Below are 134,904 nucleotides of genomic sequence, written 5' to 3' on the forward strand. Positions count from 1 at the left end.
ATACCATGGATTATTATTCAGCTGTGAAAAGGAAGGAAGCAAGTACCGATTCACGCTACCACGTAGATGTACCATGAGGAAAACATTACACTATGTGAAAGCCGCCAGACACAGAAGGCCATGCGTTGGGTTCCATGGGAGGGAGAGCTCCACATGGGGGAAACCTCTGTCGACAGAAAGCAGATAAGTGGTTGCCAAGAGCTATTTATTGGGAGCGTGTGTATGTGTGTGCTCGGGGGTGGGGGGACGACGAGCATGGGGAGTGAGTGCTTAACGGGTACAGGGGTTTCTTGGCGGGGTGGTGAAAATGCTTTGGAAGCAGACGGTTGTGATTGTTCCACGACATCACGAATGTACTTGACACCATGTCGTACCCGTCCCCCACCCCTCTTTCTTTATCTTGCCTGCGATGCTCGGGTCCTACAGAAGGCGAGCGCTGCCACAGAGGGAGGGCCCAGGGGCGAGAGCGTGCGGGTGCCTTGCACCTGCCCTGGCCGGCCGTTTGTAGGCCCAGGCCCGCTCCCTCGGGGTCAACTGGAGGGCAGTGACGTCACCAGTGTGCGCGGCCACGAGCCTGTTCCGGACCAATGAGGGGCCGGGTCGCGGTAGCTAGGTTACGGAGTACGGGCCAAGTACCGACATCTTGAGAGGCATCCAGTCGAGCCAGACCTCGCAGATTGATCGGTCGTCTCCAAGGCCCGGCATGCCGAGCAGGAGGACGAGCCGTCCACGGTCGTCCGGTCTCAATAGGTGCCGTGCCGCCGCTCTCGCGCCCACCGAGCCGAGCTGACATTCTCCGTGAGCCACCCGGAGCGCCTCCTGCGGGAGGGCCACTACGCCCAGTGCCCGAGTTCGTGTGCGCCGGTCTTTCTAGGTGCCATCGTCGAGTACGTGACGGCCAAGGTCTTGGAGCTGGCGAGCGACGAGGCCCGGAGGAGCAGCAGGAGATGCATCACCTTGGAGCTGTTGGACGTGGCCGTGCACAGCAACGCGCTGCTCAGTGGCTTCTTCGTGACTACAACCATCTCCCAGGTGGCCCCAGCCTAGCTGTGGACGCCTGGCACCCAGGGGGCCTCACCAGCCCACCGATCCTCCGTCTACTCCTGCTAGCCCGGCGCCAGCCCCTTCCGTCACAGCCAGCCGGGACAGCCCTGGCCTGTCTTGTGCCTTCGGCGCCTTGTGTCATTAAAGTGTTTGAAAGTACCCACAGGCTTGCTCTATAAATTTTGTGTCAGAGTGGGGTGTGAGACACCCAATGTTGGACGGACGGGCAGGGAGTGGCGAGGGTCAGGGAACAGGGAGGGCACAGGGGAGCAGACTCTCGTGGTGACAATGGGGGTTGGTGTCCCCGTGTGGGAGGTGCTGTCTGGGGCGGGGGCACAGGAGGCTCCCACGTGGACCCTGAGCTAGTCACCGGAATGATGGTGTTCATTGGGGTGGAGCTCAAGGCCAAGACTGAGGTGTCCTGGTAGGATGAATGTCAAAAGGGGTTATGTTATGGAGGGGGACGGAGCCTCAGGTGGCATGGGAGCTCAAGTCAAGGGCTCAAGTGGGGCAGGGACGTTGACTGCCAGAGAGAGGAGTGATTGATGGGTGGGAACAATGCAGAAATCCCCAAAGGCGGAACTGGGGTCACAGGGGGTCAAGAGTTTAGTTTTGGCCTTGTTCAGAGGGAGAGGCTGGGAGACGCCCTTAGCTACCGGGATACGCAAGCTGTAGCCTAGCAACAGCGCGGTCAGGCCAGGCCCCGCCTCAGATGCCGCTCTCTGCGTATCACCAGGGCGACAGGACCGTGGCAGGTGTCCCGGGGCTGCGCCCAGGAGTGGCTGTCTATGTGGCCTGTTGCCAGCTGGCGGTAGCACGCTTCCAGCAGGCGCTCTTCCACCGGCCATGGAGGAGCTGGCCCTCACTCAGGCTGTCCGCCTCTTCCTGCGACAGGAGAGTGATGCTTGCCAGGGCCTGGTCATGGAGGTGTACCTTGATGTGATTTTTCTAAGAGTTTTTAAGTGTCAGCCCTTAGATCTGTCATCCATTTTGAATGAATTTTTATACATGGTGTGAGATAGAAGTCCAAGTTCACTCTTTTGCATGTGGATATCCAGTTGTCACAGCACCATTTGTGACAGGGATTATTCTTTTCCCCCACTGAATGGTCTTGGAACCTGTACTGAAAATCGACTATACACAGATATCAGGGTTAATTTCTGACTCTAAATCACGCATTTATTATGTTACTTTAATCTACGGACATGTCTACATCGAGGGTCACTTGTGGGCCAAACAAAGTGCTAGGGATTGGAGATATAAAGACGGATAGCCTTAGTAGATTCTCCTGTGGTTATTATCAACTGACTGTTCTCTTGTTCAGTGGCTGAGAAAGTTGAAAATGTGGCTTTGGCCCAGGAGAGCCTCATTGTCGTAGAGACGTCCAGCTGTGGGAGTGAATGACTCTGAACCACCCACGCTCACCTCCTCCATGACCCGGGCAAGGATTAGAACAGGCAGCGCTGAGCAACGCTTCCATACCACTGTTTGGTCATCATGGCCTACTTAGGGTCCGATGGCTATAAACAGTTGTGCGAGCTTGACTACAGCTCATCTGGCTTGGATCTCAGAGTTCCAGACCTTCAAAGGTAACTGGGCAAAATGTGCCTGCTTCTGGTAGAGGCCCCTATTATCTTGGAGGAGTGAGTGTACTCGGGATGAAAGGAATAAGGACCCTCGGGCCTAAAGCAGTGGGAGAGGCAAGGAATGTGAGCCCGCGGTCCCTGAGCCAATCAGAGAGGGCCGTGATGGGGTCTGGGAAGGTGAGGTCGGCTAGGACATCATGAAGCCCCTGTTCCTGGGGTGAGGTCCTAAGTAGAGGGAAGACATGGGGGAACGGGCCTGCAAGGCTTTTTTTTTTTTTTTTTTTTTTTTTTTTTTTTTTTTTTTTTTAAAAGATGACCGGTAAGGGGATCTTAACCCTTGACTTGGTGTTGTCAGCACCACGCTCAGCCAGTGAGCGAACCGGCCATCCGTATATGGGATCCGAACCCGGGGCCTTGGTGTTCTCAGCACCACACTCTCCCGAGTGAGCCACGGGCCGGCCCAGGGCCTGCAAGGCTAAAGCGGAGGTAGGGGCTGGGAAATGAGGCCCGGTGTAAGAACCCAAATGCCCCAAGGGATCACACCCTGATCACATAAGTCCTTCTCGGCCACACCCCATCATGGCGCTGGTTGCCCTTTCCTTCCGTATTCTCCTTCCTACCGGCGCGAATCGTACACCAATCAGCTCACCCCCCAAGCCCCATGCGGTATGGTAAGTAGGGACTGTATCTTAAGCCAATCAGCTTTCCCTAAAAACCCTATATATATGTTTGTGTGCCGCCTAATAAACGAGCCCTCTCCGGTGGATCATCAACTGGTGTCGACTTGTCCTTTCACCCGGACACCTTGGCCAATGATAGGGGTGGGGGCGGGGGCGGGCGGGACCTGCTCCGGGCCTTGTAAGTGGGGGTTTCTGCACGGGAACGCACACCACGAAGGCAGTGAGCAGCTCTCTCCACCCCAGGGGCATCCTTCAGGCGTCTTCAAGCCCTCAGGTGAGGTGGTGCGGTCCCGCTGGGGCCAGAGGACGATGGGGACGGGAGCGCGCAGGGACTGCGTGGCGGGGCTGTCGCGCCTTCGGGAGCCCTAGGGGCCCGGATTGCGGTTGGCTTTTCCCGTCGGCGCCGCGGGGCGAGACTCGTGCCTTTGTCTGCCCTCGGCACGCCGCCTGCGCGAGATGCCGAGCCCTCCCGGGGGTCGGGCCCTGGAAGGCCCGAGGGGCGGACCCCCAAAGCGGCCGGCCGGTCCGCGGAAGAAGTGCAGGTCGGAGGCTTCGAGGACGAAGCGGAGTTGAGGGCTCGCCAGGAATGGGCCCTTGGGCCTGGCCCCTCGCTCCCTCCCCTCCCGTGGCCCTTCGGCTGGGCGCCCGACCAGGATGACAGTTATTTTCAAATGAAAGCAAGATGCTCCTGTCAAAGTGGCCTGTGCGCCCGGCCCTGTTATTTGTTTGTCCCGGTTTCCCCAGCTTTGTGGTTGGCTTCTGAGCGCTTGGCACGGGAGGGTCATAGGGTAAGGTCAACTGAATGGAGGGGACGTGTTTGAAACTACTGGCCGCTTGGGGGCGTCTCTGTTCTACTCTGGTCGCTAGACGTGTCTCGCCCCACCAGGGTGGGAACAGACATGAGCAGGAGAGCTCCGCCTTCCGGTTTCTGGGGTCTCTTATTCTTTGTTCTGGACAAACCTAGAATGTCCAGAGGCCGCCGCAAGGCATTTCATCAGGTCCACAGCAAGACTCTTCTGAGCCTTGTCTCCTTGCCTCGCCCTTGACAGAGAAAACGTGGTGAAATAAGACTCTGTGTATTTAGCGTATCCCATTCTGCTGAAGTCGTGAGTCTGATCCTAATTAGCTGCCCCTTCTTACAGTGTTTACAAACCGCTGCCACAAGGGGCTAGTATAAGACGAGTAACCAGTTACGACCGGATTAAATCCTCTCCCCTCTCTTATTGCAGCACCTTAATCTACTGTTTGGGGGCATTTAAAATGGAAAGAAATTAGTACAACTTTGGCCACCCCTTTTTGTGTGCTGCTCCCCATCCTCCAAGAAAAATGCCGTCGCCACCCCACCCCACCCCCCACCCCCCGGTAATTGAACAGACAGCGAAGATTCTTAGATAGTGCTGTCATCTATTAGAAAATCATTGACTGGTTGAACCAAGTTTTTATTATATTCTTCGACCCCTAATTGTTCCTGTGCTTCTCTTACCTCCATTGTACCTTTGCTGTGATTTTAAAAGAGTCGGACATGTTGGCTCCGGGTTTCTAGAGCGTCTTGGTTTCTAGTGTATCCTGATCTAAGGGCATTTTCTGCTTATCAGAATAGGGGTATTGAAGTGAATTTCAAAGTAATGAAAATAGAATTCTTCTAAGATGCGCTGGTGTTTTCCTGTGGAAGATCAGTAGGTAAAATATACATGACTATTACGTTTGAACATTTATGACTGTTACTACTTTGTCTGACGATAGTTCTGCCAGGGAAGTTTCTTAAAAGAAATTGTTTTCGGTCTTTCTTTTAGTCAAGATGAGTGATAAGCCAGACTTGTCGGAGGTGGAGAAGTTTGACAAGTCAAAACTGAAGAAAACTCATACCGAGGAAAAAAATACTCTTCCCTCAAAGGAAAGTAAGTCATGGAGGGTTTCTAGCTGAGACAGACAATGGTGAAAGTTGGTATCTTCAGTGAATAAACCTATCTTCTAGTAATTTTTACTATCGAGGAAGTAATTATTAGAGTACCATTTTATTTTATGCAGCCATGACAACTATCAAAGAGTTGTCTCCTTCTTTGGATTATATAAATGGTTCGCACATGATAGGCCCTAGTAGTAATGGGGAAGTAAAAACCACTTCCCTGTTGGAAAATTACTAAAACACACATTGAAACCAATCTTAAACATTGGACTTAGCACTAGAAAAACCTTACTTCTGTCTACTTTTAGTTATTTGGCATTTTTCTGCATCTAGAAATTTGAGTCCATTATCTCATGCCTAAAGAACCATGCCAGCTCTGCGGTCTGGGCCTTCTCCAATCTGGTGACAAGATAGGGATGCAGAACGAGTTTCGATCTTGGGTGCACTTGAGGCTCCCAGACTTAAGGGATCAGTTTTGCCCTCCAGAGTAACAGACAGCTGGAGAAACTCCAAGCATATTCACAACAGCTGAGGGGCATTTTCTGTCATGTGTGCGTTATTTGAGAGTTCCGAAATTAGTGAAAATTATCTCAAAGTGTATAACTTCCAAATGGTATCGTCAGAGATAAACGTGAGCAAAATGCTTCACTTCCTCCTCGGTCTCAAATAATCTATCGAAAAACTGTCAACAACACAAATCTGCCTCTCGAATGAAAGCAAAAACCAAAAAAACTGCAATTGAAGTAGATTCTAATGAATGTTCGAGTGGTAAACATGCACACACGTGCACACATGCACCCCGCTGTGAGCATTTGTGGTTAGTGCCTTAGCATTCTCAATTAAAAGCATGTATGGCAGCCTTCCATGACTTACCTAAAGCTGTTTTGTAAGAAACTGAATTAAATCTTAGGAAAATACTCTTAGTGATATATATTTTTTTTGTTTTGTTTTTTTTTTCCCCTCAGCGATCCAGCAGGAGAAACAGTGTGCTCAGACATCGTAAAACGGGATCTCCTCCCAAGAGGAAATTTCAACATTGCCCGAGAGCCTTGGTTTTATGCTTGTTTTTTGCAAACCGTTGTGTTTGAAGCGATTTTAGGCATCTTCTGCTGTCCTCTCATTTCTATTCCCTGGCTAAAAGGTCAGGTGGAACCAAAGTTTCCTGAAGTGTGCTTTCAAACTTGCCGTTGGTGTGTAAATTCCAGATGGCAGATGTTGCGAATAATCTCACCAGTGTTGACCCTTGTGTGTGTAGCCCTTTCACCCCCAGCAGGATAAGCCAGGTTTAACCTTCTGCAATGGGTGCCTCCATTGCTTCATTATCTTCATGAAGTTGCATGCTTCTGCAACTTCTCACAGTTTGTTTTTATTTCCAATGTAGTAATGAAATAATAAATACAGTCATTATCTGGCGGCTCTCGACTTCATTTCTTCTAAGGAAGGAAAAGTACACAAGGGTACCCTTTTTCGCCAAACAAAACGGTTGAAGGAAAACCTCTTCAGCAGTGGACTAAGCCCCTTATCTCAGAGTGAAGAAAGACAAACACAGGGTCTGAAGTGACCCACTCAAGCTGAATAAGAACTGAAATTCAAGCTGGGCTGTCTTGCCTTCTGGAAAGTGTTTTCCGACTGAATGGGAGGGGGCACCTAAGCTTGGGGTTGGATGGAAAGGGCGCGGGAGGCACTTGTTAACACGCACTGTACTGAGCACATCACATCTTCAGTTGAGCGTCAACTCAGATATCTGATGCCCACTGATGACCTGTAACACTGAACCTCTGATCTGGTTCTTCTACTGAACAGAATTTACTGTCTCCTGAAGCAAGCATTTTTGGTTTCATGGTGAGCATAAGTGCTGTGGACCGTATGGTGTTCCCCCACCCCCACCACACCAAATTCATATTTTGAAGGTCTACCCCTCAATGCGACTCTACCTGGAGATAGACTTTTTAGGAAGTCATTAAGGTTAAATGAGGCTACAAGGGCTGGGCCCCTCTGTGATCTATTACTATAGGTATCTTCCCACCATAAGGGATTATACCGTCCATACCTATTTGCAACCTCAACTATTATCTTACCTCCCTCTTTCTAGGGGCTCACATCCTTAAATACTCACTGGGGTTACAGAAAGTGGAAGGTGTTTTCTCTGCTCTAGCACAAATTTCCACAAGCAAAACAGTAGGTGGGTCAACTAAGGTAAAGTGTGGTTGAGGTGACACAATCTCAGAGCTTAGGGTAACCAGAAGATTTGAGCCCTGGAGGTCACCATGTTGGTCATCACTACCTTACCATCTGCCTGAAGCAATTGCCCAGTAGAGTCACTCAGTCCCTTACACTGACATGCTGCTTACACGCTTCCCTGCCTGCCTGTAACTTCTATGCCATAATCCTAGGAGAGCATGCTGGAGACCCATACAGCGTGGTTAATCCATCCTCCAGTATTTGAAGTCAGCTGTTGTTTTCCTGCCCCCATACGTCCAAGTCTTCTCCAGCTGACCTTTTCAGAGCATTTGGACCCAAGTTACACAGATGGGGACCCATAACGGTTGCACTTTAGACGGACGGACACAAGTTTAGCCATTATCAGGTCCCTGGATCCCGATTCTGTCATCCAGCCCATTTGCTCTCCTTTCAGTTTGCCATTTGCAGCTTGATAAAGATGCTGTACGTCCACGACAGACTCAGTAACGTGTGCATTAGCACACTAATCCAGCTCAAGATTAGGCCCATTTCAGATGCCTAAAGGAAAGCATGTCAGGTGAGCTGGGGATGGGACGAAAACTCCCAGTTTTTAGTTGCACCTGGTAACCGTCATTTTTTTTTTAAAGGATTGATTCCTCCCAGGGCAGTGTAAATGATAAACTGAGTGGGAGCAAGTGAGAGGTATGTGGTGGGAGGGGAAGTCACATAGTTTCTAAGTGAACGCTCCTACAGAAATAAGACGGGAAGAACGATTGCTCACTGGAAGTAGTTTTGCCCTGCATTTCTCAAGTAAATCACATGGGCCTAATCTTGTAGTGAGTGACTAGGTTCACTTGTCTTTCCAAGCAGAGGGAGGTTTTTTTCCCAAGCATCCGGGATTGAGGTTTCAGAGCCCTGAATCCATTTATTATTTGCAAAACCAACCATCCGAAGGTCTTCTTGTAGCAGTTACATTTACGGGAAAAAAGAAAAGCCTGGAGTTAAGTGGATTTTCTTATGCATGTCTACATCTTTTGAAAATACCTGGTCCATGCTTTGACACCTGTATCCTGTCAGTGTACATAGGCCGACATGTCCTTAATTGCAAAGAACAGAAAATGGCAAAAAGCTGGAAAGCCATAATATATATGCTGCAAGTTAATCCAAAGACAAAAATCAGCCAAATCGTATGTCACGACGACTTCATCTTTGCAAAGGGTCAAAAACCTCATTTAGTGTCATCACTTAAAATTCTCAAGAAACTGCACAGGCAAGTGAGTTTTAGGAATGCCCTAGAATGTAACCATCGCATATTCACACCTGAGAAAAATATCTTGCCCTTCGTCTCTCAAATGCATAGGAATATGTTTGAACCTTGCCTTGGGAAGTTTCAACCGGTATGATCTCGGGCAAGTGACAATCTATTGTGGTTCAGTTTCTTCATCCATAGAAATGGAGATGATAACGCTGTTTCCTTCAAGGGGATGTGGTGAAAAGTAGTTGAGGTACTCCCCGTCAAGTGCTTAGCACAATGCTGGCACAGTCGCCAAGCACGCCATGTCCGAGGTCACCAAGGCCAAGCTCAGGTTCCCCATGAGCACCTGAGCTGCCTCCCGCCCCCGAGCATCGCCCCCGAAGGCTGTTTTCAGAGCCACCCCAGTCGGCCCGTAAATCCTGGAGCCCTCCGAAGGTGTGCCCGTGGCAGTTTGAGGGCAGGGGTCAGGGGGCGTGCTGCCAATGTGTATTAGTCTTCCTTTTTTTATTTCTTTCTTCCTTATAGTTAAAGTGTACGACACGATGGCTCTGGCTCGTACGCATATACATAGTGAAGAGATTACTACAGTCAAACAAATGACCATCTTCATCACCTTCTACCCTTGTATGCTAAGAGAATCTAAAATCTACTGTCTTGGTAAAGTTTCAGAATCAAACACAACATTATTAACAATAGTCGTCCTGCTGTACTTTGGATCTCCAGACGTATTCATTGGCCCAATTCCTGATTTGTACCCCTTGACCTCCTTGTTCCCATTTGCTCCTCTCCCTGCAGTGGGTAGTTTTCTGGCAGGTGGCAGGTGGCTTGCTGCTGGCTTCCCAGCATTCTTTACTGTGAACTACATTGTCAACACTAATATAACTGTCCTTCATTGTTTTTATTATACATAACGCTCGAGTTTGTATATCATATAATTGGATCGATTTCTGTAATTTATATGTGCACAAGTGTATGGAAGTCCTGTGATTGAATTAAATTACCACAGAATCTTTTGATTTTAAAACATTGCCACATAATCGATTCCCTTTTCCTCTGTTAGGAGTTTTCATTGAAAAGTAAATTTGAAAGCATTTAGAAAAAGTTTTTTTTTTACACAGGAGCTCTAATATGTAGTCACCAGTTCTAAAATGTGCTCTCCTTTTCAGCATCTAAGAGTTTTGAATAGATTTATTTTACACTTTACACAGGTTGCATATTTTAAAATATCCCCTATCGGTTAGTTTTCACTATGAAAACCTGGGCTTTTCCACTTTTTGTTCCAGATTCATTGAGGGTTTTAAATAAGGACTGGATGTAGGGGATGGGCAGCCAGGTCCCTTGACGTCCAGGAGCGCTAGTCACCAGTTCGTAGTAACTAGCTGCTAGGAACTAGTTGCTAGTTACTAGTAAAGTAGTGACTTCAGTTTCTAGAAAGCCTAGGAATAAGTACTGTTGTGGAACTCTTGGATTTAATTTTTTCTATGCTGTGTTTTGTTTCCTCACGTGTGTTTCTAATGGGCTAAGTAATAAAGTTAATGCGGAAAAAAAGGTTGACTGGAGTGTTATCGTCCTGTTAATACTCTATTCCGCATATAGATGCTTAGGATGTGTTATTTATTTTAAAGTTTTAATAATATATTTTATTTAATCCAACATAGCAAAATTATAATTTCTATATGTAATGAATATCAACAGTTTGTCAATTACGTAAGCGCTGACTCTTCCCTTCAGTTGGTTTTCTCTGCAAACCGCACCAGGAGGTGCCACATTTTCGTCCATCAACTACTGAAGAAAGTAGTCATGCGTTCTGTTCCATTCTAGTCCTCAAACCCAGTCGTCCCTTGTCCCACAGACATTTCATCTGTGTCAGTCCCATTTTGTTCCCTGTCTACAATTCCCAACGTCATTTTGGTGCTTTGCTGATGTTTCTACTTGATTTCTGAATTTCCAAACGGAAACCACAAACACCCATAGCGCAGTCATCATTTCCTAATCGTGTTGATTTCTTAAAATCACTTTTCCTTAGAGGATATGTAGGAGATCAGTACTCACGGAAAACTCTAGAAAATTATTTTAGGCCACACAGAACAAAAAGCAACAGAAGAACAGAAAATTTACTCGGATTTTGAGGAAGCCACAAATAGCACGATAAATTAAGTGGTTACAGGTCTTTCGGGTCATCTGAGGCGGCTCTGAAAAGAGCCTTTGGGGGGCCGTGCCCGGGGGCAGGAGGCGGCTCATGTGCTCATGGTGAACCTGAGCACAGCCCTGGTGCCCTCGGTCACGGCATGCTTGCGGAGCTCCCCGGTCAGCAGCAGGTGCACGGCGGCCTGGATGTCCTGTGAGGTGAGGGTGCAGCGCTGGTTGTAACGGGCCAGGCGGCCGGCCTCTTCGGCGAGGCGCTCGAAGAGGTCGCTAATGCACGAGTCCATGACGTTCACGGCCTGCTGGGACAGGCTGAGGCCGTCGTGGACCAGCTTCAGAACCCTGGGGAAATAGGTGGCGAAACTGTCCTCGCCGCGGCGGCCGCGGCGGCAGCGGGTGTGACGGCGGCTGCGGCGGCGATGGCGCCTGGGCTTCTTCTGTTTCAGGGCCGTCGGAGCGCCCTTCTCAGGCGCCTGGGTGCTGACACCTTCCTCCGGAGACGGGGCAGAGGCAGGCTCCGCCATCCCTCAGGCAACCCCCAAGAGCTAGGAGGCACCGACGATGGCGCTGCTGCCAGGCGGGGAGCCCTTTTTATAGTCGCTGCCTTGCCTCACGTCATGCGTGACCTCGACTTCTGACTGGGTGTCAGGGCACACAGGGAGCGCGTGAGTGAGCCTAGCGGAGTGCGCTGGGACTGCACGGTCCTCCTGCTGGCGGTCCCTCTACCAATCACAGTGAGCGTCTGGAGCCCTGCAAGCTGCCTGTCTGGTCCCATACAGAAATTCACAGCAAGAGAACCCACACAGGAAGGCTGTGACACGGCCAGCAGAGGGCTCCTGGACGTGGAGATGTGTCGGTCCACCTCCCGCCTCCGGTTCTGATCGAAACCCTCAATGAATCAGGATAACGGAGTAAAAAACTACCGTTTGTAAAGAGTGAAATCAAACACAACTGGGGTATTTAGACCTACATAAGAAAATTCAGCATTTACCAGGTTTGTAGTCACACTCCTAATGATACTTAGATCCGAAAAAGTACCCTACATTCTAGCATTGCTGAATACATAGAACAGCCCTTGATTGAAAGAGAAAAAAGGTATTGGTCTAATTTTGCAGTAAGTCACCCAAAAGGTAAGAGACAGTCAAGAAATAGTTTAAAATCACGTGCTTTTCAAAAATCGGACAGTTCGAGAAAATTTATTCCTTAAATGTATTTGTGGAAAAATGAACCCCAAATACGGAACCAGTACAGAATGAAGAAGAATTAGAGAAATGGAGGTCATCAAGGAACTTGTCACAGAAAGAAAGAAAGAAAAGAAAAAAAGGAAGGAAGGAAGGAAGGAAGGAAGGAAGGAAGGAAGGAAGGAAGGAAGGAAGGAAGGAAGGAAGGAAGGAAGGAAGGAAGGAAGGAAGGAAGGAAGGAAGGAAGGAAGGAAGGAAGGAAGGAAGGAAGGAAAGAAAGAAAGAAAGAAAGAAAGAAAGAAAGAAAGAAAGAAAGAAAGAAAGAAAAGACAATAAACAACCATACAGTACAATTCACAGTAAATGAGCCCTCAGGCAAAGAATCACACCCATTCCATCAGGAGCTGCTTCCACCTCAACTCCAAGGCTGAAGAGTCCAGGAAAATTTTGATTGGCTCTCTTGGGAAACCCGGTTCCATGGTGAGCCGGTGGCTATGACTCCGTGGCTACAGGTTCCTCATTGCCTGACTGAGAACAGACTGGGGCTTGAGCTGCTCTGATTGGACCTTCCATCATCCCTATTATGCATAAATGCAAGTCATGAAGGTTTGTGCTTTCTAAACCCAAAGATTATAGACTGGAGAGGAACATAACTGGATAAAACTGAACGAGTTAAAATAGTAACTTCAGTTTCTAGAAAGCCTAGGGATAGGTATTGCTTCTTGAAATTTTCTCCTTAGTTATTTCTGTGATCGGTTGGGTCCTCCTTTGTGTTTCTGTATGTACTCCATAATACTGAGAATGCCGAAAAACGTTTGATGCAGGATGTTTGTCCTGCTCCTACTATGTTCCCCATATGGATGCTTACAGTTCGTTATTTATTCTCCATGAGTTTGAGGATTCCAGCACCGGCCAGAAATTAAAAAAAAAACAAATGTATATATAAATATAAATATATATATATATATATATATATATGTATATGTATATATTTGTATGTACACACATATATATTCATTTTTACATGTATACAGACACATATGTATATGTGTATGTGTATATGTGTGTTTGTGTGTGTGTGTATAAATACTATGTATGTGTGTGTGTGTGTGTGTGTGACTGTGGATATATATTTGAGGACTGAAACACAGGAGAGAAATAACTGAGTCAAAAATGTCAAGAAACAATATCTAATCCACCTTCTTTAGAAACTGAAGTTACTAGTTTAATTCATTCAGATTTTTACCAATTCTGTTCATTGCCAGGCAATATAATGTGTGTGGAAATATATATACATTTTTTTTTTTTAGAAAGGTAAAACATCATGTTTTGCGTCTATGTGCAATGGGGATGATGGCAGGGACCTGTTGGATGAGGTGTCCCAGGCTGAACCAATTAGAAGCCTCCTGAAATGTTTGGACTTGCAGTTGAGGGGAATTGTGTCATTAAATAGGTCTGAGTCCTTGACTGCTGTTTGTTGTTTTGTTTGAATGGTTTTATGCTTTTAATCATGTTGATTTACAGATATTATATTAGTTTCTAAAGCTGTCGTAAATAAATTCGAGAGTCTCGGTGACTTAAAAAATATATATTTATCATCTCACAGTTCTGGATGCCAAATAGCCCCTCTTCATAAGCACACCAGTCATATTGGGTTAGGACCGACCCTCACGACTTCACTTTAAACACAGTTACCTCTATAGAGACTATCTCCAAAACAGGGTCACCTCCTGAAGTACTGGGGGGTCACAAGGTCAACACAAGAATTTTGAGAGGGTACAATTCAATAAAGAATATTAAGCTTTCTGCCCCTCCAAAAAATTAATGTACTTCCATGAAAAATACATTCACACCTTCCCTACAGCCCCCAAATCTTAACCCATTGCAGTTCAACTTTAAGTCCAAAATCTCATCTACAAATCTTATATATCTGCTACGGGTGAGACTCCAGTTGTGACTGATGCTGAGGCAGAATTTATCCTTATCCCTGAACCTGCGAAAACAGACGGCAAATTACCAGTTTCCAAAAACAGTAGCGGGACAGGCATAGAATAGACATTACCATTCCAAATGTGAGAAATCAGAAGAAAACTAGAGTTTATGGGCCCTAAGCAGGTTTGCACCATAGTAGGGCTAATTCCATTAGATTTAAGGGATTGAAAACAGTCCTCTTTAATCATTGCTCTGCCCTCTGGACCCTCTGTGATAGCAGTATGAAACTCTCAGCCCTGGGCAGTGGGGACCTCTTCCCCAGCCTGGTTTGTTACAGAAGAGGTGGCACTAGCCATCTAGAATGGAGAAAGCGGCCTCCATCTATGGGATCAAGGAGATGATGGCCTCATCCCCCAGACCTGTGTCCCTGTTCTCAACAAGACTCTGTCTGGATTCTCCTCTTGCCATTGCTGTTTTCTCAGAGTCCTGCTGGAAGAGTGGAATCACCATAGCTTTACTGATGTCTTCCTTGGTTTCCCAGGGTCTGAACAGTACGTGCAAGTCTGCAGCCACAGGCCGACTGGAAAACAGCTTTACATCCACGTAAATACTGTCATCTTGCCCCATAACCACGGTTCAACAGATCACATAACTGTGGGAAAGGAGGGAACCCCAATAAATGCTTACCAAGGAAAAACTGTGTCCTTTTACATTCTTTTACAGCCCATGTGGTTTTAGGTCCCAACATGGCTTTGGTCCTGCTCACTCTAGCGATATTAATGAAATTTGAGAAAGAGAGAAGAAAAGTGGGGTTTGAGGTTCAAGATCCTAAGTGGAATCAAGTGCATCTGATTACTCACTTCAGGAGGGGCGTGAGGAAAAAGGGCACTTACTGAGTGAACATCTAGGATCCAGTGGTGTGGTTTACTATGTAGACAAGCTACGGGAAGTGCCTTTACTGCTTCAATAACACATTACGAGTACCAACGTAGCGAGAAAAAATATTAAGAAGAGAAAATAACCCACCAATTTTTTTTTTAATGGTGGAATAAGCGTTAAGTCAGGTCTTTGCTGAAGAAAGCTGTCATAGCTATATCATATTGCAAAAATAGACTTGAAGTCAACGGAGATTCCTTGAGGATAAAGATAGTCCCCCTGGGATAAAATGTTCAATTCATGTGGGAGGTATTATAAATTTAAGATGACCTATACTGGGTAGGGTAGCTTCAAACTATTTAAGTCAACACTTGACTGAATGACAATAAGGAGTAGCGAAGGTCACCACCAAATACAGACATTTGCAGCCACCTGTAAGCAAGTGGCCGAAACGTAACAAGGACTTAGAAATAAAGCACCTACCAAGCTTGCTTGACGAAATGGAGTAATGCGATAATATGAACCCGGAAATTAGAGAATGTGTTTTATCCACCTGATGTATATTTATGCACATAGAACATGTACTCGGCCATCAAGCAAGATTCCAGAAGTATCAAATACATATCACATTCTCTGACTACAGTACATTTAAGAATCAATGACAAACCATGTTGTCAAAACCAAATGTTTGGGATGACACAAATCACTCTAAAGAAATAATGGGCCAAAGGACAAATCATTACAGGGACTGAAAAATATTTATTGATGCGTGAGAATAAAATTTGTGGGGCATGCGTGAGTGCTACTGAGAGAGGATTTTATGGCCCACGTGCTGATTAAAAAGATTAAAAAGAAGGAAGCCTTGATCAGGCATTTTACGGAAGACCAAGCACAAACGATCACAAAGAACAACAAGAAGCACGATTGAAGAGGTGCCACCTCGCTCAAGTCTCCTGGAAAATGCCTACTACAACCACAGTGACATACTATTTCACACCGTCGGAGCAGTGAGAATTAAAAAGGTCAGACCGCATCAAATGTTGGTGACTAGTGGGGACTCACACTCTGGTATTAGGAGGACAAATTGGTCTGACCATCTTGGAGAGCAATCTGGCAATACTAATTAATGCGCAGGATGCACACACTGCTGACAGCAGCAGTTCCATTGCTGGGTACACTACCTAGTGGCCTGAACACAAGGAGACGTGTGTGGGGACATTCTTAGCAGCCCTGTGGTCTGGGTGGGGCCTCTGGAAGATCTGCAGGGACCGAAGAGACAGCTAATGGACCCTGAAGCACTGACCTGGAAGAGGGAGGGATAGCACTAGATGTAGTCTCTCGAAAATGGAAACAGGTGTTCAAACAAAGATAACTACATGAACGTTCAGAGGTGCCCTATTCTCAATAGCCAAAAGGGGGAAACAACCCAAATGCCCATCAATGGACAAATAGATAAACTAAACGTCGTCCATCCATACCATGGATTATTATTCAGCTGTGAAAAGGAAGGAAGCAAGTACCGATTCACGCTACCACGTAGATGTACCATGAGGAAAACATTACACTATGTGAAAGCCGCCAGACACAGAAGGCCATGCGTTGGGTTCCATGGGAGGGAGAGCTCCACATGGGGGAAACCTCTGTCGACAGAAAGCAGATAAGTGGTTGCCAAGAGCTATTTATTGGGAGCGTGTGTATGTGTGTGCTCGGGGGTGGGGGGACGACGAGCATGGGGAGTGAGTGCTTAACGGGTACAGGGGTTTCTTGGCGGGGTGGTGAAAATGCTTTGGAAGCAGACGGTTGTGATTGTTCCACGACATCACAAATGTACTTGACACCATGTCGTACCCGTCCCCCACCCCTCTTTCTTTATCTTGCCTGCGATGCTCGGGTCCTACAGAAGGCGAGCGCTGCCACAGAGGGAGGGCCCAGGGGCGAGAGCGTGCGGGTGCCTTGCACCTGCCCTGGCCGGCCGTTTGTAGGCCCAGGCCCGCTCCCTCGGGGTCAACTGGAGGGCAGTGACGTCACCAGTGTGCGCGGCCACGAGCCTGTTCCGGACCAATGAGGGGCCGGGTCGCGGTAGCTAGGTTACGGAGTACGGGCCAAGTACCGACATCTTGAGAGGCATCCAGTCGAGCCAGACCTCGCAGATTGATCGGTCGTCTCCAAGGCCCGGCATGCCGAGCAGGAGGACGAGCCGTCCACGGTCGTCCGGTCTCAATAGGTGCCGTGCCGCCGCTCTCGCGCCCACCGAGCCGAGCTGACATTCTCCGTGAGCCACCCGGAGCGCCTCCTGCGGGAGGGCCACTACGCCCAGTGCCCGAGTTCGTGTGCGCCGGTCTTTCTAGGTGCCATCGTCGAGTACGTGACGGCCAAGGTCTTGGAGCTGGCGAGCGACGAGGCCCGGAGGAGCAGCAGGAGATGCATCACCTTGGAGCTGTTGGACGTGGCCGTGCACAGCAACGCGCTGCTCAGTGGCTTCTTCGTGACTACAACCATCTCCCAGGTGGCCCCAGCCTAGCTGTGGACGCCTGGCACCCAGGGGGCCTCACCAGCCCACCGATCCTCCGTCTACTCCTGCTAGCCCGGCGCCAGCCCCTTCCGTCACAGCCAGCCGGGACAGCCCTGGCCTGTCTTGTGCCTTCGGCGCCTTGTGTCATTAAAGTGTTTGAAAGTACCCACAGGCTTGCTCTATAAATTTTGTGTCAGAGTGGGGTGTGAGACACCCAATGTTGGACGGACGGGCAGGGAGTGGCGAGGGTCAGGGAACAGGGAGGGCACAGGGGAGCAGACTCTCGTGGTGACAATGGGGGTTGGTGTCCCCGTGTGGGAGGTGCTGTCTGGGGCGGGGGCACAGGAGGCTCCCACGTGGACCCTGAGCTAGTCACCGGAACGATGGTGTTCATTGGGGTGGAGCTCAAGGCCAAGACTGAGGTGTCCTGGTAGGATGAATGTCAAAAGGGGTTATGTTATGGAGGGGGACGGAGCCTCAGGTGGCATGGGAGCTCAAGTCAAGGGCTCAAGTGGGGCAGGGACGTTGACTGCCAGAGAGAGGAGTGATTGATGGGTGGGAACAATGCAGAAATCCCCAAAGGCGGAACTGGGGTCACAGGGGGTCAAGAGTTTAGTTTTGGCCTTGTTCAGAGGGAGAGGCTGGGAGACGCCCTTAGCTACCGGGATACGCAAGCTGTAGCCTAGCAACAGCGCGGTCAGGCCAGGCCCCGCCTCAGATGCCGCTCTCTGCGTATCACCAGGGCGACAGGACCGTGGCAGGTGTCCCGGGGCTGCGCCCAGGAGTGGCTGTCTATGTGGCCTGTTGCCAGCTGGCGGTAGCACGCTTCCAGCAGGCGCTCTTCCACCGGCCATGGAGGAGCTGGCCCTCACTCAGGCTGTCCGCCTCTTCCTGCGACAGGAGAGTGGTGCTTGCCAGGGCCTGGTCATGGAGGTGTACCTTGATGTGATTTTTCTAAGAGTTTTTAAGTGTCAGCCCTTAGATCTGTCATCCATTTTGAATGAATTTTTATACATGGTGTGAGATAGAAGTCCAAGTTCACTCTTTTGCATGTGGATATCCAGTTGTCACAGCACCATTTGTGACAGGGATTATTCTTTTCCCCCACTGAATGGTCTTGGAACCTGTACTGAAAATCGACTATACACAGATATCAGGGTTAATTTCTGACTCTAAATCACGCATTTGTTATGTTACTTTAATCTACGGACATGTCTACATCGAGGGTCACTTGTGGGCCAAACAAAGTGCTAGGGATTGGAGATATAAAGACGGATAGCCTTAGTAGATTCTCCTGTGGTTATTATCAACTGACTGTTCTCTTGTTCAGTGGCTGAGAAAGTTGAAAATGTGGCTTTGGCCCAGGAGAGCCTCATTGTCGTAGAGACGTCCAGCTGTGGGAGTGAATGACTCTGAACCACCCACGCTCACCTCCTCCATGACCCGGGCAAGGATTAGAACAGGCAGCGCTGAGCAACGCTTCCATACCACTGTTTGGTCATCATGGCCTACTTAGGGTCCGATGGCTATAAACAGTTGTGCGAGCTTGACTACAGCTCATCTGGCTTGGATCTCAGAGTTCCAGACCTTCAAAGGTAACTGGGCAAAATGTGCCTGCTTCTGGTAGAGGCCCCTATTATCTTGGAGGAGTGAGTGTACTCGGGATGAAAGGAATAAGGACCCTCGGGCCTAAAGCAGTGGGAGAGGCAAGGAATGTGAGCCCGCGGTCCCTGAGCCAATCAGAGAGGGCCGTGATGGGGTCTGGGAAGGTGAGGTCGGCTAGGACATCATGAAGCCCCTATTCCTGGGGTGAGGTCCTAAGTAGAGGGAAGACATGGGGGAACGGGCCTGCAAGGCTAAAGCGGAGGTAGGGGCTGGGAAATGAGGCCCGGTGTAAGAACCCAAATGCCCCAAGGGATCACACCCTGATCACATAAGTCCTTCTCGGCCACACCCCATCATGGCGCTGGTTGCCCTTTCCTTCCGTATTCTCCTTCCTACCGGCGCGAATCGTACACCAATCAGCTCACCCCCCAAGCCCCATGCGGTATGCTAAGTAGGGACTGTATCTTAAGCCAATCAGCTTTCCCTAAAAACCCTATATATATGTTTGTGTGCCGCCTAATAAACGAGCCCTCTCCGGTGGATCATCAACTGGTGTCGACTCGTCCTTTCACCCGGACACCTCGGCCAATGATAGGGGTGGGGGCGGGGGCGGGCGGGACCTGCTCCGGGCCTTGTAAGTGGGGGTTTCTGCACGGGAACGCACACCACGAAGGCAGTGAGCAGCTCTCTCCACCCCAGGGGCATCCTTCAGGCGTCTTCAAGCCCTCAGGTGAGGTGGTGCGGTCCCGCTGGGGCCAGAGGACGATGGGGACGGGAGCGCGCAGGGACTGCGTGGCGGGGCTGTCGCGCCTTCGGGAGCCCTAGGGGCCCGGATTGCGGTTGGCTTTTCCCGTCGGCGCCGCGGGGCGAGACTCGTGCCTTTGTCTGCCCTCGGCACGCCGCCTGCGCGAGATGCCGAGCCCTCCCGGGGGTCGGGCCCTGGAAGGCCCGAGGGGCGGACCCCCAAAGCGGCCGGCCGGTCCGCGGAAGAAGTGCAGGTCGGAGGCTTCGAGGACGAAGCGGAGTTGAGGGCTCGCCAGGAATGGGCCCTTGGGCCTGGCCCCTCGCTCCCTCCCCTCCCGTGGCCCTTCGGCTGGGCGCCCGACCAGGATGACAGTTATTTTCAAATGAAAGCAAGATGCTCCTGTCAAAGTGGCCTGTGCGCCCGGCCCTGTTATTTGTTTGTCCCGGTTTCCCCAGCTTTGTGGTTGGCTTCTGAGCGCTTGGCACGGGAGGGTCATAGGGTAAGGTCAACTGAATGGAGGGGACGTGTTTGAAACTACTGGCCGCTTGGGGGCGTCTCTGTTCTACTCTGGTCGCTAGACGTGTCTCGCCCCACCAGGGTGGGAACAGACATGAGCAGGAGAGCTCCGCCTTCCGGTTTCTGGGGTCTCTTATTCTTTGTTCTGGACAAACCTAGAATGTCCAGAGGCCGCCGCAAGGCATTTCATCAGGTCCACAGCAAGACTCTTCTGAGCCTTGTCTCCTTGCCTCGCCCTTGACAGAGAAAACGTGGTGAAATAAGACTCTGTGTATTTAGCGTATCCCATTCTGCTGAAGTCGTGAGTCTGATCCTAATTAGCTGCCCCTTCTTACAGTGTTTACAAACCGCTGCCACAAGGGGCTAGTATAAGACGAGTAACCAGTTACGACCGGATTAAATCCTCTCCCCTCTCTTATTGCAGCACCTTAATCTACTGTTTGGGGGCATTTAAAATGGAAAGAAATTAGTACAACTTTGGCCACCCCTTTTTGTGTGCTGCTCCCCATCCTCCAAGAAAAATGCCGTCGCCACCCCACCCCCCCCACCCCCCGGTAATTGAACAGACAGCGAAGATTCTTAGATAGTGCTGTGATCTATTAGAAAATCATTGACTGGTTGAACCAAGTTTTTATTATATTCTTCGACCCCTAATTGTTCCTGTGCTTCTCTTACCTCCATTGTACCTTTGCTGTGATTTTAAAAGAGTCGGACATGTTGGCTCCGGGTTTCTAGAGCGTCTTGGTTTCTAGTGTATCCTGATCTAAGGGCATTTTCTGCTTATCAGAATAGGGGTATTGAAGTGAATTTCAAAGTAATGAAAATAGAATTCTTCTAAGATGCGTTGGTGTTTTCCTGTGGAAGATCAGTAGGTAAAATATACATGACTATTACGTTTGAACATTTATGACTGTTACTACTTTGTCTGACGATAGTTCTGCCAGGGAAGTTTCTTAAAAGAAATTGTTTTCGGTCTTTCTTTTAGTCAAGATGAGTGATAAGCCAGACTTGTCGGAGGTGGAGAAGTTTGACAAGTCAAAACTGAAGAAAACTCATACCGAGGAAAAAAATACTCTTCCCTCAAAGGAAAGTAAGTCATGGAGGGTTTCTAGCTGAGACAGACAATGGTGAAAGTTGGTATCTTCAGTGAATAAACCTATCTTCTAGTAATTTTTACTATCGAGGAAGTAATTATTAGAGTACCATTTTATTTTATGCAGCCATGACAACTATCAAAGAGTTGTCTCCTTCTTTGGATTATATAAATGGTTCGCACATGATAGGCCCTAGTAGTAATGGGGAAGTAAAAACCACTTCCCTGTTGGAAAATTACTAAAACACACATTGAAACCAATCTTAAACATTGGACTTAGCACTAGAAAAACCTTACTTCTGTCTACTTTTAGTTATTTGGCATTTTTCTGCATCTAGAAATTTGAGTCCATTATCTCATGCCTAAAGAACCATGCCAGCTCTGCGGTCTGGGCCTTCTCCAATCTGGTGACAAGATAGGGATGCAGAACGAGTTTCGATCTTGGGTGCACTTGAGGCTCCCAGACTTAAGGGATCAGTTTTGCCCTCCAGAGTAACAGACAGCTGGAGAAACTCCAAGCATATTCACAACAGCTGAGGGGCATTTTCTGTCATGTGTGCGTTATTTGAGAGTTCCGAAATTAGTGAAAATTATCTCAAAGTGTATAACTTCCAAATGGTATCGTCAGAGATAAACGTGAGCAAAATGCTTCACTTCCTCCTCGGTCTCAAATAATCTATCGAAAAACTGTCAACAACACAAATCTGCCTCTCGAATGAAAGCAAAAACCAAAAAAACTGCAATTGAAGTAGATTCTAATGAATGTTCGAGTGGTAAACATGCACACACGTGCACACATGCACCCCGCTGTGAGCATTTGTGGTTAGTGCCTTAGCATTCTCAATTAAAAGCATGTATGGCAGCCTTCCATGACTTAACCTAAAGCTGTTTTGTAAGAAACTGAATTAAATCTTAGGAAAATACTCTTAGTGATATATATATTTTTTGTTTCGTTTTGTTTTTCCCCTCAGCGATCCAGCAGGAGAAACAGTGTGCTCAGACATCGTAAAACGGGATCTCCTCCCAAGAGGAAATTTCAACATTGCCCGAGAGCCTTGGTTTTATGCTTGTTTTTTGCAAACCGTTGTGTTTGTAGCGATTTTAGGCATCTTCTGCTGTCCTCTCATTTCTATTCCCTGGCTAAAAGGTCAGGTGGAACCAAAGTTTCCTGAAGTGTGCTTTCAAACTTGCCGTTGGTGTGTAAATTCCAGATGGCAGATGTTGCGAATAATCTCACCAGTGTTGACCCTTGTGTGTGTAGCCCTTTCACCCCCAGCAGGATAAGCCAGGTTTAACCTTCTGCAATGGGTGCCTCCATTGCTTCATTATCTTCATGAAGTTGCATGCTTCTGCAACTTCTCACAGTTTGTTTTTATTTCCAATGTAGTAATGAAATAATAAATACAGTCATTATCTGGCGGCTCTCGACTTCATTTCTTCTAAGGAAGGAAAAGTACACAAGGGTACCCTTTTTCGCCAAACAAAACGGTTGAAGGAAAACCTCTTCAGCAGTGGACTAAGCCCCTTATCTCAGAGTGAAGAAAGACAAACACAGGGTCTGAAGTGACCCACTCAAGCTGAATAAGAACTGAAATTCAAGCTGGGCTGTCTTGCCTTCTGGAAAGTGTTTTCCGACTGAATGGGAGGGGGCACCTAAGCTTGGGGTTGGATGGAAAGGGCGCGGGAGGCACTTGTTAACACGCACTGTACTGAGCACATCACATCTTCAGTTGAGCGTCAACTCAGATATCTGATGCCCACTGATGACCTGTAACACTGAACCTCTGATCTGGTTCTTCTACTGAACAGAATTTACTGTCTCCTGAAGCAAGCATTTTTGGTTTCATGGTGAGCATAAGTGCTGTGGACCGTATGGTGTTCCCCCACCCCCACCACACCAAATTCATATTTTGAAGGTCTACCCCTCAATGCGACTGTACCTGGAGATAGACTTTTTAGGAAGTCATTAAGGTTAAATGAGGCTACAAGGGCTGGGCCCCTCTGTGATCTATTACTATAGGTATCTTCCCACCATAAGGGATTATACCGTCCATACCTATTTGCAACCTCAACTATTATCTTACCTCCCTCTTTCTAGGGGCTCACATCCTTAAATACTCACTGGGGTTACAGAAAGTGGAAGGTGTTTTCTCTGCTCTAGCACAAATTTCCACAAGCAAAACAGTAGGTGGGTCAACTAAGGTAAAGTGTGGTTGAGGTGACACAATCTCAGAGCTTAGGGTAACCAGAAGATTTGAGCCCTGGAGGTCACCATGTTGGTCATCACTACCTTACCATCTGCCTGAAGCAATTGCCCAATAGAGTCACTCAGTCCCTTACACTGACATGCTGCTTACACGCTTCCCTGCCTGCCTGTAACTTCTATGCCATAATCCTAGGAGAGCATGCTGGAGACCCATACAGCGTGGTTAATCCATCCTCCAGTATTTGAAGTCAGCTGTTGTTTTCCTGCCCCCATACGTCCAAGTCTTCTCCAGCTGACCTTTTCAGAGCATTTGGACCCAAGTTACACAGATGGGGACCCATAACGGTTGCACTTTAGACGGACGGACACAAGTTTAGCCATTATCAGGTCCCTGGATCCCGATTCTGTCATCCAGCCCATTTGCTCTCCTTTCAGTTTGCCATTTGCAGCTTGATAAAGATGCTGTACGTCCACGACAGACTCAGTAACGTGTGCATTAGCACACTAATCCAGCTCAAGATTAGGCCCATTTCAGATGCCTAAAGGAAAGCATGTCAGGTGAGCTGGGGATGGGACGAAAACTCCCAGTTTTTAGTTGCACCTGGTAACCATCATTTTTTTTTAAAGGATTGATTCCTCCCAGGGCAGTGTAAATGATAAACTGAGTGGGAGCAAGTGAGAGGTATGTGGTGGGAGGGGAAGTCACATAGTTTCTAAGTGAACGCTCCTACAGAAATAAGACGGGAAGAACGATTGCTCACTGGAAGTAGTTTTGCCCTGCATTTCTCAAGTAAATCACATGGGCCTAATCTTGTAGTGAGTGACTAGGTTCACTTGTCTTTCCAAGCAGAGGGAGGTTTTTTTCCCAAGCATCCGGGATTGAGGTTTCAGAGCCCTGAATCCATTTATTATTTGCAAAACCAACCATCCGAAGGTCTTCTTGTAGCAGTTACATTTACGGGAAAAAAGAAAAGCCTGGAGTTAAGTGGATTTTCTTATGCATGTCTACATCTTTTGAAAATACCTGGTCCATGCTTTGACACCTGTATCCTGTCAGTGTACATAGGCCGACATGTCCTTAATTGCAAAGAACAGAAAATGGCAAAAAGCTGGAAAGCCATAATATATATGCTGCAAGTTAATCCAAAGACAAAAATCAGCCAAATCGTATGTCACGACGACTTCATCTTTGCAAAGGGTCAAAAACCTCATTTAGTGTCATCACTTAAAATTCTCAAGAAACTGCACAGGCAAGTGAGTTTTAGGAATGCCCTAGAATGTAACCATCGCATATTCACACCTGAGAAAAATATCTTGCCCTTCGTCTCTCAAATGCATAGGAATATGTTTGAACCTTGCCTTGGGAAGTTTCAACCGGTATGATCTCGGGCAAGTGACAATCTATTGTGGTTCAGTTTCTTCATCCATAGAAATGGAGATGATAACACTGTTTCCTTCAAGGGGATGTGGTGAAAAGTAGTTGAGGTACTCCCCGTCAAGTGCTTAGCACAATGCTGGCACAGTCGCCAAGCACGCCATGTCCGAGGTCACCAAGGCCAAGCTCAGGTTCCCCATGAGCACCTGAGCTGCCTCCCGCCCCCGAGCATCGCCCCCGAAGGCTGTTTTCAGAGCCACCCCAGTCGGCCCGAAAATCCTGGAGCCCTCCGAAGGTGTGCCCGTGGCAGTTTGAGGGCAGGGGTCAGGGGGCGTGCTGCCAATGTGTATTAGTCTTCCTTTTTTTATTTCTTTCTTCCTTATAGTTAATGTGTACGACACGATGGCTCTGGCTCGTACGCATATACATAGTGAAGAGATTACTACAGTCAAACAAATGACCATCTTCATCACCTTCTACCCTTGTATGCTAAGAGAATCTAAAATCTACTGTCTTGGTAAAGTTTCAGAATCAAACACAACATTATTAACAATAGTCGTCCTGCTGTACTTTGGATCTCCAGACGTATTCATTGGCCCAATTCCTGATTTGTACCCCTTGACCTCCTTGTTCCCATTTGCTCCTCTCCCTGCAGTGGGTAGTTTTCTGGCAGGTGGCAGGTGGCTTGCTGCTGGCTTCCCAGCATTCTTTACTGTGAACTACATTGTCAACACAAATATAACTGTCCTTCATTGTTTTTATTATACATAACGCTCGAGTTTGTATATCATATAATTGGATCGATTTCTGCAATTTATATGTGCACAAGTGTATGGAAGTCCTGTGATTGAATTAAATTACCACAGAATCTTTTGATTTTAAAACATTGCCACATAATCGATTCCCTTTTCCTCTGTAAGGAGTTTTCATTGAAAAGTAAATTTGAAAGCATTTAGAAAAAGTTTTTTTTTACACAAGAGCTCTAATATGTAGTCACCAGTTCTAAAATGTGCTCTCTTTTTCAGCATCTAAGAGTTTTGAATAGATTTATTTTACACTTTACACAGGTTGCATATTTTAAAATATCCCCTATCGGTTAGTTTTCACTATGAAAACCTGGGCTTTTCCACTTTTTGTTCCAGATTCATTGAGGGTTTTAAATAAGGACTGGATGTAGGGGATGGGCAGCCAGGTCCCTTGACGTCCAGGAGCGCTAGTCACCAGTTCGTAGTAACTAGCTGCTAGGAACTAGTTGCTAGTTACTAGTAAAGTAGTGACTTCAGTTTCTAGAAAGCCTAGGAATAAGTACTGTTGTGGAACTCTTGGATTTAATTTTTTCTATGCTGTGTTTTGTTTCCTCACGTGTGTTTCTAATGGGCTAAGTAATAAAGTTAATGCGGAAAAAAAGGTTGACTGGAGTGTTATCGTCCTGTTAATACTCTATTCCGCATATAGATGCTTAGGATGTGTTATTTATTTTAAAGTTTTAATAATATATTTTATTTAACCCAACATAGCAAAATTATAATTTCTATATGTAATGAATATCAACAGTTTGTCAATTACGTAAGCGCTGACTCTTCCCTTCAGTTGGTTTTCTCTGCAAACCGCACCAGGAGGTGCCACATTTTCGTCCATCAACTACTGAAGAAAGTAGTCATGCGTTCTGTTCCCTTCTAGTCCTCAAACCCAGTCGTCCCTTGTCCCACAGATATTTCATCTGTGTCAGTCCCATTTTGTTCCCTGTCTACAATTCCCAACGTCATTTTGGTGCTTTGCTGATGTTTCTACTTGATTTCTGAATTTCCAAACGGAAACCACAAACACCCATAGCGAAGTCATCATTTCCTAATCGTGTTGATTTCTTAAAATCACTTCTCCTAAGAGGATATGTAGGAGATCAGTACTCACGGAAAACTATAGAAAATTACTTTAGGTCACACAGAACAAAAAGCAACAGAACAGAAAATTTACTCGGATTTTGAGGAAGCCACAAATAGCACGATAAATTAAGTGGTTACAGGTCTTTCGGGTCATCTGAGGCGGCTCTGAAAAGAGCCTTTGGGGGGCCGTGCCTGGGGGCAGGAGGCGGCTCATGTGCTCATGGTGAACCTGAGCACAGCCCTGGTGCCCTCGGTCACGGCATGCTTGCGGAGCTCCCCGGTCAGCAGCAGGTGCACGGCGGCCTGGATGTCCTGTGAGGTGACGGTGCAGCGCTGGTTGTAACGGGCCAGGCGGCCGGCCTCTTCGGCGAGGCGCTCGAAGAGGTCGCTAATGCACGAGTCCATGACGTTCACGGCCTGCTGGGACAGGCTGAGGCCGTCGTGGACCAGCTTCAGAACCCTGGGGTAATAGGTGGCGAAACTGTCCTCGCCGCGGCGGCCTTGGCGGCAGCGTGTGTGATGGCGGCTGCGGTGGCGATGGCGCCTGGGCTTCTTCTGTTTCAGGGCCGTCGGAGCGCCCTTCTCAGGCGCCTGGGTGCTGACACCTTCCTCCGGAGACGGGGCAGAGGCAGGCTCCGCCATCCCTCAGGCAACCCCCAAGAGCTAGGAGGCACCGACGATGGCGCTGCTGCCAGGCGGGGAGCCCTTTTTATAGTCGCTGCCTTGCCTCACGTCATGCGTGACCTCGACTTCTGACTGGGTGTCAGGGCACACAGGGAGCGTGTGAGTGAGCCTAGCGGAGTGCGCTGGGACTGCACGGTCCTCCTGCTGGCGGTCCCTCCACCAATCACAGTGAGCGTCTGGAGCCCTGCAAGCTGCCTGTCTGGTCCCATACAGAAATTCACAGCAAGAGAACCCACACAGGAAGGCTGTGACACGGCCAGCAGAGGGCTCCTGGACGTGGAGATGTGTCGGTCCACCTCCCGCCTCCGGTTCTGATCGAAACCCTCAATGAATCAGGATAACGGAGTAAAAAACTACCGTTTGTAAAGAGTGAAATCAAACACAACTGGGGTATTTAGACCTACATAAGAAAATTCAGCATTTACCAGGTTTGTAGTCACACTCCTAATGATACTTAGATCCGAAAAAGTACCCTACATTCTAGCATTGCTGAATACATAGAACAGCCCTTGATTGAAAGAGAAAAAAGGTATTGGTCTAATTTTGCAGTAAGTCACCCCAAAGGTAAGAGACAGTCAAGAAATAGTTTAAAATCACGTGCTTTTCAAAAATCTGACAGTTCGAGGAAATTTATTCCTTAAATGTATTTGTGGAAAAATGAACCCCAAATACGGAACCAGTACAGAATGAAGAAGAATTAGAGAAATGGAGGTCATCAAGGAACTTGTCACCATTACAAATAAAGACAGAGAAAGAAAGAAAGAAAGAAAGAAAGAGAGAGAGAGAGAGAGAGAGAGAGAGAGAGAGAGAAAGAAAGAAAGAAAGACAATAAACAACCATACAGCACAATTCACAGTAAATGAGCCCTCAGGCAAAGAATCACACCCATTCCATCAGGAGCTGCTTCCACCTCAACTCCAAGGCTGAAGAGTCCAGGAAAATTTTGATTGGCTCTCTTGGGAAACCCGGTTCCATGGTGAGCCGGTGGCTATGACTCCGTGGCTACAGGTTCCTCATTGCCTGACTGAGAACAGACTGGGGCTTGAGCTGCTCTGATTGGACCTTCCATCATCCCTATTATGCATAAATGCAAGTCATGAAGGTTTGTGCTTTCTAAACCCAAAGATTATAGACTGGAGAGGAACATAACTGGATAAAACTGAACGAGTTAAAATAGTAACTTCAGTTTCTAGAAAGCCTAGGGATAGGTATTGCTTCTTGAAATTTTCTCCTTAGTTATTTCTGTGATCGGTTGGGTCCTCCTTTGTGTTTCTGTATGTACTCCATAATACTGAGAATGCCGAAAAACGTTTGATGCAGGATGTTTGTCCTGCTCCTACTATGTTCCCCATATGGATGCTTACAGTTCGTTATTTATTCTCCATGAGTTTGAGGATTCCAGCACCGGCCAGAAATTTTAAAAAAACAAATGTATATATAAATATAAATATATATATATATATATATATATATGTATATGTATATATTTGTATGTACACACATATATATTCATTTTTACATGTATACAGACACATATGTATATTGTATGTGTATATGTGTGTTTGTGTGTGTGTGTATAAATACTATGTATGTGTGTGTGTGTGTGTGTGTGTGTGTGTGTGTGTGTGTGTGTGTGACTGTGGATATATATTTGAGGACTGAAACACAGGAGAGAAATAACTGAGTCAAAAATGTCAAGAAACAATATCTAATCCACCTTCTTTAGAAACTGAAGTTACTAGTTTAATTCATTCAGATTTTACCAATTCTGTTCATTGCCAGGCAATATAATGTGTGTGGAAATATATATACATTTTTTTTTTTTTAGAAAGGTAAAACATCATGTTTTGCGTCTATGTGCAATGGGGATGATGGGAGGGACCTGTTGGATGAGGTGTCCCAGGCTGAACCAATTAGAAGCCTCCTGAAATGTTTGGACTTGCAGTTGAGGGGAATTGTGTCATTAAATAGGTCTGAGTCCTTGACTGCTGTTTGTTGTTTTGTTTGAATGGTTTTATGCTTTTAATCATGTTGATTTACAGATATTATATTAGTTTCTAAAGCTGTCGTAAATAAATTCGAGAGTCTCGGTGACTTAAAAAATATATATTTATCATCTCACAGTTCTGGATGCCAAATAGCCCCTCTTCATAAGCACACCAGTCATATTGGGTTAGGACCGACCCTCACGACTTCACTTTAAACACAGTTACCTCTATAGAGACTATCTCCAAAATAGGGTCACCTCCTGAAGTACTGGGGGGTCACAAGGTCAACACAAGAATTTTGAGAGGGTACAATTCAATAAAGAATATTAAGCTTTCTGCCCCTCCAAAAAATTAATGTACTTCCATGAAAAATACATTCACACCTTCCCTACAGCCCCCAAATCTTAACCCATTGCAGTTCAACTTTAAGTCCAAAATCTCATCTACAAATCTTATATATCTGCTACAGGTGAGACTCCAGTTGTGACTGATGCTGAGGCAGAATTTATCCTTATCCCTGAACCTGCGAAAACAGACAGCAAATTACCAGTTTCCAAAAACAGTAGCGGGACAGGCATAGAATAGACATTACCATTCCAAATGTGAGAAATCAGAAGAAAACTAGAGTTTATGGGCCCTAAGCAGGTTTGCACCATAGTAGGGCTAATTCCATTAGATTTAAGGGATTGAAAACAGTCCTCTTTAATCATTGCTCTGCCCTCTGGACCCTCTGGGATAGCAGCATGAAACTCTCAGCCCTGGGCAGTGGGGACCTCTTCCCCAGCCTGGTTTGTTACAGAAGAGGTGGCACTAGCCATCTAGAATGGAGAAAGCGGCCTCCATCTATGGGATCAAGGAGATGATGGCCTCATCCCCCAGACCTGTGTCCCTGTTCTCAACAAGACTCTGTCTGGATTCTCCTCTTGCCATTGCTGTTTTCTCAGAGTCCTGCTGGAAGAGTGGAATCACCATAGCTTTACTGATGTCTTCCTTGGTTTCCCAGGGTCTGAAAAGTACGTGCAAGTCTGCAGCCACAGGCCGACTGGAAAACAGCTTTACATCCACGTAAATACTGTCATCTTGCCCCATAACCACAGTTCAACAGATCACATAACTGTGGGAAAGGAGGGAACCCCAATAAATGCTTACCAAGGAAAAACTGTGTCCTTTTACATTCTTTTACAGCCCATGTGGTTTTAGGTCCCAACATGGCTTTGGTCCTGCTCACTCTAGCGATATTAATGAAATTTGAGAAAGAGAGAAGAAAAGTGGGGTTTGAGGTTCAAGATCCTAAGTGGAATCAAGTGCATCTGATTACTCACTTCAGGAGGGGCGTGAGGAAAAAGGGCACTTACTGAGTGAACATCTAGGATCCAGTGGTGTGGTTTACTACGTAGACAAGCTACGGGAAGTGCCTTTACTGCTTCAATAACACATTACGAGTACCAACGTAGCGAGAAAAAATATTAAGAAGAGAAAATAACCCACCAATTTTTTTTTTAATGGTGGAATAAGCGTTAAGTCAGGTCTTTGCTGAAGAAAGCTGTCATAGCTATATCATATTGCAAAAATAGACTTGAAGTCAACGGAGATTCCTTGAGGATAAAGATAGTCCCCCTGGGATAAAATGTTCAATTCATGTGGGAGGTATTATAAATTTAAGATGACCTATACTGGGTAGGGTAGCTTCAAACTATTTAAGTCAACACTTGACTGAATGACAATAAGGAGTAGCGAAGGTCACCACCAAATATAGACATTTGCAGCCACCTGTAAGCAAGTGGCCGAAACGTAACAAGGACTTAGAAATAAAACACCTACCAAGCTTGCTTGACGAAATGGAGTAATGCGATAATATGAACCCGGAAATTAGAGAATGTGTTTTATCCACCTGATGTATATTTATGCACATAGAACATGTACTCGGCCATCAAGCAAGATTCCAGAAGTATCAAATACATATCACATTCTCTGACTACAGTACATTTAAGAATCAATGACAAACCATGTTGTCAAAACCAAATGTTTGGGATGACACAAATCACTCTAAAGAAATAATGGGCCAAAGGACAAATCATTACAGGGACTGAAAAATATTTATTGATGCGTGAGAATAAAATTTGTGGGGCATGCGTGAGTGCTACTGAGAGAGGATTTTATGGCCCACGTGCTGATTAAAAAGATTAAAAAGAAGGAAGCCTTGATCAGGCATTTTACGGAAGACCAAGCACAAACGATCACAAAGAACAACAAGAAGCACGATTGGAGAGGTGCCACCTCGCTCAAGTCTCCTGGAAAATGCCTACTACAACCACAGTGACATACTATTTCACACCGTCGGAGCAGTGAGAATTAAAAAGGTCAGACCGCATCAAATGTTGGTGACTAGTGGGGACTCACACTCTGGTATTAGGAGGACAAATTGGTCTGACCATCTTGGAGAGCAATCTGGCAATACTAATTAATGCGCAGGATGCACACACTGCTGACAGCAGCAGTTCCATTGCTGGGTACACTACCTAGTGGCCTGAACACAAGGAGACGTGTGTGGGAACATTCTTAGCAGCCCTGTGGTCTGGGTGGGGCCTCTGGAAGATCTGCAGGGACCGAAGAGACAGCTAATGGACCCTGAAGCACTGACCTGGAAGAGGGAGGGATAGCACTAGATGTAGTCTCTCGAAAATGGAAACAGGTGTTCAAACAAAGATTCCTACATGAACGTTCAGAGGTGCCCTATTCTCAATAGCCAAAAGGGGGAAACAACCCAAATGCCCATCAATGGACAAATAGATAAACTAAATGTTGTCCATCCATACCATGGATTATTATTCAGCTGTGAAAAGGAAGGAAGCAAGTACCGATTCACGCTACCACGTAGATGTACCATGAGGAAAACATTACACTATGTGAAAGCCGCCAGACACAGAAGGCCATGCGTTGAGTTCCATGGGAGGGAGAGCTCCACATGGGGGAAACCTCTGTCGACAGAAAGCAGATAAGTGGTTGCCAAGAGCTATTTATTGGGAGCGTGTGTATGTGTGTGCTCGGGGGTGGGGGGACGACGAGCATGGGGAGTGAGTGCTTAACGGGTACAGGGGTTTCTTGGCGGGGTGGTGAAAATGCTTTGGAAGCAGACGGTTGTGATTGTTCCACGACATCACGAATGTACTTGACACCATGTCGTACCCGTCCCCCACCCCTCTTTCTTTATCTTGCCTGCGATGCTCGGGTCCTACAGAAGGCGAGCGCTGCCACAGAGGGAGGGCCCAGGGGCGAGAGCGTGCGGGTGCCTTGCACCTGCCCTGGCCGGCCGTTTGTAGGCCCAGGCCCGCTCCCTCGGGGTCAACTGGAGGGCAGTGACGTCACCAGTGTGTGCGGCCACGAGCCTGTTCTGGACCAATGAGGGGCCGGGTCGCGGTAGCTAGGTTACGGAGTACGGGCCAAGTACCGACATCTTGAGAGGCATCCAGTCGAGCCAGACCTCGCAGATTGATCGGTCGTCTCCAAGGCCCGGCATGCCGAGCAGGAGGACGAGCCGTCCACGGTCGTCCGGTCTCAATAGGTGCCGTGCCGCCGCTCTCGCGCCCACCGAGCCGAGCTGACATTCTCCGTGAGCCACACGGAGCGCCTCCTGCGGGAGGGCCACTACGCCCAGTGCCCGAGTTCGTGTGCGCCGGTCTTTCTAGGTGCCATCGTCGAGTACGTGACGGCCAAGGTCTTGGAGCTGGCGAGCGACGAGGCCCGGAGGAGCAGCAGGAGATGCATCACCTTGGAGCTGTTGGACGTGGCCGTGCACAGCAACGCGCTGCTCAGTGGCTTCTTCGTGACTACAACCATCTCCCAGGTGGCCCCAGCCTAGCTGTGGACGCCTGGCACCCAGGGGGCCTCACCAGCCCACCGATCCTCCGTCTACTCCTGCTAGCCCGGCGCCAGCCCCTTCCGTCACAGCCAGCCGGGACAGCCCTGGCCTGTCTTGTGCCTTCGGCGCCTTGTGTCATTAAAGTGTTTGAAAGTACCCACAGGCTTGCTCTATAAATTTTGTGTCAGAGTGGGGTGTGAGACACCCAATGTTGGACGGACGGGCAGGGAGTGGCGAGGGTCAGGGAACAGGGAGGGCACAGGGGAGCAGACTCTCGTGGTGACAATGGGGGTTGGTGTCCCCATATGGGAGGTGCTGTCTGGGGCGGGGGCACAGGAGGCTCCCACGTGGACCCTGAGCTAGTCACCAGAACGATGGTGTTCATTGGGGTGGAGCTCAAGGCCAAGACTGAGGTGTCCTGGTAGGATGAATGTCAAAAGGGGTTATGTTATGGAGGGGGACGGAGCCTCAGGTGGCATGGGAGCTCAAGTCAAGGGCTCAAGTGGGGCAGGGACGTTGACTGCCAGAGAGAGGAGTGATTGATGGGTGGGAACAATGCAGAAATCCCCAAAGGCGGAACTGGGGTCACAGGGGGTCAAGAGTTTAGTTTTGGCCTTGTTCAGAGGGAGAGGCTGGGAGACGCCCTTAGCTACCGGGATACGCAAGCTGTAGCCTAGCAACAGCGCGGTCAGGCCAGGCCCCGTCTCAGATGCCGCTCTCTGCGTATCACCAGGGCGACAGGACCGTGGCAGGTGTCCCGGGGCTGCTCCCAGGAGTGGCTGTCTATGTGGCCTGTTGCCAGCTGGCGGTAGCACGCTTCCAGCAGGCGCTTTTCAACCGGCCATGGAGGAGCTGGCCCTCACTCAGGCTGTCCGCCTCTTCCTGCGACAGGAGAGTGATGCTTGCCAGGGCCTGGTCATGGAGGTGTACCTTGATGTGATTTTTCTAAGAGTTTTTAAGTGTCAGCCCTTAGATCTGTCATCCATTTTGAATGAATTTTTATACATGGTGTGAGATAGAAGTCCAAGTTCACTCTTTTGCATGTGGATATCCAGTTGTCACAGCACCATTTGTGACAGGGATTATTCTTTTCCCCCACTGAATGGTCTTGGAACCTGTACTGAAAATCGACTATACACAGATATCAGGGTTAATTTCTGACTCTAAATCACGCATTTATTATGTTACTTTAATCTACGGACATGTCTACATCGAGGGTCACTTGTGGGCCAAACAAAGTGCTAGGGATTGGAGATATAAAGACGGATAGCCTTAGTAGATTCTCCTGTGGTTATTATCAACTGACTGTTCTCTTGTTCAGTGGCTGAGAAAGTTGAAAATGTGGCTTTGGCCCAGGAGAGCCTCATTGTCGTAGAGACGTCCAGCTGTGGGAGTGAATGACTCTGAACCACCCACGCTCACCTCCTCCATGACCCGGGCAAGGATTAGAACAGACAGCGCTGAGCAACGCTTCCATACCACTGTTTGGTCATCATGGCCTACTTAGGGTCCGATGGCTATAAACAGTTGTGCGAGCTTGACTACAGCTCATCTGGCTTGGATCTCAGAGTTCCAGACCTTCAAAGGTAACTGGGCAAAATGTGCCTGCTTCTGGTAGAGGCCCCTATTATCTTGGAGGAGTGAGTGTACTCGGGATGAAAGGAATAAGGACCCTCGGGCCTAAAGCAGTGGGAGAGGCAAGGAATGTGAGCCCGCGGTCCCTGAGCCAATCAGAGAGGGCCGTGATGGGGTCTGGGAAGGTGAGGTCGGCTAGGACATCATGAAGCCCCTGTTCCTGGGGTGAGGTCCTAAGTAGAGGGAAGACATGGGGGAACGGGCCTGCAAGGCTAAAGCGGAGGTAGGGGCTGGGAAATGAGGCCCGGTGTAAGAACCCAAATGCCCCAAGGGATCACACCCTGATCACATAAGTCCTTCTCGGCCACACCCCATCATGGCGCTGGTTGCCCTTTCCTTCCGTATTCTCCTTCCTACCGGCGCGAATCGTACACCAATCAGCTCACCCCCCAAGCCCCATGCGGTATGCTAAGTAGGGACTGTATCTTAAGCCAATCAGCTTTCCCTAAAAACCCTATGTATATGTTTGTGTGCCGCCTAATAAACGAGCCCTCTCCGGTGGGTCATCAACTGGTGTCGACTCGTCCTTTCACCCGGACACCTCGGCCAATGATCGGGGTGGGGGCGGGGGCGGGCGGGGCCTGCTCCGGGCCTTGTAAGTGCGGGTTTCTGCGCGGGAACGCACACCACGAAGGCAGTGAGCAGCTCTCTCCACCCCAGGGGCATCCTTCAGGCGTCTTCAAGCCCTCAGGTGAGGTGGCGCGGTCCCGCTGGGGCCAGAGGACGATGGGGACGGGAGCACGCAGGGACTCCGTGGCGGGGCTGTGGCGCCTTCGGGAGCCCTAGGGGCCCGGATTGGGGTTGGCTTTTCCCGTCAGCGCCGCGGGGCGAGACTCGTGCCTGTCTGCCCTCGGCGCGCCTCATGTGCGAGATGCCGAGCCCTCCCGGGGGTCGGGCCCTGGAAGGCCCGAGGGGCGGACCCCCAAAGCGGCCGGCCGGTCCGCGGAAGAAGTGCAGGTCGGAGGCTTCGAGGACGAAGCGGAGTTGAGGGCTCGCCCGGAATGGGCCCTCTGGGCCTGGCCCCTCGCTCCCTCCCCTCCCGTGGCCCTTCGGCTGGGCGCCCGACCAGGATGACAGTTATTTTCCAATGAAAGCAAGATGCTCCTGTCAAAGTGGCCTGTGCGCCCGGCCCTGTTATTTGTTTGTCCCGCTTTCCCCAGCTTTGTGGTTGGCTTCTGAGCGCTTGGCACGGGAGGGTCATAGGGTAAGGTCAACTGAATGGAGGGGACGTGTTTGAAACTACTGGCCGCTTGGGGGCGTCTCTGTTCTACTCTGGTCGCTAGACGTGTCTCGCCCCACCAGGGTGGGAACAGACATGAGCAGGAGAGCTCCGCCTTCCGGTTTCTGGGGTCTCTTATTCTTTGTTCTGGACGAACCTAGAATGTTCAGAGGCCGCCGCAAGGCATTTCATCAGGTCCACAGCAAGACTCTTCTGAGCCTTGTCTCCTTGCCTCGCCCTTGACAGAGAAAACGTGGTGAAATAAGACTCTGTGTATTTAGCGTATCCCATTCTGCCGAAGTCGTGAGTCTGATCCTAATTAGCTGCCCCTTCTTACAGTGTTTACAAACCGCTGCCACAAGGGGCTAGTATAAGACGAGTAACCAGTTACGACCGGATTAAATCCTCTCCCCTCTCTTATTGCAGCACCTTAATCTACTGTTTGGGGGCATTTAAAATGGAAAGAAATTAGTACAACTTTGGCCACCCCTTTTTGTGTGCTGCTCCCCATCCTCCAAGAAAAATGCCATCGCCACCCCACCCCCCCCACCCCCCGGTAATTGAACAGACAGCGAAGATTCTTAGATAGTGCTGTGATCTATTAGAAAATCATTGACTGGTTGAACCAAGTTTTTATTATATTCTTCGACCCCTAATTGTTCCTGTGCTTCTCTTACCTCCATTGTACCTTTGCTGTGATTTTAAAAGAGTCGGACATGTTGGCTCCGGGTTTCTAGAGCGTCTTGGTTTCTAGTGTATCCTGATCTAAGGGCATTTTCTGCTTATCAGAATAGGGGTATTGAAGTGAATTTCAAAGTAATGAAAATAGAATTCTTCTAAGATGCGCTGGTGTTTTCCTGTGGAAGATCAGTAGGTAAAATATACATGACTATTACGTTTGAACATTTATGACTGTTACTACTTTGTCTGACGATAGTTCTGCCAGGGAAGTTTCTTAAAAGAAATTGTTTTCGGTCTTTCTTTTAGTCAAGATGAGTGATAAGCCAGACTTGTCGGAGGTGGAGAAGTTTGACAAGTCAAAACTGAAGAAAACTCATACCGAGGAAAAAAATACTCTTCCCTCAAAGGAAAGTAAGTCATGGAGGGTTTCTAGCTGAGACAGACAATGGTGAAAGTTGGTATCTTCAGTGAATAAACCTATCTTCTAGTAATTTTTACTATCGAGGAAGTAATTATTAGAGTACCATTTTATTTTATGCAGCCATGACAACTATCAAAGAGTTGTCTCCTTCTTTGGATTATATAAATGGTTCGCACATGATAGGCCCTAGTAGTAATGGGGAAGTAAAAACCACTTCCCTGTTGGAAAATTACTAAAACACACATTGAAACCAATCTTAAACATTGGACTTAGCACTAGAAAAACCTTACTTCTGTCTACTTTTAGTTATTTGGCATTTTTCTGCATCTAGAAATTTGAGTCCATTATCTCATGCCTAAAGAACCATGCCAGCTCTGCGGTCTGGGCCTTCTCCAATCTGATGACAAGATAGGGATGCAGAACGAGTTTCGATCTTGGGTGCACTTGAGGCTCCCAGACTTAAGGGATCAGTTTTGCCCTCCAGAGTAACAGACAGCTGGAGAAACTCCAAGCATATTCACAACAGCTGATGGGCATTTTCTGTCATGTGTGCGTTATTTGAGAGTTCCGAAATTAGTGAAAATTATCTCAAAGTGTATAACTTCCAAATGGTATCGTCAGAGATAAACGTGAGCAAAATGCTTCACTTCCTCCTCGGTCTCAAATAATCTATCGAAAAACTGTCAACAACACAAATCTGCCTCTCGAATGAAAGCAAAAACCAAAAAAACTGCAATTGAAGTAGATTCTAATGAATGTTCGAGTGGTAAACATGCACACACGTGCACACATGCACCCCGCTGTGAGCATTTGTGGTTAGTGCCTTAGCATTCTCAATTAAAAGCATGTATGGCAGCCTTCCATGACTTACCTAAAGCTGTTTTGTAAGAAACTGAATTAAATCTTAGGAAAATACTCTTAGTGATATATATATTTTTTGTTTTGTTTTTTTTTTCCCCTCAGCGATCCAGCAGGAGAAACAGTGTGCTCAGACATCGTAAAACGGGATCTCCTCCCAAGAGGAAATTTCAACATTGCCCGAGAGCCTTGGTTTTATGCTTGTTTTTTGCAAACCGTTGTGTTTGTAGCGATTTTAGGCATCTTCTGCTGTCCTCTCATTTCTATTCCCTGGCTAAAAGGTCAGGTGGAACCAAAGTTTCCTGAAGTGTGCTTTCAAACTTGCCGTTGGTGTGTAAATTCCAGATGGCAGATGTTGCGAATAATCTCACCAGTGTTGACCCTTGTGTGTGTAGCCCTTTCACCCCCAGCAGGATAAGCCAGGTTTAACCTTCTGCAATGGGTGCCTCCATTGCTTCATTATCTTCATGAAGTTGCATGCTTCTGCAACTTCTCACAGTTTGTTTTTATTTCCAATGTAGTAATGAAATAATAAATACAGTCATTATCTGGCGGCTCTCGACTTCATTTCTTCTAAGGAAGGAAAAGTACACAAGGGTACCCTTTTTCGCCAAACAAAACGGTTGAAGGAAAACCTCTTCAGCAGTGGACTAAGCCCCTTATCTCAGAGTGAAGAAAGACAAACACAGGGTCTGAAGTGACCCACTCAAGCTGAATAAGAACTGAAATTCAAGCTGGGCTGTCTTGCCTTCTGGAAAGTGTTTTCCGACTGAATGGGAGGGGGCACCTAAGCTTGGGGTTGGATGGAAAGGGCGCGGGTGACACTTGTTAACACGCACTGTACTGAGCACATCACATCTTCAGTTGAGCGTCAACTCAGATATCTGATGCCCACTGATGACCTGTAACACTGAACCTCTGATCTGGTTCTTCTACTGAACAGAATTTACTGTCTCCTGAAGCAAGCATTTTTGGTTTCATGGTGAGCATAAGTGCTGTGGACCGTATGGTGTTCCCCCACCCCCACCACACCAAATTCATATTTTGAAGGTCTACCCCTCAATGCGACTGTACCTGGAGATAGACTTTTTAGGAAGTCATTAAGGTTAAATGAGGCTACAAGGGCTGGGCCCCTCTGTGATCTATTACTATAGGTATCTTCCCACCATAAGGGATTATACCGTCCATACCTATTTGCAACCTCAACTATTATCTTACCTCCCTCTTTCTAGGGGCTCACATCCTTAAATACTCACTGGGGTTACAGAAAGTGGAAGGTGTTTTCTCTGCTCTAGCACAAATTTCCACAAGCAAAACAGTAGGTGGGTCAACTAAGGTAAAGTGTGGTTGAGGTGACACAATCTCAGAGCTTAGGGTCACCAGAAGATTTGAGCCCTGGAGGTCACCATGTTGGTCATCACTACCTTACCATCTGCCTGAAGCAATTGCCCAGTAGAGTCACTCAGTCCCTTACACTGACATGCTGCTTACACGCTTCCCTGCCTGCCTGTAACTTCTATGCCATAATCCTAGGAGAGCATGCTGGAGACCCATACAGCGTGGTTAATCCATCCTCCAGTATTTGAAGTCAGCTGTTGTTTTCCTGCCCCCATACGTCCAAGTCTTCTCCAGCTGACCTTTTCAGAGCATTTGGACCCAAGTTACACAGATGGGGACCCATAACGGTTGCACTTTAGATGGACGGACACAAGTTTAGCCATTATCAGGTCCCTGGATCCCGATTCTGTCATCCAGCCCATTTGCTCTCCTTTCAGTTTGCCATTTGCAGCTTGATAAAGATGCTGTACGTCCACGACAGACTCAGTAACGTGTGCATTAGCACACTAATCCAGCTCAAGATTAGGCCCATTTCAGATGCCTAAAGGAAAGCATGTCAGGTGAGCTGGGGATGGGACGAAAACTCCCAGTTTTTAGTTGCACCTGGTAACCATCATTTTTTTTTTAAAGGATTGATTCCTCCCAGGGCAGTGTAAATGATAAACTGAGTGGGAGCAAGTGAGAGGTATGTGGTGGGAGGGGAAGTCACATAGTTTCTAAGTGAACGCTCCTACAGAAATAAGACGGGAAGAACGATTGCTCACTGGAAGTAGTTTTGCCCTGCATTTCTCAAGTAAATCACATGGGCCTAATCTTGTAGTGAGTGACTAGGTTCACTTGTCTTTCCAAGCAGAGGGAGGTTTTTTTCCCAAGCATCCCGGATTGAGGTTTCAGAGCCCTCAATCCATTTATTATTTGCAAAACCAACCATCTGAAGGTCTTCTTGTAGCAGTTACATTTACGGGAAAAAAGAAAAGCCTGGAGTTAAGTGGATTTTCTTATGCATGTCTACATCTTTTGAAAATACCTGGTCCATGCTTTGACACCTGTATCCTGTCAGTGTACATAGGCCGACATGTCCTTAATTGCAAAGAACAGAAAATGGCAAAAAGCTGGAAAGCCATAATATATATGCTGCAAGTTAATCCAAAGACAAAAATCAGCCAAATCGTATGTCACGACGACTTCATCTTTGCAAAGGGTCAAAAACCTCATTTAGTGTCATCACTTAAAATTCTCAAGAAACTGCACAGGCAAGTGAGTTTTAGGAATGCCCTAGAATGTAACCATCGCATATTCACACCTGAGAAAAATATCTTGCCCTTCGTCTCTCAAATGCATAGGAATATGTTTGAACCTTGCCTTGGGAAGTTTCAACCGGTATGATCTCGGGCAAGTGACAATCTATTGTGGTTCAGTTTCTTCATCCATAGAAATGGAGATGATAACGCTGTTTCCTTCAAGGGGATGTGGTGAAAAGTAGTTGAGGTACTCCCCGTCAAGTGCTTAGCACAATGCTGGCACAGTCGCCAAGCACGCCATGTCCGAGGTCACCAAGGCCAAGCTCAGGTTCCCCATGAGCACCTGAGCTGCCTCCCGCCCCCGAGCATCGCCCCCGAAGGCTGTTTTCAGAGCCACCCCAGTCGGCCCGTAAATCCTGGAGCCCTCCGAAGGTGTGCCCGTGGCAGTTTGAGGGCAGGGGTCAGGGGGCGTGCTGCCAATGTGTATTAGTCTTCCTTTTTTTATTTCTTTCTTCCTTATAGTTAAAGTGTACGACACGATGGCTCTGGCTCGTACGCATATACATAGTGAAGAGATTACTACAGTCAAACAAATGACCATCTTCATCACCTTCTACCCTTGTATGCTAAGAGAATCTAAAATCTACTGTCTTGGTAAAGTTTCAGAATCAAACACAACATTATTAACAATAGTCGTCCTGCTGTACTTTGGATCTCCAGACGTATTCATTGGCCCAATTCCTGATTTGTACCCCTTGACCTCCTTGTTCCCATTTGCTCCTCTCCCTGCAGTGGGTAGTTTTCTGGCAGGTGGCAGGTGGCTTGCTGCTGGCTTCCCAGCATTCTTTACTGTGAACTACATTGTCAACACTAATATAACTGTCCTTCATTGTTTTTATTATACATAACGCTCGAGTTTGTATATCATATAATTGGATCGATTTCTGTAATTTATATGTGCACAAGTGTATGGAAGTCCTGTGATTGAATTAAATTACCACAGAATCTTTTGATTTTAAAACATTGCCACATAATCGATTCCCTTTTCCTCTGTTAGGAGTTTTCATTGAAAAGTAAATTTGAAAGCATTTAGAAAAAGTTTTTTTTTACACAGGAGCTCTAATATGTAGTCACCAGTTCTAAAATGTGCTCTCCTTTTCAGCATCTAAGAGTTTTGAATAGATTTATTTTACACTTTACACAGGTTGCATATTTTAAAATATCCCCTATCGGTTAGTTTTCACTATGAAAACCTGGGCTTTTCCACTTTTTGTTCCAGATTCATTGAGGGTTTTAAATAAGGACTGGATGTAGGGGATGGGCAGCCAGGTCCCTTGACGTCCAGGAGCGCTAGTCACCAGTTCGTAGTAACTAGCTGCTAGGAACTAGTTGCTAGTTACTAGTAAAGTAGTGACTTCAGTTTCTAGAAAGCCTAGGAATAAGTACTGTTGTGGAACTCTTGGATTTAATTTTTTCTATGCTGTGTTTTGTTTCCTCACGTGTGTTTCTAATGGGCTAAGTAATAAAGTTAATGCGGAAAAAAAGGTTGACTGGAGTGTTATCGTCCTGTTAATACTCTATTCCGCATATAGATGCTTAGGATGTGTTATTTATTTTAAAGTTTTAATAATATATTTTATTTAATCCAACATAGCAAAATTATAATTTCTATACGTAATGAATATCAACAGTTTGTCAATTACGTAAGCGCTGACTCTTCCCTTCAGTTGGTTTTCTCTGCAAACCGCACCAGGAGGTGCCACATTTTCGTCCATCAACTACTGAAGAAAGTAGTCATGCGTTCTGTTCCCTTCTAGTCCTCAAACCCAGTCGTCCCTTGTCCCACAGACATTTCATCTGTGTCAGTCCCATTTTGTTCCCTGTCTACAATTCCCAACGTCATTTTGGTGCTTTGCTGATGTTTCTACTTGATTTCTGAATTTCCAAACGGAAACCACAAACACCCATAGCGCAGTCATCATTTCCTAATCGTGTTGATTTCTTAAAATCACTTTTCCTTAGAGGATATGTAGGAGATCAGTACTCACGGAAAACTCTAGAAAATTATTTTAGGCCACACAGAACAAAAAGCAACAGAAGAACAGAAAATTTACTCGGATTTTGAGGAAGCCACAAATAGCACGATAAATTAAGTGGTTACAGGTCTTTCGGGTCATCTGAGGCGGCTCTGAAAAGAGCCTTTGGGGGGCCGTGCCCGGGGGCAGGAGGCGGCTCATGTGCTCATGGTGAACCTGAGCACAGCCCTGGTGCCCTCGGTCACGGCATGCTTGCGGAGCTCCCCGGTCAGCAGCAGGTGCACGGCGGCCTGGATGTCCTGTGAGGTGAGGGTGCAGCGCTGGTTGTAACGGGCCAGGCGGCCGGCCTCTTCGGCGAGGCGCTCGAAGAGGTCGCTAATGCACGAGTCCATGACGTTCACGGCCTGCTGGGACAGGCTGAGGCCGTCGTGGACCAGCTTCAGAACCCTGGGGAAATAGGTGGCGAAACTGTCCTCGCCGCGGCGGCCGCGGCGGCAGCGGGTGTGACGGCGGCTGCGGCGGCGATGGCGCCTGGGCTTCTTCTGTTTCAGGGCCGTCGGAGCGCCCTTCTCAGGCGCCTGGGTGCTGACACCTTCCTCCGGAGACAGGGCAGAGGCAGGCTCCGCCATCCCTCAGGCAACCCCCAAGAGCTAGGAGGCACCGACGATGGCGCTGCTGCCAGGCGGGGAGCCCTTTCTATAGTCGCTGCCTTGCCTCACGTCATGCGTGACCTCGACTTCTGACTGGGTGTCAGGGCACACAGGGAGCGCGTGAGTGAGCCTAGCGGAGTGCGCTGGGACTGCACGGTCCTCCTGCTGGCGGTCCCTCCACCAATCACAGTGAGCGTCTGGAGCCCTGCAAGCTGCCTGTCTGGTCCCATACAGAAATTCACAGCAAGAGAACCCACACAGGAAGGCTGTGACACGGCCAGCAGAGGGCTCATGGACGTAGAGATGTGTCGGTCCATCTCCCGCCTCCGGTTCTGATCGAAACCCTCAATGAATCAGGATAACGGAGTAAAAATCTACCGTTTGTAAAGAGTGAAATCAAACACAACTGGGGTATTTAGACCTACATAAGAAAATTCAGCATTTACCAGGTTTGTAGTCACACTCCTAATGATACTTAGATCCGAAAAAGTACCCTACATTCTAGCATTGCTGAATACATAGAACAGCCCTTGATTGAAAGAGAAAAAAGGTATTGGTCTAATTTTGCAGTAAGTCACCCAAAAGGTAAGAGACAGTCAAGAAATAGTTGAAAATCACGTGCTTTTCAAAAATCGGACAGTTCGAGAAAATTTATTCCTTAAATGTATTTGTGGAAAAATGAACCCCAAATACGGAACCAGTACAGAATGAAGAAGAATTAGAGAAATGGAGGTCATCAAGGAACTTGTCACAGAAAGAAAGAAAGAAAAGAAAGAAAGAAAGAAAGAAAGAAAGAAAGAAAGAAAGAAAGAAAGAAAGAAAGAAAGAAAGAAAGAAAGAAAGAAAGAAAGAAAGAAAGAAAGAAAGAAAAGACAATAAACAACCATACAGTACAATTCACAGTAAATGAGCCCTCAGGCAAAGAATCACACCCATTCCATCAGGAGCTGCTTCCACCTCAACTCCAAGGCTGAAGAGTCCAGGAAAATTTTGATTGGCTCTCTTGGGAAACCCGGTTCCATGGTGAGCCGGTGGCTGTGACTCCGTGGCTACAGGTTCCTCATTGCCTGACTGAGAACAGACTGGGGCTTGAGCTGCTCTGATTGGACCTTCCATCATCCCTATTATGCATAAATGCAAGTCATGAAGGTTTGTGCTTTCTAAACCCAAAGATTATAGACTGGAGAGGAACATAACTGGATAAAACTGAACGAGTTAAAATAGTAACTTCAGTTTCTAGAAAGCCTAGGGATAGGTATTGCTTCTTGAAATTTTCTCCTTAGTTATTTCTGTGATCGGTTGGGTCCTCCTTTGTGTTTCTGTATGTACTCCATAATACTGAGAATGCCGAAAAACGTTTGATGCAGGATGTTTGTCCTGCTCCTACTATGTTCCCCATATGGATGCTTACAGTTCGTTATTTATTCTCCATGAGTTTGAGGATTCCAGCACCGGCCAGAAATTTTAAAAAAAACAAATGTATATATAAATATAAATATATATATATATATATATATATGTATATGTATATATTTGTATGTACACACATATATATTCATTTTTACATGTATACAGACACATATGTATATTGTATGTGTATATGTGTGTTTGTGTGTGTGTGTATAAATACTATGTATGTGTGTGTGTGTGTGTGTGTGTGTGTGTGTGTGTGTGTGTGACTGTGGATATATATTTGAGGACTGAAACACAGGAGAGAAATAACTGAGTCAAAAATGTCAAGAAACAATATCTAATCCACCTTCTTTAGAAACTGAAGTTACTAGTTTAATTCATTCAGATTTTACCAATTCTGTTCATTGCCAGGCAATATAATGTGTGTGGAAATATATATACATTTTTTTTTTTTTAGAAAGGTAAAACATCATGTTTTGCGTCTATGTGCAATGGGGATGATGGGAGGGACCTGTTGGATGAGGTGTCCCAGGCTGAACCAATTAGAAGCCTCCTGAAATGTTTGGACTTGCAGTTGAGGGGAATTGTGTCATTAAATAGGTCTGAGTCCTTGACTGCTGTTTGTTGTTTTGTTTGAATGGTTTTATGCTTTTAATCATGTTGATTTACAGATATTATATTAGTTTCTAAAGCTGTCGTAAATAAATTCGAGAGTCTCGGTGACTTAAAAAATATATATTTATCATCTCACAGTTCTGGATGCCAAATAGCCCCTCTTCATAAGCACACCAGTCATATTGGGTTAGGACCGACCCTCACGACTTCACTTTAAACACAGTTACCTCTATAGAGACTATCTCCAAAATAGGGTCACCTCCTGAAGTACTGGGGGGTCACAAGGTCAACACAAGAATTTTGAGAGGGTACAATTCAATAAAGAATACTAAGCTTGATGCCCCTCCAAAAAATTAATGTACTTCCATGAAAAATACATTCACACCTTCCCTACAGCCCCCAAATCTTAACCCATTGCAGTTCAACTTTAAGTCCAAAATCTCATCTACAAATCTTATATATCTGCTACGGGTGAGACTCCAGTTGTGACTGATGCTGAGGCAGAATTTATCCTTATCCCTGAACCTGCGAAAACAGACAGCAAATTACCAGTTTCCAAAAACAGTAGCGGGACAGGCATAGAATAGACATTACCATTCCAAATGTGAGAAATCAGAAGAAAACTAGAGTTTATGGGCCCTAAGCAGGTTTGAACCATAGTAGGGGTAATTCCATTAGATTTAAGGGATTGAAAACAGTCCTCTTTAATCATTGCTCTGCCCTCTGGACCCTCTGGGATAGCAGCATGAAACTCTCAGCCCTGGGCAGTGGGGACCTCTTCCCCAGCCTGGTTTGTTACAGAAGAGGTGGCACTAGCCATCTAGAATGGAGAAAGCGGCCTCCATCTATGGGATCAAGGAGATGATGGCCTCATCCCCCAGACCTGTGTCCCTGTTCTCAACAAGACTCTGTCTGGATTCTCCTCTTGCCATTGCTGTTTTCTCAGAGTCCTGCTGGAAGAGTGGAATCACCATAGCTTTACTGATGTCTTCCTTGGTTTCCCAGGGTCTGAAAAGTACGTGCAAGTCTGCAGCCACAGGCCGACTGGAAAACAACTTTACATCCACGTAAATACTGTCATCTTGCCCCATAACCACGGTTCAACAGATCACATAACTGTGGGAAAGGAGGGAACCCCAATAAATGCTTACCAAGGAAAAACTGTGTCCTTTTACATTCTTTTACAGCCCATGTGGTTTTAGGTCCCAACATGGCTTTGGTCCTGCTCACTCTAGCGATATTAATGAAATTTGAGAAAGAGAGAAGAAAAGTGGGGTTTGAGGTACAAGATCCTAAGTGGAATCAAGTGCATCTGATTACTCACTTCAGGAGGGACGTGAGGAAAAAGGGCACTTACTGAGTGAACATCTAGGATCCAGTGGTGTGGTTTACTACGTAGACAAGCTACGGGAAGTGCCTTTACTGCTTCAATAACACATTACGAGTACCAACGTAGCTAGAAAAAATATTAAGAAGAGAAAATAACCCACCAATTTTTTTTTTAATGGTGGAATAAGCGTTAAGTCAGGTCTTTGCTGAAGAAAGCTGTCATAGCTATATCATATTGCAAAAATAGACTTGAAGTCAACGAAGATTTCTTGAGGATAAAGATAGTCCCCCTGGGATAAAATGTTCAATTCATGTGGGAGGTATTATAAATTTAAGATGACCTATACTGGGTAGGGTAGCTTCAAACTATTTAAGTCAACACTTGACTGAATGACAATAAGGAGAAGCGAAGGTCACCACCAAATATAGACATTTGCAGCCACCTGTAAGTAAGTGGCCGAAACGTAACAAGGACTTAGAAATAAAGCACCTACCAAGCTTGCTTGACGAAATGGAGTAATGCGATAATATGAACCCGGAAATTAGAGAATGTGTTTTATCCACCTGATGTATATTTATGCACATAGAACATGTACTCGGCCATCAAGCAAGATTCCAGAAGTATCAAATACATATCACATTCTCTGACTACAGTACATTTAAGAATCAATGACAAACCATGTTGTCAAAACCAAATGTTTGGGATGACACAAATCACTCTAAAGAAATAATGGGCCAAAGGACAAATCATTACAGGGACTGAAAAATATTTATTGATGCGTGAGAATAAAATTTGTGGGGCATGCGTGAGTGCTACTGAGAGAGGATTTTATGGCCCACGTGCTGATTAAAAAGATTAAAAAGAAGGAAGCCTTGATCAGGCATTTTACGGAAGACCAAGCACAAGCGATCACAAAGAACAACAAGAAGCACGATTGAAGAGGTGCCACCTCGCTCAAGTCTCCTGGAAAATGCCTACTACAACCACAGTGACATACTATTTCACACCGTCGGACCAGTGAGAATTAAAAAGGTCAGACCGCATCAAATGTTGGTGACTAGTGGGGACTCACACTCTGGTATTAGGAGGACAAATTGGTCTGACCATCTTGGAGAGCAATCTGACAATACTAATTAATGCGCAGGATGCACACACTGCTGACAGCAGCAGTTCCATTGCTGGGTACACTACCTAGTGGCCTGAACACAAGGAGACGTGTGTGGGGACATTCTTAGCAGCCCTGTGGTCTGGGTGGGGCCTCTGGAAGATCTGCAGGGACCGAAGAGACAGCTAATGGACCCTGAAGCACTGACCTGGAAGAGGGAGGGATAGCACTAGATGTAGTCTCTCGAAAATGGAAACAGGTGTTCAAACAAAGATAACTACATGAACGTTCAGAGGTGCCCTATTCTCAATAGCCAAAAGGGGGAAACAACCGAAATGCCCATCAATGGACAAATAGATAAACTAAATGTCGTCCATCCATACCATGGATTATTATTCAGCTGTGAAAAGGAAGGAAGCAAGTATCGATTCACGCTACCACGTAGATGTACCATGAGGAAAACATTACACTATGTGAAAGCCGCCAGACACAGAAGGCCATGCGTTGGGTTCCATGGGAGGGAGAGCTCCACATGGGGGAAACCTCTGTCGACAGAAAGCAGATAAGTGGTTGCCAAGAGCTATTTATTGGGAGCGTGTGTATGTGTGTGCTCGGGGGTGGGGGGACGACGAGCATGGGGAGTGAGTGCTTAACGGGTACAGGGGTTTCTTGGCGGGGTGGTGAAAATGCTTTGGAAGCAGACGGTTGTGATTGTTCCACGACATCACGAATGTACTTGACACCATGTCGTACCCGTCCCCCACCCCTCTTTCTTTATCTTGCCTGCGATGCTCGGGTCCTACAGAAGGCGAGCGCTGCCACAGAGGGAGGGCCCAGGGGCGAGAGCGTGCGGGTGCCTTGCACCTGCCCTGGCCGGCCGTTTGTAGGCCCAGGCCCGCTCCCTCGGGGTCAACTGGAGGGCAGTGACGTCACCAGTGTGCGCGGCCACGAGCCTGTTCCGGACCAATGAGGGGCCGGGTCGCGGTAGCTAGGTTACGGAGTACGGGCCAAGTACCGACATCTTGAGAGGCATCCAGTCGAGCCAGACCTCGCAGATTGATCGGTCGTCTCCAAGGCCCGGCATGCCGAGCAGGAGGACGAGCCGTCCACGGTCGTCCGGTCTCAATAGGTGCCGTGCCGCCGCTCTCGCGCCCACCGAGCCGAGCTGACATTCTCCGTGAGCCACCCGGAGCGCCTCCTGCGGGAGGGCCACTACGCCCAGTGCCCGAGTTCGTGTGCGCCGGTCTTTCTAGGTGCCATCGTCGAGTACGTGACGGCCAAGGTCTTGGAGCTGGCGAGCGACGAGGCCCGGAGGAGCAGCAGGAGATGCATCACCTTGGAGCTGTTGGACGTGGCCGTGCACAGCAACGCGCTGCTCAGTGGCTTCTTCGTGACTACAACCATCTCCCAGGTGGCCCCAGCCTAGCTGTGGACGCCTGGCACCCAGGGGGCCTCACCAGCCCACCGATCCTCCGTCTACTCCTGCTAGCCCGGCGCCAGCCCCTTCCGTCACAGCCAGCCGGGACAGCCCTGGCCTGTCTTGTGCCTTCGGCGCCTTGTGTCATTAAAGTGTTTGAAAGTACCCACAGGCTTGCTCTATAAATTTTGTGTCAGAGTGGGGTGTGAGACACCCAATGTTGGACGGACGGGCAGGGAGTGGCGAGGGTCAGGGAACAGGGAGGGCACAGGGGAGCAGACTCTCGTGGTGACAATGGGGGTTGGTGTCCCCGTGTGGGAGGTGCTGTCTGGGGCGGGGGCACAGGAGGCTCCCACGTGGACCCTGAGCTAGTCACCGGAACGATGGTGTTCATTGGGGTGGAGCTCAAGGCCAAGACTGAGGTGTCCTGGTAGGATGAATGTCAAAAGGGGTTATGTTATGGAGGGGGACGGAGCCTCAGGTGGCATGGGAGCTCAAGTCAAGGGCTCAAGTGGGGCAGGGACGTTGACTGCCAGAGAGAGGAGTGATTGATGGTTGGGAACAATGCAGAAATCCCCAAAGGCGGAACTGGGGTCACAGGGGGTCAAGAGTTTAGTTTTGGCCTTGTTCAGAGGGAGAGGCTGGGAGACGCCCTTAGCTACCGGGATACGCAATCTGTAGCCTAGCAACAGCACGGTCAGGCCAGGCCCCGCCTCAGATGCCGCTCTCTGCGTATCACCAGGGCGACAGGACCGTGGCAGGTGTCCCGGGGCTGCGCCCAGGAGTGGCTGTCTATGTGGCCTGTTGCCAGCTGGCAGTAGCACGCTTCCAGCAGGCGCTCTTCCACCGGCCATGGAGGAGCTGGCCCTCACTCAGGCTGTCCGCCTCTTCCTGCGACAGGAGAGTGATGCTTGCCAGGGCCTGGTCATGGAGGTGTACCTTGATGTGATTTTTCTAAGAGTTTTTAAGTGTCAGCCCTTAGATCTGTCATCCATTTTGAATGAATTTTTATACATGGTGTGAGATAGAAGTCCAAGTTCACTCTTTTGCATGTGGATATCCAGTTGTCACAGCACCATTTGTGACAGGGATTATTCTTTTCCCCCACTGAATGGTCTTGGAACCTGTACTGAAAATCGACTATACACAGATATCAGGGTTAATTTCTGACTCTAAATCACGCATTTATTATGTTACTTTAATCTACGGACATGTCTACATCGAGGGTCACTTGTGGGCCAAACAAAGTGCTAGGGATTGGAGATATAAAGACGGATAGCCTTAGTAGATTCTCCTGTGGTTATTATCAACTGACTGTTCTCTTGTTCAGTGGCTGAGAAAGTTGAAAATGTGGCTTTGGCCCAGGAGAGCCTCATTGTCGTAGAGACGTCCAGCTGTGGGAGTGAATGACTCTGAACCACCCACGCTCACCTCCTCCATGACCCGGGCAAGGATTAGAACAGGCAGCGCTGAGCAACGCTTCCATACCACTGTTTGGTCATCATGGCCTACTTAGGGTCCGATGGCTATAAACAGTTGTGCGAGCTTGACTACAGCTCATCTGGCTTGGATCTCAGAGTTCCAGACCTTCAAAGGTAACTGGGCAAAATGTGCCTGCTTCTGGTAGAGGCCCCTATTATCTTGGAGGAGTGAGTGTACTCGGGATGAAAGGAATAAGGACCCTCGGGCCTAAAGCAGTGGGAGAGGCAAGGAATGTGAGCCCGCGGTCCCTGAGCCAATCAGAGAGGGCTGTGATGGGGTCTGGGAAGGTGAGGTCGGCTAGGACATCATGAAGCCCCTGTTCCTGGGGTGAGGTCCTAAGTAGAGGGAAGACATGGGGGAACGGGCCTGCAAGGCTAAAGCGGAGGTAGGGGCTGGGAAATGAGGCCCGGTGTAAGAACCCAAATGCCCCAAGGGATCACACCCTGATCACATAAGTCCTTCTCGGCCACACCCCATCATGGTGCAGGTTGCCCTTTCCTTCCGTGTTCTCCTTCCTACGGGCGCGAATCGTACACCAATCAGCTCACCCCCCAAGCCCCATGCTGTATGCTAAGTAGGGACTGTATCTTAAGCCAATCAGCTTTCCCTAAAAACCCTATGTATATGTTTGTGTGCCGCCTAATAAACGAGCCCTCTCCGGTGGATCATCAACTGGTGTCGACTCGTCCTTTCACCCGGACACCTCGGCCAATGATAGGGGTGGGGGCGGGGGCGGGCGGGGCCTGCTCCGGGCCTTGTAAGTGCGGGTTTCTGCGCGGGAACGCACACCACGAAGGCAGTGAGCAGCTCTCTCCACCCCAGGGGCGTCCTTCAGGCGTCTTCAAGCCCTCAGGTGAGGAGGTGCGGTCCCGCTGGGGCCAGAGGACGATGGGGACGGGAGCACGCAGGGACTCCGTGGCGGGGCTGTCGCGCCTTCGGGAGCCCTAGGGGCCCGGATTGGGGTTGGCTTTTCCCGTCAGCGCCGCGGGGCGAGACTCGTGCCTTTGTCTGCCCTCGGCGTGCCTCCTGTGCGAGATGCCGAGCCCTCCCGGGGGTCGGGCCCTGGAAGGCCCGAGGGGCGGACCCCCAAAGCGGCCGGCCGGTCCGCGGAAGAAGTGCAGGTCGGAGGCTTCGAGGACGAAGCGGAGTTGAGGGCTCGCCCGGAATGGGCCCTCTGGGCCTGGCCCCTCGCTCCCTCCCCTCCCGTGGCCCTTCGGCCGGGCGCCCGACCAGGATGACAGTTATTTTCCAATGAAAGCAAGATGCTCCTGTCAAAGTGGCCTGTGCGCCCGGCCCTGTTATTTGTTTGTCCCGGTTTCCCCAGCTTTGAGGTTGGCTTCTGAGCGCTTGGCACGGGAGGGTCATAGGGTAAGGTCAACTGAATGGAGGGGACGTGTTTGAAACTACTGGCCGCTTGGGGGCGTCTCTGTTCTACTCTGGTCGCTAGACGTGTCTCGCCCCACCAGGGTGGGAACAGACATGAGCAGGAGAGCTCCGCCTTCCGGTTTCTGGGGTCTCTTATTCTTTGTTCTGGACGAACCTAGAATGTTCAGAGGCCGCCGCAAGGCATTTCATCAGGTCCACAGCAAGACTCTTCTGAGCCTTGTCTCCTTGCCTCGCCCTTGACAGAGAAAACGTGGTGAAATAAGACTCTGTGTATTTAGCGTATCCCATTCTGCTGAAGTCGTGAGTCTGATCCTAATTAGCTGCCCCTTCTTACAGTGTTTACAAACCGCTGCCACAAGGGGCTAGTATAAGACGAGTAACCAGTTACGACCGGATTAAATCCTCTCCCCTCTCTTATTGCAGCACCTTAATCTACTGTTTGGGGGCATTTAAAATGGAAAGAAATTAGTACAACTTTGGCCACCCCTTTTTGTGTGCTGCTCCCCATCCTCCAAGAAAAATGCCGTCGCCACCCCACCCCCCCCCCACCCCCCGGTAATTGAACAGACAGCGAAGATTCTTAGATAGTGCTGTGATCTATTAGAAAATCATTGACTGGTTGAACCAAGTTTTTATTATATTCTTCGACCCCTAATTGTTCCTGTGCTTCTCTTACCTCCATTGTACCTTTGCTGTGATTTTAAAAGAGTCGGACATGTTGGCTCCGGGTTTCTAGAGCGTCTTGGTTTCTAGTGTATCCTGATCTAAGGGCATTTTCTGCTTATCAGAATAGGGGTATTGAAGTGAATTTCAAAGTAATGAAAATAGAATTCTTCTAAGATGCGCTGGTGTTTTCCTGTGGAAGATCAGTAGGTAAAATATACATGACTATTACGTTTGAACATTTATGACTGTTACTACTTTGTCTGACGATAGTTCTGCCAGGGAAGTTTCTTAAAAGAAATTGTTTTCGGTCTTTCTTTTAGTCAAGATGAGTGATAAGCCAGACTTGTCGGAGGTGGAGAAGTTTGACAAGTCAAAACTGAAGAAAACTCATACCGAGGAAAAAAATACTCTTCCCTCAAAGGAAAGTAAGTCATGGAGGGTTTCTAGCTGAGACAGACAATGGTGAAAGTTGGTATCTTCAGTGAATAAACCTATCTTCTAGTAATTTTTACTATCGAGGAAGTAATTATTAGAGTACCATTTTATTTTATGCAGCCATGACAACTATCAAAGAGTTGTCTCCTTCTTTGGATTATATAAATGGTTCGCACATGATAGGCCCTAGTAGTAATGGGGAAGTAAAAACCACTTCCCTGTTGGAAAATTACTAAAACACACATTGAAACCAATCTTAAACATTGGACTTAGCACTAGAAAAACCTTACTTCTGTCTACTTTTAGTTATTTGGCATTTTTCTGCATCTAGAAATTTGAGTCCATTATCTCATGCCTAAAGAACCATGCCAGCTCTGCGGTCTGGGCCTTCTCCAATCTGGTGACAAGATAGGGATGCAGAACGAGTTTCGATCTTGGGTGCACTTGAGGCTCCCAGACTTAAGGGATCAGTTTTGCCCTCCAGAGTAACAGACAGCTGGAGAAACTCCAAGCATATTCACAACAGCTGAGGGGCATTTTCTGTCATGTGTGCGTTATTTGAGAGTTCCGAAATTAGTGAAAATTATCTCAAAGTGTATAACTTCCAAATGGTATCGTCAGAGATAAACGTGAGCAAAATGCTTCACTTCCTCCTCGGTCTCAAATAATCTATCGAAAAACTGTCAACAACACAAATCTGCCTCTCGAATGAAAGCAAAAACCAAAAAAACTGCAATTGAAGTAGATTCTAATGAATGTTCGAGTGGTAAACATGCACACACGTGCACACATGCACCCCGCTGTGAGCATTTGTGGTTAGTGCCTTAGCATTCTCAATTAAAAGCATGTATGGCAGCCTTCCATGACTTACCTAAAGCTGTTTTGTAAGAAACTGAATTAAATCTTAGGAAAATACTCTTAGTGATATATATATTTTTTGTTTTGTTTTTTTTTTCCCCTCAGCGATCCAGCAGGAGAAACAGTGTGCTCAGACATCGTAAAACGGGATCTCCTCCCAAGAGGAAATTTCAACATTGCCCGAGAGCCTTGGTTTTATGCTTGTTTTTTGCAAACCGTTGTGTTTGGAGCGATTTTAGGCATCTTCTGCTGTCCTCTCATTTCTATTCCCTGGCTAAAAGGTCAGGTGGAACCAAAGTTTCCTGAAGTGTGCTTTCAAACTTGCCGTTGGTGTGTAAATTCCAGATGGCAGATGTTGCGAATAATCTCACCAGTGTTGACCCTTGTGTGTGTAGCCCTTTCACCCCCAGCAGGATAAGCCAGGTTTAACCTTCTGCAATGGGTGCCTCCATTGCTTCATTATCTTCATGAAGTTGCATGCTTCTGCAACTTCTCACAGTTTGTTTTTATTTCCAATGTAGTAATGAAATAATAAATACAGTCATTATCTGGCGGCTCTCGACTTCATTTCTTCTAAGGAAGGAAAAGTACACAAGGGTACCCTTTTTCGCCAAACAAAACGGTTGAAGGAAAACCTCTTCAGCAGTGGACTAAGCCCCTTATCTCAGAGTGAAGAAAGACAAACACAGGGTCTGAAGTGACCCACTCAAGCTGAATAAGAACTGAAATTCAAGCTGGGCTGTCTTGCCTTCTGGAAAGTGTTTTCCGACTGAATGGGAGGGGGCACCTAAGCTTGGGGTTGGATGGAAAGGGCGCGGGAGGCACTTGTTAACACGCACTGTACTGAGCACATCACATCTTCAGTTGAGCGTCAACTCAGATATCTGATGCCCACTGATGACCTGTAACACTGAACCTCTGATCTGGTTCTTCTACTGAACAGAATTTACTGTCTCCTGAAGCAAGCATTTTTGGTTTCATGGTGAGCATAAGTGCTGTGGACCGTATGGTGTTCCCCCACCCCCACCACACCAAATTCATATTTTGAAGGTCTACCCCTCAATGCGACTCTACCCGGAGATAGACTTTTTAGGAAGTCATTAAGGTTAAATGAGGCTACAAGGGCTGGGCCCCTCTGTGATCTATTACTATAGGTATCTTCCCACCATAAGGGATTATACCGTCCATACCTATTTGCAACCTCAACTATTATCTTACCTCCCTCTTTCTAGGGGCTCACATCCTTAAATACTCACTGGGGTTACAGAAAGTGGAAGGTGTTTTCTCTGCTCTAGCACAAATTTCCACAAGCAAAACAGTAGGTGGGTCAACTAAGGTAAAGTGTGGTTGAGGTGACACAATCTCAGAGCTTAGGGTAACCAGAAGATTTGAGCCCTGGAGGTCACCATGTTGGTCATCACTACCTTACCATCTGCCTGAAGCAATTGCCCAGTAGAGTCACTCAGTCCCTTACACTGACATGCTGCTTACACGCTTCCCTGCCTGCCTGTAACTTCTATGCCATAATCCTAGGAGAGCATGCTGGAGACCCATACAGCGTGGTTAATCCATCCTCCAGTATTTGAAGTCAGCTGTTGTTTTCCTGCCCCCATACGTCCAAGTCTTCTCCAGCTGACCTTTTCAGAGCATTTGGACCCAAGTTACACAGATGGGGACCCATAACGGTTGCACTTTAGATGGACGGACACAAGTTTAGCCATTATCAGGTCCCTGGATCCCGATTCTGTCATCCAGCCCATTTGCTCTCCTTTCAGTTTGCCATTTGCAGCTTGATAAAGCTGCTGTACGTCCACGACAGACTCAGTAACGTGTGCATTAGCACACTAATCCAGCTCAAGATTAGGCCCATTTCAGATGCCTAAAGGAAAGCATGTCAGGTGAGCTGGGGATGGGACGAAAACTCCCAGTTTTTAGTTGCACCTGGTAACCGTCATTTTTTTTTTTAAAGGATTGATTCCTCCCAGGGCAGTGTAAATGATAAACTGAGTGGGAGCAAGTGAGAGGTATGTGGTGGGAGGGGAAGTCACATAGTTTCTAAGTGAACGCTCCTACAGAAATAAGACGGGAAGAACGATTGCTCACTGGAAGTAGTTTTGCCCTGCATTTCTCAAGTAAATCACATGGGCCTAATCTTGTAGTGAGTGACTAGGTTCACTTGTCTTTCCAAGCAGAGGGAGGTTTTTTTCCCAAGCATCCGGGATTGAGGTTTCAGAGCCCTGAATCCATTTATTATTTGCAAAACCAACCCTCCGAAGGTCTTCTTGTAGCAGTTACATTTACGGGAAAAAAGAAAAGCCTGGAGTTAAGTGGATTTTCTTATGCATGTCTACATCTTTTGAAAATACCTGGTCCATGCTTTGACACCTGTATCCTGTCAGTGTACATAGGCCGACATGTCCTTAATTGCAAAGAACAGAAAATGGCAAAAAGCTGGAAAGCCATAATATATATGCTGCAAGTTAATCCAAAGACAAAAATCAGCCAAATCGTATGTCACGACGACTTCATCTTTGCAAAGGGTCAAAAACCTCATTTAGTGTCATCACTTAAAATTCTCAAGAAACTGCACAGGCAAGTGAGTTTTAGGAATGCCCTAGAATGTAACCATCGCATATTCACACCTGAGAAAAATATCTTGCCCTTCGTCTCTCAAATGCATAGGAATATGTTTGAACCTTGCCTTGGGAAGTTTCAACCGGTATGATCTCGGGCAAGTGACAATCTATTGTGGTTCAGTTTCTTCATCCATAGAAATGGAGATGATAACACTGTTTCCTTCAAGGGGATGTGGTGAAAAGTAGTTGAGGTACTCCCCGTCAAGTGCTTAGCACAATGCTGGCACAGTCGCCAAGCACGCCATGTCCGAGGTCACCAAGGCCAAGCTCAGGTTCCCCATGAGCACCTGAGCTGCCTCCCGCCCCCGAGCATCGCCCCGAAGGCTGTTTTCAGAGCCACCCCAGTCGGCCCGAAAATCCTGGAGCCCTCCGAAGGTGTGCCCGTGGCAGTTTGAGGGCAGGGGTCAGGGGGCGTGCTGCCAATGTGTATTAGTCTTCCTTTTTTTATTTCTTCCTTCCTTATAGTTAAAGTGTACGACACGATGGCTCTGGCTCGTTCGCATATACATAGTGAAGAGATTACTACAGTCAAACAAATGACCATCTTCATCACCTTCTACCCTTGTATGCTAAGAGAATCTAAAATCTACTGTCTTGGTAAAGTTTCAGAATCAAACACAACATTATTAACAATAGTCGTCCTGCTGTACTTTGGATCTCCAGACGTATTCATTGGCCCAATTCCTGATTTGTACCCCTTGACCTCCTTGTTCCCATTTGCTCCTCTCCCTGCAGTGGGTAGTTTTCTGGCAGGTGGCAGGTGGCTTGCTGCTGGCTTCTCAGCATTCTTTACTGTGAACCACATTGTCAACACTAATATAACTGTCCTTCATTGTTTTTATTATACATAACGCTCGAGTTTGTATATCATATAATTGGATCGATTTCTGTAATTTATATGTGCACAAGTGTATGGAAGTCCTGTGATTGAATTAAATTACCACAGAATCTTTTGATTTTAAAACATTGCCACATAATCGATTCCCTTTTCCTCTGTTAGGAGTTTTCATTGAAAAGTAAATTTGAAAGCATTTAGAAAAAGTTTTTTTTTTTACACAGGAGCTCTAATATGTAGTCACCAGTTCTAAAATGTGCTCTCCTTTTCAGCATCTAAGAGTTTTGAATAGATTTATTTTACACTTTACACAGGTTGCATATTTTAAAATATCCCCTATCGGTTAGTTTTCACTATGAAAACCTGGGCTTTTCCACTTTTTGTTCCAGATTCATTGAGGGTTTTAAATAAGGACTGGATGTAGGGGATGGGCAGCCAGGTCCCTTGACGTCCAGGAGCGCTAGTCACCAGTTCGTAGTAACTAGCTGCTAGGAACTAGTTGCTAGTTACTAGTAAAGTAGTGACTTCAGTTTCTAGAAAGCCTAGGAATAAGTACTGTTGTGGAACTCTTGGATTTAATTTTTTCTATGCTGTGTTTTGTTTCCTCACGTGTGTTTCTAATGGGCTAAGTAATAAAGTTAATGCGGAAGAAAAGGTTGACTGGAGTGTTATCGTCCTGTTAATACTCTATTCCGCATATAGATGCTTAGGATGTGTTATTTATTTTAAAGTTTTAATAATATATTTTATTTAATCCAACATAGCAAAATTATAATTTCTATATGTAATGAATATCAACAGTTTGTCAATTACGTAAGCGCTGACTCTTCCCTTCAGTTGGTTTTCTCTGCAAACCGCACCAGGAGGTGCCACATTTTCGTCCATCAACTACTGAAGAAAGTAGTCATGCGTTCTGTTCCCTTCTAGTCCTCAAACCCAGTCGTCCCTTGTCCCACAGACATTTCATCTGTGTCAGTCCCATTTTGTTCCCTGTCTACAATTCCCAACGTCATTTTGGTGCTTTGCTGATGTTTCTACTTGATTTCTGAATTTCCAAACGGAAACCACAAACACCCATAGCGCAGTCATCATTTCCTAATCGTGTTGATTTCTTAAAATCACTTTTCCTTAGAGGATATGTAGGAGATCAGTACTCACGGAAAACTCTAGAAAATTATTTTAGGCCACACAGAACAAAAAGCAACAGAAGAACAGAAAATTTACTCGGATTTTGAGGAAGCCACAAATAGCACGATAAATTAAGTGGTTACAGGTCTTTCGGGTCATCTGAGGCGGCTCTGAAAAGAGCCTTTGGGGGGCCGTGCCCGGGGGCAGGAGGCGGCTCATGTGCTCATGGTGAACCTGAGCACAGCCCTGGTGCCCTCGGTCACGGCATGCTTGCGGAGCTCCCCGGTCAGCAGCAGGTGCACGGCGGCCTGGATGTCCTGTGAGGTGAGGGTGCAGCGCTGGTTGTAACGGGCCAGGCGGCCGGCCTCTTCGGCGAGGCGCTCGAAGAGGTCGCTAATGCACGAGTCCATGACGTTCACGGCCTGCTGGGACAGGCTGAGGCCGTCGTGGACCAGCTTCAGAACCCTGGGGAAATAGGTGGCGAAACTGTCCTCGCCGCGGCGGCCGCGGCGGCAGCGGGTGTGACGGCGGCTGCGGCGGCGATGGCGCCTGGGCTTCCTCTGTTTCAGGGCCGTCGGAGCGCCCTTCTCAGGCGCCTGGGTGCTGACACCTTCCTCCGGAGACGGGGCAGAGGCAGGCTCCGCCATCCCTCAGGCAACCCCCAAGAGCTAGGAGGCACCGACGATGGCGCTGCTGCCAGGCGGGGAGCCCTTTTTATAGTCGCTGCCTTGCCTCACGTCATGCGTGACCTCGACTTCTGACTGGGTGTCAGGGCACACAGGGAGCGCGTGAGTGAGCCTAGCGGAGTGCGCTGGGACTGCACGGTCCTCCTGCTGGCGGTCCCTCCACCAATCACAGTGAGCGTCTGGAGCCCTGCAAGCTGCCTGTCTGGTCCCATACAGAAATTCACAGCAAGAGAACCCACACAGGAAGGCTGTGACACGGCCAGCAGAGGGCTCATGGACGTGGAGATGTGTCGGTCCAACTCCCGCCTCCGGTTCTGATCGAAACCCTCAATGAATCAGGATAACGGAGTAAAAAACTACCGTTTGTAAAGAGTGAAATCAAACACAACTGGGGTATTTAGACCTACATAAGAAAATTCAGCATTTACCAGGTTTGTAGTCACACTCCTAATGATACTTAGATCCGAAAAAGTACCCTACATTCTAGCATTGCTGAATACATAGAACAGCCCTTGATTGAAAGAGAAAAAAGGTATTGGTCTAATTTTGCAGTAAGTCACCCAAAAGGTAAGAGACAGTCAAGAAATAGTTTAAAATCACGTGCTTTTCAAAAATCGGACAGTTCGAGAAAATTTATTCCTTAAATGTATTTGTGGAAAAATGAACCCCAAATACGGAACCAGTACAGAATGAAGAAGAATTAGAGAAATGGAGGTCATCAAGGAACTTGTCACAGAAAGAAAGAAAGAAAAGAAAGAAAGAAAGAAAGAAAGAAAGAAAGAAAGAAAGAAAGAAAGAAAGAAAGAAAGAAAGAAAGAAAGAAAGAAAGAAAGAAAGAAAGAAAGAAAGAAAGAAAGAAAAGACAATAAACAACCATACAGTACAATTCACAGTAAATGAGCCCTCAGGCAAAGAATCACACCCATTCCATCAGGAGCTGCTTCCACCTCAACTCCAAGGCTGAAGAGTCCAGGAAAATTTTGATTGGCTCTCTTGGGAAACCCGGTTCCATGGTGAGCCGGTGGCTATGACTCCGTGGCTACAGGTTCCTCATTGCCTGACTGAGAACAGACTGGGGCTTGAGCTGCTCTGATTGGACCTTCCATCATCCCTATTATGCATAAATGCAAGTCATGAAGGTTTGTGCTTTCTAAACCCAAAGATTATAGACTGGAGAGGAACATAACTGGATAAAACTGAACGAGTTAAAATAGTAACTTCAGTTTCTAGAAAGCCTAGGGATAGGTATTGCTTCTTGAAATTTTCTCCTTAGTTATTTCTGTGATCGGTTGGGTCCTCCTTTGTGTTTCTGTATGTACTCCATAATACTGAGAATGCCGAAAAACGTTTGATGCAGGATGTTTGTCCTGCTCCTACTATGTTCCCCATATGGATGCTTACAGTTCGTTATTTATTCTCCATGAGTTTGAGGATTCCAGCACCGGCCAGAAATTAAAAAAAAAACAAATGTATATATAAATATAAATAAATATATATATATATATATATGTATATGTATATATTTGTATGTACACACATATATATTCACATTTACATGTATACAGACACATATGTATATGTGTATGTGTATATGTGTGTTTGTGTGTGTGTGTATAAATACTATGTATGTGTGTGTGTGTGTGTGTGTGACTGTGGATATATATTTGAGGACTGAAACACAGGAGAGAAATAACTGAGTCAAAAATGTCAAGAAACAATATCTAATCCACCTTCTTTAGAAACTGAAGTTACTAGTTTAATTCATTCAGATTTTACCAATTCTGTTCATTGCCAGGCAATATAATGTGTGTGGAAATATATATACATTTTTTTTTTTTTAGAAAGGTAAAACATCATGTTTTGCGTCTATGTGCAATGGGGATGATGGGAGGGACCTGTTGGATGAGGTGTCCCAGGCTGAACCAATTAGAAGCCTCCTGAAATGTTTGGACTTGCAGTTGAGGGGAATTGTGTCATTAAATAGGTCTGAGTCCTTGACTGCTGTTTGTTGTTTTGTTTGAATGGTTTTATGCTTTTAATCATGTTGATTTACAGATATTATATTAGTTTCTAAAGCTGTCGTAAATAAATTCGAGAGTCTCGGTGACTTAAAAAATATATATTTATCATCTCACAGTTCTGGATGCCAAATAGCCCCTCTTCATAAGCACACCAGTCATATTGGGTTAGGACCGACCCTCACGACTTCACTTTAAACACAGTTACCTCTATAGAGACTATCTCCAAAATAGGGTCACCTCCTGAAGTACTGGGGGGTCACAAGGTCAACACAAGAATTTTGAGAGGGTACAATTCAATAAAGAATATTAAGCTTTCTGCCCCTCCAAAAAATTAATGTACTTCCATGAAAAATACATTCACACCTTCCCTACAGCCCCCAAATCTTAACCCATTGCAGTTCAACTTTAAGTCCAAAATCTCATCTACAAATCTTATATATCTGCTACGGGTGAGACTCCAGTTGTGACTGATGCTGAGGCAGAATTTATCCTTATCCCTGAACCTGCGAAAACAGACAGCAAATTACCAGTTTCCAAAAACAGTAGCGGGACAGGCATAGAATAGACATTACCATTCCAAATGTGAGAAATCAGAAGAAAACTAGAGTTTATGGGCCCTAAGCAGGTTTGCACCATAGTAGGGCTAATTCCATTAGATTTAAGGGATTGAAACCAGTCCTCTTTAATCATTGCTCTGCCCTCTGGACCCTCTGGGATAGCAGCATGAAACTCTCAGCCCTGGGCAGTGGGGACCTCTTCCCCAGCCTGGTTTGTTACAGAAGAGGTGGCACTAGCCATCTAGAATGGAGAAAGCGGCCTCCATCTATGGGATCAAGGAGATGATGGCCTCATCCCCCAGACCTGTGTCCCTGTTCTCAACAAGACTCTGTCTGGATTCTCCTCTTGCCATTGCTGTTTTCTCAGAGTCCTGCTGGAAGAGTGGAATCACCATAGCTTTACTGATGTCTTCCTTGGTTTCCCAGGGTCTGAAAAGTACGTGCAAGTCTGCAGCCACAGGCCGACTGGAAAACAACTTTACATCCACGTAAATACTGTCATCTTGCCCCATAACCACAGTTCAACAGATCACATAACTGTGGGAAAGGAGGGAACCCCAATAAATGCTTACCAAGGAAAAACTGTGTCCTTTTACATTCTTTTACAGCCCATGTGGTTTTAGGTCCCAACATGGCTTTGGTCCTGCTCACTCTAGCGATATTAATGAAATTTGAGAAAGAGAGAAGAAAAGTGGGGTTTGAGGTTCAAGATCCTAAGTGGAATCAAGTGCATCTGATTACTCACTTCAGGAGGGGCGTGAGGAAAAAGGGCACTTACTGAGTGAACATCTAGGATCCAGTGGTGTGGTTTACTACGTAGACAAGCTACGGGAAGTGCCTTTACTGCTTCAATAACACATTACGAGTACCAACGTAGCTAGAAAAAATATTAAGAAGAGAAAATAACCCACCAATTTTTTTTTTAATGGTGGAATAAGCGTTAAGTCAGGTCTTTGCTGAAGAAAGCTGTCATAGCTATATCATATTGCAAAAATAGACTTGAAGTCAACGAAGATTTCTTGAGGATAAAGATAGTCCCCCTGGGATAAAATGTTCAATTCATGTGGGAGGTATTATAAATTTAAGATGACCTATACTGGGTAGGGTAGCTTCAAACTATTTAAGTCAACACTTGACTGAATGACAATAAGGAGAAGCGAAGGTCACCACCAAATATAGACATTTGCAGCCACCTGTAAGTAAGTGGCCGAAACGTAACAAGGACTTAGAAATAAAGCACCTACCAAGCTTGCTTGACGAAATGGAGTAATGCGATAATATGAACCCGGAAATTAGAGAATGTGTTTTATCCACCTGATGTATATTTATGCACATAGAACATGTACTCGGCCATCAAGCAAGATTCCAGAAGTATCAAATACATATCACATTCTCTGACTACAGTACATTTAAGAATCAATGACAAACCATGTTGTCAAAACCAAATGTTTGGGATGACACAAATCACTCTAAAGAAATAATGGGCCAAAGGACATATCATTACAGGGACTGAAAAATATTTATTGATGCGTGAGAATAAAATTTGTGGGGCATGCGTGAGTGCTACTGAGAGAGGATTTTATGGCCCACGTGCTGATTAAAAAGATTAAAAAGAAGGAAGCCTTGATCAGGCATTTTACGGAAGACCAAGCACAAGCGATCACAAAGAACAACAAGAAGCACGATTGAAGAGGTGCCACCTCGCTCAAGTCTCCTGGAAAATGCCTACTACAACCACAGTGACATACTATTTCACACCGTCGGACCAGTGAGAATTAAAAAGGTCAGACCGCATCAAATGTTGGTGACTAGTGGGGACTCACACTCTGGTATTAGGAGGACAAATTGGTCTGACCATCTTGGAGAGCAATCTGACAATACTAATTAATGCGCAGGATGCACACACTGCTGACAGCAGCAGTTCCATTGCTGGGTACACTACCTAGTGGCCTGAACACAAGGAGACGTGTGTGGGGACATTCTTAGCAGCCCTGTGGTCTGGGTGGGGCCTCTGGAAGATCTGCAGGGACCGAAGAGACAGCTAATGGACCCTGAAGCACTGACCTGGAAGAGGGAGGGATAGCACTAGATGTAGTCTCTCGAAAATGGAAACAGGTGTTCAAACAAAGATAACTACATGAACGTTCAGAGGTGCCCTATTCTCAATAGCCAAAAGGGGGAAACAACCGAAATGCCCATCAATGGACAAATAGATAAACTAAATGTCGTCCATCCATACCATGGATTATTATTCAGCTGTGAAAAGGAAGGAAGCAAGTATCGATTCACGCTACCACGTAGATGTACCATGAGGAAAACATTACACTATGTGAAAGCCGCCAGACACAGAAGGCCATGCGTTGGGTTCCATGGGAGGGAGAGCTCCACATGGGGGAAACCTCTGTCGACAGAAAGCAGATAAGTGGTTGCCAAGAGCTATTTATTGGGAGCGTGTGTATGTGTGTGCTCGGGGGTGGGGGGACGACGAGCATGGGGAGTGAGTGCTTAACGGGTACAGGGGTTTCTTGGCGGGGTGGTGAAAATGCTTTGGAAGCAGACGGTTGTGATTGTTCCACGACATCACGAATGTACTTGACACCATGTCGTACCCGTCCCCCACCCCTCTTTCTTTATCTTGCCTGCGATGCTCGGGTCCTACAGAAGGCGAGCGCTGCCACAGAGGGAGGGCCCAGGGGCGAGAGCGTGCGGGTGCCTTGCACCTGCCCTGGCCGGCCGTTTGTAGGCCCAGGCCCGCTCCCTCGGGGTCAACTGGAGGGCAGTGACGTCACCAGTGTGCGCGGCCACGAGCCTGTTCCGGACCAATGAGGGGCCGGGTCGCGGTAGCTAGGTTACGGAGTACGGGCCAAGTACCGACATCTTGAGAGGCATCCAGTCGAGCCAGACCTCGCAGATTGATCGGTCGTCTCCAAGGCCCGGCATGCCGAGCAGGAGGACGAGCCGTCCACGGTCGTCCGGTCTCAATAGGTGCCGTGCCGCCGCTCTCGCGCCCACCGAGCCGAGCTGACATTCTCCGTGAGCCACCCGGAGCGCCTCCTGCGGGAGGGCCACTACGCCCAGTGCCCGAGTTCGTGTGCGCCGGTCTTTCTAGGTGCCATCGTCGAGTACGTGACGGCCAAGGTCTTGGAGCTGGCGAGCGACGAGGCCCGGAGGAGCAGCAGGAGATGCATCACCTTGGAGCTGTTGGACGTGGCCGTGCACAGCAACGCGCTGCTCAGTGGCTTCTTCGTGACTACAACCATCTCCCAGGTGGCCCCAGCCTAGCTGTGGACGCCTGGCACCCAGGGGGCCTCACCAGCCCACCGATCCTCCGTCTACTCCTGCTAGCCCGGCGCCAGCCCCTTCCGTCACAGCCAGCCGGGACAGCCCTGGCCTGTCTTGTGCCTTCGGCGCCTTGTGTCATTAAAGTGTTTGAAAGTACCCACAGGCTTGCTCTATAAATTTTGTGTCAGAGTGGGGTGTGAGACACCCAATGTTGGACGGACGGGCAGGGAGTGGCGAGGGTCAGGGAACAGGGAGGGCACAGGGGAGCAGACTCTCGTGGTGACAATGGGGGTTGGTGTCCCCGTGTGGGAGGTGCTGTCTGGGGCGGGGGCACAGGAGGCTCCCACGTGGACCCTGAGCTAGTCACCGGAACGATGGTGTTCATTGGGGTGGAGCTCAAGGCCAAGACTGAGGTGTCCTGGTAGGATGAATGTCAAAAGGGGTTATGTTATGGAGGGGGACGGAGCCTCAGGTGGCATGGGAGCTCAAGTCAAGGGCTCAAGTGGGGCAGGGACGTTGACTGCCAGAGAGAGGAGTGATTGATGGTTGGGAACAATGCAGAAATCCCCAAAGGCGGAACTGGGGTCACAGGGGGTCAAGAGTTTAGTTTTGGCCTTGTTCAGAGGGAGAGGCTGGGAGACGCCCTTAGCTACCGGGATACGCAATCTGTAGCCTAGCAACAGCACGGTCAGGCCAGGCCCCGCCTCAGATGCCGCTCTCTGCGTATCACCAGGGCGACAGGACCGTGGCAGGTGTCCCGGGGCTGCGCCCAGGAGTGGCTGTCTATGTGGCCTGTTGCCAGCTGGCAGTAGCACGCTTCCAGCAGGCGCTCTTCCACCGGCCATGGAGGAGCTGGCCCTCACTCAGGCTGTCCGCCTCTTCCTGCGACAGGAGAGTGATGCTTGCCAGGGCCTGGTCATGGAGGTGTACCTTGATGTGATTTTTCTAAGAGTTTTTAAGTGTCAGCCCTTAGATCTGTCATCCATTTTGAATGAATTTTTATACATGGTGTGAGATAGAAGTCCAAGTTCACTCTTTTGCATGTGGATATCCAGTTGTCACAGCACCATTTGTGACAGGGATTATTCTTTTCCCCCACTGAATGGTCTTGGAACCTGTACTGAAAATCGACTATACACAGATATCAGGGTTAATTTCTGACTCTAAATCACGCATTTATTATGTTACTTTAATCTACGGACATGTCTACATCGAGGGTCACTTGTGGGCCAAACAAAGTGCTAGGGATTGGAGATATAAAGACGGATAGCCTTAGTAGATTCTCCTGTGGTTATTATCAACTGACTGTTCTCTTGTTCAGTGGCTGAGAAAGTTGAAAATGTGGCTTTGGCCCAGGAGAGCCTCATTGTCGTAGAGACGTCCAGCTGTGGGAGTGAATGACTCTGAACCACCCACGCTCACCTCCTCCATGACCCGGGCAAGGATTAGAACAGGCAGCGCTGAGCAACGCTTCCATACCACTGTTTGGTCATCATGGCCTACTTAGGGTCCGATGGCTATAAACAGTTGTGCGAGCTTGACTACAGCTCATCTGGCTTGGATCTCAGAGTTCCAGACCTTCAAAGGTAACTGGGCAAAATGTGCCTGCTTCTGGTAGAGGCCCCTATTATCTTGGAGGAGTGAGTGTACTCGGGATGAAAGGAATAAGGACCCTCGGGCCTAAAGCAGTGGGAGAGGCAAGGAATGTGAGCCCGCGGTCCCTGAGCCAATCAGAGAGGGCTGTGATGGGGTCTGGGAAGGTGAGGTCGGCTAGGACATCATGAAGCCCCTGTTCCTGGGGTGAGGTCCTAAGTAGAGGGAAGACATGGGGGAACGGGCCTGCAAGGCTAAAGCGGAGGTAGGGGCTGGGAAATGAGGCCCGGTGTAAGAACCCAAATGCCCCAAGGGATCACACCCTGATCACATAAGTCCTTCTCGGCCACACCCCATCATGGTGCAGGTTGCCCTTTCCTTCCGTGTTCTCCTTCCTACGGGCGCGAATCGTACACCAATCAGCTCACCCCCCAAGCCCCATGCTGTATGCTAAGTAGGGACTGTATCTTAAGCCAATCAGCTTTCCCTAAAAACCCTATGTATATGTTTGTGTGCCGCCTAATAAACGAGCCCTCTCCGGTGGATCATCAACTGGTGTCGACTCGTCCTTTCACCCGGACACCTCGGCCAATGATAGGGGTGGGGGCGGGGGCGGGCGGGGCCTGCTCCGGGCCTTGTAAGTGCGGGTTTCTGCGCGGGAACGCACACCACGAAGGCAGTGAGCAGCTCTCTCCACCCCAGGGGCGTCCTTCAGGCGTCTTCAAGCCCTCAGGTGAGGAGGTGCGGTCCCGCTGGGGCCAGAGGACGATGGGGACGGGAGCACGCAGGGACTCCGTGGCGGGGCTGTCGCGCCTTCGGGAGCCCTAGGGGCCCGGATTGGGGTTGGCTTTTCCCGTCAGCGCCGCGGGGTGAGACTCGTGCCTTTGTCTGCCCTCGGCGCGCCTCCTGTGCGAGATGCCGAGCCCTCCCGGGGGTCGGGCCCTGGAAGGCCCGAGGGGCGGACCCCCAAAGCGGCCGGCCGGTCCGCGGAAGAAGTGCAGGTCGGAGGCTTCGAGGACGAAGCGGAGTTGAGGGCTCGCCCGGAATGGGCCCTCTGGGCCTGGCCCCTCGCTCCCTCCCCTCCCGTGGCCCTTCGGCCGGGCGCCCGACCAGGATGACAGTTATTTTCCAATGAAAGCAAGATGCTCCTGTCAAAGTGGCCTGTGCGCCCGGCCCTGTTATTTGTTTGTCCCGGTTTCCCCAGCTTTGAGGTTGGCTTCTGAGCGCTTGGCACGGGAGGGTCATAGGGTAAGGTCAACTGAATGGAGGGGACGTGTTTGAAACTACTGGCCGCTTGGGGGCGTCTCTGTTCTACTCTGGTCGCTAGACGTGTCTCGCCCCACCAGGGTGGGAACAGACATGAGCAGGAGAGCTCCGCCTTCCGGTTTCTGGGGTCTCTTATTCTTTGTTCTGGACGAACCTAGAATGTTCAGAGGCCGCCGCAAGGCATTTCATCAGGTCCACAGCAAGACTCTTCTGAGCCTTGTCTCCTTGCCTCGCCCTTGACAGAGAAAACGTGGTGAAATAAGACTCTGTGTATTTAGCGTATCCCATTCTGCTGAAGTCGTGAGTCTGATCCTAATTAGCTGCCCCTTCTTACAGTGTTTACAAACCGCTGCCACAAGGGGCTAGTATAAGACGAGTAACCAGTTACGACCGGATTAAATCCTCTCCCCTCTCTTATTGCAGCACCTTAATCTACTGTTTGGGGGCATTTAAAATGGAAAGAAATTAGTACAACTTTGGCCACCCCTTTTTGTGTGCTGCTCCCCATCCTCCAAGAAAAATGCCGTCGCCACCCCACCCCCCCCCCACCCCCCGGTAATTGAACAGACAGCGAAGATTCTTAGATAGTGCTGTGATCTATTAGAAAATCATTGACTGGTTGAACCAAGTTTTTATTATATTCTTCGACCCCTAATTGTTCCTGTGCTTCTCTTACCTCCATTGTACCTTTGCTGTGATTTTAAAAGAGTCGGACATGTTGGCTCCGGGTTTCTAGAGCGTCTTGGTTTCTAGTGTATCCTGATCTAAGGGCATTTTCTGCTTATCAGAATAGGGGTATTGAAGTGAATTTCAAAGTAATGAAAATAGAATTCTTCTAAGATGCGCTGGTGTTTTCCTGTGGAAGATCAGTAGGTAAAATATACATGACTATTACGTTTGAACATTTATGACTGTTACTACTTTGTCTGACGATAGTTCTGCCAGGGAAGTTTCTTAAAAGAAATTGTTTTCGGTCTTTCTTTTAGTCAAGATGAGTGATAAGCCAGACTTGTCGGAGGTGGAGAAGTTTGACAAGTCAAAACTGAAGAAAACTCATACCGAGGAAAAAAATACTCTTCCCTCAAAGGAAAGTAAGTCATGGAGGGTTTCTAGCTGAGACAGACAATGGTGAAAGTTGGTATCTTCAGTGAATAAACCTATCTTCTAGTAATTTTTACTATCGAGGAAGTAATTATTAGAGTACCATTTTATTTTATGCAGCCATGACAACTATCAAAGAGTTGTCTCCTTCTTTGGATTATATAAATGGTTCGCACATGATAGGCCCTAGTAGTAATGGGGAAGTAAAAACCACTTCCCTGTTGGAAAATTACTAAAACACACATTGAAACCAATCTTAAACATTGGACTTAGCACTAGAAAAACCTTACTTCTGTCTACTTTTAGTTATTTGGCATTTTTCTGCATCTAGAAATTTGAGTCCATTATCTCATGCCTAAAGAACCATGCCAGCTCTGCGGTCTGGGCCTTCTCCAATCTGGTGACAAGATAGGGATGCAGAACGAGTTTCGATCTTGGGTGCACTTGAGGCTCCCAGACTTAAGGGATCAGTTTTGCCCTCCAGAGTAACAGACAGCTGGAGAAACTCCAAGCATATTCACAACAGCTGAGGGGCATTTTCTGTCATGTGTGCGTTATTTGAGAGTTCCGAAATTAGTGAAAATTATCTCAAAGTGTATAACTTCCAAATGGTATCGTCAGAGATAAACGTGAGCAAAATGCTTCACTTCCTCCTCGGTCTCAAATAATCTATCGAAAAACTGTCAACAACACAAATCTGCCTCTCGAATGAAAGCAAAAACCAAAAAAACTGCAATTGAAGTAGATTCTAATGAATGTTCGAGTGGTAAACATGCACACACGTGCACACATGCACCCCGCTGTGAGCATTTGTGGTTAGTGCCTTAGCATTCTCAATTAAAAGCATGTATGGCAGCCTTCCATGACTTACCTAAAGCTGTTTTGTAAGAAACTGAATTAAATCTTAGGAAAATACTCTTAGTGATATATATATTTTTTGTTTTGTTTTTTTTTTCCCCTCAGCGATCCAGCAGGAGAAACAGTGTGCTCAGACATCGTAAAACGGGATCTCCTCCCAAGAGGAAATTTCAACATTGCCCGAGAGCCTTGGTTTTATGCTTGTTTTTTGCAAACCGTTGTGTTTGTAGCGATTTTAGGCATCTTCTGCTGTCCTCTCATTTCTATTCCCTGGCTAAAAGGTCAGGTGGAACCAAAGTTTCCTGAAGTGTGCTTTCAAACTTGCCGTTGGTGTGTAAATTCCAGATGGCAGATGTTGCGAATAATCTCACCAGTGTTGACCCTTGTGTGTGTAGCCCTTTCACCCCCAGCAGGATAAGCCAGGTTTAACCTTCTGCAATGGGTGCCTCCATTGCTTCATTATCTTCATGAAGTTGCATGCTTCTGCAACTTCTCACAGTTTGTTTTTATTTCCAATGTAGTAATGAAATAATAAATACAGTCATTATCTGGCGGCTCTCGACTTCATTTCTTCTAAGGAAGGAAAAGTACACAAGGGTACCCTTTTTCGCCAAACAAAACGGTTGAAGGAAAACCTCTTCAGCAGTGGACTAAGCCCCTTATCTCAGAGTGAAGAAAGACAAACACAGGGTCTGAAGTGACCCACTCAAGCTGAATAAGAACTGAAATTCAAGCTGGGCTGTCTTGCCTTCTGGAAAGTGTTTTCCGACTGAATGGGAGGGGGCACCTAAGCTTGGGGTTGGATGGAAAGGGCGCGGGAGGCACTTGTTAACACGCACTGTACTGAGCACATCACATCTTCAGTTGAGCGTCAACTCAGATATCTGATGCCCACTGATGACCTGTAACACTGAACCTCTGATCTGGTTCTTCTACTGAACAGAATTTACTGTCTCCTGAAGCAAGCATTTTTGGTTTCATGGTGAGCATAAGTGCTGTGGACCGTATGGTGTTCCCCCACCCCCACCACACCAAATTCATATTTTGAAGGTCTACCCCTCAATGCGACTCTACCCGGAGATAGACTTTTTAGGAAGTCATTAAGGTTAAATGAGGCTACAAGGGCTGGGCCCCTCTGTGATCTATTACTATAGGTATCTTCCCACCATAAGGGATTATACCGTCCATACCTATTTGCAACCTCAACTATTATCTTACCTCCCTCTTTCTAGGGGCTCACATCCTTAAATACTCACTGGGGTTACAGAAAGTGGAAGGTGTTTTCTCTGCTCTAGCACAAATTTCCACAAGCAAAACAGTAGGTGGGTCAACTAAGGTAAAGTGTGGTTGAGGTGACACAATCTCAGAGCTTAGGGTAACCAGAAGATTTGAGCCCTGGAGGTCACCATGTTGGTCATCACTACCTTACCATCTGCCTGAAGCAATTGCCCAGTAGAGTCACTCAGTCCCTTACACTGACATGCTGCTTACACGCTTCCCTGCCTGCCTGTAACTTCTATGCCATAATCCTAGGAGAGCATGCTGGAGACCCATACAGCGTGGTTAATCCATCCTCCAGTATTTGAAGTCAGCTGTTGTTTTCCTGCCCCCATACGTCCAAGTCTTCTCCAGCTGACCTTTTCAGAGCATTTGGACCCAAGTTACACAGATGGGGACCCATAACGGTTGCACTTTAGATGGACGGACACAAGTTTAGCCATTATCAGGTCCCTGGATCCCGATTCTGTCATCCAGCCCATTTGCTCTCCTTTCAGTTTGCCATTTGCAGCTTGATAAAGCTGCTGTACGTCCACGACAGACTCAGTAACGTGTGCATTAGCACACTAATCCAGCTCAAGATTAGGCCCATTTCAGATGCCTAAAGGAAAGCATGTCAGGTGAGCTGGGGATGGGACGAAAACTCCCAGTTTTTAGTTGCACCTGGTAACCGTCATTTTTTTTTTTAAAGGATTGATTCCTCCCAGGGCAGTGTAAATGATAAACTGAGTGGGAGCAAGTGAGAGGTATGTGGTGGGAGGGGAAGTCACATAGTTTCTAAGTGAACGCTCCTACAGAAATAAGACGGGAAGAACGATTGCTCACTGGAAGTAGTTTTGCCCTGCATTTCTCAAGTAAATCACATGGGCCTAATCTTGTAGTGAGTGACTAGGTTCACTTGTCTTTCCAAGCAGAGGGAGGTTTTTTTCCCAAGCATCCGGGATTGAGGTTTCAGAGCCCTGAATCCATTTATTATTTGCAAAACCAACCCTCCGAAGGTCTTCTTGTAGCAGTTACATTTACGGGAAAAAAGAAAAGCCTGGAGTTAAGTGGATTTTCTTATGCATGTCTACATCTTTTGAAAATACCTGGTCCATGCTTTGACACCTGTATCCTGTCAGTGTACATAGGCCGACATGTCCTTAATTGCAAAGAACAGAAAATGGCAAAAAGCTGGAAAGCCATAATATATATGCTGCAAGTTAATCCAAAGACAAAAATCAGCCAAATCGTATGTCACGACGACTTCATCTTTGCAAAGGGTCAAAAACCTCATTTAGTGTCATCACTTAAAATTCTCAAGAAACTGCACAGGCAAGTGAGTTTTAGGAATGCCCTAGAATGTAACCATCGCATATTCACACCTGAGAAAAATATCTTGCCCTTCGTCTCTCAAATGCATAGGAATATGTTTGAACCTTGCCTTGGGAAGTTTCAACCGGTATGATCTCGGGCAAGTGACAATCTATTGTGGTTCAGTTTCTTCATCCATAGAAATGGAGATGATAACACTGTTTCCTTCAAGGGGATGTGGTGAAAAGTAGTTGAGGTACTCCCCGTCAAGTGCTTAGCACAATGCTGGCACAGTCGCCAAGCACGCCATGTCCGAGGTCACCAAGGCCAAGCTCAGGTTCCCCATGAGCACCTGAGCTGCCTCCCGCCCCCGAGCATCGCCCCGAAGGCTGTTTTCAGAGCCACCCCAGTCGGCCCGAAAATCCTGGAGCCCTCCGAAGGTGTGCCCGTGGCAGTTTGAGGGCAGGGGTCAGGGGGCGTGCTGCCAATGTGTATTAGTCTTCCTTTTTTTATTTCTTCCTTCCTTATAGTTAAAGTGTACGACACGATGGCTCTGGCTCGTTCGCATATACATAGTGAAGAGATTACTACAGTCAAACAAATGACCATCTTCATCACCTTCTACCCTTGTATGCTAAGAGAATCTAAAATCTACTGTCTTGGTAAAGTTTCAGAATCAAACACAACATTATTAACAATAGTCGTCCTGCTGTACTTTGGATCTCCAGACGTATTCATTGGCCCAATTCCTGATTTGTACCCCTTGACCTCCTTGTTCCCATTTGCTCCTCTCCCTGCAGTGGGTAGTTTTCTGGCAGGTGGCAGGTGGCTTGCTGCTGGCTTCTCAGCATTCTTTACTGTGAACCACATTGTCAACACTAATATAACTGTCCTTCATTGTTTTTATTATACATAACGCTCGAGTTTGTATATCATATAATTGGATCGATTTCTGTAATTTATATGTGCACAAGTGTATGGAAGTCCTGTGATTGAATTAAATTACCACAGAATCTTTTGATTTTAAAACATTGCCACATAATCGATTCCCTTTTCCTCTGTTAGGAGTTTTCATTGAAAAGTAAATTTGAAAGCATTTAGAAAAAGTTTTTTTTTTTACACAGGAGCTCTAATATGTAGTCACCAGTTCTAAAATGTGCTCTCCTTTTCAGCATCTAAGAGTTTTGAATAGATTTATTTTACACTTTACACAGGTTGCATATTTTAAAATATCCCCTATCGGTTAGTTTTCACTATGAAAACCTGGGCTTTTCCACTTTTTGTTCCAGATTCATTGAGGGTTTTAAATAAGGACTGGATGTAGGGGATGGGCAGCCAGGTCCCTTGACGTCCAGGAGCGCTAGTCACCAGTTCGTAGTAACTAGCTGCTAGGAACTAGTTGCTAGTTACTAGTAAAGTAGTGACTTCAGTTTCTAGAAAGCCTAGGAATAAGTACTGTTGTGGAACTCTTGGATTTAATTTTTTCTATGCTGTGTTTTGTTTCCTCACGTGTGTTTCTAATGGGCTAAGTAATAAAGTTAATGCGGAAGAAAAGGTTGACTGGAGTGTTATCGTCCTGTTAATACTCTATTCCGCATATAGATGCTTAGGATGTGTTATTTATTTTAAAGTTTTAATAATATATTTTATTTAATCCAACATAGCAAAATTATAATTTCTATATGTAATGAATATCAACAGTTTGTCAATTACGTAAGCGCTGACTCTTCCCTTCAGTTGGTTTTCTCTGCAAACCGCACCAGGAGGTGCCACATTTTCGTCCATCAACTACTGAAGAAAGTAGTCATGCGTTCTGTTCCCTTCTAGTCCTCAAACCCAGTCGTCCCTTGTCCCACAGACATTTCATCTGTGTCAGTCCCATTTTGTTCCCTGTCTACAATTCCCAACGTCATTTTGGTGCTTTGCTGATGTTTCTACTTGATTTCTGAATTTCCAAACGGAAACCACAAACACCCATAGCGCAGTCATCATTTCCTAATCGTGTTGATTTCTTAAAATCACTTTTCCTTAGAGGATATGTAGGAGATCAGTACTCACGGAAAACTCTAGAAAATTATTTTAGGCCACACAGAACAAAAAGCAACAGAAGAACAGAAAATTTACTCGGATTTTGAGGAAGCCACAAATAGCACGATAAATTAAGTGGTTACAGGTCTTTCGGGTCATCTGAGGCGGCTCTGAAAAGAGCCTTTGGGGGGCCGTGCCCGGGGGCAGGAGGCGGCTCATGTGCTCATGGTGAACCTGAGCACAGCCCTGGTGCCCTCGGTCACGGCATGCTTGCGGAGCTCCCCGGTCAGCAGCAGGTGCACGGCGGCCTGGATGTCCTGTGAGGTGAGGGTGCAGCGCTGGTTGTAACGGGCCAGGCGGCCGGCCTCTTCGGCGAGGCGCTCGAAGAGGTCGCTAATGCACGAGTCCATGACGTTCACGGCCTGCTGGGACAGGCTGAGGCCGTCGTGGACCAGCTTCAGAACCCTGGGGAAATAGGTGGCGAAACTGTCCTCGCCGCGGCGGCCGCGGCGGCAGCGGGTGTGACGGCGGCTGCGGCGGCGATGGCGCCTGGGCTTCCTCTGTTTCAGGGCCGTCGGAGCGCCCTTCTCAGGCGCCTGGGTGCTGACACCTTCCTCCGGAGACGGGGCAGAGGCAGGCTCCGCCATCCCTCAGGCAACCCCCAAGAGCTAGGAGGCACCGACGATGGCGCTGCTGCCAGGCGGGGAGCCCTTTTTATAGTCGCTGCCTTGCCTCACGTCATGCGTGACCTCGACTTCTGACTGGGTGTCAGGGCACACAGGGAGCGCGTGAGTGAGCCTAGCGGAGTGCGCTGGGACTGCACGGTCCTCCTGCTGGCGGTCCCTCCACCAATCACAGTGAGCGTCTGGAGCCCTGCAAGCTGCCTGTCTGGTCCCATACAGAAATTCACAGCAAGAGAACCCACACAGGAAGGCTGTGACACGGCCAGCAGAGGGCTCATGGACGTGGAGATGTGTCGGTCCAACTCCCGCCTCCGGTTCTGATCGAAACCCTCAATGAATCAGGATAACGGAGTAAAAAACTACCGTTTGTAAAGAGTGAAATCAAACACAACTGGGGTATTTAGACCTACATAAGAAAATTCAGCATTTACCAGGTTTGTAGTCACACTCCTAATGATACTTAGATCCGAAAAAGTACCCTACATTCTAGCATTGCTGAATACATAGAACAGCCCTTGATTGAAAGAGAAAAAAGGTATTGGTCTAATTTTGCAGTAAGTCACCCAAAAGGTAAGAGACAGTCAAGAAATAGTTTAAAATCACGTGCTTTTCAAAAATCGGACAGTTCGAGAAAATTTATTCCTTAAATGTATTTGTGGAAAAATGAACCCCAAATACGGAACCAGTACAGAATGAAGAAGAATTAGAGAAATGGAGGTCATCAAGGAACTTGTCACAGAAAGAAAGAAAGAAAAGAAAGAAAGAAAGAAAGAAAGAAAGAAAGAAAGAAAGAAAGAAAGAAAGAAAGAAAGAAAGAAAGAAAGAAAGAAAGAAAGAAAGAAAGAAAGAAAGAAAGAAAGAAAGAAAGAAAGAAAAGACAATAAACAACCATACAGTACAATTCACAGTAAATGAGCCCTCAGGCAAAGAATCACACCCATTCCATCAGGAGCTGCTTCCACCTCAACTCCAAGGCTGAAGAGTCCAGGAAAATTTTGATTGGCTCTCTTGGGAAACCCGGTTCCATGGTGAGCCGGTGGCTATGACTCCGTGGCTACAGGTTCCTCATTGCCTGACTGAGAACAGACTGGGGCTTGAGCTGCTCTGATTGGACCTTCCATCATCCCTATTATGCATAAATGCAAGTCATGAAGGTTTGTGCTTTCTAAACCCAAAGATTATAGACTGGAGAGGAACATAACTGGATAAAACTGAACGAGTTAAAATAGTAACTTCAGTTTCTAGAAAGCCTAGGGATAGGTATTGCTTCTTGAAATTTTCTCCTTAGTTATTTCTGTGATCGGTTGGGTCCTCCTTTGTGTTTCTGTATGTACTCCATAATACTGAGAATGCCGAAAAACGTTTGATGCAGGATGTTTGTCCTGCTCCTACTATGTTCCCCATATGGATGCTTACAGTTCGTTATTTATTCTCCATGAGTTTGAGGATTCCAGCACCGGCCAGAAATTAAAAAAAAAACAAATGTATATATAAATATAAATAAATATATATATATATATATATGTATATGTATATATTTGTATGTACACACATATATATTCACATTTACATGTATACAGACACATATGTATATGTGTATGTGTATATGTGTGTTTGTGTGTGTGTGTATAAATACTATGTATGTGTGTGTGTGTGTGTGTGTGACTGTGGATATATATTTGAGGACTGAAACACAGGAGAGAAATAACTGAGTCAAAAATGTCAAGAAACAATATCTAATCCACCTTCTTTAGAAACTGAAGTTACTAGTTTAATTCATTCAGATTTTACCAATTCTGTTCATTGCCAGGCAATATAATGTGTGTGGAAATATATATACATTTTTTTTTTTTTAGAAAGGTAAAACATCATGTTTTGCGTCTATGTGCAATGGGGATGATGGGAGGGACCTGTTGGATGAGGTGTCCCAGGCTGAACCAATTAGAAGCCTCCTGAAATGTTTGGACTTGCAGTTGAGGGGAATTGTGTCATTAAATAGGTCTGAGTCCTTGACTGCTGTTTGTTGTTTTGTTTGAATGGTTTTATGCTTTTAATCATGTTGATTTACAGATATTATATTAGTTTCTAAAGCTGTCGTAAATAAATTCGAGAGTCTCGGTGACTTAAAAAATATATATTTATCATCTCACAGTTCTGGATGCCAAATAGCCCCTCTTCATAAGCACACCAGTCATATTGGGTTAGGACCGACCCTCACGACTTCACTTTAAACACAGTTACCTCTATAGAGACTATCTCCAAAATAGGGTCACCTCCTGAAGTACTGGGGGGTCACAAGGTCAACACAAGAATTTTGAGAGGGTACAATTCAATAAAGAATATTAAGCTTTCTGCCCCTCCAAAAAATTAATGTACTTCCATGAAAAATACATTCACACCTTCCCTACAGCCCCCAAATCTTAACCCATTGCAGTTCAACTTTAAGTCCAAAATCTCATCTACAAATCTTATATATCTGCTACGGGTGAGACTCCAGTTGTGACTGATGCTGAGGCAGAATTTATCCTTATCCCTGAACCTGCGAAAACAGACAGCAAATTACCAGTTTCCAAAAACAGTAGCGGGACAGGCATAGAATAGACATTACCATTCCAAATGTGAGAAATCAGAAGAAAACTAGAGTTTATGGGCCCTAAGCAGGTTTGCACCATAGTAGGGCTAATTCCATTAGATTTAAGGGATTGAAACCAGTCCTCTTTAATCATTGCTCTGCCCTCTGGACCCTCTGGGATAGCAGCATGAAACTCTCAGCCCTGGGCAGTGGGGACCTCTTCCCCAGCCTGGTTTGTTACAGAAGAGGTGGCACTAGCCATCTAGAATGGAGAAAGCGGCCTCCATCTATGGGATCAAGGAGATGATGGCCTCATCCCCCAGACCTGTGTCCCTGTTCTCAACAAGACTCTGTCTGGATTCTCCTCTTGCCATTGCTGTTTTCTCAGAGTCCTGCTGGAAGAGTGGAATCACCATAGCTTTACTGATGTCTTCCTTGGTTTCCCAGGGTCTGAAAAGTACGTGCAAGTCTGCAGCCACAGGCCGACTGGAAAACAACTTTACATCCACGTAAATACTGTCATCTTGCCCCATAACCACAGTTCAACAGATCACATAACTGTGGGAAAGGAGGGAACCCCAATAAATGCTTACCAAGGAAAAACTGTGTCCTTTTACATTCTTTTACAGCCCATGTGGTTTTAGGTCCCAACATGGCTTTGGTCCTGCTCACTCTAGCGATATTAATGAAATTTGAGAAAGAGAGAAGAAAAGTGGGGTTTGAGGTTCAAGATCCTAAGTGGAATCAAGTGCATCTGATTACTCACTTCAGGAGGGGCGTGAGGAAAAAGGGCACTTACTGAGTGAACATCTAGGATCCAGTGGTGTGGTTTACTACGTAGACAAGCTACGGGAAGTGCCTTTACTGCTTCAATAACACATTACGAGTACCAACGTAGCTAGAAAAAATATTAAGAAGAGAAAATAACCCACCAATTTTTTTTTTAATGGTGGAATAAGCGTTAAGTCAGGTCTTTGCTGAAGAAAGCTGTCATAGCTATATCATATTGCAAAAATAGACTTGAAGTCAACGGAGATTCCTTGAGGATAAAGATAGTCCCCCTGGGATAAAATGTTCAATTCATGTGGGAGGTATTATAAATTTAAGATGACCTATACTGGGTAGGGTAGCTTCAAACTATTTAAGTCAACACTTGACTGAATGACAATAAGGAGTAGCGAAGGTCACCACCAAATATAGACATTTACAGCCACCTGTAAGCAAGTGGCCGAAACGTAACAAGGACTTAGAAATAAAGCACCTACCAAGCTTGCTTGACGAAATGGAGTAATGCGATAATATGAACCCGGAAATTAGAGAATGTGTTTTATCCACCTGATGTATATTTATGCACATAGAACATGTACTCGGCCATCAAGCAAGATTCCAGAAGTATCAAATACATATCACATTCTCTGACTACAGTACATTTAAGAATCAATGACAAACCATGTTGTCAAAACCAAATGTTTGGGATGACACAAATCACTCTAAAGAAATAATGGGCCAAAGGACAAATCATTACAGGGACTGAAAAATATTTATTGATGCGTGAGAATAAAATTTGTGGGGCATGCGTGAGTGCTACTGAGAGAGGATTTTATGGCCCACGTGCTGATTAAAAAGATTAAAAAGAAGGAAGCCTTGATCAGGCATTTTACGGAAGACCAAGCACAAACGATCACAAAGAACAACAAGAAGCACGATTGGAGAGGTGCCACCTCGCTCAAGTCTCCTGGAAAATGCCTACTACAACCACAGTGACATACTATTTCACACCGTCGGAGCAGTGAGAATTAAAAAGGTCAGACCGCATCAAATGTTGGTGACTAGTGGGGACTCACACTCTGGTATTAGGAGGACAAATTGGTCTGACCATCTTGGAGAGCAATCTGGCAATACTAATTAATGCGCAGGATGCACACACTGCTGACAGCAGCAGTTCCATTGCTGGGTACACTACCTAGTGGCCTGAACACAAGGAGACGTGTGTGGGGACATTCTTAGCAGCCCTGTGGTCTGGGTGGGGCCTCTGGAAGATCTGCAGGGACCGAAGAGACAGCTAATGGACCCTGAAGCACTGACCTGGAAGAGGGAGGGATAGCACTAGATGTAGTCTCTCGAAAATGGAAACAGGTGTTCAAACAAAGATTCCTACATGAACGTTCAGAGGTGCCCTATTCTCAATAGCCAAAAGGGGGAAACAACCCAAATGCCCATCAATGGACAAATAGATAAACTAAATGTCGTCCATCCATACCATGGATTATTATTCAGCTGTGAAAAGGAAGGAAGCAAGTACCGATTCACGCTACCACGTAGATGTACCATGAGGAAAACATTACACTATGTGAAAGCCGCCAGACACAGAAGGCCATGCGTTGGGTTCCATGGGAGGGAGAGCTCCACATGGGGGAAACCTCTGTCGACAGAAAGCAGATAAGTGGTTGCCAAGAGCTATTTATTGGGAGCGTGTGTATGTGTGTGCTCGGGGGTGGGGGGACGACGAGCATGGGGAGTGAGTGCTTAACGGGTACAGGGGTTTCTTGGCGGGGTGGTGAAAATGCTTTGGAAGCAGACGGTTGTGATTGTTCCACGACATCACGAATGTACTTGACACCATGTCGTACCCGTCCCCCACCCCTCTTTCTTTATCTTGCCTGCGATGCTCGGGTCCTACAGAAGGCGAGCGCTGCCACAGAGGGAGGGCCCAGGGGCGAGAGCGTGCGGGTGCCTTGCACCTGCCCTGGCCGGCCGTTTGTAGGCCCAGGCCCGCTCCCTCGGGGTCAACTGGAGGGCAGTGACGTCACCAGTGTGCGCGGCCACGAGCCTGTTCCGGACCAATGAGGGGCCGGGTCGCGGTAGCTAGGTTACGGAGTACGGGCCAAGTACCGACATCTTGAGAGGCATCCAGTCGAGCCAGACCTCGCAGATTGATCGGTCGTCTCCAAGGCCCGGCATGCCGAGCAGGAGGACGAGCCGTCCACGGTCGTCCGGTCTCAATAGGTGCCGTGCCGCCGCTCTCGCGCCCACCGAGCCGAGCTGACATTCTCCGTGAGCCACCCGGAGCGCCTCCTGCGGGAGGGCCACTACGCCCAGTGCCCGAGTTCGTGTGCGCCGGTCTTTCTAGGTGCCATCGTCGAGTACGTGACGGCCAAGGTCTTGGAGCTGGCGAGCGACGAGGCCCGGAGGAGCAGCAGGAGATGCATCACCTTGGAGCTGTTGGACGTGGCCGTGCACAGCAACGCGCTGCTCAGTGGCTTCTTCGTGACTACAACCATCTCCCAGGTGGCCCCAGCCTAGCTGTGGACGCCTGGCACCCAGGGGGCCTCACCAGCCCACCGATCCTCCGTCTACTCCTGCTAGCCCGGCGCCAGCCCCTTCCGTCACAGCCAGCCGGGACAGCCCTGGCCTGTCTTGTGCCTTCGGCGCCTTGTGTCATTAAAGTGTTTGAAAGTACCCACAGGCTTGCTCTATAAATTTTGTGTCAGAGTGGGGTGTGAGACACCCAATGTTGGACGGACGGGCAGGGAGTGGCGAGGGTCAGGGAACAGGGAGGGCACAGGGGAGCAGACTCTCGTGGTGACAATGGGGGTTGGTGTCCCCGTGTGGGAGGTGCTGTCTGGGGCGGGGGCACAGGAGGCTCCCACGTGGACCCTGAGCTAGTCACCGGAACGATGGTGTTCATTGGGGTGGAGCTCAAGGCCAAGACTGAGGTGTCCTGGTAGGATGAATGTCAAAAGGGGTTATGTTATGGAGGGGGACGGAGCCTCAGGTGGCATGGGAGCTCAAGTCAAGGGCTCAAGTGGGGCAGGGACGTTGACTGCCAGAGAGAGGAGTGATTGATGGTTGGGAACAATGCAGAAATCCCCAAAGGCGGAACTGGGGTCACAGGGGGTCAAGAGTTTAGTTTTGGCCTTGTTCAGAGGGAGAGGCTGGGAGACGCCCTTAGCTACCGGGATACGCAATCTGTAGCCTAGCAACAGCACGGTCAGGCCAGGCCCCGCCTCAGATGCCGCTCTCTGCGTATCACCAGGGCGACAGGACCGTGGCAGGTGTCCCGGGGCTGCGCCCAGGAGTGGCTGTCTATGTGGCCTGTTGCCAGCTGGCAGTAGCACGCTTCCAGCAGGCGCTCTTCCACCGGCCATGGAGGAGCTGGCCCTCACTCAGGCTGTCCGCCTCTTCCTGCGACAGGAGAGTGATGCTTGCCAGGGCCTGGTCATGGAGGTGTACCTTGATGTGATTTTTCTAAGAGTTTTTAAGTGTCAGCCCTTAGATCTGTCATCCATTTTGAATGAATTTTTATACATGGTGTGAGATAGAAGTCCAAGTTCACTCTTTTGCATGTGGATATCCAGTTGTCACAGCACCATTTGTGACAGGGATTATTCTTTTCCCCCACTGAATGGTCTTGGAACCTGTACTGAAAATCGACTATACACAGATATCAGGGTTAATTTCTGACTCTAAATCACGCATTTATTATGTTACTTTAATCTACGGACATGTCTACATCGAGGGTCACTTGTGGGCCAAACAAAGTGCTAGGGATTGGAGATATAAAGACGGATAGCCTTAGTAGATTCTCCTGTGGTTATTATCAACTGACTGTTCTCTTGTTCAGTGGCTGAGAAAGTTGAAAATGTGGCTTTGGCCCAGGAGAGCCTCATTGTCGTAGAGACGTCCAGCTGTGGGAGTGAATGACTCTGAACCACCCACGCTCACCTCCTCCATGACCCGGGCAAGGATTAGAACAGGCAGCGCTGAGCAACGCTTCCATACCACTGTTTGGTCATCATGGCCTACTTAGGGTCCGATGGCTATAAACAGTTGTGCGAGCTTGACTACAGCTCATCTGGCTTGGATCTCAGAGTTCCAGACCTTCAAAGGTAACTGGGCAAAATGTGCCTGCTTCTGGTAGAGGCCCCTATTATCTTGGAGGAGTGAGTGTACTCGGGATGAAAGGAATAAGGACCCTCGGGCCTAAAGCAGTGGGAGAGGCAAGGAATGTGAGCCCGCGGTCCCTGAGCCAATCAGAGAGGGCTGTGATGGGGTCTGGGAAGGTGAGGTCGGCTAGGACATCATGAAGCCCCTGTTCCTGGGGTGAGGTCCTAAGTAGAGGGAAGACATGGGGGAACGGGCCTGCAAGGCTAAAGCGGAGGTAGGGGCTGGGAAATGAGGCCCGGTGTAAGAACCCAAATGCCCCAAGGGATCACACCCTGATCACATAAGTCCTTCTCGGCCACACCCCATCATGGTGCAGGTTGCCCTTTCCTTCCGTGTTCTCCTTCCTACGGGCGCGAATCGTACACCAATCAGCTCACCCCCCAAGCCCCATGCTGTATGCTAAGTAGGGACTGTATCTTAAGCCAATCAGCTTTCCCTAAAAACCCTATGTATATGTTTGTGTGCCGCCTAATAAACGAGCCCTCTCCGGTGGATCATCAACTGGTGTCGACTCGTCCTTTCACCCGGACACCTCGGCCAATGATAGGGGTGGGGGCGGGGGCGGGCGGGGCCTGCTCCGGGCCTTGTAAGTGCGGGTTTCTGCGCGGGAACGCACACCACGAAGGCAGTGAGCAGCTCTCTCCACCCCAGGGGCGTCCTTCAGGCGTCTTCAAGCCCTCAGGTGAGGAGGTGCGGTCCCGCTGGGGCCAGAGGACGATGGGGACGGGAGCACGCAGGGACTCCGTGGCGGGGCTGTCGCGCCTTCGGGAGCCCTAGGGGCCCGGATTGGGGTTGGCTTTTCCCGTCAGCGCCGCGGGGCGAGACTCGTGCCTTTGTCTGCCCTCGGCGCGCCTCCTGTGCGAGATGCCGAGCCCTCCCGGGGGTCGGGCCCTGGAAGGCCCGAGGGGCGGACCCCCAAAGCGGCCGGCCGGTCCGCGGAAGAAGTGCAGGTCGGAGGCTTCGAGGACGAAGCGGAGTTGAGGGCTCGCCCGGAATGGGCCCTCTGGGCCTGGCCCCTCGCTCCCTCCCCTCCCGTGGCCCTTCGGCCAGGCGCCCGACCAGGATGACAGTTATTTTCCAATGAAAGCAAGATGCTCCTGTCAAAGTGGCCTGTGCGCCCGGCCCTGTTATTTGTTTGTCCCGGTTTCCCCAGCTTTGAGGTTGGCTTCTGAGCGCTTGGCACGGGAGGGTCATAGGGTAAGGTCAACTGAATGGAGGGGACGTGTTTGAAACTACTGGCCGCTTGGGGGCGTCTCTGTTCTACTCTGGTCGCTAGACGTGTCTCGCCCCACCAGGGTGGGAACAGACATGAGCAGGAGAGCTCCGCCTTCCGGTTTCTGGGGTCTCTTATTCTTTGTTCTGGACGAACCTAGAATGTTCAGAGGCCGCCGCAAGGCATTTCATCAGGTCCACAGCAAGACTCTTCTGAGCCTTGTCTCCTTGCCTCGCCCTTGACAGAGAAAACGTGGTGAAATAAGACTCTGTGTATTTAGCGTATCCCATTCTGCTGAAGTCGTGAGTCTGATCCTAATTAGCTGCCCCTTCTTACAGTGTTTACAAACCGCTGCCACAAGGGGCTAGTATAAGACGAGTAACCAGTTACGACCGGATTAAATCCTCTCCCCTCTCTTATTGCAGCACCTTAATCTACTGTTTGGGGGCATTTAAAATGGAAAGAAATTAGTACAACTTTGGCCACCCCTTTTTGTGTGCTGCTCCCCATCCTCCAAGAAAAATGCCGTCGCCACCCCACCCCCCCCCCACCCCCCGGTAATTGAACCGACAGCGAAGATTCTTAGATAGTGCTGTGATCTATTAGAAAATCATTGACTGGTTGAACCAAGTTTTTATTATATTCTTCGACCCCTAATTGTTCCTGTGCTTCTCTTACCTCCATTGTACCTTTGCTGTGATTTTAAAAGAGTCGGACATGTTGGCTCCGGGTTTCTAGAGCGTCTTGGTTTCTAGTGTATCCTGATCTAAGGGCATTTTCTGCTTATCAGAATAGGGGTATTGAAGTGAATTTCAAAGTAATGAAAATAGAATTCTTCTAAGATGCGCTGGTGTTTTCCTGTGGAAGATCAGTAGGTAAAATATACATGACTATTACGTTTGAACATTTATGACTGTTACTACTTTGTCTGACGATAGTTCTGCCAGGGAAGTTTCTTAAAAGAAATTGTTTTCGGTCTTTCTTTTAGTCAAGATGAGTGATAAGCCAGACTTGTCGGAGGTGGAGAAGTTTGACAAGTCAAAACTGAAGAAAACTCATACCGAGGAAAAAAATACTCTTCCCTCAAAGGAAAGTAAGTCATGGAGGGTTTCTAGCTGAGACAGACAATGGTGAAAGTTGGTATCTTCAGTGAATAAACCTATCTTCTAGTAATTTTTACTATCGAGGAAGTAATTATTAGAGTACCATTTTATTTTATGCAGCCATGACAACTATCAAAGAGTTGTCTCCTTCTTTGGATTATATAAATGGTTCGCACATGATAGGCCCTAGTAGTAATGGGGAAGTAAAAACCACTTCCCTGTTGGAAAATTACTAAAACACACATTGAAACCAATCTTAAACATTGGACTTAGCACTAGAAAAACCTTACTTCTGTCTACTTTTAGTTATTTGGCATTTTTCTGCATCTAGAAATTTGAGTCCATTATCTCATGCCTAAAGAACCATGCCAGCTCTGCGGTCTGGGCCTTCTCCAATCTGGTGACAAGATAGGGATGCAGAACGAGTTTCGATCTTGGGTGCACTTGAGGCTCCCAGACTTAAGGGATCAGTTTTGCCCTCCAGAGTAACAGACAGCTGGAGAAACTCCAAGCATATTCACAACAGCTGAGGGGCATTTTCTGTCATGTGTGCGTTATTTGAGAGTTCCGAAATTAGTGAAAATTATCTCAAAGTGTATAACTTCCAAATGGTATCGTCAGAGATAAACGTGAGCAAAATGCTTCACTTCCTCCTCGGTCTCAAATAATCTATCGAAAAACTGTCAACAACACAAATCTGCCTCTCGAATGAAAGCAAAAACCAAAAAAACTGCAATTGAAGTAGATTCTAATGAATGTTCGAGTGGTAAACATGCACACACGTGCACACATGCACCCCGCTGTGAGCATTTGTGGTTAGTGCCTTAGCATTCTCAATTAAAAGCATGTATGGCAGCCTTCCATGACTTACCTAAAGCTGTTTTGTAAGAAACTGAATTAAATCTTAGGAAAATACTCTTAGTGATATATATTTTTTTTGTTTTGTTTTTTTTTTCCCCTCAGCGATCCAGCAGGAGAAACAGTGTGCTCAGACATCGTAAAACGGGATCTCCTCCCAAGAGGAAATTTCAACATTGCCCGAGAGCCTTGGTTTTATGCTTGTTTTTTGCAAACCGTTGTGTTTGTAGCGATTTTAGGCATCTTCTGCTGTCCTCTCATTTCTATTCCCTGGCTAAAAGGTCAGGTGGAACCAAAGTTTCCTGAAGTGTGCTTTCAAACTTGCCGTTGGTGTGTAAATTCCAGATGGCAGATGTTGCGAATAATCTCACCAGTGTTGACCCTTGTGTGTGTAGCCCTTTCACCCCCAGCAGGATAAGCCAGGTTTAACCTTCTGCAATGGGTGCCTCCATTGCTTCATTATCTTCATGAAGTTGCATGCTTCTGCAACTTCTCACAGTTTGTTTTTATTTCCAATGTAGTAATGAAATAATAAATACAGTCATTATCTGGCGGCTCTCGACTTCATTTCTTCTAAGGAAGGAAAAGTACACAAGGGTACCCTTTTTCGCCAAACAAAACGGTTGAAGGAAAACCTCTTCAGCAGTGGACTAAGCCCCTTATCTCAGAGTGAAGAAAGCCAAACACAGGGTCTGAAGTGACCCACTCAAGCTGAAAAAGAACTGAAATTCAAGCTGGGCTGTCTTGCCTTCTGGAAAGTGTTTTCCGACTGAATGGGAGGGGGCACCTAAGCTTGGGGTTGGATGGAAAGGGCGCGGGAGGCACTTGTTAACACGCACTGTACTGAGCACATCACATCTTCAGTTGAGCGTCAACTCAGATATCTGATGCCCACTGATGACCTGTAACACTGAACCTCTGATCTGGTTCTTCTACTGAACAGAATTTACTGTCTCCTGAAGCAAGCATTTTTGGTTTCATGGTGAGCATAAGTGCTGTGGACCGTATGGTGTTCCCCCACCCCCGCCACACCAAATTCATATTTTGAAGGTCTACCCCTCAATGCGACTCTACCCGGAGATAGACTTTTTAGGAAGTCATTAAGGTTAAATGAGGCTACAAGGGCTGGGCCCCTCTGTGATCTATTACTATAGGTATCTTCCCACCATAAGGGATTATACCGTCCATACCTATTTGCAACCTCAACTATTATCTTACCTCCCTCTTTCTAGGGGCTCACATCCTTAAATACTCACTGGGGTTACAGAAAGTGGAAGGTGTTTTCTCTGCTCTAGCACAAATTTCCACAAGCAAAACAGTAGGTGGGTCAACTAAGGTAAAGTGTGGTTGAGGTGACACAATCTCAGAGCTTAGGGTAACCAGAAGATTTGAGCCCTGGAGGTCACCATGTTGGTCATCACTACCTTACCATCTGCCTGAAGCAATTGCCCAGTAGAGTCACTCAGTCCCTTACACTGACATGCTGCTTACACGCTTCCCTGCCTGCCTGTAACTTCTATGCCATAATCCTAGGAGAGCATGCTGGAGACCCATACAGCGTGGTTAATCCATCCTCCAGTATTTGAAGTCAGCTGTTGTTTTCCTGCCCCCATACGTCCAAGTCTTCTCCAGCTGACCTTTTCAGAGCATTTGGACCCAAGTTACACAGATGGGGACCCATAACGGTTGCACTTTAGATGGACGGACACAAGTTTAGCCATTATCAGGTCCCTGGATCCCGATTCTGTCATCCAGCCCATTTGCTCTCCTTTCAGTTTGCCATTTGCAGCTTGATAAAGATGCTGTACGTCCACGACAGACTCAGTAACGTGTGCATTAGCACACTAATCCAGCTCAAGATTAGGCCCATTTCAGATGCCTAAAGGAAAGCATGTCAGGTGAGCTGGGGATGGGACGAAAACTCCCAGTTTTTAGTTGCACCTGGTAACCGTCATTTTTTTTTTAAAGGATTGATTCCTCCCAGGGCAGTGTAAATGATAAACTGAGTGGGAGCAAGTGAGAGGTATGTGGTGGGAGGGGAAGTCACATAGTTTCTAAGTGAACGCTCCTACAGAAATAAGACGGGAAGAACGATTGCTCACTGGAAGTAGTTTTGCCCTGCATTTCTCAAGTAAATCACATGGGCCTAATCTTGTAGTGAGTGACTAGGTTCACTTGTCTTTCCAAGCAGAGGGAGGTTTTTTTCCCAAGCATCCGGGATTGAGGTTTCAGAGCCCTGAATCCATTTATTATTTGCAAAACCAACCATCCGAAGGTCTTCTTGTAGCAGTTACATTTACGGGAAAAAAGAAAAGCCTGGAGTTAAGTGGATTTTCTTATGCATGTCTACATCTTTTGAAAATACCTGGTCCATGCTTTGACACCTGTATCCTGTCAGTGTACATAGGCCGACATGTCCTTAATTGCAAAGAACAGAAAATGGCAAAAAGCTGGAAAGCCATAATATATATGCTGCAAGTTAATCCAAAGACAAAAATCAGCCAAATCGTATGTCACGACGACTTCATCTTTACAAAGGGTCAAAAACCTCATTTAGTGTCATCACTTAAAATTCTCAAGAAACTGCACAGGCAAGTGAGTTTTAGGAATGCCCTAGAATGTAACCATCGCATATTCACACCTGAGAAAAATATCTTGCCCTTCGTCTCTCAAATGCATAGGAATATGTTTGAACCTTGCCTTGGGAAGTTTCAACCGGTATGATCTCGGGCAAGTGACAATCTATTGTGGTTCAGTTTCTTCATCCATAGAAATGGAGATGATAACACTGTTTCCTTCAAGGGGATGTGGTGAAAAGTAGTTGAGGTACTCCCCGTCAAGTGCTTAGCACAATGCTGGCACAGTCGCCAAGCACGCCATGTCCGAGGTCACCAAGGCCAAGCTCAGGTTCCCCATGAGCACCTGAGCTGCCTCCCGCCCCCGAGCATCGCCCCCGAAGGCTGTTTTCAGAGCCACCCCAGTCGGCCCGTAAATCCTGGAGCCCTCCGAAGGTGTGCCCGTGGCAGTTTGAGGGCAGGGGTCAGGGGGCGTGCTGCCAATGTGTATTAGTCTTCCTTTTTTTATTTCTTCCTTCCTTATAGTTAAAGTGTACGACACGATGGCTCTGGCTCGTACGCATATACATAGTGAAGAGATTACTACAGTCAAACAAATGACCATCTTCATCACCTTCTACCCTTGTATGCTAAGAGAATCTAAAATCTACTGTCTTGGTAAAGTTTCAGAATCAAACACAACATTATTAACAATAGTCGTCCTGCTGTACTTTGGATCTCCAGACGTATTCATTGGCCCAATTCCTGATTTGTACCCCTTGACCTCCTTGTTCCCATTTGCTCCTCTCCCTGCAGTGGGTAGTTTTCTGGCAGGTGGCAGGTGGCTTGCTGCTGGCTTCTCAGCATTCTTTACTGTGAACTACATTGTCAACACTAATATAACTGTCCTTCATTGTTTTTATTATACATAACGCTCGAGTTTGTATATCATATAATTGGATCGATTTCTGTAATTTATATGTGCACAAGTGTATGGAAGTCCTGTGATTGAATTAAATTACCACAGAATCTTTTGATTTTAAAACATTGCCACATAATCGATTCCCTTTTCCTCTGTTAGGAGTTTTCATTGAAAAGTAAATTTGAAAGCATTTAGAAAAAGTTTTTTTTTTTTACACAGGAGCTCTAATATGTAGTCACCAGTTCTAAAATGTGCTCTCCTTTTCAGCATCTAAGAGTTTTGAATAGATTTATTTTACACTTTACACAGGTTGCATATTTAAAAATATCCCCTATCGGTTAGTTTTCACTATGAAAACCTGGGCTTTTCCACTTTTTGTTCCAGATTCATTGAGGGTTTTAAATAAGGACTGGATGTAGGGGATGGGCAGCCAGGTCCCTTGACGTCCAGGAGCGCTAGTCACCAGTTCGTAGTAACTAGCTGCTAGGAACTAGTTGCTAGTTACTAGTAAAGTAGTGACTTCAGTTTCTAGAAAGCCTAGGAATAAGTACTGTTGTGGAACTCTTGGATTTAATTTTTTCTATGCTGTGTTTTGTTTCCTCACGTGTGTTTCTAATGGGCTAAGTAATAAAGTTAATGCGGAAAAAAAGGTTGACTGGAGTGTTATCGTCCTGTTAATACTCTATTCCGCATATAGATGCTTAGGATGTGTTATTTATTTTAAAGTTTTAATAATATATTTTATTTAATCCAACATAGCAAAATTATAATTTCTATATGTAATGAATATCAACAGTTTGTCAATTACGTAAGCGCTGACTCTTCCCTTCAGTTGGTTTTCTCTGCAAACCGCACCAGGAGGTGCCACATTTTCGTCCATCAACTACTGAAGAAAGTAGTCATGCGTTCTGTTCCCTTCTAGTCCTCAAACCCAGTCGTCCCTTGTCCCACAGACATTTCATCTGTGTCAGTCCCATTTTGTTCCCTGTCTACAATTCCCAACGTCATTTTGGTGCTTTGCTGATGTTTCTACTTGATTTCTGAATTTCCAAACGGAAACCACAAACACCCATAGCGCAGTCATCATTTCCTAATCGTGTTGATTTCTTAAAATCACTTTTCCTTAGAGGATATGTAGGAGATCAGTACTCACGGAAAACTCTAGAAAATTATTTTAGGCCACACAGAACAAAAAGCAACAGAAGAACAGAAAATTTACTCGGATTTTGAGGAAGCCACAAATAGCACGATAAATTAAGTGGTTACAGGTCTTTCGGGTCATCTGAGGCGGCTCTGAAAAGAGCCTTTGGGGGGCCGTGCCCGGGGGCAGGAGGCGGCTCATGTGCTCATGGTGAACCTGAGCACAGCCCTGGTGCCCTCGGTCACGGCATGCTTGCGGAGCTCCCCGGTCAGCAGCAGGTGCACGGCGGCCTGGATGTCCTGTGAGGTGAGGGTGCAGCGCTGGTTGTAACGGGCCAGGCGGCCGGCCTCTTCGGCGAGGCGCTCGAAGAGGTCGCTAATGCACGAGTCCATGACGTTCACGGCCTGCTGGGACAGGCTGAGGCCGTCGTGGACCAGCTTCAGAACCCTGGGGAAATAGGTGGCGAAACTGTCCTTGCCGGGGCGGCCGCGGCGGCAGCGGGTGTGACGGCGGCTGCGGTGGCGATGGCGCCTGGGCTTCTTCTGTTTCAGGGCCGTCGGAGCGCCCTTCTCAGGCGCCTGGGTGCTGACACCTTCCTCCGGAGACGGGGCAGAGGCAGGCTCCGCCATCCCTCAGGCAACCCCCAAGAGCTAGGAGGCACCGACGATGGCGCTGCTGCCAGGCGGGGAGCCCTTTTTATAGTCGCTGCCTTGCCTCACGTCATGCGTGACCTCGACTTCTGACTGGGTGTCAGGGCACACAGGGAGCGCGTGAGTGAGCCTAGCGGAGTGCGCTGGGACTGCACGGTCCTCCTGCTGGCGGTCCCTCCACCAATCACAGTGAGCGTCTGGAGCCCTGCAAGCTGCCTGTCTGGTCCCATACAGAAATTCACAGCAAGAGAACCCACACAGGAAGGCTGTGACACGGCCAGCAGAGGGCTCCTGGACGTGGAGATGTGTCGGTCCACCTCCCGCCTCCGGTTCTGATCGAAACCCTCAATGAATCAGGATAACGGAGTAAAAAACTACCGTTTGTAAAGAGTGAAATCAAACACAACTGGGGTATTTAGACCTACATAAGAAAATTCAGCATTTACCAGGTTTGTAGTCACACTCCTAATGATACTTAGATCCGAAAAAGTACCCTACATTCTAGCATTGCTGAATACATAGAACAGCCCTTGATTGAAAGAGAAAAAAGGTATTGGTCTAATTTTGCAGTAAGTCACCCAAAAGGTAAGAGACAGTCAAGAAATAGTTTAAAATCACGTGCTTTTCAAAAATCGGACAGTTCGAGAAAATTTATTCCTTAAATGTATTTGTGGAAAAATGAACCCCAAATACGGAACCAGTACAGAATGAAGAAGAATTAGAGAAATGGAGGTCATCAAGGAACTTGTCACCATTACAAAGAAAGAAAGAAAGAAAGAGAGAGAGAGAGAGAGAGAGAGAGAGAGAGAGAGAGAGAGAGAGAGAGAGAGAGACAGAGACAGAGACAGAGAGAGAGAAAGAAAGAAAGAAAGAAAGAAAGAAAGAAAGAAAGAAAGAAAGAAAGAAAGAAAGAAAGAAAGAAAGAAAGAAAGAAAGAGAAAGAAATACAATAAACAACCATACAGCACAATTCACAGTAAATGAGCCCTCAGGCAAAGAATCACACCCATTCCATCAGGAGCTGCTTCCACCTCAACTCCAAGGCTGAAGAGTCCAGGAAAATTTTGATTGGCTCTCTTGGGAAACCCGGTTCCATGGTGAGCCGGTGGCTATGACTCCGTGGCTACAGGTTCCTCATTGCCTGACTGAGAACAGACTGGGGCTTGAGCTGCTCTGATTGGACCTTCCATCATCCCTATTATGCATAAATGCAAGTCATGAAGGTTTGTGCTTTCTAAACCCAAAGATTATAGACTGGAGAGGAACATAACTGGATAAAACTGAACGAGTTAAAATAGTAACTTCAGTTTCTAGAAAGCCTAGGGATAGGTATTGCTTCTTGAAATTTTCTCCTTAGTTATTTCTGTGATCGGTTGGGTCCTCCTTTGTGTTTCTGTATGTACTCCATAATACTGAGAATGCCGAAAAACGTTTGATGCAGGATGTTTGTCCTGCTCCTACTATGTTCCCCATATGGATGCTTACAGTTCGTTATTTATTCTCCATGAGTTTGAGGATTCCAGCACCGGCCAGAAATTTAAAAAAAAACAAATGTATATATAAATATAAATATATATATATATATATGTATATGTATATATTTGTATGTACACACATATATATTCATTTTTACATGTATACAGACACATATGTATATGTGTATGTGTATATGTGTGTTTGTGTGTGTGTGTATATATACTATGTGTGTGTGTGTGTGTGTGTGTGTGACTGTGGATATATATTTGAGGACTGAAACACAGGAGAGAAATAACTGAGTCAAAAATGTCAAGAAACAATATCTAATCCACCTTCTTTAGAAACTGAAGTTACTAGTTTAATTCATTCAGATTTTACCAATTCTGTTCATTGCCAGGCAATATAATGTGTGTGGAAATATATATACATTTTTTTTTTTTAGAAAGGTAAAACCTCATGTTTTGCGTCTATGTGCAATGGGGATGATGGGAGGGACCTGTTGGATGAGGTGTCCCAGGCTGAACCAATTAGAAGCCTCCTGAAATGTTTGGACTTGCAGTTGAGGGGAATTGTGTCATTAAATAGGTCTGAGTCCTTGACTGCTGTTTGTTGTTTTGTTTGAATGGTTTTATGCTTTTAATCATGTTGATTTACAGATATTATATTAGTTTCTAAAGCTGTCGTAAATAAATTCGAGAGTCTCGGTGACTTAAAAAATATATATTTATCATCTCACAGTTCTGGATGCCAAATAGCCCCTCTTCATAAGCACACCAGTCATATTGGGTTAGGACCGACCCTCACGACTTCACTTTAAACACAGTTACCTCTATAGAGACTATCTCCAAAATAGGGTCACCTCCTGAAGTACTGGGGGGGTCACAAGGGCAACAGAAGAATTTTGAGAGGGTACAATTCAATAAAGAATACTAAGCTTTCTGCCCCTCCAAAAAATTAATGTACTTCCATGAAAAATACATTCACACCTTCCCTACAGCCCCCAAATCTTAACCCATTGCAGTTCAACTTTAAGTCCAAAATCTCATCTACAAATCTTATATATCTGCTACGGGTGAGACTCCAGTTGTGACTGATGCTGAGGCAGAATTTATCCTTATCCCTGAACCTGCGAAAACAGACAGCAAATTACCAGTTTCCAAAAACAGTAGCGGGACAGGCATAGAATAGACATTACCATTCCAAATGTGAGAAATCAGAAGAAAACTAGAGTTTATGGGCCCTAAGCAGGTTTGCACCATAGTAGGGCTAATTCCATTAGATTTAAGGGATTGAAACCAGTCCTCTTTAATCATTGCTCTGCCCTCTGGACCCTCTGGGATAGCAGCATGAAACTCTCAGCCCTGGGCAGTGGGGACCTCTTCCCCAGCCTGGTTTGTTACAGAAGAGGTGGCACTAGCCATCTAGAATGGAGAAAGCGGCCTCCATCTATGGGATCAAGGAGATGATGGCCTCATCCCCCAGACCTGTGTCCCTGTTCTCAACAAGACTCTGTCTGGATTCTCCTCTTGCCATTGCTGTTTTCTCAGAGTCCTGCTGGAAGAGTGGAATCACCATAGCTTTACTGATGTCTTCCTTGGTTTCCCAGGGTCTGAAAAGTACGTGCAAGTCTGCAGCCACAGGCCGACTGGAAAACAACTTTACATCCACGTAAATACTGTCATCTTGCCCCATAACCACGGTTCAACAGATCACATAACTGTGGGAAAGGAGGGAACCCCAATAAATGCTTACCAAGGAAAAACTGTGTCCTTTTACATTCTTTTACAGCCCATGTGGTTTTAGGTCCCAACATGGCTTTGGTCCTGCTCACTCTAGCGATATTAATGAAATTTGAGAAAGAGAGAAGAAAAGTGGGGTTTGAGGTTCAAGATCCTAAGTGGAATCAAGTGCATCTGATTACTCACTTCAGGAGGGGCGTGAGGAAAAAGGGCACTTACTGAGTGAACATCTAGGATCCAGTGGTGTGGTTTACTACGTAGACAAGCTACGGGAAGTGCCTTTACTGCTTAAATAACACATTACGAGTACCAACGTAGCGAGAAAAAATATTAAGAAGAGAAAATAACCCACCATTTTTTTTTTTAATGGTGGAATAAGCGTTAAGTCAGGTCTTTGCTGAAGAAAGCTGTCATAGCTATATCATATAGCAAAAATAGACTTGAAGTCAACGGAGATTCCTTGAGGATAAAGATAGTCCCCCTGGGATAAAATGTTCAATTCATGTGGGAGGTATTATAAATTTAAGATGACCTATACTGGGTAGGGTAGCTTCAAACTATTTAAGTCAACACTTGACTGAATGACAATAAGGAGTAGCGAAGGTCACCACCAAATATAGACATTTGCAGCCACCTGTAAGCAAGTGGCCGAAACGTAACAAGGACTTAGAAATAAAGCACCTACCAAGCTTGCTTGACGAAATGGAGTAATGCGATAATATGAACCCGGAAATTAGAGAATGTGTTTTATCCACCTGATGTATATTTATGCACATAGAACATGTACTCGGCCATCAAGCAAGATTCCAGAAGTATCAAATACATATCACATTCTCTGACTACAGTACATTTAAGAATCAATGACAAACCATGTTGTCAAAACCAAATGTTTGGGATGACACAAATCACTCTAAAGAAATAATGGGCCAAAGGACAAATCATTACAGGGACTGAAAAATATTTATTGATGCGTGAGAATAAAATTTGTGGGGCATGCGTGAGTGCTACTGAGAGAGGATTTTATGGCCCACGTGCTGATTAAAAAGACTAAAAAGAAGGAAGCCTTGATCAGGCATTTTACGGAAGACCAAGCACAAACGATCACAAAGAGCAACAAGAAGCACGATTGGAGAGGTGCCACCTCGCTCAAGTCTCCTGGAAAATGCCTACTACAACCACAGTGACATACTATTTCACACCGTCGGAGCAGTGAGAATTAAAAAGGTCAGACCGCATCAAATGTTGGTGACTAGTGGGGACTCACACTCTGGTATTAGGAGGACAAATTGGTCTGACCATCTTGGAGAGCAATCTGGCAATACTAATTAATGCGCAGGATGCACACACTGCTGACAGCAGCAGTTCCATTGCTGGGTACACTACCTAGTGGCCTGAACACAAGGAGACGTGTGTGGGAACATTCTTAGCAGCCCTGTGGTCTGGGTGGGGCCTCTGGAAGATCTGCAGGGACCGAAGAGACAGCTAATGGACCCTGAAGCACTGACCTGGAAGAGGGAGGGATAGCACTAGATGTAGTCTCTCGAAAATGGAAACAGGTGTTCAAACAAAGATAACTACATGAACGTTCAGAGGTGCCCTATTCTCAATAGCCAAAAGGGGGAAACAACCCAAATGCCCATCAATGGACAAATAGATAAACTAAACGTCGTCCATCCATACCATGGATTATTATTCAGCTGTGAAAAGGAAGGAAGCAAGTACCGATTCACGCTACCACGTAGATGTACCATGAGGAAAACATTACACTATGTGAAAGCCGCCAGACACAGAAGGCCATGCGTTGGGTTCCATGGGAGGGAGAGCTCCACATGGGGGAAACCTCTGTCGACAGAAAGCAGATAAGTGGTTGCCAAGAGCTATTTATTGGGAGCGTGTGTATGTGTGTGCTCGGGGGTGGGGGGACGACGAGCATGGGGAGTGAGTGCTTAACGGGTACAGGGGTTTCTTGGCGGGGTGGTGAAAATGCTTTGGAAGCAGACGGTTGTGATTGTTCCACGACATCACGAATGTACTTGACACCATGTCGTACCCGTCCCCCACCCCTCTTTCTTTATCTTGCCTGCGATGCTCGGGTCCTACAGAAGGCGAGCGCTGCCACAGAGGGAGGGCCCAGGGGCGAGAGCGTGCGGGTGCCTTGCACCTGCCCTGGCCGGCCGTTTGTAGGCCCAGGCCCGCTCCCTCGGGGTCAACTGGAGGGCAGTGACGTCACCAGTGTGCGCGGCCACGAGCCTGTTCCGGACCAATGAGGGGCCGGGTCGCGGTAGCTAGGTTACGGAGTACGGGCCAAGTACCGACATCTTGAGAGGCATCCAGTCGAGCCAGACCTCGCAGATTGATCGGTCGTCTCCAAGGCCCGGCATGCCGAGCAGGAGGACGAGCCGTCCACGGTCGTCCGGTCTCAATAGGTGCCGTGCCGCCGCTCTCGCGCCCACCGAGCCGAGCTGACATTCTCCGTGAGCCACCCGGAGCGCCTCCTGCGGGAGGGCCACTACGCCCAGTGCCCGAGTTCGTGTGCGCCGGTCTTTCTAGGTGCCATCGTCGAGTACGTGACGGCCAAGGTCTTGGAGCTGGCGAGCGACGAGGCCCGGAGGAGCAGCAGGAGATGCATCACCTTGGAGCTGTTGGACGTGGCCGTGCACAGCAACGCGCTGCTCAGTGGCTTCTTCGTGACTACAACCATCTCCCAGGTGGCCCCAGCCTAGCTGTGGACGCCTGGCACCCAGGGGGCCTCACCAGCCCACCGATCCTCCGTCTACTCCTGCTAGCCCGGCGCCAGCCCCTTCCGTCACAGCCAGCCGGGACAGCCCTGGCCTGTCTTGTGCCTTCGGCGCCTTGTGTCATTAAAGTGTTTGAAAGTACCCACAGGCTTGCTCTATAAATTTTGTGTCAGAGTGGGGTGTGAGACACCCAATGTTGGACGGACGGGCAGGGAGTGGCGAGGGTCAGGGAACAGGGAGGGCACAGGGGAGCAGACTCTCGTGGTGACAATGGGGGTTGGTGTCCCCGTGTGGGAGGTGCTGTCTGGGGCGGGGGCACAGGAGGCTGCCACGTGGACCCTGAGCTAGTCACCGGAATGATGGTGTTCATTGGGGTGGAGCTCAAGGCCAAGACTGAGGTTTCCTGGTAGGATGAATGTCAAAAGGGGTTATGTTATGGAGGGGGACGGAGCCTCAGGTGGCATGGGAGCTCAAGTCAAGGGCTCAAGTGGGGCAGGGACATTGACTGCCAGAGAGAGGAGTGATTGATGGGTGGGAACAATGCAGAAATCCCCAAAGGCGGAACTGGGGTCACAGGGGGTCAAGAGTTTAGTTTTGGCCTTGTTCAGAGGGAGAGGCTGGGAGACGCCCTTAGCTACCGGGATACGCAAGCTGTAGCCTAGCAACAGCGCGGTCAGGCCAGGCCCCGCCTCAGATGCCGCTCTCTGCGTATCACCAGGGCGACAGGACCGTGGCAGGTGTCCCGGGGCTGCGCCCAGGAGTGGCTGTCTATGTGGCCTGTTGCCAGCTGGCGGTAGGACGCTTCCAGCAGGCGCTCTTCCACCGGCCATGGAGGAGCTGGCCCTCACTCAGGCTGTCCGCCTCTTCCTGCGACAGGAGAGTGATGCTTGCCAGGGCCTGGTCATGGAGGTGTACCTTGATGTGATTTTTCTAAGAGTTTTTAAGTGTCAGCCCTTAGATCTGTCATCCATTTTGAATGAATTTTTATACATGGTGTGAGATAGAAGTCCAAGTTCACTCTTTTGCATGTGGATATCCAGTTGTCACAGCACCATTTGTGACAGGGATTATTCTTTTCCCCCACTGAATGGTCTTGGAACCTGTACTGAAAATCGACTATACACAGATATCAGGGTTAATTTCTGACTCTAAATCACGCATTTATTATGTTACTTTAATCTACGGACATGTCTACATCGAGGGTCACTTGTGGGCCAAACAAAGTGCTAGGGATTGGAGATATAAAGACGGATAGCCTTAGTAGATTCTCCTGTGGTTATTATCAACTGACTGTTCTCTTGTTCAGTGGCTGAGAAAGTTGAAAATGTGGCTTTGGCCCAGGAGAGCCTCATTGTCGTAGAGACGTCCAGCTGTGGGAGTGAATGACTCTGAACCACCCACGCTCACCTCCTCCATGACCCGGGCAAGGATTAGAACAGACAGCGCTGAGCAACGCTTCCATACCACTGTTTGGTCATCATGGCCTACTTAGGGTCCGATGGCTATAAACAGTTGTGCGAGCTTGACTACAGCTCATCTGGCTTGGATCTCAGAGTTCCAGACCTTCAAAGGTAACTGGGCAAAATGTGCCTGCTTCTGGTAGAGGCCCCTATTATCTTGGAGGAGTGAGTGTACTCGGGATGAAAGGAATAAGGACCCTCGGGCCTAAAGCAGTGGGAGAGGCAAGGAATGTGAGCCCGCGGTCCCTGAGCCAATCAGAGAGGGCCGTGATGGGGTCTGGGAAGGTGAGTTCGGCTAGGATATCATGAAGCCCCTGTTCCTGGGGTGAGGTCCTAAGTAGAGGGAAGACATGGGGGAACGGGCCTGCAAGGCTAAAGCGGAGGTAGGGGCTGGGAAATGAGGCCCGGTGTAAGAACCCAAATGCCCCAAGGGATCACACCCTGATCACATAAGTCCTTCTCGGCCACACCCCATCATGGCGCTGGTTGCCCTTTCCTTCCGTATTCTCCTTCCTACCGGCGCGAATCGTACACCAATCAGCTCACCCCCCAAGCCCCATGCGGTATGCTAAGTAGGGACTGTATCTTAAGCCAATCAGCTTTCCCTAAAAACCCTATGTATATGTTTGTGTGCCGCCTAATAAACGAGCCCTCTCCGGTGGGTCATCAACTGGTGTCGACTCGTCCTTTCACCCGGACACCTCGGCCAATGATAGGGGTGGGGGCGGGGGCGGGCGGGGCCTGCTCCGGGCCTTGTAAGTGCGGGTTTCTGCGCGGGAACGCACACCACGAAGGCAGTGAGCAGCTCTCTCCACCCCAGGGGCATCCTTCAGGCGTCTTCAAGCCCTCAGGTGAGGTGGTGCGGTCCCGCTGGGGCCAGAGGACGATGGGGACGGGAGCACGCAGGGACTCCGTGGCGGGGCTGTCGCGCCTTCGGGAGCCCTAGGGGCCCGGATTGGGGTTGGCTTTTCCCGTCAGCGCCGCGGGGCGAGACTCGTGCCTTTGTCTGCCCTCGGCGCGCCTCCTGTGCGAGATGCCGAGCCCTCCCGGGGGTCGGGCCCTGGAAGGCCCGAGGGGCGGACCCCCAAAGCGGCCGGCCGGTCCGCGGAAGAAGTGCAGGTCGGAGGCTTCGAGGACGAAGCGGAGTTGAGGGCTCGCCCGGAATGGGCCCTCTGGGCCTGGCCCCTCGCTCCCTCCCCTCCCGTGGCCCTTCGGCTGGGCGCCCGACCAGGATGACAGTTATTTTCCAATGAAAGCAAGATGCTCCTGTCAAAGTGGCCTGTGCGCCCGGCCCTGTTATTTGTTTGTCCCGGTTTCCCCAGCTTTGAGGTTGGCTTCTGAGCGCTTGGCACGGGAGGGTCATAGGGTAAGGTCAACTGAATGGAGGGGACGTGTTTGAAACTACTGGCCGCTTGGGGGCGTCTCTGTTCTACTCTGGTCGCTAGACGTGTCTCGCCCCACCAGGGTGGGAACAGACATGAGCAGGAGAGCTCCGCCTTCCGGTTTCTGGGGTCTCTTATTCTTTGTTCTGGACGAACCTAGAATGTTCAGAGGCCGCCGCAAGGCATTTCATCAGGTCCACAGCAAGACTCTTCTGAGCCTTGTCTCCTTGCCTCGCCCTTGACAGAGAAAACGTGGTGAAATAAGACTCTGTGTATTTAGCGTATCCCATTCTGCTGAAGTCGTGAGTCTGATCCTAATTAGCTGCCCCTTCTTACAGTGTTTACAAACCGCTGCCACAAGGGGCTAGTATAGGACGAGTAACCAGTTACGACCGGATTAAATCCTCTCCCCTCTCTTATTGCAGCACCTTAATCTACTGTTTGGGGGCATTTAAAATGGAAAGAAATTAGTACAACTTCGGCCACCCCTTTTTGTGTGCTGCTCCCCATCCTCCAAGAAAAATGCCGTCGCCACCCCACCCCCCCCCACCCCCCGGTAATTGAACAGACAGCGAAGATTCTTAGATAGTGCTGTCATCTATTAGAAAATCATTGACTGGTTGAACCAAGTTTTTATTATATTCTTCGACCCCTAATTGTTCCTGTGCTTCTCTTACCTCCATTGTACCTTTGCTGTGATTTTAAAAGAGTCGGACATGTTGGCTCCGGGTTTCTAGAGCGTCTTGGTTTCTAGTGTATCCTGATCTCAGGGCATTTTCTGCTTATCAGAATAGGGGTATTGAAGTGAATTTCAAAGTAATGAAAATAGAATTCTTCTAAGATGCGCTGGTGTTTTCCTGTGGAAGATCAGTAGGTAAAATATACATGACTATTACGTTTGAACATTTATGACTGTTACTACTTTGTCTGACGATAGTTCTGCCAGGGAAGTTTCTTAAAAGAAATTGTTTTCGGTCTTTCTTTTAGTCAAGATGAGTGATAAGCCAGACTTGTCGGAGGTGGAGAAGTTTGACAAGTCAAAACTGAAGAAAACTCATACCGAGGAAAAAAATACTCTTCCCTCAAAGGAAAGTAAGTCATGGAGGGTTTCTAGCTGAGACAGACAATGGTGAAAGTTGGTATCTTCAGTGAATAAACCTATCTTCTAGTAATTTTTACTATCGAGGAAGTAATTATTAGAGTACCATTTTATTTTATGCAGCCATGACAACTATCAAAGAGTTGTCTCCTTCTTTGGATTATATAAATGGTTCGCACATGATAGGCCCTAGTAGTAATGGGGAAGTAAAAACCACTTCCCTGTTGGAAAATTACTAAAACACACATTGAAACCAATCTTAAACATTGGACTTAGCACTAGAAAAACCTTACTTCTGTCTACTTTTAGTTATTTGGCATTTTTCTGCATCTAGAAATTTGAGTCCATTATCTCATGCCTAAAGAACCATGCCAGCTCTGCGGTCTGGGCCTTCTCCAATCTGGTGACAAGATAGGGATGCAGAACGAGTTTCGATCTTGGGTGCACTTGAGGCTCCCAGACTTAAGGGATCAGTTTTGCCCTCCAGAGTAACAGACAGCTGGAGAAACTCCAAGCATATTCACAACAGCTGAGGGGCATTTTCTGTCATGTGTGCGTTATTTGAGAGTTCCGAAATTAGTGAAAATTATCTCAAAGTGTATAACTTCCAAATGGTATCGTCAGAGATAAACGTGAGCAAAATGCTTCACTTCCTCCTCGGTCTCAAATAATCTATCGAAAAACTGTCAACAACACAAATCTGCCTCTCGAATGAAAGCAAAAACCAAAAAAACTGCAATTGAAGTAGATTCTAATGAATGTTCGAGTGGTAAACATGCACACACGTGCACACATGCACCCCGCTGTGAGCATTTGTGGTTAGTGCCTTAGCATTCTCAATTAAAAGCATGTATGGCAGCCTTCCATGACTTACCTAAAGCTGTTTTGTAAGAAACTGAATTAAATCTTAGGAAAATACTCTTAGTGATATATATTTTTTTTGTTTTGTTTTTTTTTTTCCCCTCAGCGATCCAGCAGGAGAAACAGTGTGCTCAGACATCGTAAAACGGGATCTCCTCCCAAGAGGAAATTTCAACATTGCCCGAGAGCCTTGGTTTTATGCTTGTTTTTTGCAAACCGTTGTGTTTGTAGCGATTTTAGGCATCTTCTGCTGTCCTCTCATTTCTATTCCCTGGCTAAAAGGTCAGGTGGAACCAAAGTTTCCTGAAGTGTGCTTTCAAACTTGCCGTTGGTGTGTAAATTCCAGATGGCAGATGTTGCGAATAATCTCACCAGTGTTGACCCTTGTGTGTGTAGCCCTTTCACCCCCAGCAGGATAAGCCAGGTTTAACCTTCTGCAATGGGTGCCTCCATTGCTTCATTATCTTCATGAAGTTGCATGCTTCTGCAACTTCTCACAGTTTGTTTTTATTTCCAATGTAGTAATGAAATAATAAATACAGTCATTATCTGGCGGCTCTCGACTTCATTTCTTCTAAGGAAGGAAAAGTACACAAGGGTACCCTTTTTCGCCAAACAAAACGGTTGAAGGAAAACCTCTTCAGCAGTGGACTAAGCCCCTTATCTCAGAGTGAAGAAAGACAAACACAGGGTCTGAAGTGACCCACTCAAGCTGAATAAGAACTGAAATTCAAGCTGGGCTGTCTTGCCTTCTGGAAAGTGTTTTCCGACTGAATGGGAGGGGGCACCTAAGCTTGGGGTTGGATGGAAAGGGCGCGGGAGGCACTTGTTAACACGCACTGTACTGAGCACATCACATCTTCAGTTGAGCGTCAACTCAGATATCTGATGCCCACTGATGACCTGTAACACTGAACCTCTGATCTGGTTCTTCTACTGAACAGAATTTACTGTCTCCTGAAGCAAGCATTTTTGGTTTCATGGTGAGCATAAGTGCTGTGGACCATATGGTGTTCCCCCACCCCCACCACACCAAATTCATATTTTGAAGGTCTACCCCTCAATGCGACTCTACCCGGAGATAGACTTTTTAGGAAGTCATTAAGGTTAAATGAGGCTACAAGGGCTGGGCCCCTCTGTGATCTATTACTATAGGTATCTTCCCACCATAAGGGATTATACCGTCCATACCTATTTGCAACCTCAACTATTATCTTACCTCCCTCTTTCTAGGGGCTCACATCCTTAAATACTCACTGGGGTTACAGAAAGTGGAAGGTGTTTTCTCTGCTCTAGCACAAATTTCCACAAGCAAAACAGTAGGTGGGTCAACTAAGGTAAAGTGTGGTTGAGGTGACACAATCTCAGAGCTTAGGGTAACCAGAAGATTTGAGCCCTGGAGGTCACCATGTTGGTCATCACTACCTTACCATCTGCCTGAAGCAATTGCCCAGTAGAGTCACTCAGTCCCTTACACTGACATGCTGCTTACACGCTTCCCTGCCTGCCTGTAACTTCTATGCCATAATCCTAGGAGAGCATGCTGGAGACCCATACAGCGTGGTTAATCCATCCTCCAGTATTTGAAGTCAGCTGTTGTTTTCCTGCCCCCATACGTCCAAGTCTTCTCCAGCTGACCTTTTCAGAGCATTTGGACCCAAGTTACACAGATGGGGACCCATAACGGTTGCACTTTAGATGGACGGACACAAGTTTAGCCATTATCAGGTCCCTGGATCCCGATTCTGTCATCCAGCCCATTTGCTCTCCTTTCAGTTTGCCATTTGCAGCTTGATAAAGATGCTGTACGTCCACGACAGACTCAGTAACGTGTGCATTAGCACACTAATCCAGCTCAAGATTAGGCCCATTTCAGATGCCTAAAGGAAAGCATGTCAGGTGAGCTGGGGATGGGACGAAAACTCCCAGTTTTTAGTTGCACCTGGTAACCGTCATTTTTTTTTTAAAGGATTGATTCCTCCCAGGGCAGTGTAAATGATAAACTGAGTGGGAGCAAGTGAGAGGTATGTGGTGGGAGGGGAAGTCACATAGTTTCTAAGTGAACGCTCCTACAGAAATAAGACGGGAAGAACGATTGCTCACTGGAAGTAGTTTTGCCCTGCATTTCTCAAGTAAATCACATGGGCCTAATCTTGTAGTGAGTGACTAGGTTCACTTGTCTTTCCAAGCAGAGGGAGGTTTTTTTCCCAAGCATCCGGGATTGAGGTTTCAGAGCCCTGAATCCATTTATTATTTGCAAAACCAACCATCCGAAGGTCTTCTTGTAGCAGTTACATTTACGGGAAAAAAGAAAAGCCTGGAGTTAAGTGGATTTTCTTATGCATGTCTACATCTTTTGAAAATACCTGGTCCATGCTTTGACACCTGTATCCTGTCAGTGTACATAGGCCGACATGTCCTTAATTGCAAAGAACAGAAAATGGCAAAAAGCTGGAAAGCCATAATATATATGCTGCAAGTTAATCCAAAGACAAAAATCAGCCAAATCGTATGTCACGACGACTTCATCTTTGCAAAGGGTCAAAAACCTCATTTAGTGTCATCACTTAAAATTCTCAAGAAACTGCACAGGCAAGTGAGTTTTAGGAATGCCCTAGAATGTAACCATCGCATATTCACACCTGAGAAAAATATCTTGCCCTTCGTCTCTCAAATGCATAGGAATATGTTTGAACCTTGCCTTGGGAAGTTTCAACCGGTATGATCTCGGGCAAGTGACAATCTATTGTGGTTCAGTTTCTTCATCCATAGAAATGGAGATGATAACACTGTTTCCTTCAAGGGGATGTGGTGAAAAGTAGTTGAGGTACTCCCCGTCAAGTGCTTAGCACAATGCTGGCACAGTCGCCAAGCACGCCATGTCCGAGGTCACCAAGGCCAAGCTCAGGTTCCCCATGAGCACCTGAGCTGCCTCCCGCCCCCGAGCATCGCCCCCGAAGGCTGTTTTCAGAGCCACCCCAGTCGGCCCGTAAATCCTGGAGCCCTCCGAAGGTGTGCCCGTGGCAGTTTGAGGGCAGGGGTCAGGGGGCGTGCTGCCAATGTGTATTAGTCTTCCTTTTTTTATTTCTTCCTTCCTTATAGTTAAAGTGTACGACACGATGGCTCTGGCTCGTACGCATATACATAGTGAAGAGATTACTACAGTCAAACAAATGACCATCTTCATCACCTTCTACCCTTGTATGCTAAGAGAATCTAAAATCTACTGTCTTGGTAAAGTTTCAGAATCAAACACAACATTATTAACAATAGTCGTCCTGCTGTACTTTGGATCTCCAGACGTATTCATTGGCCCAATTCCTGATTTGTACCCCTTGACCTCCTTGTTCCCATTTGCTCCTCTCCCTGCAGTGGGTAGTTTTCTGGCAGGTGGCAGGTGGCTTGCTGCTGGCTTCCCAGCATTCTTTACTGTGAACTACATTGTCAACACTAATATAACTGTCCTTCATTGTTTTTATTATACATAACGCTCGAGTTTGTATATCATATAATTGGATCGATTTCTGTAATTTATATGTGCACAAGTGTATGGAAGTCCTGTGATTGAATTAAATTACCACAGAATCTTTTGATTTTAAAACATTGCCACATAATCGATTCCCTTTTCCTCTGTTAGGAGTTTTCATTGAAAAGTAAATTTGAAAGCATTTAGAAAAAGTTTTTTTTTTTACACAGGAGCTCTAATATGTAGTCACCAGTTCTAAAATGTGCTCTCCTTTTCAGCATCTAAGAGTTTTGCATAGATTTATTTTACACTTTACACAGGTTGCATATTTAAAAATATCCCCTATCGGTTAGTTTTCACTATGAAAATCTGGGCTTTTCCACTTTTTGTTCCAGATTCATTGAGGGTTTTAAATAAGGACTGGATGTAGGGGATGGGCAGCCAGGTCCCTTGACGTCCAGGAGCGCTAGTCACCAGTTCGTAGTAACTAGCTGCTAGGAACTAGTTGCTAGTTACTAGTAAAGTAGTGACTTCAGTTTCTAGAAAGCCTAGGAATAAGTACTGTTGTGGAACTCTTGGATTTAATTTTTTCTATGCTGTGTTTTGTTTCCTCACGTGTGTTTCTAATGGGCTAAGTAATAAAGTTAATGCGGAAAAAAAGGTTGACTGGAGTGTTATCGTCCTGTTAATACTCTATTCCGCATATAGATGCTTAGGATGTGTTATTTATTTTAAAGTTTTAATAATATATTTTATTTAATCCAACATAGCAAAATTATAATTTCTATATGTAATGAATATCAACAGTTTGTCAATTACGTAAGCGCTGACTCTTCCCTTCAGTTGGTTTTCTCTGCAAACCGCACCAGGAGGTGCCACATTTTCGTCCATCAACTACTGAAGAAAGTAGTCATGCGTTCTGTTCCCTTCTAGTCCTCAAACCCAGTCGTCCCTTGTCCCACAGACATTTCATCTGTGTCAGTCCCATTTTGTTCCCTGTCTACAATTCCCAACGTCATTTTGGTGCTTTGCTGATGTTTCTACTTGATTTCTGAATTTCCAAACGGAAACCACAAACACCCATAGCGCAGTCATCATTTCCTAATCGTGTTGATTTCTTAAAATCACTTTTCCTTAGAGGATATGTAGGAGATCAGTACTCACGGAAAACTCTAGAAAATTATTTTAGGCCACACAGAACAAAAAGCAACAGAAGAACAGAAAATTTACTCGGATTTTGAGGAAGCCACAAATAGCACGATAAATTAAGTGGTTACAGGTCTTTCGGGTCATCTGAGGCGGCTCTGAAAAGAGCCTTTGGGGGGCCGTGCCCGGGGGCAGGAGGCGGCTCATGTGCTCATGGTGAACCTGAGCACAGCCCTGGTGCCCTCGGTCACGGCATGCTTGCGGAGCTCCCCGGTCAGCAGCAGGTGCACGGCGGCCTGGATGTCCTGTGAGGTGAGGGTGCAGCGCTGGTTGTAACGGGCCAGGCGGCCGGCCTCTTCGGCGAGGCGCTCGAAGAGGTCGCTAATGCACGAGTCCATGACGTTCACGGCCTGCTGGGACAGGCTGAGGCCGTCGTGGACCAGCTTCAGAACCCTGGGGAAATAGGTGGCGAAACTGTCCTCGCCGCGGCGGCCGCGGCGGCAGCGGGTGTGACGGCGGCTGCGGCGGCGATGGCGCCTGGGCTTCTTCTGTTTCAGGGCCGTCGGAGCGCCCTTCTCAGGCGCCTGGGTGCTGACACCTTCCTCCGGAGACGGGGCAGAGGCAGGCTCCGCCATCCCTCAGGCAACCCCCAAGAGCTAGGAGGCACCGACGATGGCGCTGCTGCCAGGCGGGGAGCCCTTTTTATAGTCGCTGCCTTGCCTCACGTCATGCGTGACCTCGACTTCTGACTGGGTGTCAGGGCACACAGGGAGCGCGTGAGTGAGCCTAGCGGAGTGCGCTGGGACTGCACGGTCCTCCTGCTGGCGGTCCCTCCACCAATCACAGTGAGCGTCTGGAGCCCTGCAAGCTGCCTGTCTGGTCCCATACAGAAATTCACAGCAAGAGAACCCACACAGGAAGGCTGTGGCACGGCCAGCAGAGGGCTCCTGGACGTGGAGATGTGTCGGTCCACCTCCCGCCTCCGGTTCTGATCGAAACCCTCAATGAATCAGGATAACGGAGTAAAAAACTACCGGTTGTAAAGAGTGAAATCAAACACAACTGGGGTATTTAGACCTACATAAGAAAATTCAGCATTTACCAGGTTTGTAGTCACACTCCTAATGATACTTAGATCCGAAAAAGTACCCTACATTCTAGCATTGCTGAATACATAGAACAGCCCTTGATTGAAAGAGAAAAAAGGTATTGGTCTAATTTTGCAGTAAGTCACCCAAAAGGTAAGAGACAGTCAAGAAATAGTTGAAAATCACGTGCTTTTCAAAAATCGGACAGTTCGAGAAAATTTATTCCTTAAATGTATTTGTGGAAAAATGAACCCCAAATACGGAACCAGTAGAGAATGAAGAAGAATTAGAGAAATGGAGGTCATCAAGGAACTTGTCACCATTACAAAGAAAGAAAGAAAGAAAGAGAGAGAGAGAGAGAGAGAGAGACAGAGAGAGAGAGAAAGAAAGAAAGAAAGAAAGAAAGAAAGAAAGAAAGAAAGAAAGAAAGAAAGAAAGAAAGAAAGAAAGAAAGAAAGAAAGAAAGAAAGAAAGAGAAAGAAAGACAATAAACAACCATACAGCACAATTCACAGTAAATGAGCCCTCAGGCAAAGAATCACACCCATTCCATCAGGAGCTGCTTCCACCTCAACTCCAAGGCTGAAGAGTCCAGGAAAATTTTGATTGGCTCTCTTGGGAAACCCGGTTCCATGGTGAGCCGGTGGCTATGACTCCGTGGCTACAGGTTCCTCATTGCCTGACTGAGAACAGACTGGGGCTTGAGCTGCTCTGATTGGACCTTCCATCATCCCTATTATGCATAAATGCAAGTCATGAAGGTTTTTGCTTTCTAAACCCAAAGATTATAGACTGGAGAGGAACATAACTGGATAAAACTGAACGAGTTAAAATAGTAACTTCAGTTTCTAGAAAGCCTAGGGATAGGTATTGCTTCTTGAAATTTTCTCCTTAGTTATTTCTGTGATCGGTTGGGTCCTCCTTTGTGTTTCTGTATGTACTCCATAATACTGAGAATGCCGAAAAACGTTTGATGCAGGATGTTTGTCCTGCTCCTACTATGTTCCCCATATGGATGCTTACAGTTCGTTATTTATTCTCCATGAGTTTGAGGATTCCAGCACCGGCCAGAAATTTAAAAAAAAACAAATGTATATATAAATATAAATATATATATATATATGTATATGTATATATTTGTATGTACACACATATATATTCATTTTTACATGTATACAGACACATATGTATATGTGTATGTGTATATGTGTGTTTGTGTGTGTGTGTATATATACTATGTGTGTGTGTGTGTGTGTGTGTGTGTGTGTGTGTGTGTGTGTGTGTGTGACTGTGGATATATATTTGAGGACTGAAACACAGGAGAGAAATAACTGAGTCAAAAATGTCAAGAAACAATATCTAATCCACCTTCTTTAGAAACTGAAGTTACTAGTTTAATTCATTCAGATTTTACCAATTCTGTTCATTGCCAGGCAATATAATGTGTGTGGAAATATATATACATTTTTTTTTTTTAGAAAGGTAAAACCTCATGTTTTGCGTCTATGTGCAATGGGGATGATGGGAGGGACCTGTTGGATGAGGTGTCCCAGGCTGAACCAATTAGAAGCCTCTTGAAATGTTTGGACTTGCAGTTGAGGGGAATTGTGTCATTAAATAGGTCTGAGTCCTTGACTGCTGTTTGTTGTTTTGTTTGAATGGTTTTATGCTTTTAATCATGTTGATTTACAGATATTATATTAGTTTCTAAAGCTGTCGTAAATAAATTCGAGAGTCTCGGTGACTTAAAAAATATATATTTATCATCTCACAGTTCTGGATGCCAAATAGCCCCTCTTCATAAGCACACCAGTCATATTGGGTTAGGACCGACCCTCACGACTTCACTTTAAACACAGTTACCTCTATAGAGACTATCTCCAAAATAGGGTCACCTCCTGAAGTACTGGGGGGTCACAAGGTCAACACAAGAATTTTGAGAGGGTACAATTCAATAAAGAATACTAAGCTTTCTGCCCCTCCAAAAAATTAATGTACTTCCATGAAAAATACATTCACACCTTCCCTACAGCCCCCAAATCTTAACCCATTGCAGTTCAACTTTAAGTCCAAAATCTCATCTACAAATCTTATATATCTGCTACGGGTGAGACTCCAGTTGTGACTGATGCTGAGGCAGAATTTATCCTTATCCCTGAACCTGCGAAAACAGACAGCAAATTACCAGTTTCCAAAAACAGTAGCGGGACAGGCATAGAATAGACATTACCATTCGAAATGTGAGAAATCAGAAGAAAACTAGAGTTTATGGGCCCTAAGCAGGTTTGCACCATAGTAGGGCTAATTCCATTAGATTTAAGGGATTGAAAACAGTCCTCTTTAATCATTGCTCTGCCCTCTGGACCCTCTGGGATAGCAGCATGAAACTCTCAGCCCTGGGCAGTGGGGACCTCTTCCCCAGCCTGGTTTGTTACAGAAGAGGTGGCACTAGCCATCTAGAATGGAGAAAGTGGCCTCCATCTATGGGATCAAGGAGATCATGGCCTCATCCCCCAGACCTGTGTCCCTGTTCTCAACAAGACTCTGTCTGGATTCTCCTCTTGCCATTGCTGTTTTCTCAGAGTCCTGCTGGAAGAGTGGAATCACCATAGCTTTACTGATGTCTTCCTTGGTTTCCCAGGGTCTGAAAAGTACGTGCAAGTCTGCAGCCACAGGCCGACTGGAAAACAACTTTACATCCACGTAAATACTGTCATCTTGCCCCATAACCACGGTTCAACAGATCACATAACTGTGGGAAAGGAGGGAACCCCGATAAATGCTTACCAAGAAAAAACTGTGTCCTTTTACATTCTTTTACAGCCCATGTGGTTTTAGGTCCCAACATGGCTTTGGTCCTGCTCACTCTAGCGATATTAATGAAATTTGAGAAAGAGAGAAGAAAAGTGGGGTTTGAGGTACAAGATCCTAAGTGGAATCAAGTGCATCTGATTACTCACTTCAGGAGGGACGTGAGGAAAACGGGCACTTACTGAGTGAACATCTAGGATCCAGTGGTGTGGTTTACTACGTAGACAAGCTACGGGAAGTGCCTTTACTGCTTAAATAACACATTACGAGTACCAACGTAGCTAGAAAAAATATTAAGAAGAGAAAATAACCCACCAATTTTTTTTTTAATGGTGGAATAAGCGTTAAGTCAGGTCTTTGCTGAAGAAAGCTGTCATAGCTATATCATATTGCAAAAATAGACTTGAAGTAAACGGAGATTTCTTGAGGATAAAGATAGTCCCCCTGGGATAAAATGTTCAATTCATGTGGGAGGTATTATAAATTTAAGATGACCTATACTGGGTAGGGTAGCTTCAAGCTATTTAAGTCAACACTTGACTGAATGACAATAAGGAGTAGCGAAGGTCACCACCAAATATAGACATTTGCAGCCACCTGTAAGCAAGTGGCCGAAACGTAACAAGGACTTAGAAATAAAGCACCTACCAAGCTTGCTTGACGAAATGGAGTAATGCGATAATATGAACCCGGAAATTAGAGAATGTGTTTTATCCACCTGATGTATATTTATGCACATAGAACATGTACTCGGCCATCAAGCAAGATTCCAGAAGTATCAAATACATATCACATTCTCTGACTACAGTACATTTAAGAATCAATGACAAACCATGTTGTCAAAACCAAATGTTTGGGATGACACAAATCACTCTAAAGAAATAATGGGCCAAAGGACAAATCATTACAGGGACTGAAAAATATTTATTGATGCGTGAGAATAAAATTTGTGGGGCATGCGTGAGTGCTACTGAGAGAGGATTTTATGGCCCACGTGCTGATTAAAAAGATTAAAAAGAAGGAAGCCTTGATCAGGCATTTTACGGAAGACCAAGCACAAACGATCACAAAGAACAACAAGAAGCACGATTGAAGAGGTGCCACCTCGCTCAAGTCTCCTGGAAAATGCCTACTACAACCACAGTGACATACTATTTCACACCGTCGGACCAGTGAGAATTAAAAAGGTCAGACCGCATCAAATGTTGGTGACTAGTGGGGACTCACACTCTGGTATTAGGAGGACAAATTGGTCTGACCATCTTGGAGAGCAATCTGGCAATACTAATTAATGCGCAGGATGCACACACTGCTGACAGCAGCAGTTCCATTGCTGGGTACACTACCTAGTGGCCTGAACACAAGGAGACGTGTGTGGGGACATTCTTAGCAGCCCTGTGGTCTGGGTGGGGCCTCTGGAAGATCTGCAGGGACCGAAGAGACAGCTAATGGACCCTGAAGCACTGACCTGGAAGAGGGAGGGATAGCACTAGATGTAGTCTCTCGAAAATGGAAACAGGTGTTCAAACAAAGATTCCTACATGAACGTTCAGAGGTGCCCTATTCTCAATAGCCAAAAGGGGGAAACAACCCAAATGCCCATCAATGGACAAATAGATAAACTAAATGTCGTCCATCCATACCATGGATTATTATTCAGCTGTGAAAAGGAAGGAAGCAAGTACCGATTCACGCTACCACGTAGATGTACCATGAGGAAAACATTACACTATGTGAAAGCCGCCAGACACAGAAGGCCATGCGTTGGGTTCCATGGGAGGGAGAGCTCCACATGGGGGAAACCTCTGTCGACAGAAAGCAGATAAGTGGTTGCCAAGAGCTATTTATTGGGAGCGTGTGTATGTGTGTGCTCGGGGGTGGGGGGACGACGAGCATGGGGAGTGAGTGCTTAACGGGTACAGGGGTTTCTTGGCGGGGTGGTGAAAATGCTTTGGAAGCAGACGGTTGTGATTGTTCCACGACATCACGAATGTACTTGACACCATGTCGTACCCGTCCCCCACCCCTCTTTCTTTATCTTGCCTGCGATGCTCGGGTCCTACAGAAGGCGAGCGCTGCCACAGAGGGAGGGCCCAGGGGCGAGAGCGTGCGGGTGCCTTGCACCTGCCCTGGCCGGCCGTTTGTAGGCCCAGGCCCGCTCCCTCGGGGTCAACTGGAGGGCAGTGACGTCACCAGTGTGCGCGGCCACGAGCCTGTTCCGGACCAATGAGGGGCCGGGTCGCGGTAGCTAGGTTACGGAGTACGGGCCAAGTACCGACATCTTGAGAGGCATCCAGTCGAGCCAGACCTCGCAGATTGATCGGTCGTCTCCAAGGCCCGGCATGCCGAGCAGGAGGACGAGCCGTCCACGGTCGTCCGGTCTCAATAGGTGCCGTGCCGCCGCTCTCGCGCCCACCGAGCCGAGCTGACATTCTCCGTGAGCCACCCGGAGCGCCTCCTGCGGGAGGGCCACTACGCCCAGTGCCCGAGTTCGTGTGCGCCGGTCTTTCTAGGTGCCATCGTCGAGTACGTGACGGCCAAGGTCTTGGAGCTGGCGAGCGACGAGGCCCGGAGGAGCAGCAGGAGATGCATCACCTTGGAGCTGTTGGACGTGGCCGTGCACAGCAACGCGCTGCTCAGTGGCTTCTTCGTGACTACAACCATCTCCCAGGTGGCCCCAGCCTAGCTGTGGACGCCTGGCACCCAGGGGGCCTCACCAGCCCACCGATCCTCCGTCTACTCCTGCTAGCCCGGCGCCAGCCCCTTCCGTCACAGCCAGCCGGGACAGCCCTGGCCTGTCTTGTGCCTTCGGCGCCTTGTGTCATTAAAGTGTTTGAAAGTACCCACAGGCTTGCTCTATAAATTTTGTGTCAGAGTGGGGTGTGAGACACCCAATGTTGGACGGACGGGCAGGGAGTGGCGAGGGTCAGGGAACAGGGAGGGCACAGGGGAGCAGACTCTCGTGGTGACAATGGGGGTTGGTGTCCCCGTGTGGGAGGTGCTGTCTGGGGCGGGGGCACAGGAGGCTGCCACGTGGACCCTGAGCTAGTCACCGGAACGATGGTGTTCATTGGGGTGGAGCTCAAGGCCAAGACTGAGGTTTCCTGGTAGGATGAATGTCAAAAGGGGTTATGTTATGGAGGGGGACGGAGCCTCAGGTGGCATGGGAGCTCAAGTCAAGGGCTCAAGTGGGGCAGGGACATTGACTGCCAGAGAGAGGAGTGATTGATGGGTGGGAACAATGCAGAAATCCCCAAAGGCGGAACTGGGGTCACAGGGGGTCAAGAGTTTAGTTTTGGCCTTGTTCAGAGGGAGAGGCTGGGAGACGCCCTTAGCTACCGGGATACGCAAGCTGTAGCCTAGCAACAGCGCGGTCAGGCCAGGCCCCGCCTCAGATGCCGCTCTCTGCGTATCACCAGGGCGACAGGACCGTGGCAGGTGTCCCGGGGCTGCGCCCAGGAGTGGCTGTCTATGTGGCCTGTTGCCAGCTGGCGGTAGGACGCTTCCAGCAGGCGCTCTTCCACCGGCCATGGAGGAGCTGGCCCTCACTCAGGCTGTCCGCCTCTTCCTGCGACAGGAGAGTGATGCTTGCCAGGGCCTGGTCATGGAGGTGTACCTTGATGTGATTTTTCTAAGAGTTTTTAAGTGTCAGCCCTTAGATCTGTCATCCATTTTGAATGAATTTTTATACATGGTGTGAGATAGAAGTCCAAGTTCACTCTTTTGCATGTGGATATCCAGTTGTCACAGCACCATTTGTGACAGGGATTATTCTTTTCCCCCACTGAATGGTCTTGGAACCTGTACTGAAAATCGACTATACACAGATATCAGGGTTAATTTCTGACTCTAAATCACGCATTTATTATGTTACTTTAATCTACGGACATGTCTACATCGAGGGTCACTTGTGGGCCAAACAAAGTGCTAGGGATTGGAGATATAAAGACGGATAGCCTTAGTAGATTCTCCTGTGGTTATTATCAACTGACTGTTCTCTTGTTCAGTGGCTGAGAAAGTTGAAAATGTGGCTTTGGCCCAGGAGAGCCTCATTGTCGTAGAGACGTCCAGCTGTGGGAGTGAATGACTCTGAACCACCCACGCTCACCTCCTCCATGACCCGGGCAAGGATTAGAACAGACAGCGCTGAGCAACGCTTCCATACCACTGTTTGGTCATCATGGCCTACTTAGGGTCCGATGGCTATAAACAGTTGTGCGAGCTTGACTACAGCTCATCTGGCTTGGATCTCAGAGTTCCAGACCTTCAAAGGTAACTGGGCAAAATGTGCCTGCTTCTGGTAGAGGCCCCTATTATCTTGGAGGAGTGAGTGTACTCGGGATGAAAGGAATAAGGACCCTCGGGCCTAAAGCAGTGGGAGAGGCAAGGAATGTGAGCCCGCGGTCCCTGAGCCAATCAGAGAGGGCCGTGATGGGGTCTGGGAAGGTGAGGTCGGCTAGGACATCATGAAGCTCCTGTTCCTGGGGTGAGGTCCTAAGTAGAGGGAAGACATGGGGGAACGGGCCTGCAAGGCTAAAGCGGAGGTAGGGGCTGGGAAATGAGGCCCGGTGTAAGAACCCAAATGCCCCAAGGGATCACACCCTGATCACATAAGTCCTTCTCGGCCACACCCCATCATGGCGCTGGTTGCCCTTTCCTTCCGTATTCTCCTTCCTACCGGCGCGAATCGTACACCAATCAGCTCACCCCCCAAGCCCCATGCGGTATGCTAAGTAGGGACTGTATCTTAAGCCAATCAGCTTTCCCTAAAAACCCTATGTATATGTTTGTGTGCCGCCTAATAAACGAGCCCTCTCCGGTGGGTCATCAACTGGTGTCGACTCGTCCTTTCACCCGGACACCTCGGCCAATGATAGGGGTGGGGGCGGGGGCGGGCGGGGCCTGCTCCGGGCCTTGTAAGTGCGGGTTTCTGCGCGGGAACGCACACCACGAAGGCAGTGAGCAGCTCTCTCCACCCCAGGGGCATCCTTCAGGCGTCTTCAAGCCCTCAGGTGAGGTGGTGCGGTCCCGCTGGGGCCAGAGGACGATGGGGACGGGAGCACGCAGGGATTCCGTGGCGGGGCTGTCGCGCCTTCGGGAGCCCTAGGGGCCCGGATTGGGGTTGGCTTTTCCCGTCAGCGCCGCGGGGCGAGACTCGTGCCTTTGTCTGCCCTCGGCGCGCCTCCTGTGCGAGATGCCGAGCCCTCCCGGGGGTCGGGCCCTGGAAGGCCCGAGGGGCGGACCCCCAAAGCGGCCGGCCGGTCCGTGGAAGAAGTGCAGGTCGGAGGCTTCGAGGACGAAGCGGAGTTGAGGGCTCGCCCGGAATGGGCCCTCTGGGCCTGGCCCCTCGCTCCCTCCCCTCCCGTGGCCCTTCGGCTGGGCGCCCGACCAGGATGACAGTTATTTTCCAATGAAAGCAAGATGCTCCTGTCAAAGTGGCCTGTGCGCCCGGCCCTGTTATTTGTTTGTCCCGGTTTCCCCAGCTTTGAGGTTGGCTTCTGAGCGCTTGGCACGGGAGGGTCATAGGGTAAGGTCAACTGAATGGAGGGGACGTGTTTGAAACTACTGGCCGCTTGGGGGCGTCTCTGTTCTACTCTGGTCGCTAGACGTGTCTCGCCCCACCAGGGTGGGAACAGACATGAGCAGGAGAGCTCCGCCTTCCGGTTTCTGGGGTCTCTTATTCTTTGTTCTGGACGAACCTAGAATGTTCAGAGGCCGCCGCAAGGCATTTCATCAGGTCCACAGCAAGACTCTTCTGAGCCTTGTCTCCTTGCCTCGCCCTTGACAGAGAAAACGTGGTGAAATAAGACTCTGTGTATTTAGCGTATCCCATTCTGCTGAAGTCGTGAGTCTGATCCTAATTAGCTGCCCCTTCTTACAGTGTTTACAAACCGCTGCCACAAGGGGCTAGTATAGGACGAGTAACCAGTTACGACCGGATTAAATCCTCTCCCCTCTCTTATTGCAGCACCTTAATCTACTGTTTGGGGGCATTTAAAATGGAAAGAAATTAGTACAACTTCGGCCACCCCTTTTTGTGTGCTGCTCCCCATCCTCCAAGAAAAATGCCGTCGCCACCCCACCCCCCCCCACCCCCCGGTAATTGAACAGACAGCGAAGATTCTTAGATAGTGCTGTCATCTATTAGAAAATCATTGACTGGTTGAACCAAGTTTTTATTATATTCTTCGACCCCTAATTGTTCCTGTGCTTCTCTTACCTCCATTGTACCTTTGCTGTGATTTTAAAAGAGTCGGACATGTTGGCTCCGGGTTTCTAGAGCGTCTTGGTTTCTAGTGTATCCTGATCTAAGGGCATTTTCTGCTTATCAGAATAGGGGTATTGAAGTGAATTTCAAAGTAATGAAAATAGAATTCTTCTAAGATGCGCTGGTGTTTTCCTGTGGAAGATCAGTAGGTAAAATATACATGACTATTACGTTTGAACATTTATGACTGTTACTACTTTGTCTGACGATAGTTCTGCCAGGGAAGTTTCTTAAAAGAAATTGTTTTCGGTCTTTCTTTTAGTCAAGATGAGTGATAAGCCAGACTTGTCGGAGGTGGAGAAGTTTGACAAGTCAAAACTGAAGAAAACTCATACCGAGGAAAAAAATACTCTTCCCTCAAAGGAAAGTAAGTCATGGAGGGTTTCTAGCTGAGACAGACAATGGTGAAAGTTGGTATCTTCAGTGAATAAACCTATCTTCTAGTAATTTTTACTATCGAGGAAGTAATTATTAGAGTACCATTTTATTTTATGCAGCCATGACAACTATCAAAGAGTTGTCTCCTTCTTTGGATTATATAAATGGTTCGCACATGATAGGCCCTAGTAGTAATGGGGAAGTAAAAACCACTTCCCTGTTGGAAAATTACTAAAACACACATTGAAACCAATCTTAAACATTGGACTTAGCACTAGAAAAACCTTACTTCTGTCTACTTTTAGTTATTTGGCATTTTTCTGCATCTAGAAATTTGAGTCCATTATCTCATGCCTAAAGAACCATGCCAGCTCTGCGGTCTGGGCCTTCTCCAATCTGGTGACAAGATAGGGATGCAGAACGAGTTTCGATCTTGGGTGCACTTGAGGCTCCCAGACTTAAGGGATCAGTTTTGCCCTCCAGAGTAACAGACAGCTGGAGAAACTCCAAGCATATTCACAACAGCTGAGGGGCATTTTCTGTCATGTGTGCGTTATTTGAGAGTTCCGAAATTAGTGAAAATTATCTCAAAGTGTATAACTTCCAAATGGTATCGTCAGAGATAAACGTGAGCAAAATGCTTCACTTCCTCCTCGGTCTCAAATAATCTATCGAAAAACTGTCAACAACACAAATCTGCCTCTCGAATGAAAGCAAAAACCAAAAAAACTGCAATTGAAGTAGATTCTAATGAATGTTCGAGTGGTAAACATGCACACACGTGCACACATGCACCCCGCTGTGAGCATTTGTGGTTAGTGCCTTAGCATTCTCAATTAAAAGCATGTATGGCAGCCTTCCATGACTTACCTAAAGCTGTTTTGTAAGAAACTGAATTAAATCTTAGGAAAATACTCTTAGTGATATATATTTTTTTTGTTTTGTTTTTTTTTTTCCCCTCAGCGATCCAGCAGGAGAAACAGTGTGCTCAGACATCGTAAAACGGGATCTCCTCCCAAGAGGAAATTTCAACATTGCCCGAGAGCCTTGGTTTTATGCTTGTTTTTTGCAAACCGTTGTGTTTGTAGCGATTTTAGGCATCTTCTGCTGTCCTCTCATTTCTATTCCCTGGCTAAAAGGTCAGGTGGAACCAAAGTTTCCTGAAGTGTGCTTTCAAACTTGCCGTTGGTGTGTAAATTCCAGATGGCAGATGTTGCGAATAATCTCACCAGTGTTGACCCTTGTGTGTGTAGCCCTTTCACCCCCAGCAGGATAAGCCAGGTTTAACCTTCTGCAATGGGTGCCTCCATTGCTTCATTATCTTCATGAAGTTGCATGCTTCTGCAACTTCTCACAGTTTGTTTTTATTTCCAATGTAGTAATGAAATAATAAATACAGTCATTATCTGGCGGCTCTCGACTTCATTTCTTCTAAGGAAGGAAAAGTACACAAGGGTACCCTTTTTCGCCAAACAAAACGGTTGAAGGAAAACCTCTTCAGCAGTGGACTAAGCCCCTTATCTCAGAGTGAAGAAAGACAAACACAGGGTCTGAAGTGACCCACTCAAGCTGAATAAGAACTGAAATTCAAGCTGGGCTGTCTTGCCTTCTGGAAAGTGTTTTCCGACTGAATGGGAGGGGGCACCTAAGCTTGGGGTTGGATGGAAAGGGCGCGGGAGGCACTTGTTAACACGCACTGTACTGAGCACATCACATCTTCAGTTGAGCGTCAACTCAGATATCTGATGCCCACTGATGACCTGTAACACTGAACCTCTGATCTGGTTCTTCTACTGAACAGAATTTACTGTCTCCTGAAGCAAGCATTTTTGGTTTCATGGTGAGCATAAGTGCTGTGGACCGTATGGTGTTCCCCCACCCCCACCACACCAAATTCATATTTTGAAGGTCTACCCCTCAATGCGACTCTACCCGGAGATAGACTTTTTAGGAAGTCATTAAGGTTAAATGAGGCTACAAGGGCTGGGCCCCTCTGTGATCTATTACTATAGGTATCTTCCCACCATAAGGGATTATACCGTCCATACCTATTTGCAACCTCAACTATTATCTTACCTCCCTCTTTCTAGGGGCTCACATCCTTAAATACTCACTGGGGTTACAGAAAGTGGAAGGTGTTTTCTCTGCTCTAGCACAAATTTCCACAAGCAAAACAGTAGGTGGGTCAACTAAGGTAAAGTGTGGTTGAGGTGACACAATCTCAGAGCTTAGGGTAACCAGAAGATTTGAGCCCTGGAGGTCACCATGTTGGTCATCACTACCTTACCATCTGCCTGAAGCAATTGCCCAGTAGAGTCACTCAGTCCCTTACACTGACATGCTGCTTACACGCTTCCCTGCCTGCCTGTAACTTCTATGCCATAATCCTAGGAGAGCATGCTGGAGACCCATACAGCGTGGTTAATCCATCCTCCAGTATTTGAAGTCAGCTGTTGTTTTCCTGCCCCCATACGTCCAAGTCTTCTCCAGCTGACCTTTTCAGAGCATTTGGACCCAAGTTACACAGATGGGGACCCATAACGGTTGCACTTTAGATGGACGGACACAAGTTTAGCCATTATCAGGTCCCTGGATCCCGATTCTGTCATCCAGCCCATTTGCTCTCCTTTCAGTTTGCCATTTGCAGCTTGATAAAGATGCTGTACGTCCACGACAGACTCAGTAACGTGTGCATTAGCACACTAATCCAGCTCAAGATTAGGCCCATTTCAGATGCCTAAAGGAAAGCATGTCAGGTGAGCTGGGGATGGGACGAAAACTCCCAGTTTTTAGTTGCACCTGGTAACCGTCATTTTTTTTTTAAAGGATTGATTCCTCCCAGGGCAGTGTAAATGATAAACTGAGTGGGAGCAAGTGAGAGGTATGTGGTGGGAGGGGAAGTCACATAGTTTCTAAGTGAACGCTCCTACAGAAATAAGACGGGAAGAACGATTGCTCACTGGAAGTAGTTTTGCCCTGCATTTCTCAAGTAAATCACATGGGCCTAATCTTGTAGTGAGTGACTAGGTTCACTTGTCTTTCCAAGCAGAGGGAGGTTTTTTTCCCAAGCATCCGGGATTGAGGTTTCAGAGCCCTGAATCCATTTATTATTTGCAAAACCAACCATCCGAAGGTCTTCTTGTAGCAGTTACATTTACGGGAAAAAAGAAAAGCCTGGAGTTAAGTGGATTTTCTTATGCATGTCTACATCTTTTGAAAATACCTGGTCCATGCTTTGACACCTGTATCCTGTCAGTGTACATAGGCCGACATGTCCTTAATTGCAAAGAACAGAAAATGGCAAAAAGCTGGAAAGCCATAATATATATGCTGCAAGTTAATCCAAAGACAAAAATCAGCCAAATCGTATGTCACGACGACTTCATCTTTGCAAAGGGTCAAAAACCTCATTTAGTGTCATCACTTAAAATTCTCAAGAAACTGCACAGGCAAGTGAGTTTTAGGAATGCCCTAGAATGTAACCATCGCATATTCACACCTGAGAAAAATATCTTGCCCTTCGTCTCTCAAATGCATAGGAATATGTTTGAACCTTGCCTTGGGAAGTTTCAACCGGTATGATCTCGGGCAAGTGACAATCTATTGTGGTTCAGTTTCTTCATCCATAGAAATGGAGATGATAACACTGTTTCCTTCAAGGGGATGTGGTGAAAAGTAGTTGAGGTACTCCCCGTCAAGTGCTTAGCACAATGCTGGCACAGTCGCCAAGCACGCCATGTCCGAGGTCACCAAGGCCAAGCTCAGGTTCCCCATGAGCACCTGAGCTGCCTCCCGCCCCCGAGCATCGCCCCCGAAGGCTGTTTTCAGAGCCACCCCAGTCGGCCCGTAAATCCTGGAGCCCTCCGAAGGTGTGCCCGTGGCAGTTTGAGGGCAGGGGTCAGGGGGCGTGCTGCCAATGTGTATTAGTCTTCCTTTTTTTATTTCTTCCTTCCTTATAGTTAAAGTGTACGACACGATGGCTCTGGCTCGTACGCATATACATAGTGAAGAGATTACTACAGTCAAACAAATGACCATCTTCATCACCTTCTACCCTTGTATGCTAAGAGAATCTAAAATCTACTGTCTTGGTAAAGTTTCAGAATCAAACACAACATTATTAACAATAGTCGTCCTGCTGTACTTTGGATCTCCAGACGTATTCATTGGCCCAATTCCTGATTTGTACCCCTTGACCTCCTTGTTCCCATTTGCTCCTCTCCCTGCAGTGGGTAGTTTTCTGGCAGGTGGCAGGTGGCTTGCTGCTGGCTTCCCAGCATTCTTTACTGTGAACTACATTGTCAACACTAATATAACTGTCCTTCATTGTTTTTATTATACATAACGCTCGAGTTTGTATATCATATAATTGGATCGATTTCTGTAATTTATATGTGCACAAGTGTATGGAAGTCCTGTGATTGAATTAAATTACCACAGAATCTTTTGATTTTAAAACATTGCCACATAATCGATTCCCTTTTCCTCTGTTAGGAGTTTTCATTGAAAAGTAAATTTGAAAGCATTTAGAAAAAGTTTTTTTTTTTACACAGGAGCTCTAATATGTAGTCACCAGTTCTAAAATGTGCTCTCCTTTTCAGCATCTAAGAGTTTTGCATAGATTTATTTTACACTTTACACAGGTTGCATATTTAAAAATATCCCCTATCGGTTAGTTTTCACTATGAAAATCTGGGCTTTTCCACTTTTTGTTCCAGATTCATTGAGGGTTTTAAATAAGGACTGGATGTAGGGGATGGGCAGCCAGGTCCCTTGACGTCCAGGAGCGCTAGTCACCAGTTCGTAGTAACTAGCTGCTAGGAACTAGTTGCTAGTTACTAGTAAAGTAGTGACTTCAGTTTCTAGAAAGCCTAGGAATAAGTACTGTTGTGGAACTCTTGGATTTAATTTTTTCTATGCTGTGTTTTGTTTCCTCACGTGTGTTTCTAATGGGCTAAGTAATAAAGTTAATGCGGAAAAAAAGGTTGACTGGAGTGTTATCGTCCTGTTAATACTCTATTCCGCATATAGATGCTTAGGATGTGTTATTTATTTTAAAGTTTTAATAATATATTTTATTTAATCCAACATAGCAAAATTATAATTTCTATATGTAATGAATATCAACAGTTTGTCAATTACGTAAGCGCTGACTCTTCCCTTCAGTTGGTTTTCTCTGCAAACCGCACCAGGAGGTGCCACATTTTCGTCCATCAACTACTGAAGAAAGTAGTCATGCGTTCTGTTCCCTTCTAGTCCTCAAACCCAGTCGTCCCTTGTCCCACAGACATTTCATCTGTGTCAGTCCCATTTTGTTCCCTGTCTACAATTCCCAACGTCATTTTGGTGCTTTGCTGATGTTTCTACTTGATTTCTGAATTTCCAAACGGAAACCACAAACACCCATAGCGCAGTCATCATTTCCTAATCGTGTTGATTTCTTAAAATCACTTTTCCTTAGAGGATATGTAGGAGATCAGTACTCACGGAAAACTCTAGAAAATTATTTTAGGCCACACAGAACAAAAAGCAACAGAAGAACAGAAAATTTACTCGGATTTTGAGGAAGCCACAAATAGCACGATAAATTAAGTGGTTACAGGTCTTTCGGGTCATCTGAGGCGGCTCTGAAAAGAGCCTTTGGGGGGCCGTGCCCGGGGGCAGGAGGCGGCTCATGTGCTCATGGTGAACCTGAGCACAGCCCTGGTGCCCTCGGTCACGGCATGCTTGCGGAGCTCCCCGGTCAGCAGCAGGTGCACGGCGGCCTGGATGTCCTGTGAGGTGAGGGTGCAGCGCTGGTTGTAACGGGCCAGGCGGCCGGCCTCTTCGGCGAGGCGCTCGAAGAGGTCGCTAATGCACGAGTCCATGACGTTCACGGCCTGCTGGGACAGGCTGAGGCCGTCGTGGACCAGCTTCAGAACCCTGGGGAAATAGGTGGCGAAACTGTCCTCGCCGCGGCGGCCGCGGCGGCAGCGGGTGTGACGGCGGCTGCGGCGGCGATGGCGCCTGGGCTTCTTCTGTTTCAGGGCCGTCGGAGCGCCCTTCTCAGGCGCCTGGGTGCTGACACCTTCCTCCGGAGACGGGGCAGAGGCAGGCTCCGCCATCCCTCAGGCAACCCCCAAGAGCTAGGAGGCACCGACGATGGCGCTGCTGCCAGGCGGGGAGCCCTTTTTATAGTCGCTGCCTTGCCTCACGTCATGCGTGACCTCGACTTCTGACTGGGTGTCAGGGCACACAGGGAGCGCGTGAGTGAGCCTAGCGGAGTGCGCTGGGACTGCACGGTCCTCCTGCTGGCGGTCCCTCCACCAATCACAGTGAGCGTCTGGAGCCCTGCAAGCTGCCTGTCTGGTCCCATACAGAAATTCACAGCAAGAGAACCCACACAGGAAGGCTGTGGCACCGCCAGCAGAGGGCTCCTGGACGTGGAGATGTGTCGGTCCACCTCCCGCCTCCGGTTCTGATCGAAACCCTCAATGAATCAGGATAACGGAGTAAAAAACTACCGTTTGTAAAGAGTGAAATCAAACACAACTGGGGTATTTAGACCTACATAAGAAAATTCAGCATTTACCAGGTTTGTAGTCACACTCCTAATGATACTTAGATCCGAAAAAGTACCCTACATTCTAGCATTGCTGAATACATAGAACAGCCCTTGATTGAAAGAGAAAAAAGGTATTGGTCTAATTTTGCAGTAAGTCACCCAAAAGGTAAGAGACAGTCAAGAAATAGTTTAAAATCACGTGCTTTTCAAAAATCGGACAGTTCGAGAAAATTTATTCCTTAAATGTATTTGTGGAAAAATGAACCCCAAATACGGAACCAGTACAGAATGAAGAAGAATTAGAGAAATGGAGGTCATCAAGGAACTTGTCACAGAAAGAAAGAAAGAAAAGAATGAAAGAAAGAAAGAAAGAAAGAAAGAAAGAAAGAAAAAAGAAAGAAAGAAAGAAAGAAAGAAAGAAAGAAAAAGAAAGAAAGAAAGAAAGAAAGAAAGAAAGAAAGAAAGAAAGAAAGAAAAGACAATAAACAACCATACAGTACAATTCACAGTAAATGAGCCCTCAGGCAAAGAATCACACCCATTCCATCAGGAGCTGCTTCCACCTCAACTCCAAGGCTGAAGAGTCCAGGAAAATTTTGATTGGCTCTCTTGGGAAACCCGGTTCCATGGTGAGCCGGTGGCTATGACTCCGTGGCTACAGGTTCCTCATTGCCTGACTGAGAACAGACTGGGGCTTGAGCTGCTCTGATTGGACCTTCCATCATCCCTATTATGCATAAATGCAAGTCATGAAGGTTTGTGCTTTCTAAACCCAAAGATTATAGACTGGAGAGGAACATAACTGGATAAAACTGAACGAGTTAAAATAGTAACTTCAGTTTCTAGAAAGCCTAGGGATAGGTATTGCTTCTTGAAATTTTCTCCTTAGTTATTTCTGTGATCGGTTGGGTCCTCCTTTGTGTTTCTGTATGTACTCCATAATACTGAGAATGCCGAAAAACGTTTGATGCAGGATGTTTGTCCTGCTCCTACTATGTTCCCCATATGGATGCTTACAGTTCGCTATTTATTCTCCATGAGTTTGAGGATTCCAGCACCGGCCAGAAATTTAAAAAAAAACAAATGTATATATAAATATAAATATATATATATATATATATGTATATGTATATATTTGTATGTACACACATATATATTCATTTTTACATGTATACAGACACATATGTATATGTGTATGTGTATATGTGTGTTTGTGTGTGTGTGTATATATACTGTGTGTGTGTGTGTGTGTGTGTGTGTGTGTGTGTGTGTGTGTGTGACTGTGGATATATATTTGAGGACTGAAACACAGGAGAGAAATAACTGAGTCAAAAATGTCAAGAAACAATATCTAATCCACCTTCTTTAGAAACTGAAGTTACTAGTTTAATTCATTCAGATTTTACCAATTCTGTTCATTGCCAGGCAATATAATGTGTGTGGAAATATATATACATTTTTTTTTTTAGAAAGGTAAAACCTCATGTTTTGCGTCTATGTGCAATGGGGATGATGGGAGGGACCTGTTGGATGAGGTGTCCCAGGCTGAACCATTTAGAAGCCTCCTGAAATGTTTGGACTTGCAGTTGAGGGGAATTGTGTCATTAAATAGGTCTGAGTCCTTGACTGCTGTTTGTTGTTTTGTTTGAATGGTTTTATGCTTTTAATCATGTTGATTTACAGATATTATATTAGTTTCTAAAGCTGTCGTAAATAAATTCGAGAGTCTCGGTGACTTAAAAAATATATATTTATCATCTCACAGTTCTGGATGCCAAATAGCCCCTCTTCATAAGCACACCAGTCATATTGGGTTAGGACCGACCCTCACGACTTCACTTTAAACACAGTTACCTCTATAGAGACTATCTCCAAAATAGGGTCACCTCCTGAAGTACTGGGGGGTCACAAGGTCAACACAAGAATTTTGAGAGGGTACAATTCAATAAAGAATACTAAGCTTTCTGCCCCTCCAAAAAATTAATGTACTTCCATGAAAAATACATTCACACCTTCCCTACAGCCCCCAAATCTTAACCCATTGCAGTTCAACTTTAAGTCCAAAATCTCATCTACAAATCTTATATATCTGCTACGGGTGAGACTCCAGTTGTGACTGATGCTGAGGCAGAATTTATCCTTATCCCTGAACCTGCGAAAACAGACAGCAAATTACCAGTTTCCAAAAACAGTAGCGGGACAGGCATAGAATAGACATTACCATTCGAAATGTGAGAAATCAGAAGAAAACTAGAGTTTATGGGCCCTAAGCAGGTTTGCACCATAGTAGGGCTAATTCCATTAGATTTAAGGGATTGAAAACAGTCCTCTTTAATCATTGCTCTGCCCTCTGGACCCTCTGGGATAGCAGCATGAAACTCTCAGCCCTGGGCAGTGGGGACCTCTTCCCCAGCCTGGTTTGTTACAGAAGAGGTGGCACTAGCCATCTAGAATGGAGAAAGTGGCCTCCATCTATGGGATCAAGGAGATCATGGCCTCATCCCCCAGACCTGTGTCCCTGTTCTCAACAAGACTCTGTCTGGATTCTCCTCTTGCCATTGCTGTTTTCTCAGAGTCCTGCTGGAAGAGTGGAATCACCATAGCTTTACTGATGTCTTCCTTGGTTTCCCAGGGTCTGAAAAGTACGTGCAAGTCTGCAGCCACAGGCCGACTGGAAAACAACTTTACATCCACGTAAATACTGTCATCTTGCCCCATAACCACGGTTCAACAGATCACATAACTGTGGGAAAGGAGGGAACCCCGATAAATGCTTACCAAGGAAAAACTGTGTCCTTTTACATTCTTTTACAGCCCATGTGGTTTTAGGTCCCAACATGGCTTTGGTCCTGCTCACTCTAGCGATATTAATGAAATTTGAGAAAGAGAGAAGAAAAGTGGGGTTTGAGGTACAAGATCCTAAGTGGAATCAAGTGCATCTGATTACTCACTTCAGGAGGGACGTGAGGAAAACGGGCACTTACTGAGTGAACATCTAGGATCCAGTGGTGTGGTTTACTACGTAGACAAGCTACGGGAAGTGCCTTTACTGCTTAAATAACACATTACGAGTACCAACGTAGCTAGAAAAAATATTAAGAAGAGAAAATAACCCACCAATTTTTTTTTTAATGGTGGAATAAGCGTTAAGTCAGGTCTTTGCTGAAGAAAGCTGTCATAGCTATATCATATTGCAAAAATAGACTTGAAGTCAACGGAGATTTCTTGAGGATAAAGATAGTCCCCCTGGGATAAAATGTTCAATTCATGTGGGAGGTATTATAAATTTAAGATGACCTATACTGGGTAGGGTAGCTTCAAACTATTTAAGTCAACACTTGACTGAATGACAATAAGGAGTAGCGAAGGTCACCACCAAATATAGACATTTGCAGCCACCTGTAAGCAAGTGGCCGAAACGTAACAAGGACTTAGAAATAAAGCACCTACCAAGCTTGCTTGACGAAATGGAGTAATGCGATAATATGAACCCGGAAATTAGAGAATGTGTTTTATCCACCTGATGTATATTTATGCACATAGAACATGTACTCGGCCATCAAGCAAGATTCCAGAAGTATCAAATACATATCACATTCTCTGACTACAGTACATTTAAGAATCAATGACAAACCATGTTGTCAAAACCAAATGTTTGGGATGACACAAATCACTCTAAAGAAATAATGGGCCAAAGGACAAATCATTACAGGGACTGAAAAATATTTATTGATGCGTGAGAATAAAATTTGTGGGGCATGCGTGAGTGCTACTGAGAGAGGATTTTATGGCCCACGTGCTGATTAAAAAGATTAAAAAGAAGGAAGCCTTGATCAGGCATTTTACGGAAGACCAAGCACAAACGATCACAAAGAACAACAAGAAGCACGATTGAAGAGGTGCCACCTCGCTCAAGTTTCCTGGAAAATGCCTACTACAACCACAGTGACATACTATTTCACACCGTCGGACCAGTGAGAATTAAAAAGGTCAGACCGCATCAAATGTTGGTGACTAGTGGGGACTCACACTCTGGTATTAGGAGGACAAATTGGTCTGACCATCTTGGAGAGCAATCTGGCAATACTAATTAATGCGCAGGATGCACACACTGCTGACAGCAGCAGTTCCATTGCTGGGTACACTACCTAGTGGCCTGAACACAAGGAGACGTGTGTGGGGACATTCTTAGCAGCCCTGTGGTCTGGGTGGGGCCTCTGGAAGATCTGCAGGGACCGAAGAGACAGCTAATGGACCCTGAAGCACTGACCTGGAAGAGGGAGGGATAGCACTAGATGTAGTCTCTCGAAAATGGAAACAGGTGTTCAAACAAAGATTCCTACATGAACGTTCAGAGGTGCCCTATTCTCAATAGCCAAAAGGGGGAAACAACCCAAATGCCCATCAATGGACAAATAGATAAACTAAATGTCGTCCATCCATACCATGGATTATTATTCAGCTGTGAAAAGGAAGGAAGCAAGTACCGATTCACGCTACCACGTAGATGTACCATGAGGAAAACATTACACTATGTGAAAGCCGCCAGACACAGAAGGCCATGCGTTGGGTTCCATGGGAGGGAGAGCTCCACATGGGGGAAACCTCTGTCGACAGAAAGCAGATAAGTGGTTGCCAAGAGCTATTTATTGGGAGCGTGTGTATGTGTGTGCTCGGGGGTGGGGGGACGACGAGCATGGGGAGTGAGTGCTTAACGGGTACAGGGGTTTCTTGGCGGGGTGGTGAAAATGCTTTGGAAGCAGACGGTTGTGATTGTTCCACGACATCACGAATGTACTTGACACCATGTCGTACCCGTCCCCCACCCCTCTTTCTTTATCTTGCCTGCGATGCTCGGGTCCTACAGAAGGCGAGCGCTGCCACAGAGGGAGGGCCCAGGGGCGAGAGCGTGCGGGTGCCTTGCACCTGCCCTGGCCGGCCGTTTGTAGGCCCAGGCCCGCTCCCTCGGGGTCAACTGGAGGGCAGTGACGTCACCAGTGTGCGCGGCCACGAGCCTGTTCCGGACCAATGAGGGGCCGGGTCGCGGTAGCTAGGTTACGGAGTACGGGCCAAGTACCGACATCTTGAGAGGCATCCAGTCGAGCCAGACCTCGCAGATTGATCGGTCGTCTCCAAGGCCCGGCATGCCGAGCAGGAGGACGAGCCGTCCACGGTCGTCCGGTCTCAATAGGTGCCGTGCCGCCGCTCTCGCGCCCACCGAGCAGAGCTGACATTCTCCGTGAGCCACCCGGAGCGCCTCCTGCGGGAGGGCCACTACGCCCAGTGCCCGAGTTCGTGTGCGCCGGTCTTTCTAGGTGCCATCGTCGAGTACGTGACGGCCAAGGTATTGGAGCTGGCGAGCGACGAGGCCCGGAGGAGCAGCAGGAGATGCATCACCTTGGAGCTGTTGGACGTGGCCGTGCACAGCAACGCGCTGCTCAGTGGCTTCTTCGTGACTACAACCATCTCCCAGGTGGCCCCAGCCTAGCTGTGGACGCCTGGCACCCAGGGGGCCTCACCAGCCCACCGATCCTCCGTCTACTCCTGCTAGCCCGGCGCCAGCCCCTTCCGTCACAGCCAGCCGGGACAGCCCTGGCCTGTCTTGTGCCTTCGGCGCCTTGTGTCATTAAAGTGTTTGAAAGTACCCACAGGCTTGCTCTATAAATTTTGTGTCAGAGTGGGGTGTGAGACACCCAATGTTGGACGGACGGGCAGGGAGTGGCGAGGGTCAGGGAACAGGGAGGGCACAGGGGAGCAGACTCTCGTGGTGACAATGGGGGTTGGTGTCCCCGTGTGGGAGGTGCTGTCTGGGGCGGGGGCACAGGAGGCTGCCACGTGGACCCTGAGCTAGTCACCGGAACGATGGTGTTCATTGGGGTGGAGCTCAAGGCCAAGACTGAGGTTTCCTGGTAGGATGAATGTCAAAAGGGGTTATGTTATGGAGGGGGACGGAGCCTCAGGTGGCATGGGAGCTCAAGTCAAGGGCTCAAGTGGGGCAGGGACGTTGACTGCCAGAGAGAGGAGTGATTGATGGGTGGGAACAATGCAGAAATCCCCAAAGGCGGAACTGGGGTCACAGGGGGTCAAGAGTTTAGTTTTGGCCTTGTTCAGAGGGAGAGGCTGGGAGACGCCCTTAGCTACCGGGATACGCAAGCTGTAGCCTAGCAACAGCGCGGTCAGGCCAGGCCCCGCCTCAGATGCCGCTCTCTGCGTATCACCAGGGCGACAGGACCGTGGCAGGTGTCCCGGGGCTGCGCCCAGGAGTGGCTGTCTATGTGGCCTGTTGCCAGCTGGCGGTAGGACGCTTCCAGCAGGCGCTCTTCCACCGGCCATGGAGGAGCTGGCCCTCACTCAGGCTGTCCGCCTCTTCCTGCGACAGGAGAGTGATGCTTGCCAGGGCCTGGTCATGGAGGTGTACCTTGATGTGATTTTTCTAAGAGTTTTTGAGTGTCAGCCCTTAGATCTGTCATCCATTTTGAATGAATTTTTATACATGGTGTGAGATAGAAGTCCAAGTTCACTCTTTTGCATGTGGATATCCAGTTGTCACAGCACCATTTGTGACAGGGATTATTCTTTTCCCCCACTGAATGGTCTTGGAACCTGTACTGAAAATCGACTATACACAGATATCAGGGTTAATTTCTGACTCTAAATCACGCATTTATTATGTTACTTTAATCTACGGACATGTCTACATCGAGGGTCACTTGTGGGCCAAACAAAGTGCTAGGGATTGGAGATATAAAGACGGATAGCCTTAGTAGATTCTCCTGTGGTTATTATCAACTGACTGTTCTCTTGTTCAGTGGCTGAGAAAGTTGAAAATGTGGCTTTGGCCCAGGAGAGCCTCATTGTCGTAGAGACGTCCAGCTGTGGGAGTGAATGACTCTGAACCACCCACGCTCACCTCCTCCATGACCCGGGCAAGGATTAGAACAGACAGCGCTGAGCAACGCTTCCATACCACTGTTTGGTCATCATGGCCTACTTAGGGTCCGATGGCTATAAACAGTTGTGCGAGCTTGACTACAGCTCATCTGGCTTGGATCTCAGAGTTCCAGACCTTCAAAGGTAACTGGGCAAAATGTGCCTGCTTCTGGTAGAGGCCCCTATTATCTTGGAGGAGTGAGTGTACTCGGGATGAAAGGAATAAGGACCCTCGGGCCTAAAGCAGTGGGAGAGGCAAGGAATGTGAGCCCGCGGTCCCTGAGCCAATCAGAGAGGGCCGTGATGGGGTCTGGGAAGGTGAGGTCGGCTAGGACATCATGAAGCCCCTGTTCCTGGGGTGAGGTCCTAAGTAGAGGGAAGACATGGGGGAACGGGCCTGCAAGGCTAAAGCGGAGGTAGGGGCTGGGAAATGAGGCCCGGTGTAAGAACCCAAATGCCCCAAGGGATCACACCCTGATCACATAAGTCCTTCTCGGCCACACCCCATCATGGCGCTGGTTGCCCTTTCCTTCCGTATTCTCCTTCCTACCGGCGCGAATCGTACACCAATCAGCTCACCCCCCAAGCCCCATGCGGTATGCTAAGTAGGGACTGTATCTTAAGCCAATCAGCTTTCCCTAAAAACCCTATGTATATGTTTGTGTGCCGCCTAATAAACGAGCCCTCTCCGGTGGGTCATCAACTGGTGTCGACTCGTCCTTTCACCCGGACACCTCGGCCAATGATAGGGGTGGGGGCGGGGGCGGGCGGGGCCTGCTCCGGGCCTTGTAAGTGCGGGTTTCTGCGCGGGAACGCACACCACGAAGGCAGTGAGCAGCTCTCTCCACCCCAGGGGCATCCTTCAGGCGTCTTCAAGCCCTCAGGTGAGGTGGTGCGGTCCCGCTGGGGCCAGAGGACGATGGGGACGGGAGCACGCAGGGACTCCGTGGCGGGGCTGTCGCGCCTTCGGGAGCCCTAGGGGCCCGGATTGGGGTTGGCTTTTCCCGTCAGCGCCGCGGGGCGAGACTCGTGCCTTTGTCTGCCCTCGGCGCGCCTCCTGTGCGAGATGCCGAGCCCTCCCGGGGGTCGGGCCCTGGAAGGCCCGAGGGGCGGACCCCCAAAGCGGCCGGCCGGTCCGCGGAAGAAGTGCAGGTCGGAGGCTTCGAGGACGAAGCGGAGTTGAGGGCTCGCCCGGAATGGGCCCTCTGGGCCTGGCCCCTCGCTCCCTCCCCTCCCGTGGCCCTTCGGCTGGGCGCCCGACCAGGATGACAGTTATTTTCCAATGAAAGCAAGATGCTGCTGTCAAAGTGGCCTGTGCGCCCGGCCCTGTTATTTGTTTGTCCCGGTTTCCCCAGCTTTGAGGTTGGCTTCTGAGCGCTTGGCACGGGAGGGTCATAGGGTAAGGTCAACTGAATGGAGGGGACGTGTTTGAAACTACTGGCCGCTTGGGGGCGTCTCTGTTCTACTCTGGTCGCTAGACGTGTCTCGCCCCACCAGGGTGGGAACAGACATGAGCAGGAGAGCTCCGCCTTCCGGTTTCTGGGGTCTCTTATTCTTTGTTCTGGACGAACCTAGAATGTTCAGAGGCCGCCGCAAGGCATTTCATCAGGTCCACAGCAAGACTCTTCTGAGCCTTGTCTCCTTGCCTCGCCCTTGACAGAGAAAACGTGGTGAAATAAGACTCTGTGTATTTAGCGTATCCCATTCTGCTGAAGTCGTGAGTCTGATCCTAATTAGCTGCCCCTTCTTACAGTGTTTACAAACCGCTGCCACAAGGGGCTAGTATAAGACGAGTAACCAGTTACGACCGGATTAAATCCTCTCCCCTCTCTTATTGCAGCACCTTAATCTACTGTTTGGGGGCATTTAAAATGGAAAGAAATTAGTACAACTTCGGCCACCCCTTTTTGTGTGCTGCTCCCCATCCTCCAAGAAAAATGCCGTCGCCACCCCACCCCACCCCCACCCCCCGGTAATTGAACAGACAGCGAAGATTCTTAGATAGTGCTGTCATGTATTAGAAAATCATTGACTGGTTGAACCAAGTTTTTATTATATTCTTCGACCCCTAATTGTTCCTGTGCTTCTCTTACCTCCATTGTACCTTTGCTGTGATTTTAAAAGAGTCGGACATGTTGGCTCCGGGTTTCTAGAGCGTCTTGGTTTCTAGTGTATCCTGATCTCAGGGCATTTTCTGCTTATCAGAATAGGGGTATTGAAGTGAATTTCAAAGTAATGAAAATAGAATTCTTCTAAGATGCGCTGGTGTTTTCCTGTGGAAGATCAGTAGGTAAAATATACATGACTATTACGTTTGAACATTTATGACTGTTACTACTTTGTCTGACGATAGTTCTGCCAGGGAAGTTTCTTAAAAGAAATTGTTTTCGGTCTTTCTTTTAGTCAAGATGAGTGATAAGCCAGACTTGTCGGAGGTGGAGAAGTTTGACAAGTCAAAACTGAAGAAAACTCATACCGAGGAAAAAAATACTCTTCCCTCAAAGGAAAGTAAGTCATGGAGGGTTTCTAGCTGAGACAGACAATGGTGAAAGTTGGTATCTTCAGTGAATAAACCTATCTTCTAGTAATTTTTACTATCGAGGAAGTAATTATTAGAGTACCATTTTATTTTATGCAGCCATGACAACTATCAAAGAGTTGTCTCCTTCTTTGGATTATATAAATGGTTCGCACATGATAGGCCCTAGTAGTAATGGGGAAGTAAAAACCACTTCCCTGTTGGAAAATTACTAAAACACACATTGAAACCAATCTTAAACATTGGACTTAGCACTAGAAAAACCTTACTTCTGTCTACTTTTAGTTATTTGGCATTTTTCTGCATCTAGAAATTTGAGTCCATTATCTCATGCCTAAAGAACCATGCCAGCTCTGCGGTCTGGGCCTTCTCCAATCTGGTGACAAGATAGGGATGCAGAACGAGTTTCGATCTTGGGTGCACTTGAGGCTCCCAGACTTAAGGGATCAGTTTTGCCCTCCAGAGTAACAGACAGCTGGAGAAACTCCAAGCATATTCACAACAGCTGAGGGGCATTTTCTGTCATGTGTGCGTTATTTGAGAGTTCCGAAATTAGTGAAAATTATCTCAAAGTGTATAACTTCCAAATGGTATCGTCAGAGATAAACGTGAGCAAAATGCTTCACTTCCTCCTCGGTCTCAAATAATCTATCGAAAAACTGTCAACAACACAAATCTGCCTCTCGAATGAAAGCAAAAACCAAAAAAACTGCAATTGAAGTAGATTCTAATGAATGTTCGAGTGGTAAACATGCACACACGTGCACACATGCACCCCGCTGTGAGCATTTGTGGTTAGTGCCTTAGCATTCTCAATTAAAAGCATGTATGGCAGCCTTCCATGACTTACCTAAAGCTGTTTTGTAAGAAACTGAATTAAATCTTAGGAAAATACTCTTAGTGATATATATATTTTTTGTTTTGTTTTTTTTTTCCCCTCAGCGATCCAGCAGGAGAAACAGTGTGCTCAGACATCGTAAAACGGGATCTCCTCCCAAGAGGAAATTTCAACATTGCCCGAGAGCCTTGGTTTTATGCTTGTTTTTTGCAAACCGTTGTGTTTGTAGCGATTTTAGGCATCTTCTGCTGTCCTCTCATTTCTATTCCCTGGCTAAAAGGTCAGGTGGAACCAAAGTTTCCTGAAGTGTGCTTTCAAACTTGCTGTTGGTGTGTAAATTCCAGATGGCAGATGTTGCGAATAATCTCACCAGTGTTGACCCTTGTGTGTGTAGCCCTTTCACCCCCAGCAGGATAAGCCAGGTTTAACCTTCTGCAATGGGTGCCTCCATTGCTTCATTATCTTCATGAAGTTGCATGCTTCTGCAACTTCTCACAGTTTGTTTTTATTTCCAATGTAGTAATGAAATAATAAATACAGTCATTATCTGGCGGCTCTCGACTTCATTTCTTCTAAGGAAGGAAAAGTACACAAGGGTACCCTTTTTCGCCAAACAAAACGGTTGAAGGAAAACCTCTTCAGCAGTGGACTAAGCCCCTTATCTCAGAGTGAAGAAAGACAAACACAGGGTCTGAAGTGACCCACTCAAGCTGAATAAGAACTGAAATTCAAGCTGGGCTGTCTTGCCTTCTGGAAAGTGTTTTCCGACTGAATGGGAGGGGGCACCTAAGCTTGGGGTTGGATGGAAAGGGCGCGGGAGGCACTTGTTAACACGCACTGTACTGAGCACATCACATCTTCAGTTGAGCGTCAACTCAGATATCTGATGCCCACTGA

The 134,904-nt window shown here is 47.3% G+C and overlaps 26 protein-coding genes across 26 annotated transcripts; 18 read left to right on the forward strand and 8 right to left on the reverse strand.

The window, feature by feature from the left end:
• The first annotated feature begins 587 nt into the window (after positions 1-587).
• LOC134368206 (histone H2A-Bbd type 2/3-like) lies at positions 588-1,047 on the forward strand. Its single transcript, XM_063084748.1, has 2 exons — positions 588-632; positions 751-1,047. The coding sequence occupies exons 1-2, from the start codon at positions 588-590 to the stop codon at positions 1,045-1,047; spliced, it is 342 nt and encodes a 113-aa protein (XP_062940818.1).
• Positions 1,048-5,108: 4,061 nt separating this feature from the next.
• Positions 5,109-6,219, forward strand: LOC134367392 (thymosin beta-15A). The gene is made up of 2 exons (XM_063084133.1): positions 5,109-5,208; positions 6,182-6,219. Exons 1-2 carry the CDS (start codon positions 5,109-5,111, stop codon positions 6,217-6,219), a joined length of 138 nt encoding a protein of 45 aa, XP_062940203.1.
• Positions 6,220-10,889: 4,670 nt separating this feature from the next.
• LOC134368207 (histone H2B-like) lies at positions 10,890-11,321 on the reverse strand. Its single transcript, XM_063084749.1, has one exon. It carries the CDS (start codon positions 11,319-11,321, stop codon positions 10,890-10,892), a length of 432 nt encoding a protein of 143 aa, XP_062940819.1.
• Positions 11,322-16,847: 5,526 nt separating this feature from the next.
• LOC134368208 (histone H2A-Bbd type 2/3-like) lies at positions 16,848-17,307 on the forward strand. Its single transcript, XM_063084750.1, has 2 exons — positions 16,848-16,892; positions 17,011-17,307. The coding sequence occupies exons 1-2, from the start codon at positions 16,848-16,850 to the stop codon at positions 17,305-17,307; spliced, it is 342 nt and encodes a 113-aa protein (XP_062940820.1).
• A 3,847-nt stretch (positions 17,308-21,154) lies between these two features.
• Positions 21,155-22,266, forward strand: LOC134367391 (thymosin beta-15A). Its single transcript, XM_063084132.1, has 2 exons — positions 21,155-21,254; positions 22,229-22,266. Exons 1-2 carry the CDS (start codon positions 21,155-21,157, stop codon positions 22,264-22,266), a joined length of 138 nt encoding a protein of 45 aa, XP_062940202.1.
• Positions 22,267-26,931: 4,665 nt separating this feature from the next.
• On the reverse strand, positions 26,932-27,363 carry LOC134368210 (histone H2B-like). Its single transcript, XM_063084751.1, has one exon. The coding sequence runs from the start codon at positions 27,361-27,363 to the stop codon at positions 26,932-26,934; it is 432 nt and encodes a 143-aa protein (XP_062940821.1).
• A 5,429-nt stretch (positions 27,364-32,792) lies between these two features.
• On the forward strand, positions 32,793-33,252 carry LOC134368211 (histone H2A-Bbd type 2/3-like). Its single transcript, XM_063084752.1, has 2 exons — positions 32,793-32,837; positions 32,956-33,252. Exons 1-2 carry the CDS (start codon positions 32,793-32,795, stop codon positions 33,250-33,252), a joined length of 342 nt encoding a protein of 113 aa, XP_062940822.1.
• Positions 33,253-37,098: 3,846 nt separating this feature from the next.
• LOC134367418 (thymosin beta-15A) lies at positions 37,099-38,209 on the forward strand. Its single transcript, XM_063084159.1, has 2 exons — positions 37,099-37,198; positions 38,172-38,209. The coding sequence occupies exons 1-2, from the start codon at positions 37,099-37,101 to the stop codon at positions 38,207-38,209; spliced, it is 138 nt and encodes a 45-aa protein (XP_062940229.1).
• Positions 38,210-42,878: 4,669 nt separating this feature from the next.
• LOC134368212 (histone H2B-like) lies at positions 42,879-43,310 on the reverse strand. Its single transcript, XM_063084753.1, has one exon. The coding sequence runs from the start codon at positions 43,308-43,310 to the stop codon at positions 42,879-42,881; it is 432 nt and encodes a 143-aa protein (XP_062940823.1).
• Positions 43,311-48,760: 5,450 nt separating this feature from the next.
• Positions 48,761-49,220, forward strand: LOC134368213 (histone H2A-Bbd type 2/3-like). The gene is made up of 2 exons (XM_063084756.1): positions 48,761-48,805; positions 48,924-49,220. Exons 1-2 carry the CDS (start codon positions 48,761-48,763, stop codon positions 49,218-49,220), a joined length of 342 nt encoding a protein of 113 aa, XP_062940826.1.
• A 3,850-nt stretch (positions 49,221-53,070) lies between these two features.
• On the forward strand, positions 53,071-54,181 carry LOC134367417 (thymosin beta-15A). The gene is made up of 2 exons (XM_063084158.1): positions 53,071-53,170; positions 54,144-54,181. The coding sequence occupies exons 1-2, from the start codon at positions 53,071-53,073 to the stop codon at positions 54,179-54,181; spliced, it is 138 nt and encodes a 45-aa protein (XP_062940228.1).
• A 4,671-nt stretch (positions 54,182-58,852) lies between these two features.
• Positions 58,853-59,284, reverse strand: LOC134368214 (late histone H2B.L4-like). Its single transcript, XM_063084757.1, has one exon. The coding sequence runs from the start codon at positions 59,282-59,284 to the stop codon at positions 58,853-58,855; it is 432 nt and encodes a 143-aa protein (XP_062940827.1).
• A 5,439-nt stretch (positions 59,285-64,723) lies between these two features.
• On the forward strand, positions 64,724-65,183 carry LOC134368215 (histone H2A-Bbd type 2/3-like). The gene is made up of 2 exons (XM_063084758.1): positions 64,724-64,768; positions 64,887-65,183. The coding sequence occupies exons 1-2, from the start codon at positions 64,724-64,726 to the stop codon at positions 65,181-65,183; spliced, it is 342 nt and encodes a 113-aa protein (XP_062940828.1).
• A 3,850-nt stretch (positions 65,184-69,033) lies between these two features.
• Positions 69,034-70,144, forward strand: LOC134367416 (thymosin beta-15A). Its single transcript, XM_063084157.1, has 2 exons — positions 69,034-69,133; positions 70,107-70,144. The coding sequence occupies exons 1-2, from the start codon at positions 69,034-69,036 to the stop codon at positions 70,142-70,144; spliced, it is 138 nt and encodes a 45-aa protein (XP_062940227.1).
• Positions 70,145-74,815: 4,671 nt separating this feature from the next.
• On the reverse strand, positions 74,816-75,247 carry LOC134368216 (late histone H2B.L4-like). Its single transcript, XM_063084759.1, has one exon. The coding sequence runs from the start codon at positions 75,245-75,247 to the stop codon at positions 74,816-74,818; it is 432 nt and encodes a 143-aa protein (XP_062940829.1).
• A 5,451-nt stretch (positions 75,248-80,698) lies between these two features.
• LOC134368217 (histone H2A-Bbd type 2/3-like) lies at positions 80,699-81,158 on the forward strand. The gene is made up of 2 exons (XM_063084760.1): positions 80,699-80,743; positions 80,862-81,158. The coding sequence occupies exons 1-2, from the start codon at positions 80,699-80,701 to the stop codon at positions 81,156-81,158; spliced, it is 342 nt and encodes a 113-aa protein (XP_062940830.1).
• A 3,850-nt stretch (positions 81,159-85,008) lies between these two features.
• Positions 85,009-86,119, forward strand: LOC134367415 (thymosin beta-15A). The gene is made up of 2 exons (XM_063084156.1): positions 85,009-85,108; positions 86,082-86,119. The coding sequence occupies exons 1-2, from the start codon at positions 85,009-85,011 to the stop codon at positions 86,117-86,119; spliced, it is 138 nt and encodes a 45-aa protein (XP_062940226.1).
• Positions 86,120-90,791: 4,672 nt separating this feature from the next.
• LOC134368218 (histone H2B-like) lies at positions 90,792-91,223 on the reverse strand. Its single transcript, XM_063084761.1, has one exon. It carries the CDS (start codon positions 91,221-91,223, stop codon positions 90,792-90,794), a length of 432 nt encoding a protein of 143 aa, XP_062940831.1.
• Positions 91,224-96,722: 5,499 nt separating this feature from the next.
• On the forward strand, positions 96,723-97,182 carry LOC134368219 (histone H2A-Bbd type 2/3-like). Its single transcript, XM_063084762.1, has 2 exons — positions 96,723-96,767; positions 96,886-97,182. The coding sequence occupies exons 1-2, from the start codon at positions 96,723-96,725 to the stop codon at positions 97,180-97,182; spliced, it is 342 nt and encodes a 113-aa protein (XP_062940832.1).
• A 3,849-nt stretch (positions 97,183-101,031) lies between these two features.
• On the forward strand, positions 101,032-102,143 carry LOC134367414 (thymosin beta-15A). Its single transcript, XM_063084155.1, has 2 exons — positions 101,032-101,131; positions 102,106-102,143. Exons 1-2 carry the CDS (start codon positions 101,032-101,034, stop codon positions 102,141-102,143), a joined length of 138 nt encoding a protein of 45 aa, XP_062940225.1.
• A 4,671-nt stretch (positions 102,144-106,814) lies between these two features.
• Positions 106,815-107,246, reverse strand: LOC134368220 (histone H2B-like). The gene has a single exon (XM_063084763.1). It carries the CDS (start codon positions 107,244-107,246, stop codon positions 106,815-106,817), a length of 432 nt encoding a protein of 143 aa, XP_062940833.1.
• Positions 107,247-112,736: 5,490 nt separating this feature from the next.
• Positions 112,737-113,196, forward strand: LOC134368221 (histone H2A-Bbd type 2/3-like). The gene is made up of 2 exons (XM_063084764.1): positions 112,737-112,781; positions 112,900-113,196. Exons 1-2 carry the CDS (start codon positions 112,737-112,739, stop codon positions 113,194-113,196), a joined length of 342 nt encoding a protein of 113 aa, XP_062940834.1.
• Positions 113,197-117,045: 3,849 nt separating this feature from the next.
• Positions 117,046-118,157, forward strand: LOC134367413 (thymosin beta-15A). Its single transcript, XM_063084154.1, has 2 exons — positions 117,046-117,145; positions 118,120-118,157. Exons 1-2 carry the CDS (start codon positions 117,046-117,048, stop codon positions 118,155-118,157), a joined length of 138 nt encoding a protein of 45 aa, XP_062940224.1.
• A 4,671-nt stretch (positions 118,158-122,828) lies between these two features.
• On the reverse strand, positions 122,829-123,260 carry LOC134368222 (histone H2B-like). Its single transcript, XM_063084765.1, has one exon. It carries the CDS (start codon positions 123,258-123,260, stop codon positions 122,829-122,831), a length of 432 nt encoding a protein of 143 aa, XP_062940835.1.
• Positions 123,261-128,728: 5,468 nt separating this feature from the next.
• Positions 128,729-129,188, forward strand: LOC134368223 (histone H2A-Bbd type 2/3-like). The gene is made up of 2 exons (XM_063084767.1): positions 128,729-128,773; positions 128,892-129,188. The coding sequence occupies exons 1-2, from the start codon at positions 128,729-128,731 to the stop codon at positions 129,186-129,188; spliced, it is 342 nt and encodes a 113-aa protein (XP_062940837.1).
• A 3,850-nt stretch (positions 129,189-133,038) lies between these two features.
• Positions 133,039-134,149, forward strand: LOC134367488 (thymosin beta-15A). Its single transcript, XM_063084235.1, has 2 exons — positions 133,039-133,138; positions 134,112-134,149. The coding sequence occupies exons 1-2, from the start codon at positions 133,039-133,041 to the stop codon at positions 134,147-134,149; spliced, it is 138 nt and encodes a 45-aa protein (XP_062940305.1).
• The last annotated feature ends 755 nt before the right edge of the window (positions 134,150-134,904 follow it).

This window comes from Cynocephalus volans, chromosome X (genome assembly GCF_027409185.1).
Source record: "Cynocephalus volans isolate mCynVol1 chromosome X, mCynVol1.pri, whole genome shotgun sequence".
NCBI classification, from domain to species: Eukaryota; Metazoa; Chordata; class Mammalia; order Dermoptera; family Cynocephalidae; genus Cynocephalus; species Cynocephalus volans.

What these genes read in the sequence shown, in the direction of transcription:
- LOC134368213 (XM_063084756.1), top strand. Translation starts at nt 48,761, where the DNA reads ATGAGGGGCCGGGTCGCGGTAGCTAGGTTACGGAGTACGGGCCAA. An exon ending in GGTTACGGAGTACGGGCCAA is followed by an intron (nt 48,806 to 48,923) that starts GTACCGACATCT and finishes CGGTCTCAATAG; the next exon opens with GTGCCGTGCCGCCGCTCTCG.
- LOC134368215 (XM_063084758.1), top strand. Translation starts at nt 64,724, where the DNA reads ATGAGGGGCCGGGTCGCGGTAGCTAGGTTACGGAGTACGGGCCAA. An exon ending in GGTTACGGAGTACGGGCCAA is followed by an intron (nt 64,769 to 64,886) that starts GTACCGACATCT and finishes CGGTCTCAATAG; the next exon opens with GTGCCGTGCCGCCGCTCTCG.
- LOC134367392 (XM_063084133.1), top strand. Translation starts at nt 5,109, where the DNA reads ATGAGTGATAAGCCAGACTTGTCGGAGGTGGAGAAGTTTGACAAGTCA. An exon ending in TACTCTTCCCTCAAAGGAAA is followed by an intron (nt 5,209 to 6,181) that starts GTAAGTCATGGA and finishes TTTTCCCCTCAG; the next exon opens with CGATCCAGCAGGAGAAACAG.
- LOC134368207 (XM_063084749.1), bottom strand. Translation starts at nt 11,321, where the DNA reads ATGGCGGAGCCTGCCTCTGCCCCGTCTCCGGAGGAAGGTGTCAGCACC.
- LOC134368210 (XM_063084751.1), bottom strand. Translation starts at nt 27,363, where the DNA reads ATGGCGGAGCCTGCCTCTGCCCCGTCTCCGGAGGAAGGTGTCAGCACC.
- LOC134367416 (XM_063084157.1), top strand. Translation starts at nt 69,034, where the DNA reads ATGAGTGATAAGCCAGACTTGTCGGAGGTGGAGAAGTTTGACAAGTCA. An exon ending in TACTCTTCCCTCAAAGGAAA is followed by an intron (nt 69,134 to 70,106) that starts GTAAGTCATGGA and finishes TTTTCCCCTCAG; the next exon opens with CGATCCAGCAGGAGAAACAG.
- LOC134367417 (XM_063084158.1), top strand. Translation starts at nt 53,071, where the DNA reads ATGAGTGATAAGCCAGACTTGTCGGAGGTGGAGAAGTTTGACAAGTCA. An exon ending in TACTCTTCCCTCAAAGGAAA is followed by an intron (nt 53,171 to 54,143) that starts GTAAGTCATGGA and finishes TTTTCCCCTCAG; the next exon opens with CGATCCAGCAGGAGAAACAG.
- LOC134368217 (XM_063084760.1), top strand. Translation starts at nt 80,699, where the DNA reads ATGAGGGGCCGGGTCGCGGTAGCTAGGTTACGGAGTACGGGCCAA. An exon ending in GGTTACGGAGTACGGGCCAA is followed by an intron (nt 80,744 to 80,861) that starts GTACCGACATCT and finishes CGGTCTCAATAG; the next exon opens with GTGCCGTGCCGCCGCTCTCG.
- LOC134368218 (XM_063084761.1), bottom strand. Translation starts at nt 91,223, where the DNA reads ATGGCGGAGCCTGCCTCTGCCCCGTCTCCGGAGGAAGGTGTCAGCACC.
- LOC134368211 (XM_063084752.1), top strand. Translation starts at nt 32,793, where the DNA reads ATGAGGGGCCGGGTCGCGGTAGCTAGGTTACGGAGTACGGGCCAA. An exon ending in GGTTACGGAGTACGGGCCAA is followed by an intron (nt 32,838 to 32,955) that starts GTACCGACATCT and finishes CGGTCTCAATAG; the next exon opens with GTGCCGTGCCGCCGCTCTCG.
- LOC134368216 (XM_063084759.1), bottom strand. Translation starts at nt 75,247, where the DNA reads ATGGCGGAGCCTGCCTCTGCCCCGTCTCCGGAGGAAGGTGTCAGCACC.
- LOC134368212 (XM_063084753.1), bottom strand. Translation starts at nt 43,310, where the DNA reads ATGGCGGAGCCTGCCTCTGCCCTGTCTCCGGAGGAAGGTGTCAGCACC.
- LOC134368221 (XM_063084764.1), top strand. Translation starts at nt 112,737, where the DNA reads ATGAGGGGCCGGGTCGCGGTAGCTAGGTTACGGAGTACGGGCCAA. An exon ending in GGTTACGGAGTACGGGCCAA is followed by an intron (nt 112,782 to 112,899) that starts GTACCGACATCT and finishes CGGTCTCAATAG; the next exon opens with GTGCCGTGCCGCCGCTCTCG.
- LOC134368206 (XM_063084748.1), top strand. Translation starts at nt 588, where the DNA reads ATGAGGGGCCGGGTCGCGGTAGCTAGGTTACGGAGTACGGGCCAA. An exon ending in GGTTACGGAGTACGGGCCAA is followed by an intron (nt 633 to 750) that starts GTACCGACATCT and finishes CGGTCTCAATAG; the next exon opens with GTGCCGTGCCGCCGCTCTCG.
- LOC134367391 (XM_063084132.1), top strand. Translation starts at nt 21,155, where the DNA reads ATGAGTGATAAGCCAGACTTGTCGGAGGTGGAGAAGTTTGACAAGTCA. An exon ending in TACTCTTCCCTCAAAGGAAA is followed by an intron (nt 21,255 to 22,228) that starts GTAAGTCATGGA and finishes TTTTCCCCTCAG; the next exon opens with CGATCCAGCAGGAGAAACAG.
- LOC134367415 (XM_063084156.1), top strand. Translation starts at nt 85,009, where the DNA reads ATGAGTGATAAGCCAGACTTGTCGGAGGTGGAGAAGTTTGACAAGTCA. An exon ending in TACTCTTCCCTCAAAGGAAA is followed by an intron (nt 85,109 to 86,081) that starts GTAAGTCATGGA and finishes TTTTCCCCTCAG; the next exon opens with CGATCCAGCAGGAGAAACAG.
- LOC134367413 (XM_063084154.1), top strand. Translation starts at nt 117,046, where the DNA reads ATGAGTGATAAGCCAGACTTGTCGGAGGTGGAGAAGTTTGACAAGTCA. An exon ending in TACTCTTCCCTCAAAGGAAA is followed by an intron (nt 117,146 to 118,119) that starts GTAAGTCATGGA and finishes TTTTCCCCTCAG; the next exon opens with CGATCCAGCAGGAGAAACAG.
- LOC134367414 (XM_063084155.1), top strand. Translation starts at nt 101,032, where the DNA reads ATGAGTGATAAGCCAGACTTGTCGGAGGTGGAGAAGTTTGACAAGTCA. An exon ending in TACTCTTCCCTCAAAGGAAA is followed by an intron (nt 101,132 to 102,105) that starts GTAAGTCATGGA and finishes TTTTCCCCTCAG; the next exon opens with CGATCCAGCAGGAGAAACAG.
- LOC134368220 (XM_063084763.1), bottom strand. Translation starts at nt 107,246, where the DNA reads ATGGCGGAGCCTGCCTCTGCCCCGTCTCCGGAGGAAGGTGTCAGCACC.
- LOC134368223 (XM_063084767.1), top strand. Translation starts at nt 128,729, where the DNA reads ATGAGGGGCCGGGTCGCGGTAGCTAGGTTACGGAGTACGGGCCAA. An exon ending in GGTTACGGAGTACGGGCCAA is followed by an intron (nt 128,774 to 128,891) that starts GTACCGACATCT and finishes CGGTCTCAATAG; the next exon opens with GTGCCGTGCCGCCGCTCTCG.
- LOC134368214 (XM_063084757.1), bottom strand. Translation starts at nt 59,284, where the DNA reads ATGGCGGAGCCTGCCTCTGCCCCGTCTCCGGAGGAAGGTGTCAGCACC.
- LOC134368208 (XM_063084750.1), top strand. Translation starts at nt 16,848, where the DNA reads ATGAGGGGCCGGGTCGCGGTAGCTAGGTTACGGAGTACGGGCCAA. An exon ending in GGTTACGGAGTACGGGCCAA is followed by an intron (nt 16,893 to 17,010) that starts GTACCGACATCT and finishes CGGTCTCAATAG; the next exon opens with GTGCCGTGCCGCCGCTCTCG.
- LOC134367488 (XM_063084235.1), top strand. Translation starts at nt 133,039, where the DNA reads ATGAGTGATAAGCCAGACTTGTCGGAGGTGGAGAAGTTTGACAAGTCA. An exon ending in TACTCTTCCCTCAAAGGAAA is followed by an intron (nt 133,139 to 134,111) that starts GTAAGTCATGGA and finishes TTTTCCCCTCAG; the next exon opens with CGATCCAGCAGGAGAAACAG.
- LOC134368219 (XM_063084762.1), top strand. Translation starts at nt 96,723, where the DNA reads ATGAGGGGCCGGGTCGCGGTAGCTAGGTTACGGAGTACGGGCCAA. An exon ending in GGTTACGGAGTACGGGCCAA is followed by an intron (nt 96,768 to 96,885) that starts GTACCGACATCT and finishes CGGTCTCAATAG; the next exon opens with GTGCCGTGCCGCCGCTCTCG.
- LOC134368222 (XM_063084765.1), bottom strand. Translation starts at nt 123,260, where the DNA reads ATGGCGGAGCCTGCCTCTGCCCCGTCTCCGGAGGAAGGTGTCAGCACC.
- LOC134367418 (XM_063084159.1), top strand. Translation starts at nt 37,099, where the DNA reads ATGAGTGATAAGCCAGACTTGTCGGAGGTGGAGAAGTTTGACAAGTCA. An exon ending in TACTCTTCCCTCAAAGGAAA is followed by an intron (nt 37,199 to 38,171) that starts GTAAGTCATGGA and finishes TTTTCCCCTCAG; the next exon opens with CGATCCAGCAGGAGAAACAG.